The 144,179-nt window shown below is 42.6% G+C and overlaps 3 protein-coding genes across 9 annotated transcripts; all 3 read right to left on the bottom strand.

Annotated features, from left to right (window-relative positions):
- Positions 1 to 31,078: 31,078 nt before the first annotated feature.
- Positions 31,079 to 42,120, bottom strand: LOC308128405 (retinoblastoma-like protein 2). Of its 2 annotated transcripts, none has more exons than XM_080493446.1 (14): positions 41,828 to 41,991; positions 38,686 to 38,801; positions 38,257 to 38,348; positions 38,011 to 38,111; positions 37,768 to 37,905; positions 37,523 to 37,687; positions 36,165 to 36,237; positions 35,986 to 36,086; positions 35,737 to 35,913; positions 33,838 to 33,909; positions 33,692 to 33,749; positions 32,398 to 32,552; positions 32,131 to 32,295; positions 31,079 to 32,035 (listed from the first exon to the last, which is right to left on the bottom strand). In XM_080493446.1, the coding sequence occupies exons 2-14, from the start codon at positions 38,757 to 38,759 to the stop codon at positions 31,763 to 31,765; spliced, it is 1,644 nt and encodes a 547-aa protein (XP_080349572.1). In that variant the 5' UTR covers positions 38,760 to 38,801; positions 41,828 to 41,991; the 3' UTR covers positions 31,079 to 31,762. The 2 variants fall into 2 exon arrangements, with proteins under 2 accessions (XP_080349572.1, XP_080349573.1); XM_080493447.1 differs by having other exon boundaries at positions 31,085 to 32,035; positions 35,986 to 36,083; positions 41,828 to 42,120.
- Positions 42,121 to 46,381: 4,261 nt separating this feature from the next.
- Positions 46,382 to 124,883, bottom strand: chd9 (chromodomain helicase DNA binding protein 9). 4 transcript variants are annotated; one of them, XM_080493440.1, is made up of 39 exons: positions 124,768 to 124,883; positions 114,444 to 116,102; positions 95,151 to 95,560; positions 81,226 to 81,334; positions 77,896 to 78,042; positions 75,975 to 76,043; positions 75,698 to 75,753; positions 74,899 to 75,016; positions 74,483 to 74,569; positions 74,036 to 74,173; positions 72,745 to 72,866; positions 71,173 to 71,416; positions 68,496 to 68,672; positions 68,242 to 68,385; positions 66,853 to 67,108; positions 66,451 to 66,661; positions 64,930 to 65,125; positions 63,258 to 63,440; positions 60,858 to 61,046; positions 60,638 to 60,748; positions 59,823 to 60,022; positions 59,532 to 59,731; positions 59,221 to 59,380; positions 56,239 to 56,328; positions 55,335 to 55,438; positions 54,985 to 55,102; positions 54,802 to 54,859; positions 54,643 to 54,691; positions 54,256 to 54,502; positions 53,946 to 54,151; positions 52,247 to 53,125; positions 51,944 to 52,110; positions 51,599 to 51,829; positions 50,515 to 50,689; positions 49,390 to 49,538; positions 49,085 to 49,303; positions 48,785 to 48,934; positions 48,555 to 48,659; positions 46,382 to 47,709 (listed from the first exon to the last, which is right to left on the bottom strand). In XM_080493440.1, exons 2-39 carry the CDS (start codon positions 116,007 to 116,009, stop codon positions 46,693 to 46,695), a joined length of 9,057 nt encoding a protein of 3,018 aa, XP_080349566.1. In that variant the 5' UTR covers positions 116,010 to 116,102; positions 124,768 to 124,883; the 3' UTR covers positions 46,382 to 46,692. The 4 variants fall into 4 exon arrangements, with proteins under 4 accessions (XP_080349566.1, XP_080349568.1, XP_080349567.1 ...); XM_080493442.1 differs by having other exon boundaries at positions 51,650 to 51,829; XM_080493441.1 differs by lacking the exon at positions 124,768 to 124,883 and adding an exon at positions 123,945 to 124,245.
- A 4,125-nt stretch (positions 124,884 to 129,008) lies between these two features.
- On the bottom strand, positions 129,009 to 134,646 carry aktip (akt interacting protein). 3 transcript variants are annotated; one of them, XM_080458808.1, is made up of 10 exons: positions 134,510 to 134,646; positions 133,826 to 133,959; positions 132,586 to 132,797; positions 132,378 to 132,442; positions 132,081 to 132,181; positions 131,847 to 131,935; positions 131,478 to 131,576; positions 130,622 to 130,729; positions 130,469 to 130,529; positions 129,009 to 130,344 (listed from the first exon to the last, which is right to left on the bottom strand). In XM_080458808.1, the coding sequence occupies exons 2-10, from the start codon at positions 133,871 to 133,873 to the stop codon at positions 130,237 to 130,239; spliced, it is 891 nt and encodes a 296-aa protein (XP_080314934.1). In that variant the 5' UTR covers positions 133,874 to 133,959; positions 134,510 to 134,646; the 3' UTR covers positions 129,009 to 130,236. The 3 variants fall into 3 exon arrangements, with proteins under 3 accessions (XP_080314934.1, XP_080314935.1, XP_080314936.1); XM_080458809.1 differs by having other exon boundaries at positions 133,826 to 133,954; positions 134,510 to 134,642; XM_080458810.1 differs by having other exon boundaries at positions 132,586 to 132,794; positions 134,510 to 134,637.
- Between the last annotated feature and the right edge of the window lie 9,533 nt (positions 134,647 to 144,179).

The following is a 144,179-nucleotide window of genomic DNA, read 5'->3' as shown; positions in this document are numbered from 1 at the left end:
GCATCTGTTGCATGCAGGATGACACACAGCGTTGATGTGAATTAGCAGAATAAACATTCCAGCAGCTGTCTAGTATCTGTTTTGTTTAAATGCAAACATTCAACTATTTGCTTGATTGCAGACAATTGTCATTTAAAACTTCTATGTTTGTGTTTACTCACATTGTCTTCTACGATTGGTTTAATGTGAGATACACAAAAACAAGAAACATTTTTTTAACTTGTCCTAAATAAATTCCTATAAGTTCCCAGCATATTGATCACATTGATGCATCAGGCAAAGTCCCGTTTGGGAAGTGGCTTCGAACAGAAGCAGACTAAGGGATGTAATGCATGAATAAAGTGAGAGCTCGCTGCTTCTGCCAAATATGCAACTAACAAATTGTCACCAAAGCAAATCAAGTTTTTGGTGTTGCATCAACGCTAAGCATGTCGCCACGACCAATGCTAAGGTTGTATCGAGTGATTATACTATATTTTTGATGTTGTTTTGCAACTCACAATTTTAAACATTGGAAGTTAGAAAATAATAAATCAAGATGATTACATATGTAAGTCTCTTTGAGATTTCCATCGACAAATCACTTTGAACTGAACAATGTTGCTTCTTGTATCAATAACAGAGACTCAAATAAAAATGTGTTTGATTGTAAAAGAAATAAAAAAGATCAAAAAGCCAATAACTACCTCCAGTAGTTGTTTTCGCTTCTAAGACACGTTTTCATTGTTGGAATATTATTGAGTTATGTAGTGCTGCTCAATCATATCATGTCGAATGTTCCAGTTACCAATGTCACAGATAAAATGCCTGCAATTAAATCTCGTCTGAAACGGAGTGAGGAGCCGAAAATGGTCCCTCTACCTGCCACACAGATTATCAGTTTTAGCATCATGTCTTCCTTTTGTCACAGAGGAACACCTGGGAGAGGGTGTGCACGCAGCGTACGCCGATTTCTGCCTTTCATGCCTTGTGAACTACTCAGCCCTTTCCCGTCCGTATCATACAGGGATACTTGGCTGCTTCAGACGAGGCCGCAATCATCAAGCCCTGATTCAGATTTTTCACTCAGGTCTTCTCCAGTATCAAATTGACAAAGGGAGAAGCAACGATTTCTGAAAAAGGTACAAGAGCATGAAAGGCGCTGCAAATAGTAGAAGAAGGAGAATCGATGGATGCAACAGTGGGGATGCGCTGTGTGTTGTATTGTTCGGCACATCAACCTTCCACCCACACTTTGCAGATCTAAACAGACACCATGCTTGTTGTTCGTTGTGTTGCCACAGCAATATTTCTATTTATCCTGTGAGACAGCTATACAAATAGATGAAGTGCAACAACATGACATTTTCTGTACTTCAATTACTTTGCGGGGCCGGGCCACGTGGGTTAAAAGCCAACAAACCATAACTTTCCCTGACATTTCCTCCCCCCACAGTGACCGTTGATGGATTCTCCCTGACAAAGCATTCATTATCGCAGAGAACAGAGAGTGCACTAAAATCTCTTCTCTTTTCTTCTCCCCTCCATCCTCTGCCTCCCTGTCCAAATCGAGATGAACTCGGCTGCAGAAGCAGAATGGGCTTTACAGACACAGACACACACACACACACACGCACACGCACACGCACACACACACGGTCAGGAGGCAAAAGCATTGAATCGCTGCAGGATATTCACTGGCAATCAAAAAGTATATCCTTATTGCAGGGCAGCTATTATGGTGAAGTGGGCAGAGGGGCATATCAAATGGAAACAACTGTTCTGTGCCAGCTCACATTTGATCCCGGTACAATGAGAGAGCCCGCAATGGAAATGAGCTACGATAGTATGCCAGTGAAGATTAACTCCCTTTTATCATTTATCTCAGAGTTCAGTGCACTGAAGCTCAGTGGTCCAAGATGCATCGAGTTACCACACGTGACTGGCAGAGCCACCGCCCCCCCAAAAAACACTCTTCTGTAAAGGGTGTAGAGAAAAACGTAGCATGCAGACAGACAGCTCAGTAGGTGAAACATTGTGTGTATATAGATGTAAAGATGGAGTACAATCTGGGTAAAATCGGCCCTTCAGCACTGTTTAATGCAATCGTTTAGTAGTCAAATGTACACAAGAGAACAATGTACATGTTCAAGATCATGTTTCAATCAGCTTTTTGTACTCGTGTGTAGACACATGCACTAGTGCGCGTGCATGCAGCTTCTCCTCCCGGGCAGGGGACTGATTGTCTGATAGCATTAGCATTCCTGTCCGATCCTGATAGAAGCAACACAGGAATCAGGCTCACTTCAAGAGGCTCACATCACAGACAGAAACACATCCATTCACGGTGGACAGGCTAATAAATAAAAGAGTAACCCCGTGGCAGTAACAAGCCTATAAAGTATAGCTATGTTTTACAAGTGAATGAGACGGACGGCCGAGAAAGATGGTTGCCTTGCTAGAGTGGGGCACTCGGTACTTTACAAGGCAGAGAGGAGTGTGCGTCTCAGAGCGACGCTGCACTCTGCTGCAGATTGACTCTGCTTCATCATGATATGAAAATCTTAGTGTTACAGCGTGACTTATCATGTTTACCCTGCGGAGATGACACACGGCTATTCAGGTGATACACATTTTTTCCCCCAAGATAGGAACTGAATTAGAGATGCCAAACACGCGCACGCCGCCTTAATAAATCATTTGCTTCTTTTAAGCTTAGACGCACAAACACATGTATTTAAATGAACAACACAGCATGATGTGGATCATGTAGATACATCAATCCAATCATGGGTGACTTGTTGGGTGCAGACGTGACAGTGTTGTACATCTGATTCATTTTTAGTCCATAAAATGGGAAAGAATAGTCAATATGTTTCTGTCATAACGTATAAGGCAACTCTCTGACAACCAAAACACATTTATGTTTGTTTAATAAACATTTAATGACTAATAAAGCAGTCTAAACCTGGACATCTTAATCCCGGGGTGCCATATGTGGCCCTTCACCTCTACTTGACTGGCCCTCAGGGTGTCACTGGGAAATCATGAATCAAATGACAATTACTGTTATCATTGGCTTTATTCCATCTAATACGGTCACATTTATCCATGTTATTGGTCATTGATAAATTATTGGTTATGTCTGCCACCTTGGCGAGCAGAGCGAGCAACCGTTACCTTGTAAAATTGGTGTTTCTTAGTGGAAATACTTTTTAATTTACTTATTTACTAAACTTGAAATGTAGAAATATATAATATATAAAGATATAATCATAACGTCCACAGCAAGACTGGGACTCTGAGAAGAAGTGACACAGAACAACAGCAGCTCATAAAAAATTATCTATAAGCATGCTTTAATCAGGATTATTGTTATTGAGAATAAATTCTAATCAACTTATTTCTCGCTCCTCAATAGTCGTGCAATTTCTTCATGTGGCCCTTTGGGATAATTAGTTGGCCTCCCATAATCTATTGACTGGATTTCTGGCACGACATATTTCTGTGCTGTTGTTTTTGTAGTTTCTTTTCCAAAGAGCCATTATTCAGTTGGCTTTAATATAACTGGAATAGTCCATTTGTGGTGATTAAAAACGGTGGTCTTTCATCCTGTGTTGTTTGAATCTAATCTAATTGCACAGTATTGTTTTCTTTACAACGTCAGAGTACCGCCGACCTTATTTTCAGTCATCATGTTGAAACGTCTCAAGGTTGAATGAGACGGCTGTCTTAACTGCAACATTAACCTCCTACAACACAGTGTGCGTCGCTTTCTTTTTCGTTTCAGTCAGAAAATCGTAACTTGAATGCACTCTGTTAAAAGTTAATCCTGATGAAATCATGAGCACATTAGTGGCACATTGCTAATTTCAGTCAAAGCGAAATGATAGCGTTACCGCTGCCAACTAATCAGATGAAGTTGACAGTGTTTTGCTGCACACGCTCCTTCTAGAAGTATACGATGGATGGTATTAAATATTTTGAGAAATGTATTTAATTTGAAAATTTTCATCAGAAGTAAGTATTGTCTTTATTTTTGTCTCGGTGTCAGCGTGCTTCGTCCAGTTCATGCACTTGGAGTGTGTTTGTGAAAAAAGTGATCACCTATGAGTTGAGCTGTGTGTGTAAAGATAAACTAAAGTATACCGACTGAAAAGTAGTGGTTCAAGAATACTAAAATTGTGGCTTCACACTGTTATTGCAGGTCAGGAAAATATTTCAGGCAGCTGTGAGTGCAAGAGGAAAAACCACTGAAACGTCCGCACACCCGCTTTGGACTAAGTGGTGCGAAAGCAATGACAAACACAGTGTCATTCACACTGAAACAACACACAATACACCCCCCCCCCCCCCCCCCCCCCCCCCCCCCCCCCCCACCTGAAAGCATCGCTCAAAGCTGTCAGCTGAGAAGCCGTGTGTTAACTTCTCAACTGCACAGCTTATTTCTTTCAGAAATACATTTCTCTGAACTGTTTCAGCAATAAAAGAGAAAGCTTGTGTCCGAGCTGCGATGTTGGTCTGGTTTTAACTGCAGGAGCTGACAGCTGTCTGCGCAGACAGGGGGCGGAGTCACAAGACCATACCCAAGCCTGTGCACGGTGCGCCCCTGCTGCTTCTGCACCCTGGGCAGTTGCCCACTTCGCCCATAGCAAAATCTGCCACTGACTGTGAACGTGTGATTTTCAGTTTTTCTGTCGAGATACTTTGTGTTTTATTTGCAGGAAAAAAAAAACAACCTCTTTGGAATTTGGATTATCTGTGACCCAGATAAGAATATTTTTGAAACAAACTGAACAGTTATGACTCTGTCAGTCTCCCGTGTGTTTGTTTGTGTCAGTAAATAAAAAAACGAAAAAAGTCTTCATTTTCTCAGAGTGTTTCTGAGAGATAAAGTGGTGCTGCACCTCGTTATTTAAGTTTAGGTGACTGTTAAGGTGCTGATAAGTGCAGTGTCACTGCGGCTTTCAAAGTCATCAATAAATCAGTTCTTATATTTGGAGTAAACATGAACGACTGTGTGTTCGGACTGGTTGAGGTTGTGAAGAGTTCTACATTTTATCAGGTGGTTAAGCGTTTGAAAACCACTAGTTTATTGTTTACATGGACTTTTAATAAGGATCAACAATATGGTGCTTCTCTATACGTTTGTACATTCTATTTACATTGTGTAAAACACAGGAAGTGTTTGTTTCTTGTTTGTAGGAATCTTCCCTCAGTGTGTGGATGGACAAATATCAACTCTTAACTTGCGAAAACCAAATTCAACATGTCATTTATTTCTGATATTGAACCATGCTGTTCCATTTTCTTCTGGGAAATGTTATGTTTTGTAACTCCTTTGCAGTTTCTTGGTTATATTAAGGATGCACTGCATGCACTTGGCTCTTAAAGGGAGCGTGAGGTGGTTTATGTAATGTCAGCCCCAAATTACTTGCCATGTGCTCTAGGTTGTGTGCTGTTGACAGTATGTGTAACACTCAGTGTGAGGGTTGAAGTCAAGTAATAACCAACAAAACTGAAATAATTGAATATATCTTACAGTCATTGTATTACTATTTTTGGCAAAACATTTTTTTTTTTAAAAAGTCAAATCTATTTGAGTGTGTCATAATACAGTAATTATTTTCCTTTTTTTGGTTTTAAAATACACACACGTATCAGGATCAGACTGTTTAATCCCTCAAGAGGCATACAGTAACTGCACATGGAAATAACTGAAGCAGAAGTCGAGAGAGGGCTGTAGAAATTGCCACGAGGCTCCAGTCTGGCTGTCATGCCACATCCACGCCTGGTGGACACAACACCACTGAATGAAATGACTCCATGTCAGCTCCAACATATGCACGTCAAACCTCTGGATCAAAACGCATCTGGTGGATGCGGGCTTTTACATTTACCCTGCGTCTGTTTCGCAGCGAAAACCTAAATCAGGAGAAATTGCATGAGACGTCCGGCCTCCCCGTGTGATCCACCGACGCTGCAATCAGCAGCACGCAATGCAAATATAAACACATTAGCTTCAATTAGAGTGTGGCCGGTGCCGTTAACCCATCAAATGAAATACATGTCATGTTGGATGCGATCCAGCTGGTTGCTGTGGAATTGATGGCTCTGCAGCAGGATGGGGGCCAGTACTGTATGTGCCTCTCTGGACATGTCGATTGGTTTTCAAACGAGCTCAATCTCAATGTGTGCATTCACGTCTGTGGTGAAGATCTGTGTCTGTGGGGGTGTGGGGGTGATGGTGGGGGTGGGGGGTGGGGTGGTGGTTCTGTTTGTATAAATGCATGGCCATGCATTCTTTTGTCACTGCAACCATGTGTCACATCTAACATATGCTTACAAGCTTCTCTGCCTGAGGACGGTGGACTGAGCCTTGGCACATGGCAGGACTCTCCATGAGGGATAATCCGGGGGGACAACATGGATCTCAGGCCCCGGGGGCTTCTGGGATCAACCCGGGGCCTCACAAGGCCGCCGATCTGTTTGTGCCTTTACTGTCAGGGTCTTGTCTGCTCACTGGCTGTGTCAACTCAATGTTGTAGGTTTTTATCATTGATGTGGACGTGTGGAAGAAACGCAGCAGTGTACACTGAAAAGTGCGTTGAGCTTTCTGTTCCACTGCATGTTTTCTTTTGATTTTTTCTTTTAATGGTAAGTACAAATAAGTACAAATCAACTGTCTGTGACAGCGTTTAACACATATTTACATTAAGAAATACAAAAGTGGACATTCTTAAAACACATACTTGAACACTGCCTCGTCCCAACATTCATTTTGTAGTTTAATGTGAAAAGAAAATCTTTTTTCTTTAAATTTACATTTAAAAAAGCAACTTCAGATTTCCATGCCCCGTTTATTCCGATTGCTATACGACTTTCAATGAATAAAGACATTATATATGATGATGTCTTTGTGCTTCGGTATTCCTGCTTCTATTTCCACTTTCAAATAACAAATCTTTTTCATTTTTTGGACCCAATCTTAGAAGGTACAGTAGTGCTGTTTTCTTTCTTTTTTTATTTAACCCTGATTCTAGGTGTTTCTTTATTTAACACCCAAGGCATTTCAGAAGGAGAAAAGTTGTTGATTTGTGTTTTTTCTTGGTAATGTTTCCTTAATATTTTATTGTGGGGTTGATGTGACTTTGAAAACGTTTGTCAACATAATGTGCATAAACATGTCGTGGAATTTGTCCCTATTTTATGATGTATAGAGCAAATGTCGTTATTGCGATGATGATTAATCTGCATTGAGTCTTCCAGTCCTACTTTAGAATGAATAATAAATTGGTCTGGTTTGACTCTTAAAGAATTTGATAGTTCAATCCACTGTGAAAAATATAGTTGTGATAATGTCCACATGTCTGTGTGGAAGCATTCGACAGAGACACTGTCATCGGTAACAACTCAACTGTGAGAGGATGCCCGGCTCATATCCTACATCTGTTAACATTTTCATGACACTGGTCACGGTCAGACAGCTCCCGAGTTACCAGTGCTGACATGGACCAGCGGCTCTTCAGCCCACGTTAGAACAGAAGACGCCTCCAGACATCCCAGTCCCTCTCTGCCTCTCTGTCCACAATTTATGAAGACACCTCCGGCTGGCCCATCCACAGCTCCAATCATACTTCTTATCTGTTTGGACCCTGAGGAGGAAACATTCAGGTTTAGCTGTCAGGTTTAAGGCTCCCAGTCTATGATTGCATTACAGCTCCCGTCACCGATGCCACAACTCTGATTCCACTCGTGTGGTGATTCGGAAAACAGGTTGTAAGGCAGGAATAAAGACTCATTTAAATCCAATCTGGAGCTGGAGCTTCGCCCACACAGGAGTCCAATGATGATGAAAACATGGAAATTGAACTCACATTTTAGCTAAGTATCAGCATGCTCCATCTTGTTTTTGTCAAAATAAACATTACAATTGCAGTGGCTTGTGCATATAAAGTGGTGGATGATGGCAGATGGGACCTGTGAGCTCTGTGCAGCTCTTTGCTGCGACTCTTAGTGCATAAAGAGAAAGTTTGGTGGGAGCAGGTGAGTAATGGAGGGAGGATAATCAATAAAGACGTGGCCAGAGTCAGCACAAGCTGGTGTTTAATAGACACAGTTTAATGGACAGAGTACTGTGTGATGGGAATGTGTATTTTACTCAATTTAAACGTGAAACCAAATGTTTAGAGCAGTAAATAATATGTCTATGAACACCCGAAATTCTCAAACTGTAGTACAAGTACCACAAGTGGTACGCAACCTCCCTCTAGTGGTACATGAGGGCAAGTCATATATATATATATATATATATATATATATGTATATTTAATTATTTGTTTTTTTTTATTATTATCAAAATGTAATTGAAAATATCAAAAGTTACCAAAATAGTACAAAACCTAGAGTGAAAAGATAAAAACATGAAATTTATATTTAAAAGTAGATCAGTAATAAGTCCATAGCTAAATGCGTATGCCTCCACTGCTGTATGGTCAGGTCAGCCATAATGGAGCGATCAATATTTTCTCAGGTGGTACACATTGAAGATTTTTAGAACCACTGATCTACACAATCCCTACCTGGATTATACTTTCAGGAAATATTACACCACATTTCCAAAGTGCTTTGAAGCTATCAGGATGTGGTTTGGGTGGAGGGTGGAGTTTTGTCTTTGTTGTGGTTGGATGTGGTCGGCGTGAAACGTTCAGCTCAGGTTTCCTGAACAAGAGGTGGCTGAACACCATTGATTTATCAATAAATCTTCCATTCGCAGGGTCGGGCTCTTTTCCGATCATGATCCAGGAGTGATTGTTGCGGTTGCAGCACCCCGACAACCATTTGTAGGCCTCGTCATTATTATGTACCGAGTTCCTCCAGTCATCTGCTGCCTGAACGTGGTGGGGTTGAAGGCTGAAGGTTGAATGCTGTAAAGTACGTCCTGTTCACACAGCTGACCTGATCTGATCGTAAGTGCCTCTGATAGTGATCCCTGTCTATTGTAATGAGGAAACATTGATTAAAGTCTTGTGGTGAATCACAAACATCAATTACAAGAAGACTTTAAATTTATTGTGACAAATGGGTCATGTTAATGGTTACGCTATTATCATACTCAATTTGATCTGTTACCAAAAGTATAGTTGCGTATTTAAATGAACACCTGTGTGTGAAAAAAAGGTTAATTTTGGTAGTATTTTCAGAGAAGGAGTATCAAACTCAGTTTCACTCAGGAGCCTCATACAGTCCAATCTGATCACAATAGGGCCACATTAGTGAAACGATATAATAACCTGAAAATGTTGACATTTAGTGCACTTTTTACAAAACCTTTAAAGAAAGTCAAATCTGAAAACCTATAATGTCATCATTTGCTTCAGTAATCCCAGTTTCTCAGTACTGCATTATGTTCACTGAAGCATTGTTGAGCTTGTTGCCATCTCATGCTCAGTTTTGCTTATTATCTACTTTCTGAAACAATGCTCCAAAGTGACAACATGGGAACAACAGCTACTTATATTGAAAATGTCAGTTAACCATTAATTGGGTAAGTTACCATGTTTGGTTAAAAAAAAATAAAAAAATAAAAAAAAAAAAAAAAATATATATATATATATATATATATATATATATATATATATATATATAAATAAATAAAAAAGTGCTTTACAGAGAGTAGCAGAACCCAAATTAATACACGCATGGCTGTTATATATACTTTCTTTTGTTTTTTAACGAGTAACTATACATGCCATTGTGACCAAGCAACTTCTGCAGGTTCTAACCTGTCTGCCCATTGTTCATTGTATACAAGTGGTGTAGACGTTGGATGGGTGGATGTTTTTGTGAGGGAGAATAACTCAATGTCTCGAACAGCCAAATTCCCCAACTCAAGAATGGCAAGGCGAACTTAAAGAAATCCTGGAATCATCTGTCCTCCAAACTCTTAAACCTCAAACCTGATTGGCTGGCGAATCAGGCAGAGCTCTGCGATCAACTCACAGGTGATATCAATCTCTGTGCCAATGGAGCCCCAAATGAACCTAATTGTATTTTACGGACATAAAAATAAATATAAAATATATATATATACATGCAATGCAACAAACTTGCAGACCCCCTTTTAAATCTTCAAATATCTACATTGATGTGATGGTTTCACTTTCCTTTCACCGCCACATCAACACTACAAAGCAAAAGGATCAGGAGGCAAGTGGCTCTATGACACAAACAGAATAAAAGTAGTAAAGCCTGAACTTTTCTAACAAACCATTGTGCTGTGAAACACAGCTTAAGTGGTTTGTTGACATTTTCAAAGAATCTAGCAGCAGAAAGTAGAAATCCAGAAATGTCCACAATACCCCATCAACATGTATGCAACACTAAACAGTTCAAAGCGGATTTGAAAACACTCATCTTGGGCCTGCAGCTTCATCGTATTCAGCCAAGACATCAAGAAAACAATTGGCCAACATATCTGAATGCGCCACGTTTGTTCCTGCAACTATCGATCAACTTCAATGAGTGTGATTAGAGACCCTCATTTACCTGCATAATCTGTGATCCAGTGTTGTGTTTAAGTCGGCTTCTCACCCATAGTTCTTGGTCTCACCTTTCAATAAAAAAAATAAATAAATAAAAATCAACTTCAAGACAAAGCTGGCTGAATAATTATGTTAAAATTTTAAGCTCAATGTTTTTGATTTTGGTAACTTTTGCAACTTTCTGACAGAGTGGCATGTATACTTCTTTATATCCCTACAACATTGTTTTGTTTGGCAGTTTTAGTTTAGTTTTCTTTTTCAAGTATTTTGTAAATTTTCCTACATAGAGTCTTGTTTGATAGCTTTGGCTTCACAAGTCCCCCCCCCCCCCCCCCCCAAGTTGTTTTGCTGGCTGCATTTGGCAGGTGGGCCATGTTCAACATCTCAAAGTTAAAACTATGTAAATATTTATTGTGTGCCATCTTTACCTGATACATATTTTCTGTAGGATTGTTTCCATTTTCTTTGAACGGAGTTGATTCGTCTCGTGGTTCCAGCTTCAGTTTGCACATTTTACAATGTTTCGGCCCTCTGTTAAGGCTTGAATTGATCTTGCTTCTAGAGTGGAATTGAACCCTTCCCCAGCAAGCCCTCAAATGTCACAGTCGCAGCCTCAGCAGATCTCTTGGCCAGCAGACACAATGTATGACGCGCAGGGCTTTTGCTGCTGTAATGTGCAAACATTACTGTTTGAGCCGTTCTGGCTCCGGCTAGTATTCGTCTCTCTGCCTCTCCAAACTTGGAGAGCGGCACCCAAAGCTGTGTGCAGTTACACGTCTCTAATCCTGTAATTACTGGCCCATCAGCGCCTAGTAAAACCATAATTGGAACCAGCTGTCTATTTGTTTTGTCTTTTCCTCTCCCAGTCTGCACCGTGACCAATCTGACATTTGCAAATGCATCTCTGGACCTCCAATAGAGCCTGTGCTTTTTAACGAGTGGGGACAAGTTCCTGGTCCAAATTGTATTTGTCGACAACCATGAGCCAGCACAGACTGTGTGTGTGTGTGTGTGTGTGTGTGTGTGTGTGTGTGTGTGTGTGTGTGTGTGTGTGTGTGTGTGTGTGTGTGTGTGTGTGTGTGTGTGTGTGTGTGTGTGTGTGTGTTCGGAAGGGGGTGGGGCATCAAGTACGGCAACCTTGTCTCAAATATCCCATGATTCCACAGGGTGCAGCGTTTGGCTGAGTATCAGATAGACAAGAGGTCCAGCTGTGCAAGGAGCCAAAACAACAGATCTGGCAGGAAATACGTGAAATTGATGATCAGACTGAGCAACTAACACATGGATGTGCTTAAAGGGAGATATGAAGGTTACGAGAAATCCAACTGACAGAAGAGCAGACAAGGCAGAGACGGAATGGCATCGTATTCATGCAAACATTTACTCCTTTCAAAGCGAGATAATAAACACATTGGCTCAAAATAATGCCTGACTGCATTCTTCATGGGTTATTTCAACCCCTTAGATTTACAGAAAATACAAAACACAAACTGGCCCAGAATACTGTGAAAAACAAAAAAGCTCCATTTGCATGAAAACTAACTCCATTAACTCTATGTGCTCATAAATCCATGGATCATTTTTGTTCGCATGCATATACTTATGTTGGAAGATGTGTATTTTGCTGCCGGTATTCAATATGCATATATTTTTCAACTGGTTGATTTCCAGTGCTAACATCAATACATGTACATATTTCTCATAGCTAATGGTGGGAAACCTAAAATCTCACTCAAAAGAAAAATAACACACTTATACACTTATATGTTGTACTAAAATGTGCTGACCTTTTTAAATACTGATAAAAAGAATGCTAAAACTAGTATTTATTATATCGAAACACTCATCTTGTGATGTCAAAGTGATCAAGGTCAATAAAAGGAGTAACAGGTGTGACAGTTGTAGGCTGGATATAGTTACACCCTCTTTAAAATTAAATCTTGTTACTGGCAGTCAGCAAACACATTAATAAAGTGAGAAAATCAATTAATATTTGTATTTTATGTTTTGCCCAATCTGCTATTGAAGTAACACTATTTATGAAATTGGAGTGGAAATAAATATAGAAATAGAAAAATTCACAAAGTGTAGATGTAAGGTGACCCACCTTACATCTACACTTTGTGAATTTGCTTGTAACGTAGTTAACGCTGCAGGTACATTTTATTAAATGCTTACAAAAAACATGCAATAATCCAAAATTCCATAATATTTTAGAACTGTAACACTGGGATTTCTTTTATTTAGCAGAAGTCATTTTACATGTAATTGCAATATCAGTTTGCACCACAAGTTGGTATATTGATTTACTCTAAGAAGCTGCTGTAGGAAAAGTCCGTCCGACATTTTCTGAAACCTTCAAAACCTTTAGCATCAATTCAAATGTTCTTTTCAAAATTGTTAAATGTACCAGTAAGAACACAGAGAGCGCATACCTCCACCCGGTGAGAATATGAGCTTTAAAATTAAATCACTTCTTCCTCCTTCCAAACAGCAATGAAAAGATATACCTCCTGCTGGAGGTTAAAAAATAGTTATTTTCATATTCAATTTAATACATAGGCTAGATTTCAATTTTCTCATCTTAAAAGAAAACTTGGCACATGGCACTTCGTGTAGATAATTTTCTTCGGTTTAAAACTGATTTTATTAGAAACCTAAATAAGAACACTTTAAGCTTATTATTCTATGTTCACAAATCTGAATTTTTTAAGCAGTGATTCGTTTTTTTTTTAAATAAATATGTTTATATTTCCAAAATGATTGCAGTTTTGCACAGTTAAAGTGCAAAGTTTCAAAGTTTAATAAATTAGGAATGGGCAGCGCTAGTTAGGGTTTTTTTGGAAAACAATATTTCACAGGGGCACATCTGTGTTATTTCTATGTTCTGACATTGTCTGTTGTTTCAGGCCACATTTACATGTACCCGGGTTTTTACAAAAACGGATATTCCCCCCTCTATGTTAACAAAAAAAATTTCATTGACAAGGAGCTGCATATACACCTGGTTCAGAGCTCCTATGAGCATGCCAAACCTGTAGGGGGCAGTGTAACAAGAAGCATGAAGCCATAATAGCCAATCAGAATCCTGGAAAAAAAACACAAAGTCAGGAATTGTGATGTAAATCTCCCCCTACCCCACTTAAGATGCACCCTGAGACACAGTTTTTCTAAATCTCCATTGTGGTTGAAGTTTTCATGAATCCTGGTTTGTGGTGAGTCGTCACTGTGTTAATGTGTTAATGTGCGATCCAAACGCAGAGAATTATCACTGTTTTTTACATGTAAACGTGGCTCAGGCTTTTTGACTACCTCTCATGTGTGATTGCCGCTCCCCACCCTGATGTCTTTCACCTGCCTGAGTGTGTGATTGTCTTCACCTGGTGGCTGAGGTACACAATGGTCGTCCTGTGTTCTGCCTTCTGCACGTCTGGGCTTTCCAGTGTCTCATCAGAATCTCCTGTTTGATTTTTGGTTTTTCATGCAAGACTGAAATTGAACTGAGAAAAGATCATTAAATCTTTGGTGTGGAGCCTGTGATCAGCATTCTGGATCCCAACTAGATCACTGATATTTGCAGCCGAACAGAAAAGAGCTAAAATGTTGAAACTGGCACTTTAAGCGACTCAGTTCTGCCAGCAGAGACTTAAGAGTTTAATTTCACATAGTGCCCCATTAAATGTTACACGCTACTCTGATATTTCCTGGCGCTCTGTGAGGTTTTCTTGTAAAACTGGTCGAGTCAACATGTGAGGCACAGTGGCACCTTCCATTTTAGAAGATGAAGACTGGTAACTTGAGAAGCCTCTGCTCAAACACAGGACTGTGTCGTCTCGTCTTTTACACAAGTTGTTTTTTCCAGAATCTCACCCATCCAGCATTTCTTGAAGATGATGACCCTCAGTTCATATAAACAGAAACTGATAGAAGTTTATTTTCTTGCAGTGTTAAGACTCCAACTCGACTATAAACACAAGCAAACACTTGATGTTTTGATTGCCCCCCCCCCCCCCCCCCCCCCCCCGGGCACTAATGGATGTTCCTCGCAGCAACACACTAACCTTCATTTTCATTTTGTTTTTGCTTGTGAAGGTCACTGTTTTCTATCCCTCCCCTTCTCTGTATACATTGCATTTCACCGTCTATTGCTTCATTCCCATCTAATGACTCGCAGACTCCGCTGTCTGATTTGCCAAAAATGAAAGCAGACATGACAGACTAAACGATTTCAATTCTACTCGGGGAGTACGACTGCAAACCCTCGGCTGATAAACAGCCAGCAGAGGAGCGAGTGGTGCTATCAAGGAAAATACAATCATGATGCAATAAAGCTGCACAAAAGGCACGATTAAAGTTGTTTATGCCATATAAAAGAAGGCCGTTATTTCATTTCTGAATTGTGCTTTCATAAAATTGCATTTCGTCAAGAACCTCTCGTGACTCTAAGAGGTGTTATTGCTCACTAATGCTGCTTTGTTGCGTCTGCTATTGCGTTCAGGAGGAAACACGGGGGCCACACACATTCTGTTTAATAACATTTTCTTCACTTTATTGGAAGAGCACGTTTGTTTTGACTGCTGATGTTATCAGTGCACACTGATCTTTAATATCTTCAGGAGATTAACTAACGTACATATTGGATTAGGAGTTTTAAATAACCTTTTCATGAGAGTCAATACTTGAAAGATGAGTGTGTTTCTGCCTCTGTAAGGTGACCTGAAAGGCGCCTCCAAATGTATATCATTATTATTATTATTTCTTCAACAACAAGCTTTTTTGATTCTTATTTTCGCTCTTAGACGGAGGGTAATCTCAGTGCTGACCCTGCAGTGTCACAAAAGAAGTTCTGTCTTGATGCTCTGTGCACCAATGAGAGATAATTGTTCTGCTTATCACAAATTCAATAACATCACCGTTTAGGGTTTGCAGCTTTTCTTCACAGTGTTAGATACCTTCAGCCAGCACTGCCGCGGGGCTCATATTTTGAAATGCAGCAAATGTTGTAACAACACACAATAATTTAATAGGTTTCTGACTGCCAATCCCAGGAGCCAGCGCAAGACAGGAAGAGAGAGAGAGAAAAGCTATTCTAATGTGTGTTTGGCTCTTTTCCCTTGACTCGGCTGCAACTCGCACTGATAGGAGTGATGGTTTTTATATGTATCTCTCTCTGAGTGGCGGCAGATGTTCCGCATTCTCCAGCAGCGCTCCGTTCCAGGGGGAAATCAGGGAAAACTACGTACTATAAAATTAAACCACTGACACTTCACCGGCCCTGAAACCAAATAGGGCCCGCAGCATTGGCAAGCTGGAGCGAATCCATCATTTCTCATTTTTAGAGGGTTCCATCTGCGCTAACTTTCATTAACATGGGCTGTATCTGCAGTGAACTGCTCGACAAAAGATAAACACTTCACTTCTTACTCACCGGCTCCCATTGTGTTTTGATTCCACATGAAAAGAAAAAATATATATATTATAGAAACAGGTGAAGAAGCGAAACTTTATCTGTGCAAAACGGCCAGTAATTCCTTGCATTCGTGTGCGTTTCCACTTGGTCCTTCCAAAGAGGCGGCCAACGTTCAAAATGTGTGCGCTCCAGTTGGAGGAGATATTTCTGGCTCTGCGCTGTGCAGATGGTAGAAATGATTTCCTGGATGACTCATTTCAGTTTTATTGTAACTCCACATCCCAGAGATGATTTGTTGCTCTTTATAACGGGATCCAAAAAAAACAACTTGGTGGTTGGCAAAATCGACTCATCACACACACACGCGCCACACACACACACACACACACACACACACACACACACACACACACACACACACACACACACACACACACACACACACACGCACACACACACAGTGTGCAAAAGTTTCACACACCAAACATAAAGTGGAGACTTTTAAAGAATAACACAGCGTTTTCAGTCATTGTTTGAATCCACACACAGTAAAGAGGAATAAACAAATCTCCGGGGCACAACAGCGCAGCGTTTGGTTGTTCGGAGCGTCTTGGAGAACTCCTCTGTTGATGTCACAGTGGCTCCTGTTTCCTGGTGTTATCGTGGCTGACTCCAGGATGTTGAGATCAGGGCTCTGAGGAGGACTGCTGATCATTGTTGTGTCTGATCACGGTTCTTTATGATGCGGGAACACGCCAGACGTGCTCACACATCACACTCCCTAACGTCTCCCTAACGTCTTACATAATGACATCTAGAACGAGTATTTTATTTACTCTTTGTTATTTGGAGATGTGATTGATTGGGAACTGAAATAGGCTTCAGTATCATTCAGCTTACTATTTGATTGAGCTGTTTTGTTTGTAGATTTACTTGTTTCTGAAGTTACCTGCCAGTCAAAAAGTCCTCTTTATGCGCGTTGGAGCAAAGATTTGTTTATTGTTTATTGTTTATTAGGATCCCCATTAGCTCCCACAAACTGGTTGCTTGTCTTCCTGGGGTCCAATGATAAAATAAAACAAATATTTCAAAAGACATTTAAAAAGTGCATAAAAAACATTGCAGTAATAATAATAATAATAATATGAATACGAATAAAACTAATCTTCACACATCATGCAGTGGTACAAAGCAGTTATCGAATGCATAAAAACAACATTACAGTGATAATAATGTAAATAGTAATAAAAACAAATCTTTACACATCACTCAGTGGTACAAAGCAGTTAATGATTACATTTTATAAAGAAGTACTTTTATCTTCCTTTTTGACTCATCAAAAAGACAGGAGTGCACCGGTATGAAGAATTCTCCTTGTTTTTGTTGCGTTGAAGTCCTCCTGAATCAACACAGATGCATAAATCTGAATTAAGTCGGAAGTTTCACATCGATTCCAGATGTGGTTTACCGGTTAATGCTGCACTCATGTGCTCCTCCACTTTTTACCATCTGTCAATCTGCTCTTTATATTCATGTGAATTCAGTCATTTGTATGATTACGAGAGGAAAAAAGCAGCAAATCTAAGTGATGAGGCTTCATGGTGACAAGAGTAATTTTGTATAGCGACAGTAGTTCACGCAAAATCAACGAAACACAAGTTTCGTAGCTGAAGTCATCGCGCCTGCATTTTCACTTGAGCTGGATGATTTCATCTGCCAATGGAATTGTCCAAGACCGAAGCCATTAAGCATTGTAAAACGCTCTCGTTGGACATGGATGCATTACTGTCTCCACATCTTGGTCATAAAAGGAAAATTCAACCACAGGAAAGGGAAAGAAAATGAAATCAGGCCATAAGCATGGTTAACTTGCACAATGTGAAGGCCTTTAGTTTGGTTTATTGAAGAACATTTAGAGAAAATCAGTCAGATGATGTATTTTCTTTGTGGTAATAATAAAAAAAAAAAAAAATGAACGTTTTATGGCTTAGGATGGGTTTGTATGGAGTTAAGCTCCATATTGGTTTGGTGTGGTTTATAATATATTTGCTCCACAGACAAGTTCCATGTTTGTGAAATGAGTTTGAAAACTTAAAAAAAGCGGACATTTGTTTTCTCTCAATACACAAGCAGTAGTTTTCTACTTCAGCGTCAACGAGTTATACCATTCAGAAAAATCCAACCTCTTCAAAACGCAGACTCAGTCACCTTATTTCCTACTTCCATGCTTTCAATTCTTTCCTTGAAAGAAACACATAAATGTCCCTGCTTGATCTACTTCTGGATGCTGGAAGAAAGTCAAAGGTCTCAGTACGCATTAAGAAAAAAAACTGGTGTTTGAATAGAAGCTAATCAAAAAGCACTTTGACAGTCTGATGGATTTAAGGAACTTTATCATGAACATGAGTCGGGTTAAGAAAAACAAAGAAAAATCACAGATTTTCTGTATTCCTGGTTTCTGATGTAAAGCAATTTGAATGTCCTCAAGTCTGTTGAAGCACAAACCAACAACAAGGCAATGCAAAGTGTTGCTCATTGAGCAAAAGCAGTAACTTTTGGTTTCCGCTCATTATGAGATCTTATAACAGCTATTTTGATTCATAAGCAATAAAAAGCTACTTTCTAGTAGTCTGATACTCGACCTGTCGCTAGTTGTTTTTGCACGAAAGCTCTTTTCAACATTGAACTTACACTGTGTTTTAATAAAATCCTTCCTTCACCCGCCACTTATTTATTTCAAAACCATGTTTGGAGGAGGCTTCCTTCTGACACGTGGCCGGCACGTCAGAGCTGTGCTTGAAAAATGTCTCGTCCTCCATTGTGGCTTCACACATTTAGTTACCCTTTATTTTGAAAAAATCATCGATTGCGTAAGATCCTTTCACAAGGTCATTTGGATTTTAGTTCCCATATTAGATCATTTATATTTTGAGTACCCTACATTGTAATCCTTTAGCCTCCGTAGCTGCCCCCTCCAGTAACCGCTGACTCCCGGTTGAACCTGGATGAGGGGATTAGACCTCGGGCATTATGGAAATAGTCCAGATCAAAAGAGAACCAGCAATGGTCAGACTGTTCACGCAGGTAGACTGGTGGAACAAAGCCTTTTTAATTACCCTTTTAATTGCCCCTTTAACAGTATGAATTAGCATTTTAATGATGGGTGTGTAATTAGGGTGGAAAAGGCTACGAGAGCTGCAGGCTGCTAATAATGCCTCTCAGCTCAGAGATCACAGCAACAGGAGACGAGAGCAGCTGCACCTGAGCACTGACACACACACACACACACACACACACACACACACACACACACACACACACACACACTGCACCACTCGGCCAACAATGAGCAGATGCTACACATAGACACACACATCAGAGCCTCTTGCACACACACACACACACACACACACATATCTATGGGTTGCATGCACACAATCACTTAGCAGTGACTGGGGTGAACAATAGGGGGACATCCAGTAACAGAAGTAACACAGTCGGTGACAAACATTTTTGTACACACACACACACACACACACACACACACAAACACACACACACACACACACACACACACACACACACACACACACACACACACACACACACACAGCTCCATGCCAAATCTCCAAAAGGCTGATTAAATCATTAAACCGATCATTAAAACTATTAGAGTGATTATATCATCAGTTACCACTGCGCATCAGTGCCCACACCTGATGATTTTCTTTGGCATGGTGCTACAATGGGGACAATAACCATACAACATGAAAACAATCATGCATGCAGGCACTCGTGCGTATCCAAAAGAAGGGTGTAGGAAAATCCACTGTGCCACTTTGAGGACCTTGGCAATTCCACCGTTTCCATCCGTCTCCCTGTAACAGCTTGCGTGCAGAGTGAAGGATGGTAAAGGATGAGAGCGGTTTGGATAAAGGCTTTCCAGCTAATTAAAAGACTAACGTAGCTTCCAAATGACCATTAGGATTCATTTGGCTCGTAGGGAAAAAAGGCAAAGATGTACATCTCCTCGCGAAAACGAACATTGACTCCTATAAATCAAGGCGTTCTCTGTGCCCGTCATACATTCACCCGTGCTCACGCGGTAGAGCAAATTGTTCGACTGAACGCAGGTTGAAACATCAAAGGCTTCCTAGAAATGGTCTGATCTCTGGAGGGATTGTAGTTCCTTTTCATATGAATATGGAATAGATCTGCCTATAGGGGAGACAATACAGGCGGTAATTATGTGGTCTAATGGCGCTAAATGGAAAAGTGCAAATATGGCGGTAAGCCTATAAGAGCTCATATATCATGAATCCCAAACTGTCTTGTGTCAGTCTCACCTTACACTTCAGTTTTCAGCTTCGTCACACTTGTTCAAATGAATACAGTGAATTCAAACCCTGGATGAAACCGTTCTGACCCAGACACAAAAAGCCTGTGACTTCTGACGGCCCCTCCAAGCCACCCCGGGCCCCAGGTTGAACCCACTGGATTTAGTAGCTGCTATTATTTATGACTGGCCGTTAATGTCGCGCTACAGCAGTGACACACATTGTCTTTTTTATGGTCCCCAAAGACATGAAACCCGACACGCAGCCTGTTGTTTGTGTGAAACATGTAATCAGAAACCCTTATCCAGCTAACCCCGTTGTGATGGCGGCCACCTCTTTCACAGGCAACCCACTTGCTCGTATTTAGCACTTCAGCCAGAGTCAAAACAGAAAGTAGAACAGAAGGCTGCCTTTGTGCTGAGTTGCTTGTAGGAGACAAAAGAATAGGTCCTCAGTTTGCTCTGGACGGCTGTTCTAATTATTGTTTTTTTTTCTCCCCCCAGAGATTAGGTCAAATTCCTCGCGGCCCATTTGCGTAAATAGGATAGCAAACTGCAGACAAACAAGCCTGCTGGTTAAATGGCATCTATTCAGCATCAACCCCCCAGGAGTTTTTGTTTTTAAACTCAATTCCTATGATCAAATTCATACAAACAAATGTGGACTCACAGAGAGGGATACCAATAATGAAATAATCTTCAAATTTCAGCCTTTCATAAGAGTTTTGACTTTGGAACAATAGAACAGATTCCTCTTTGTTTTCCCTGGAGGCATGCAGGACTGTGGTATGATGACACAGCGGGCAATAATGCCATTAGCAGACTATTACAGTTATTTGATGTGCGTAAAGCAGCCCCTCTACAGATGGTTTAGTAATGTTCGGGGGTATTAAGCCTGTTGTCATGGTGAACACAAAGGCTCCAGCTAACTGTCGGGGAAAATGATTGTGATAATAAGCCTTTCTTCCCCTAATGGATTTGTTTCCAGTGATGTCAAATGTTAAGCACCAAAGCGAAAAAATAACGTGTCAAACCAAAGGAGCGACTCCAGCACATACATCCCAGTGCGTTTGTTTCATCCCCCGTTTGATATTTCTTAAACATAGAAATATACACGACTCTTCATGGATTCTCATGCTTTCTCTGTCCTCGCATGCAGGCCGGAGCTCAGGTGCAGCTTTAGGCTTTGTCTCAGTTTGTAGGAGGTCAAGTCCTGATCCCAGTCTTCTGAGATGGAGGCGTGATGGGGTGTGACCAGTAGGACCAAGGGTTTGACTGTCGTACGCGGTGAGATATCCACGTTTTGTAGCGACGCCCCGCTCCCATCGCTCCAGCCTGTATATCTGCGTGTTGGTACATAAAAGAATGTGGGGTAATGCCACAAACACATGTTGTGAACACTCCAACATCACGGTGTGTCACTAAATTTGCCCAAACAGTCACAATTGTCCTTTTGAAAAGATCAGTCGTACCCTTAAGAAGATCATCCAATCATAAACATGCAGTTTTGACCTAAAGCTTCTCAGGAGCTTCGCAATATTTCCCGCATCTGACTATTTAATTAGAACTCCATTGCATTACATTTTTTATTTGGCAGCAATTAGAACATCTACCTCAAGGTACTTTTTCGAGATTTAAAAGAAAAAAGAAAAAAAATCCCAGAATCCCACTTGAGCAATGACGGGCGATGGTGGAAAGGACCAAACACCTTTTTACCAGAAACAAAACCTCTGCAGATCCAGGCTCAGAGGTGGCGGCTTTCTGCTGCTGTGGTTGGGTTTAGGGGATCGCAAGAGAGAAAACAACAGGAGAGCAGCACAGAGAAACAAACAAGTGGCTGCTGACACCAGATGTGAAGTCATTTTAATACAATGAAGTAAAATACAATCAGTCATCAACATTTTTTGACAATCCGGCTCAATGTCCGATTACACCGGCTGCCTTTTCCCCCTGGTCTTTAAACACACCCTGATGCTTCTGATGGAAACGACTGTTAACATTGTCAAATGAAGTAATTTCCACAACTTTAGGTCACATTGATCAAGTCTCTTTAATCACCATTATGCGATCGCATCGTGACCATAATCTGCACGATCGTCGTCACAGAAATACATTTAACAGAAGTCCCAACAGTGAGAACGTCAATGCCGCGCAGCAGCCGACTCAAGATGGAATCTGCTGCCTCCACACGCTGGTTCTGCAGCAGAACTTCTTGATCTGGTGCTGACGACGGCCTCCGGCAGATTCTACAAGCGGCTGCAAACTTGCTCCTTAATGATCCAAATCAAATTTCATGAGTTGGATGTAACTGCCTTCTGGAAACATCTCCAACACAACCCCGGTTGGGACTTTTAAAACTCGGTGGTTCCTTTGGAGAGAATCGCCCCCAAAACTTTTTATGCAGGCCAAAAAGCTGAGTCAGCACAAAAATGTGCTGAGGTTGTCCAACCAGTTTTGGTGGTGTTTTGCATAACACGGGCAGCAGCTTCTGTTTGTCTACACTGGAGGCGTTCAGGTACAGTGTGTATTTGCATATTGGAAGGGTTCAGGAAGCCCCCCAGCGCATGGTGGTATTTCTGTGTATGAGCACCTACCGGTAGCTCAATACATTTTATTTTGGTGGAATAGTTTAATATAGTTTATTGTAATACCCCCCCCTCCCAAAATGTTATTTTAAAATAAATAACTTCATAATCACCTCATCTATATAGCATCCATTCTAAATAAATAAATATTTCATGATTTCTTTTTGTAAAAGGTCATTTTTTGGGGTTGAATAAATATTACTCTATAAATTCATAAATATTTAATATGATTATATTTCATAAATGTATTATTGTCATATTTTTTTGCTTTTTTTGGAATGACATTTTTAACCTTTCCAAAAAGTTTTACCAACATATATATCTGTCATTTCGGGGGAAATTCTCATTAAATTTATCAAATTTAATGAGAATTAGTTTCATGAATTTTTTTGTTCATGTATTTCGTGAATGAAATACAATTTTAGAACTTGTACTTGTTGTTTATATATACTGACCCATGTTAGTAATAAAGTATTTTGCAAGCATACTATTTTAAATAAACAGCAATTATTTCACACTCAGCTTTGTACTTGTTTATCAATTTGGAGGTCGGATCAAAGAAAGTCAATGGTTGAAGCAATTTGTGGCAAAACTGTTTGAAAAGTTTAGTTTTTTGTATGTAAAGAAGCAAAATCCATCTGAGCTGCCGTCTTGGTTAAATATTTGGAGCAAAATCTATATAACTACACTCTGTGTAATTTACAATGATGTCCACTCAGTGTAAACGACACGTGTGAACCCGGTACCGGCCATACACACATCCACGTTCACACACTTCTTTTTTCCACCCCTCTTTCTTATCAAATTTGATATTTTACAGAGTCCACTCGTCCGCGTTCACAATAGGAAGAGCTGATTCCGCTGAAGGTCACCCCGACATCCGAACTGAATGAATGACATTTAGAGTACAATTTCCCATTTTTCACCGTTTTCTTTGAAAGGTGTCGCGCGACACGAGCAGATATGTTCACACTCAAACACACTTGTACACACTCCCATCAGAAGACTTGGAGCCGGCACCGAGCCCACGTGCATTTCACCTGCTGTGAGTTATGCCTACTGTAATAACCGGCTTTCTCCCCATGTCAGTTCCAAGCCACGTTGAAATATGGAAATACTTTCACCGAACTGCATTGACTCCTGAAATACATTGTTGTGATTTAAAAGGGATTTGCTGAAAGAATTATCACTATTCAGAAGATGTTTGGTTTTGGTTTGCCTGTTGATTCGAGAAGAGGACAATAAACACTGACATCCGAAGAATAATATGGAGATTTTACAAAGTGTAAATAATATTCATGGAGTACTTGTGAATTACAGATAATAGTGGGGACACATTTCCAGCTGTTATGTGCCGTTCACAGCATCAGACTTCTTCCATGGATCATTTCTGACCTGCATGTATTCATTTCCCAGCATTCACATCTGGCACTTTTGCCTGCGTTATTAGGGGCTGATATTTATTTTCTAAGCCAGTTGCTAAAGGACATGTCTCTTTGTGCTCCCATCCAGGATAATCAAGTCATCCTTGTCCACATGGCTCCCTGTATCTGTCCTCCAGCGCCCTGACCTTTATCTCCAGCTAAATCTTATTTGGCTTCGGGACTTTATAGGGTTTTTCCACTCGTTCATAATCTATTTGCAGTGTCCTACAGACTTTTCATTGCTGTGACATTTGACAAAAAAAAAAGAAAGAAAAAAAAAAAGAAAACTTAATCGTAAGATCTTTCAGTTGCTATATTCATTTGCGGTTGACTTCTACTGAATCATTTTGGAAGTCAGAGATGGATTATAAGATGCTTTGCTTCAGGGACATTTACCTCCAATAGTTCAAGGAGATTACCTTTTCCAATATGTGCTTCATTAGGTTGCTACCAGACATGTAAAAACAGCCTGGAACAATAAAAAAACAACATTTTGGGATTGTTTATTGTCCATTAAAAGGGTCATTGTCAGTTTCTCATATCAGTGACGTGACTCCATTGTTCTGAGGCACCAGATGATTGAAATACAAGTCCAGAGTGGGAATAGATCAAACACATGCAAAGCTAAACTAATGTGTCCAACTGTCCACAAACACCCCCAAAATGTCTTCAGTTATATTGCTTTGTCTTTTAGTTTCTTGCAGAAACAACAACACCCAAAAAGAATCAGTGAAAATACCTGAAAATGACAGTGAATGAATTGTCAGTAAAAGGGTCCAGTTATGGAACAATTCAAATAAGGACTCAAAAGATTTGAAAATACACACTTGATTTAAAAAACAAAACAAAAAAGTGATTAAAATAAAGTTGTGGGTTTTTTTCTCTTGTTCTTTGGTGTTTGTTTTTTTTTGTTTGTTTGTTTGTTTTTTAAATAAAACGCTGATAAACACGGGAGTTGCTATGTGATGTGAGCCTCTCGGACTTTACAGTCATTGGATTGTTTCTTATTTGCTGTTTGCTTTTTATTTTCCATGGAAAGTGATTATTGGAGATAAAGGGGCAGAGCATGTAAGTTTGATTGTTTTTCTACTGTCTTTCATTCAGGAATTTGAAAACTTTTATTCCATATTGTAATGTAGATTTTTGTTCAGTATTTTATTGAATTGTTTAGTTGTTGGGTTATTTATTTATTTATTTATTTATTTATTTATTTATTTATTTATTTATTTATTTATTTATTTATTTATTTATTTATTTATTTTAATTTACAATGAATTAAATAAACTAACTAAACTAAAAACTAGTGGACCTGCTGAATGTGACCTGCTGTGGTGTCTGGCACCAAGAAGTCAACAGCAGAGCATTTAGGCGATATCAGCAGCACCCGGGGGGCTCCATGGGACCACTCTCATGATTTTTATTCAACTTTAAGGACTAAACGTTCACTAATCAGTGTTATCACGGCTCATGAGCGTTTTTCCCAACATGATGTCCTTCACTGGTATCGCAGGTGCTGTTTGACATCACTGCTTGTAAGTTGTCAAAGTAGATAAGCAGGTGAATAATAGCCAGCCATCCAGGCTCTCAGACCACCAGTCTGGTGTGGATGTGAGCACACTTTGTTAGGTTATTTGGAAAGTCCGTGGGATTGTATTTGACCTCTTTACTCATAACTCCGAGAGGTAGACTGCAACTGAACAGAACGGACGGGTTCAAATTTGAAGAAAGACTTAATGACACTTACAAGCTGACTTCTAATATGAGGGCATGACGATGTCGCAGGGTCACACCAGCTTTTGCTTCCTGAATGAAAGTGGATTGTATTGAAGCAGACCCAAGAAGAACTCGTGTTCACAGCATCACTCCTCCTGCAGGATCCAAAACATTCAGCTGCAAATATCCGAGCGTGGCGCAGAAGTAAATACTGGACTGCTCTGAAGTAGCTTTTCATGGGTCCTGATCTTAATCTGATCGAATGTCTGTGGAAAGAGATGGAACTTTTATTTAAAGTCAAAAGAAGCAGTTCAGTTAGTGCAAGAAGAGTCACACGACCAGCTGAGGAGTGTTTGTGTCCGGTCCCAGTGTTTTGCTCTTTAAACTGCATTACACTGTACACTGCGTATTCATGCTGGCAGAAGTACATCAATCTTTAATATGCAAATTATTCCCAAACCGTTGCTAAGTTTACATTTCATATCTCCTACCCAGTAATTAACAGGGTCTAGTCTGTCATCACTTCAACAGCACTGTGGGCCGCACAACTTTTTAAAACACCTTTTAGCTCCTGTATTGATTCAACTCACACCAAGTGCTGCAATGCTTTGACTCTTTATTGCATTAAGTTTTTATTGTGCAACACTTTGGTCCACTGTGGTTGTTTCAAAGTGCTTTATGGATAAAGTCGATATGGTAACAAGTGATAGAGAACTGGAACGGCCAACAGAAACATGCAACATACCTCTTTTTATCAAGAGATATACATTATTTTGAGCACAATTGAGTTGCAATTTCACACGAGTCCTAGTATTATCATATGACCCGTCAGAATGACTTAAATGTCCATCCCTGGACTAAATGATATTTACTACTTTGATATATTTTGGTGTATTTTCTATGAAATTGTATTTTATTGATTTATGTAGGGTCCCCACAGATTTCCGCAAAACTCAGTATTATTTGTGGGGGTTTTCAATCATTTGATTGGATCAAGTAGTGACAATATGTGGCCAGAGTTGCACAGGACAATCTTCAGAAATTAAAAGAGCAATATGTAGAGGAGTGAGCCTGTTATACAGTGTAATACCTTTACACATGAATAGAAAGGCATCAGCCTTTTACCGTCATTATTTATGGTGCCATAGTTATTACTTTGATTTATTTAAAGTATGCACAAAGATTAAACAAGTATGTGTTTAGTATGTACTTTCTTTGCTCTGCTTCTTTGTGCCTGGTCATGTCTGGGAGGAGCATGCATTTGTGGGATGAGCAGCAGGGCGGAGAATGCAGGTTTGCACACACTGGTCAAAATCCACTGTCACGACGTTATTAGCTCTGTCTGCCGGATAATTAAATCTGTTCAATTGATCCGGTTCCTTCCACAGTGAGGCGGAGGCAGGAATGAGAAAGTCTTTGTCATATACTGTTCACTCAGCTTCTGTTGAAGCGGCGTTCAGCCGAAGAGCACATGCTTCAGACAAGTTTTTTTGTGGATATAGTTACTTCTCAAAGCACGAAATGAAACAACCCACACCTCTCTAAACAACCCGAGACATGTTGAAGCACCACGGTGTGAATAGGACGGTCTCTGTAGCCTGCAGTTGTAGGGTGGAGGAGGAAGAGGAGGAGGAGGAGGAGCAGAATGGGGGGTTGAAATCAGTGACATTCTTCAAGGCCAGTGTAAGATTAAAGAGCGGGGCTGTCGTGCCTCTGATCATATATTCACAAAAGATACCCTGTGAAGAACACATCTTTAAAGAGAGGCTGGCAGAAAATAAGACCACTACTTGTGAATATTTGTGGCAGCCCCTATTATACATATCATTTAAATGGTCCATTACTGAGTAAGGAGATTACACCCTGGAGAGTTTTTTTTAGTTGCCCTTCTCATTTTCTGTTTGCCCTCTTTTTTTTTTTTTTTGGCACAGTCCTGTGAGCAGCTGCCTCCAGTGGCATGAGTTTGTCCTCTGTGATGTTTTATGTGTTGAAAAATCTTTGGTTTGGATTTTGGCCGCAAGACCTCTGTATTTCTATAAATTTGATCTTTATCAGACAGAATCTCTCAACATTATAGTACAGACCCCCCCCCCAAAAAAAAATCCCCAACCAAAACAGATCTTTTTATTAGTGGGAGTGAAAAAAAGAAAACTAACAGCCTTGGGCGCAATGTGCAACCAGAAGCATTTATGCAGAAATGAAAAATGTCAATAGTGCTCTCTTCCATAATATTGCCTATTTCACTGGCACATAACACTGGCCTGTGACTCATGAACATAAATTCCTCACACACACACTACAGTGAACCGAATAATGATGAATATAACTTTCATCTTGGGTTTGCTTCACTTGGTGTGGCCTTGGGTCCTTTAATAGTCATGGCACAGTGGAAAAATGTAATAGCTTGCTGTTCTACATGTCCTTCAAATAAAATGTTTCCATAATGGATTCTCATTGGTAGACACGTATACTGAGCCATAAGCCTTGCCCTTTTTGTATCTTTCATGAGAGAGTTAATCAAAAAAAACTCTGCTAGATTGCAGCTCCGCCGCCTCAAGAAACCAGCAGCAGCCGCTGAGGAGTATTAATATAATAATCCAGCCTTTCAGGTTGCTCTTAATTCAATTGTCTCCCTTAACATTTTCCTGCGATGTCAATCAATGTGCATGCCTTGTCTTTAAAGCAACAGATGAGTTATCCATTCCGCCGCCATTAAAACATCAATGTCTCATTTCTGCTAAATGGCAGAGGAAAGATAATTGGTGTGTGTGCATGCATATTAATTAACTGATAATGAGACGATAAGGTCCTCCTCTCTGTCTGCAGGTGTGGAGCCACAAATCAATTGGCAGTGGAAATGGGGTAAAAAAGAAAAACACTTCTTTTATCCCACGACTGAAATTAAAAACCTATTTAGTGCCACGTTTTCCAACAAAGTGCTTTTCATTTATCTTCTCCGGCACATTATTCAATCACACTTTCCATTTGTATAATGGTAATATTTTCATGTAATTTCCCCCTGTGCTTCTGAGATGGGTATTTTTGATATGGCTTTGTAAAAATGGCTATTCCATTCCAGCTCCATTCACTGGCTGGTAATAAACTTACAACCTATATTTCAGATTAAATGTCTTCAGCAAATGGAGCCAGCCTCAGATGTCTCTCAGCACATGTGGGAAGATCACTCCTGCTCCCTGGTGGTGTCTTTGGGGTAGGCTTTCACCGGTTCCTCAGCTACTACTGCCCCCTGGTGTCCCGTATAACGAACTGATGGTCTTTTCTTCCTTTTTCTTTTTTTCTCACCCCCAAACACAACTCTTGGCAGCGGTTCATTATTTGCTGTAAGAAGCACTTGCTTTCTCTGATTGTCCCAGTTGAGCATCCGTCTGATATGCAGAGTGTGTCTATCTCGAGGGGCTGTGTGAGGTACCCCCCACAGCTCAAACATAAGCTGACTATCTTAAAGGGTTCCTGTGTTAGCCTGCAGCACAATTGGAAGCATTTGAAAGAGTGTGTTGTAACTATCAGTCCTGACCAGAGGTGTGTGTGTGTGTGTGTGTGTGTGTGTGTGTGTGTGTGTGTGTGTGTGTGTGTGTGTGTGTGTGTGTGTGTGTGTGTGTGTGTGTGTGTGTGTGTGTGTGTGTGTGTGTGTGTGTGTGTGTGTGTGTGTGTGAGTACAGGAGAGGAGGAGGGGGCGGAGGAGGAAATGCATGCAAAAAAAACAAAAGACGGGCAAAGTACGCCGCGAGGGGTGTGTGTGTGTGTGTGTGTGTGTGTGTGTGTGTGTGTGTGTGTGTGTGTGTGTGTGTGTGTGTGTGTGTGTGTGTGTGTGTGTGTGCACAGATCTAAACCAATGCAAAAACAAAGAGTACAAAAGCAACACATGTACAAGAAAACAGAGCTCGGGATTGGAATCAGTATATTTACCACCAAACACTTTCCTGAGTAACAATAGACCTGGTTTTCTTCACAAGAGTGTGTGTGTGTTTTATTATGTGTGGTGGGCCACATGACAAAACGGTTGATGGACAGTAGTGCAGCGTGGCCTCCTCCTCCTCCTCCTCCTCCTCCTCCTCCTGCTGACAGGCCCTCCTTCACCCCCGGACAGGCCAATCTGTACACACAGCAACACAGACACCACAGAGCCCATCTCAGTCACCACTTTGCCCATTTGTCACGTCAAACAGCCTCCCGGAGACGTGGCAGTCAAGTTATAGAGGTGATTGTATCAAAGTGACCCCGATGCAACGGCAATAAATCGCTTGCTTTATAGGAAGCCGAGGTGTCCACGCTCATTGATAGAATTGAAAGGAGAACGAAAGGACAGTCCACCTGATTTCAATGTGATTAATATCAGAGAGATGAGTGTAGCTACAGGCCATGTGTCATTGTCTCACCTGGAGGACGGATCCAGCTCAGCTGGAGCTCTCCGGCTGTACGTCTGTTGCCTCCTCTGTCGTCCCGCTGGTTTCCTCCGAAGACGCCTCCTTGGATGAAGCGGCCGTCTTCGGTCTGTCCTCTGGCTTCTCAGACGGGTCCACCACCGTGGTCCCCCTGCTCGTGTTGCAGCCCATGGTTTGGCTAAAGCGGAGTGTGTGGCGACTGGTGGAGCCGAGGGGTCCTGAGGCGTGCAGAGCCTGAAAACAACTGGTCAACACCTTGAACCCAGTGTGAGTGTTGTGGGCTCAGGTGCCTTTGTTCTCCATGGCAACCTCCAGACTTCCCCTTGTGTTGCGTTTGCTGTTGGTTTTGGTTTACGTGCCTTTGTCTGCTTCTTTTTTTTCTTTTTTTTTCCCTTCTTCTTCTTGCAATTACCTCCCAAGCAACATTGGTTGAGAATTAACTCAGAAGCGTGCCAGGACACGGTTACTGATAAACACTGAGGATTGTGTGTCAGTCACACAGTGGCTGGTGACAAACTTTCCCACAAAGGAACAGATTCTATGAGCTATAAAAAAAAAAAGAACTGGTCCTGGATCTTTTTCTCTTTTTTTTTTAAGAGCTGATGCAGAAAACTTTAGCCAATTAACATTGTTTATCAGGTATCAAAATTTTACCTGCAAAAACATCAGGAAGGGACTCGAATAATGGTACATTTCTAATAAATCAATATTTATTGTTCACAATGTCTTGATTGACAGACATATTTTTACAAAAGACAACGGAGATACATATAAAGTTCAAAGACATCATATGATAAAAGGGACGGTTACATTTCTATTGATTAACTTACATTAAAAAGGTAAAAATTTCTCATAGTGTGACTAAATATCAGTTTCATTTCTAGGAAAAATCTCCATGGGGATTTGTTTTGTGTCTGATGGCAACAATCTAATCAAGATGCTGTGGAATTCTTCACATACGAGCTGAACCATGTGTTCTGAAACGAGCTCATCCTGCATGACTGCCGTCCATTTGTCCCGGTCTCCTCCCACATTTGTCTAAAGTCCACTGAGCGCTCTGCAGCCATGCCCTACTTCACATTCATACGCCATACACTATATTGTCACCCGGGACGTCCACAGTCCTTCACCATCAACCAGCTGGAGGTTAAGGACGTCCACTCAGTACCCTTCATGTATAAAAAGATGCAGAGAAGAAATAAAATACGGAACATTTCTGCACTTTGAGCTGACAGATCATTTGAACCCAAAGGAATTATTAGAAATACTTGTTTAACAAAACGACAGTAAAAAAAAAACAACCCGGTGTTTTTCTTGTATTGTTTGACGTATTGTAGTGGCAGAGTGAGCAGAGCACTTCCTGCTGGTTCAGGTTTGGCTTGTTGAACAGGACGAGTGCTGCTCCGCCTGCTTCCTCCTCACGACGACGCGATCGTTCACCACGTCCCTCAGCCGTCTGTGCCAGGCCGACTGATCAACCAGACGGATCCTCTTGGCTGAGGGTCCGTCCTCACCCTCCTCTTCCTCACCCTCCTCTTCCTCACCCTCCTCGTCCTCACGCTGCGTGTCTGCCGGCGGTGCGGAGCCCGGACTGCTGGGAGGCTCCCACCTTCCGACCATGTTGTTGATCTCACACAGGATCTACAGGAGAGGACAGCTCATAAAATTATTTCCAATATTTCAAATCAATCGGTTATGAATTGTCGTGATTGTCAATATGGCTGCTGCAAACGTACAACTCGGGGGCTGCGGCTGATGGTGAAGGAGATTGCAGGTTTGCGGAGAGACTGAAACTCTGTGTTCAAACGTGAAATGAAGATGGAGTGATGTCCGGGCAGACGCTGCTTACAAGTGGAGGCTGTCTTCTCTCGGGGGAATGGAGACAGAGGAGGAGTGTCTCCCTGGACAAGAGTGGGACAGAATGTGTTAGAGAAATCTAAAATGATTCAACATCGTCCCCTTTGTGTCTTTTACACCCCCGCCCGTCTTCTCTCAGTTCTTACTTTAAAGACTTCGGCAAACTGCTGAGCAAAAGAGTGCAGATTGTCCGTGTAGACGTCGTTGTAGAAATGGATGAGGTCGCGCCTCTCCTGCCGATGAGTGTCTGGGTAATGTGTTGACGGTGTGTCGGGGGTCAGGACAGCGCTGCTTTGGTTTTCTGGAATCAACAATAAATTCAATCATTGGGGCCTCTGGATGTACTAATGCAATGACCGCCTTGGTTCGTTTCAGCCCCTTCGACCACTCACTCTGCATACACAGGGGCAGTTTGGGGTTCAGTGTCTTGCTCAAGGACACTTTGGCATGTAGGCAGGCAGAGATGGGAATGGAACCCGCAACCTTGCGATCGGGAGACGACCGCTCTACCAAACCGAGCCATGCCGCCCCATCAGAGCTGATGTCACTGAAAATGCGGCTGGTCTCTGATAGCGGTGTGATCCACTCCCCATCTCCACCTGTCCTTTTTGCTCAAGAGTTCATGGGCACCACCATTTACTTTTCTTGTGTGTGATTGTGTGGCATCGATCAGCCATTACATTATGTCCACTGTTCTGTTTTGGCTGCTAAAACATGGCCGACCCATCAAGACATGGACTTGCACACTGAGGCTGGAGCCTTGGCTGCCTTTGACACTGGTTTTATTTCCTTGGTCCACTTTGAGAGATGCTGACCGTTATAAAAGACACCTGACCAAGATATGCAGCCATCATGATCTGCTCCTTGTCAAACTGGCGCCCCATCTTTTGTTTGTCCATTGCTTTCTGCTTATAAGTAGGTTATAATATTATGGGCCATCAGGTAACATATTACTGCTGAAGCTGCCTGTTGAGAGCGACACACACACACACACACACACACACACACACACACACACACACACACACACACACACACACACACACACACACACATCTGGAATAATATTCATAATTAAACATTTTAATGCTATTTTGTTGCAGAGGAGGATGTACTGGAATATGAATGCATATTAAGAAAAAATTTAAAACTCTGAAGCCGCCTGGTTTACAACTCTTACTGCATTACATTGTTGATTTACTGTCTGTGGAGGAAATGCAGTTTGGTTTTGTTAAGCTTTGTCATTATATTTTCCTTTGTGGGATAAATGAGGTTAATAAATATCTTAATTTACTTTCTGTTGGGAATTTGAAAAAAAAAAAAAAAAAAAAAAAAGCTTATTCAACTCTTGACACAACTCTCCTTTAAAAAGAGATCTCAGTAGAATAAATGTGAAATTAACCTGCAAGCGTGTGTATTTTATCACAAGATGTTTCTTACGGTTAGCAGTGGTAAAATCGTCCATGACTCCTCCAGGGATCAGCGCGTCTTTGTAAACCTGAAACCATCAAAAAAAACAAACACGAATACCAAACCAGTCTGGACTGATTGTTGATGAGGGATCACTTAAGTTGTTATAAACTTACACTTGTGTGTGTGCGCTGCAGCGAGTTGTAGCACATCATTATTCTTTTGAAAGGAATTTCCTTCAGGGTGACCTGTAAAGCAACGACAGACAAGCTGTGTGATTGAATAAACATCCAGCGCTACAGGTGCAGATTACTTTGAAAAACTGATCACGTGTCTGAGCTGATAAGCTTAATTTGAATGTTGTGTGGTTTATTTGGAAGGAAATGAACCCAAATCAGTTGTGAGACTTGATTTTTCACGCTGCGGAAGGTTCGTTTGTGTCGGTGGTGCCGAGAAGAAGCCGAACTGCCTGACATCATCCACCACTGCATCTCAGACATGACATGTCAGTGGCTTTCGTGAAAAAAGAAGAAGTCCTCCAGGATTTCAATGAATTCATTCAGGGGGGAAGATATTGATTAGGAGACGGGCTTAAGCCCCCATTTAAAAAAAAAATCCTGCTTGACATTAAAGGTGGAGCTCGGTCTTGATGGATGCTGCTTCTCATTGCTCTGGATAGAGTCCATATAGAGCGTCTGTCCAACTCCACATTCATCCACTCCCTCGCTTTTGTATCTATATTTTTATATACACTCTTCTGTTTTGCCCAATAATCTTTGAATTGGATTGTTGATTAATAGGATTTTTCCCCCTATAAAATCCTGAGGATTGAGTATTTTTTAGCACTCACAGTGTGACAGCCTAGGTCAGTGGTCTGTACTCAGTTAGTACTAGAGAGTACCGTACTAGAGCCACATGCTTTGTGATGGCTCTCTGAAGCTCCCAGAAAACTATATGTAAATACCACGTTTTTAATCTGTATTTCATTTTATTTACACACAAATGACTGTTATCTCTGGGCTTAAAAAAAAGTAAAATAGCTAAAATTGTTTAAAATTTCTCAAAACTATAATGGTTGAATATGCTTGAACTGGTAAAGCGGCTAAAACTGCTGAAATAAAAGAAAATGAAGGAGTTAAAAAAAAAACAGTAAAAATATCCGAGACGACCTGAAGGGATGAAAAAGCAAGAAAGATTGTAGACATTGTGATAAATGGTGAAAAAGAAAAAAAAATTCCTGAATGTTTGAAAGAGTCAAAACAGCTGATCAGCGAGAAGCTGAAATGTGTGAGGCTGCCAAGAAATGAATGAATAAAATGGTAAAAATAACTAATGATGGCTTAAAATGAATAGACAACAGCTAAAGTGGCTATTAAAAGTCACTGAATCTACTAAAAGAAAAGACAAAAAATGGAGGGAGGGATGCTGAAAAAAAAAAGGTTACAAACACAAAATAAACGGCTAAAAATGAAATCCAATGTTTACCACTTTCAATTCTAATGAGGAAAGTTCATGAATTCAGCCTGAATAAGTATTCATGCTAAATCATGAGCTGTGTTGTCGTCACTTAAAACTTTTATTTCAATTTGATTTAGAGGAAAGTGGCAAAAAAACAAAACAAACAAACAAACAAACAAACAAACAAACAAACCATCTCTTTAGGTCATAAAGCCTGCGGACCTCTGGTCTCACCACTCAGTTATCCTCCCACAGTTCAAACGCATGCATCAGGTGAGGTGACTGTGTGTGTTTGACTGTGACGGACGGATGAAGAGTCCAGGATGAACTCTGCCGTTCATCTATCACAAGCCGAGCCAGCGGGCTGAAGATAGATGTTCTCTACCATCTGCCACTGTTCTCTCTCTCTTTGTGCACGGAACTTGAAATATTGCTGTCTGGACGATGTGCTGTGTATTTCTGTCAAAGGCAGGACCAAAGTGTCTCACTCGCTCCATGAACAGACTCTGAGAAAACGTCTTTCTGGTACGATTCATCTGCTCAAGCTCAAAATTTACAGATTCTTTTTCAGATGTTGGGACTGACACAAGTTAAATTCGGTTAAACTCCCCACCCACCTTGGCGGTGACGTAGATGGCACACATGAGCAGCTGGTCCAGGTGCCGGTCTGCCATGAGAAAGGTGTAGTGGACCAGAGAGTGCTCAAAGCAGGTCCAGATCTTCAGCCGCAGCCCAGCGTCGATGTTCAGTGTGGTGCACAGCTCCCTCAGGCGCCCGGACATCAGGGCGTAAACCTAGAGAAGAGACGACATGAGCATATCAGGAGATGGCGACGAACGCCTGAGCCCCGGGGGAACGGCACTGACCCTGCGAGCAAACGGATGGATGAATTTGGTTCTGGTCCCAGCTGACTGGGAGGACTGCTGCTCTGAGCTGACACTAGGGTTTGCTCCCAGACTGCCACCTGCTGGCAAAAACAGAATTTACAAGTAAGTTCACAGTTTGCGGCTGAAGATTCTAAGACAAGTGATGCTATGACGTCTACCTGTTGGTGGAAGTTCTGGGTCGGCACTTTGATCTGTTTTCACCGGATCCTCGAGTTGAGACGGATGCATGACCTACATTTAACACAAAACACTTGGAAGATGGACGGCTTTGATAGACGGCGACTTTAATGTCATGGTTTATCACGCTCTTGATCCAATCCCAGCTGACTGTGGAAGTACTGGGCAAGTTTCCACTGCACATTTTAAATCAACTGCAGGAGAACATTAAGGTGACTCGTTTACATTGATGTAGTTCAACACAACTGAATTGAGTACACACAAGTATTCTAATAGTTGCAGTGCGTTTCATCAACCAATTTTCTTTAGAGTGACCAAATTTATTTTGGGTTCAGCAAAATAAAACTAAAAAATCTTTTGCATTCATCTCAAGTCACTTACTTATTTGTACTATTTGCAGGATCAACAGCAGCAATAGTCATTTATGAACTGTCTTGGCTTCGTTTCAATTTCTACATTGAATGTTTTGTCATTTCTACATTACAGCGTGTCTTTTATATTCTTAATGTAAATGGTACAAATTTGGTGACAGTCATGTTGTTCTCTATAATTTAAAGCAGTGCACTGGATTCACAGAAGTCGTAAAAATAAAACTGAAGGTATTCGTAGTCAAATCGAGCATTACTGATTATTATAGGACACTGATTGTGTTAAATCATTGCGATTGAAGGCCATCAGTACTCTCAAATGGTTTGCGTTGAACTCATGTTTTACAGTGTGCAGGCAATACAAAGCCATCAATTGCTCTGAAATGATTTTCAACTGTGGGAGGAAACTAAAGTACACAAGAGAAAACATCGACTTTGAAGTGGATTTGAAGTTGTTTTTCTAATGGTGGTAATTGTCTTTTTTTTCTTCTGTCTTATCCCGGATGAAAGCACTTCTTGTTTGGAGAGGACAGCTTCTGCCACACGTAGGCAGCAACAGAAACTGTTATTTTATACAGTGTTAGACAAACAGGATAAACATCAATAAGGGTTAGGCAAGAAACATTTTGTAAAAATGAAACGATAAACATTAAATAATTCAGTTCCAGCCGAGACTTGAACTTTCTAATTAGCAGCTATGTACCCAAACCACACAAACACAAGCTATTTACAAAAAATGACTGGTTTTAAAAGATAATATTAATAGACTATAATAATAATATTGATATATATGCATGATGTGAGCTACACGTTTGCTCACTATTTTGCAGGCCCATGTGATTCATATAAACATTGAAGATTATGATGATGAAACAACTTTGGGAGCAACTTTCCACATTCTCCTAGTGATGGTACTTTTAGCTTCTTTGTGTCTGGACTGTCTCTGGAGGTTTGTGAGAGTTGGTAGTGACCTGCAGGCAGGAGGGCAGCCGGCCCCCATTGTCTCTGATGTCCTCCCACAGCGGAGAGTCGCTGGTCCAGACCAAGTTCTCCAAAACCTTCTCCTCAATCTGGAGCAGGTGTCCCACCTCCGCTCGGTGGACGTCCCCCACAGCCCTGAACACCAGCATGACCACCTGAACACCAGAAAGAAAACAAACTTCAGGCTTCAAGTCGATGGGGTTACGCTCGTTTCACCCAGTGCCGGCAAACACACCTTCAGGAAGTCGTATGATGAGAGCTCGAGTATCCGGAGGAGCTCACGGAAGTCACACGGCAGACGGTTCTTGGTGGTGGCGATCTCCAGAGAGCAGGCCACCAACAAGCGCCGGATCAGATCAAACCCTAAGATGCTCTACAGCAAACACACACACATACACACACAGATCAAAATCAGAACTGTGGCAACATTTCATGGGATGTAGCTCCGGCTAAGGCCACAAGAGGGCAGTAGGCTCACTGAGACTCTGGTTCCAGGTCTCTTGCACTCCTGGTTGAGAAGTTTCTCCAGGATGGGCCAGTACCATTTGGTGGCGTCTATGCAGCACTGTGCAGCCACTTCTGTGAACAAAACCACAGAGATTATCTGTGAGTCACTCCAGGATTTATTACTGATTAAAGAAACTCGGCCTGCTTTTAAATCACATGCTGTTCAGACTATGAAAATCATCTTCATTTTGGTGAATTATGCACGGCGTTGGTGTACTTTTGTTGCTCTCGTCCCAGCAGTGTAGCAGGAACTTGTCCAGAATGTGTCTCAGTCTTGTGATCTCCTGGGCTGGATCCCTGCTGCTGGCCCTGGATCAATGTAGCCGGGTGAAGAGAACAAACATCAACTGAAGGCACCAAACAAAAAAGGGTGTTACATATCAAACTTGTAGACTTTTCGGGTTGGGACACGGGAAAGACATCAACTACAGGCTGGTTTGCCTTTCACTAAAACAACAGATGTTAACAGCAGTTAGTCGGTCTTGTTAAATGAGCCTAACGGAGCATGGCGAGCTTGTGATGTGGCGGTGTGTCCTCGCTCTGTTGTTGTCTTGTTCTACCTGGACGTGGTGGCTGCACAGCAACACAGCCTACACAGCCAGCTCTTATGTATGAGTGAGTCACGCCGTGGGACTGTGGTGCCGACCTGAACATGGCCATCAGACGCTCGCCGGGGCCAAACGTCGACTTTCCCACGTTGCCCCGAGGTGCAGTTGCCATGGTGACCTCCTCACTCGGGCAGGATGAGAATCGACCGAGCACCTTAATGCGGGAAAGGACATTAGAGGCACTGAGACACAGAATCAGCCGTAGTCACAAACCACTTGATAAAACTAGAACATGTCACATTTCAGTGCAGCTTCTTTTTTTTCTTTCTTTTTTTTAAATAACCAAGCTTCGTATTGGTCCGATAAAGAAAGTACAGGCTGCACTTACTGAAGAGGCACTGTGGCGTTTGTGTCGTGTCGCCCATCAGCCGCTGAAGAATCATTAAGGAGCAGGTATGAAAATACTTTTACGGCCTGATTTACTCTGGGAAAAAAATCTTTTCTAAAAGCTGGAAACAGAGATGACCAATAAATTCTAATAAATGATGAAGGTGCCATTTGTGTTTGACTCCAAGGGGATATAAAGTATTAGCAAAATGACTTTTTGAAGTATTATACATGCATGAAATGGTGATTGGCTTCGGATAACCTTTGAAAATGTATTAAAAAATATTTTGTGAGTTGCGTGAGAAGAAATCATGTTTTGTTTTGTTTGTTTTTTTTTTACTCTAATTATTGAGCGTTTTAAATTACACAAAATTACACAAATCATCATCATCTGTTTATCCTCCGTTGGCCATTTTGATTTTAGACATAAAGAGCTCTGCAGTGGTGGTGAAAATAGCTGTTTCAAATTAAGGTGATGTTCTTAATATGTTTAATGCATTTTATAAATCTTACATATTCCACTTTATCTAGTTTAAGGTCATGGGCGTTGTAATAACTTGTCAATAGTGTGTAATATCACGACTTATTCCACTAAATGTTGGTTTTTCTGTTAGTGAAGCACCATCCCTCAACAATTTGTTTTCTATTTTAGAATAGTGTTGACTTTATTGCATTCAAAATGGCCAGAATAATTATGCTATTGGCAGGTATGGCATTTATTGGCCATTATTCATGTGCCCTCTCGTGCATGCACAGGGAGAACATGCAAACGACTGCCCGGAGAATGAAGCAGTGCTTCGGGCCTGTGTATCTCTGAGCAACGCAACACACAGAGATTGTTCTATATATACAAAATACAGTCCATGCCTGCTCGATGATGTGATGTATTCATTTATTGACTTTGTAATTTGTTCCCAACAAGTGTTGAACTGGCTTGAATGAAAACTAATAGAATAGTCCCGGTGTGGAGAGGAACTACAGATCCTGCAGTGGCTGGGATTACAAAGCAGAAGACAGAAGGGCGACTGACTGGGCGAGGGCTGACTGCTGCTGTGTTGGAATATGTCGGATGCCAAAGAAGGCTCAAGTCTGTAAAACATAATTAAAGACAGAGCGGCCCCGGGCTGCGTCAGGAGAGAAGTGACGACAGGTGACGCAGAGAGTGTCTGCTCATTAAAAAAACTTGTGTGACATTGCTGAAGGCTCGTTGCAGAGATTTAAATACTCTTTCCTTCTTCCTCCTCTGTGTGTGTGTGTGTGTGTGTGTGTGTGTGTGTGTGTGTGTGTGTGTGTGTGTGTGTGTGTGTGTGTGTGTGTGTGTGTGTGTGTGTGTGTGTGTGTGTGTGTGTGTGTGTGTGTGTGTGTGCGTGTGTGCGTGTGTGCGTGTGTGCGTGTGTGTGTGTGTGTTTCTGCACATTGTGAACGTTTTTCTTTTTTTTTTTTTTTTTAAATTGTGTCGGAAATCTTTTGTTTATCGGCTTTAAATGTTCTTTACGTAGCAACAGTGAACAAGTCATTTTTGGGGATTATTGCTGCTGGCTGACAGACCTGGCTTCGTTCGTAAATGTTTTTATGGCTAAGATGTGAGAAAATACAACATTTCCCTTTACAACCTTTATTAACTGCAGGTCTGAAGACACCAGATGTAAAAATGTGGTTTACGTTTCCTCACATCACGTGTACATATATCAGGAAGATAGTGTCACAATAGATGTTTAAAATCATAAATGAAGAATACTGACAAAAGTTTATAATACTTACACATTTTGCAGTGGAGGATCATTTTTTATTACTCATGGTGAGATATTACAAGGGTAAGCAGATCATCAGAGGCAAAAGGCTAATTTAATTTTCCTAAGAAGCCACTGAAGCTTAACTCTGCTGCTTCCCTTTGAAGTGAATTCTGAATCCTTCAGTGACGCCCCTGTTTACTCTAATACTTTATTATGGCAACCCAACAACTTCCATCATTAAAGGTTTGTAAGAGTGACGGCACAGAGGCTGTAAGGGTATTTAGCACAACGTAACAGTGGTCTTATCCAGATATTTGTTAGCAGTTTCAAAAACATGTTAAAGCTTTTAAAGTGCTTTTAATTTTTAGAAATCTTTAGTGCGCTGTTGGCACTGTGTTCAAAGCTGGAGCTTTTTCCTCTTGAGCGTGTAGTGGGGTTCTGCAGAACTGAACATACGGTCCAGCTCGCCTGTCTGACTTTGTAATGCCCCTTTGTACCACAAGATGGTGTCTCGAGTCAGAGGAATACACAGCGGGGTTCGGTAGAACTGGAAACAAAATATATGTTCACTAAACAACCTGAGTGAAATCTAATGGAGCGTTTAACGTCTCGAAGTTCTTGCTTCAGTGTGACTCACATCCTCCAGCTGCAACAAATGATACACATCATCATCGTCATCGTCATCATGAATGATTCACAAAAGAAAATGTCCCCTCAGTGAGTTTACTCTCCTCTTCCAGAGCAGTCACACACACAAAAAAAAAAAACATGGATTTGCTCTGCAGTCACGGAAGCTTGTTATCTCGCTGTCATACTGCTCCGCTTTTATTTGTTTGTTTTCTTGAAACATCAGATATGCGATCACACCCATTTCCTGTTTCCTCTCCACCGGCCTCCACTGACAGGAGCTTCATCCAAACACGCTTTGCTCCGGCTCTGTGACACGTGCTGCACTTTCAAAGTGGATTTCCCTGCCGATTCCCTGGTGTCGGACTGACAGGTCTGTCCTACCGTCCTACAATGAGGCCATCGCCGTAAAGATTGTGTTGAAGACTTCCTGTGCACTTTCCTGTCATCGCATTGTCACAAAAGTCATAAAACAAGGTTCAAAGTCACTCACCAGCGGCAGCGGCCGTTGCGGGCTGGTTGTGGTGTACGAGCGTCTCCCAGTCCCTCGGTGAGTCCAACCAGCCTCATGCAGCTTTTACAGCTCAGCATGATTCAGTGCAGCCAACATGAGGAAGTTCAGCCCTCTGGCCTCACAACGCTGACATGTCCTGACTTGTCTTCCGGGCCTGGTTGCTACGATAAACGCCATTATAAACCCCTTTGCAGGAGGAGGAGGAGGAGGAGGAAGAGGAGGAGGAAAAGGGGGGGGGGGGGGGTGGGGGGGGGGGTCGTCAAGCTGAGAGTGGAGCAGAATGACCAGCCTTTGTTTTATCTTCTTCATTGAAGACATGGAAGTGGATTGGATTCACTTTAGAACAGTTTTCTCTTTGATTACACGAGTTACATTGGAGGAACAAAAAGGAAAAGCAGCTTAATTGTTTTGGTGACAGAAAAGAAAGTGCTTGTTCTTCTGATCGCGTCTTTAATTTCAGCGATAGTGTATTGTTGTGACTCTTGTAGCTGTACTCAGTTAGTTGACAGTGGAATGATGGGGCACGAACTAATGTTCATTTAGAATGGCAAAATAACATCACGAACTCTTGAGGGCCTAAACATACTTAACTTTTTGCGAGGAATCACACACGTGACTGGGAAAAAATGGCTGAACGGCGCCACCTGGGAAATAAAAAACAATTCAGCCCCGGGTGTTGATTCACTTTGAGCTACGAAAGTCGGCCACACATATGTAACACCCCAAGACACACAAAACAGTCTCTTACACACATCCTGAAAACTCAACAGGAAGTCTGCAATTCTGAAAAATATATAGGATTTTTACAGATTTTGGACCAAATTGAATTTTCTAGAGAGTAACTAGTCCGAGGGGGTAATTCCAAATGAGCCGAAAATTGGCGCAGTGATAGAATAGAGATTGGTGAGCAAAGCAAATCAAAATCGCACCATAGTGTCTGAGGGCGGGCCCAAAATGGACGTTTCACCACGAAACAGTAAGTGTAGTGTAAAAACAGGGAGTGAAAAAGACCTTCACATCGCTTGATCGGCGTCAAACTCAGCAAATTGCATCGGAGGCCGGCCCTCGTCACAACCACATGATTACGTTTACTCGTACGGACATTTGGGGGTGTGGCAATGGGTAATCACGCCATCAAACAGGAAGTGCAATGTAAATAGCCTGTTCAATGGTCAGACATGTCCTCAACATGTCCTCAAAGTTGACATGTTGCATCAGAGACCAGCCCTCATCACAACCACATAGCGAGCTTCAGTTGCAAATCATTTTTGATTGTTTTCAACATTGACACAATGAAAATGATGACCCCCCCCCCCCCCCCCCCCCCCCCCACCCCCAAAAGAAAAACCACAAGGCACAAGCAGTTTACTGATAGTCAGAAGAATATGTTTAATAAAAATAATTAAACCTCAATTTCCTCTATAGAACTTCATAGAAAGTAATCCAATAAATTACAAATGACTTTAAGACGTGTTTTCCTGCACTACATGAATTATTTTGACTACACAGACCACAACTTGCAAATATTACAACTGTCAAAAGGAAATAAAGAGAGATGAGAGAGAGAGAGAGAGAGAGAGAGAGAGAGAGAGAGACACACACACAAACTGACCAGGGTGACATTTAGAATCATGTTCAAGCTTCAAATAATAAATACAAAACCCACGATGCTTCGTTTTGTCATCTCAGTGATGAGAACTGGAAAAGAAACCGCCTCCCTGTACAGCAGTAGTGTGTTTGTTTGTTTTTGTCTTTCCTCTTGCATATTGGTCATTGTGTCTGAATGCAGAAGCAGCACTGCTTTTCTTTGTGCTGTACAGTAAAACCCGACAAACGAAGCGGAAGAAAGAAGCAAAAAAAAAAAAGTCCCATTATGAGTGTACTTTATTCCCTTGTGTGTGTGTGTATGCATGTATGTGTGTGTGTGTGTGTGTGTGTGTGTGTGTGTGTGTGTGTGTGTGTGTGTGTGTGTATGTGTGTCAGTCCATCAGACACCTACAGCAGATGGAGCGGTGGCTGGGTGTTTGCATAAGGGCACTACTAAGTTTTAAAGAGAGCAGAGGTGCAGAAATACAAAATGACAGTGGCATTTTCTTTAAGTTCATCGCTCAGACATAGAAAAATACCGTACTGTTAGTAATCATAACAATTTTAAAAAAAGAGAGAAAAAAAAAAGCATTTGCAAGCAGATCCACGACCGAGCTCGTCTAAATAGAAGACAACAGGCATACGAAGAGGAAATCGCCTTTAAAGTAACACTCGAAGTCTGACGCGTGTTCAGTCTTTTGTGTTTTCTTCATGGAGGAACGCGATGCTACAGCGACACTCCAATGAACCGCAACAGTTTGTGTATCTAACAGTCCTAGAGCTGGGGAGACAGTCAAAACGCCCAGAAGAGAGGTACTTCGGCTCGAGTGACCTCCAGTGTTTGTGTGACCGGTTACAGCTCAAAGAAGAAGAAGAAGAAAAAAAAAACACGTGCAAAAGGGTGTAGAAGCGAGGATGAGACAGTGAGGTACAGGATAAGGGCACTTCTACTTCAGCGAAATTAACCCCCCCCCCCCAAAAAAAGTGACAAATTAACTCAAGCTGCTTTTTAAAATGATGTTTATTTTAATAAAGCCCTTTCCTGAAGCAAACCCGGCCTGGCACCACGTGTTAAAAAACCTAATACTCAGTCGAAGGTGAAGCTTCCTACAATCTTCGCCAGGCCCTCAGCTATGTTGTGCTTCGTTACGCGAACGCTCCGTACGTACGACGGAAACACGGAGAGACGTCGATCCTCCACGTTTCTAAAGAACACTTGTATGTTAGCGGCTGCTAATCGGTTTCTCCGGCTTTTTCCTCCGTTTTGCAGCATTTGGAGCGGAAATGTGTGGAAGCAGTAGATAGCGGGGAGACGATCAGCCAGAGAGAAAAATAAATAAATAAAAAAAAAATCATCCGGAAGCTCGAAGTTAAAATGACTCAAACAAACAAAAAAGAAGAAGAAGAAAAAAAAAAGAAGGCCTCTGGCAGACATTCCAGCGAAGACAAGGGGACGGCAACACATCAGGGTCAAATTAAGATGGAAAAAAATTTATCAAAAGTTTGTTTTTAATGTTTTGCATTTTGAAACATTTATTGGAAAGTTGATAAAAAAAATGTTTTTTATCTTCTGAAATAACTTTCCCCCTCAATGCAAAGCTCTCCCCCCCCCCCCCCCCCCCCCCATTTTCTGATTTAATTGAGAAGTTCCCATGAATGAAACTATGGAAACTTTTTGTGTGATTTTGAATTACAAAACTGTGTTCAACTCATTTTCAATGTGAGAACATTTTTGAACAATAAACTTTACCTTTGACATGTCGAATTTGAAAGTTATTTACAATATGAAATATCTAAATAATCCCAGAATGGAAATTCCTTCAATTCTTTATTTCATTTTACATAATTGTTTTGACATTGTACCCATTTTTAACACTTCGGCTGCTCTCAACATTTTGACTTTACTTACAACAAGGCGAACTTATAAAAAACAAAAAACAAACATCCCTTTGATTTATTTTTTTCCTCAACATGTCCCCGTCTGTACAGCCGTTGTCCCCGGGGCGATTGTGCACAAGGACAGCAAGAATGAAAACGCACCCGTACATTTGCACAGTGAAGCCAATCCATCTAGGAAGAAGTTGAGGTAAGATGCAGTCAAATCCGCCGGGGCTGTAGTAGCAATAACATCCATTAAGTATCCTTTGCAGATCGCACAGCTCTTGTCAGCCACCTCCGAGGGTCAAAGTAAGTTTTTGTTGTTGTTGTTGTTTGGCACAGAGTAAAAAAAGGTTTTATGTAACTTCAACTCAAGAGCTTTTTTTAATACGGCCGACAGAAGCGCTCGTTTACTGCGGGGAGCCCGAAGTGCGCCTGGAACGCGTGGTGGCATGTTTGTAAGGTGAACGTGAGGACTGTGAAAACATTTGCGACAATAAATAAAACAAAAAAACAAACAAAAAAAAAAAAAAGCACGATTTTAAGCTTGTTCGTGGCTGGAAAAAGAAAACAAAACAGTATTTGCACATGTTTGTGAATGCAGAGGGAGCTTCAGGTAAACCTAAACGAAGCCACAGGTGGAGAAAGTGTTTGGTGATGTCTGGGGGTGGAGAGGGGAGGGGGGGGGGGGGGGGGGGGGCTGGAGAGGCGGTGGGAGTTGTGCACTGGGGTGGAACGACGGCAGACAAGAAGAAGAATCTACAGCTTCAGTGACATTCATTAGCTGCCCAAGTTATTGCTGACATATCCAACGTATGACCGGCAAAGCAAAAGTGTCAACCAACCTGTAAAAGTATTTACAAGAGAAACCAAAGTGTTTGTCCCCCCCCACCCCCCAATCACCCCCCACCCCCAACGTGCCCTTCGACAATCAAAATATATTAATAGTACAGCTCAACGAGCGTGTTGACGTAGTTTCACTTTTTTTTCTTTAATAAAATTAATCCTGACATAATTACAATAATGCCTTTTTTTTTGTTGTTGCAATTGTACATAACTGTGTGGTACAAGTTCACAGAGTTCAGAAATCTACTAAAGTCTGACATGCAAAATGTCTCAAAACAAGACTGTACCTTGTGAACAAACACTGATGTTTTATTTCAGTTCCTTTTAAGTCACTTTTTCCTGTTTTTTTTTTATGATTTTTTTATTTTTTTTTATGATTTTTCTAGTCTTTATTACACAACATTGTAGTTAGTTCTTGTATTTACACGTAGAGAAATTGCAACGTAAGTGCTGTAAAATCCATATATATGTGAATATATGTATACATTTCTAGGCGATACATAAATAAATTTATAATTATATATTTTTTGGGATCAGTCCTCATCACTGGAGTCTGAATCGTCTGAGGATGAGGAAGAGCTCCCAGACTCTGATGAAGACGACTCTGCTTTCCCTGAACAGTCAGGACCACTGTTCTCTTTTTGTTCTGTGGACTTCTCCTCCTCCTCCTCATCCTCTTCTTCGTCCAAAGCCTCGTCCTCCTCCTCCTCATCATCATCATCCTCTTCCTCCTCTTCTCCGTCCTTCCTGGCCCGTGGCCGCTCTGTTGACGAGGCTGAGGGATTGGGAGGAAGAGGAAGGTGAGGAGCAGCAGCAGCAGCAGCAAGCGGGTCAGTGTTTGAGCTCTGCGGCTGTGTGGCAGACACGGGAAGGTTAAGGCCTGGAGTGAGAAGCATCCCTGGGTAAATCATACTGGAGAGTAACAAGGGGTTAAGAGAAAGTGGCTGACTGGAGGCTGCAGAGGCAGCCGAAGCACTTTGTGTGGCGGCGGCGGAGGATTCGGAGCAGGAAGCAGCGGGGGGAGTCGCGTCCGAGGCCTCTGTCCTTTCTCCTTTGTTGTCCGAGGTGTGAGACGGGGCCTTGGGGGCGGGCGGCTCCACCGTCCCGCCGCCGCCGGCTCCTTTTGTCTTCTCCTCCGAGCCCCCCGCGCCTTCCTGAGCGGGCTTCCCCAGCAAGCTGCTCATGCCCAGCAGGTTTGGCAATCCGGCCATGCCGGAGAGCATCATGGGAAACATGGCGGCCAGGTTGCTGGCGGCCAGGTTGCCCGCGTCGGAAGGCAGCCCCATCAGGCCGGCGGTGAGCTGCAGGGACTGGAGGCTCTGCAGGTTCTGCTGGAAGGCCTGCAGGCTGCTCAGGTCCATCCCGGAGATGAGGCCGTTGGTGAGCAGGGGGTTCAATCCCAGGGCGGAGGCTGCGGGGTTGGGGGCCGCCGCGGCCGCAGCCGCCGCCTTGGCCAGAGGGTTCTTGGGTCGTCGTCCACGCCGGCTCACCTCCTCTGGAACGATGGGTCCTGTCAGGATCCGGTCAAACATGCTCTCTGGAAGGTAACCCTGTGTGAAGCACAGACACACCGAGTGAGTGAGAATGTTGAGGGCAGAAGTGTAATAACATTGTTTCAAACAGGATGTTAAAATCACTATAATAGTCTAAAAAGTCTTTTCACCCAGTTATTACATGACCTCTATTGTGTTTTGGTCCACCTGTACCTCACCGCCTCCTGACAGTGAACAATCTGATAAGACGATTCTTCCAGCCTACGTTGTAGCTTCTTATTTTATTTTTTCAACAAATCAAACTATAAAACAACATGTTTTCATACTGATATTTTCTTTTTAAAAACACCTTTAAAGCATAGGTTACTCATTCAGCAGCAGACACACTGAAGACCAACACTTCTTGCTGAGTGAAAGTTAATGTTCATACAACTAATTAAAACAAAGCTTGGACGAGAGTTGTCCAGTTTTGTTAACTTTAATGATCACAACCGTCACAGTCGAATATTGGCTATAAAACCAATTCATCATCATCATCATCATCATCATCATCATCATCATCATCATGCGCCTGTGCATACACTTTGTCCTTCATGCATTCGGACTCTTGACATGTCGTCATGTGATTTTTTCTTTTTTTAATGCATTATAATTTAATAGGACTCATTTTAATGCCAGGTGCAAATGTGGTCAATAACATTCCGGTTTTGTAAAAAATGCATATGTTACCTTGTTAGAAAACCTTCTACAACAAGCTTTTATGATTGTGTGGCCAATCAGTTTTAGTGAGGAGCAGCTATAAAATCGGAAAACGCCTTTCGATGTAACATATAGAATTGTGAAACAATGCTACAGCGTGACGTGTTTATTTGTTCTGATCCTTGTGCTCCTGTGGGACTCACCGACTGTTTAACCACATCGGCCCACTCAGGCGGGACCCCGTACTCTGGGTTCTCCTGCAGGAACCGGCAAAGATCCTTCAGAGGCGGCGCAAACGCTCCGCCAACCTGCAGGTGGCAACACCAGAGAAGAAATACAAACATGATTTGGTTTTAGCCTTTAAATGGATTGGACATGACAATCTGTTGTATTTTACATTGCTGTCTGAATGAAAATCAACAAGTAAACGCACCTTGCGTGCGTTCCTCCTGTTGATGATCTGGACTCTCTCCTCTCCGGTGAGACTGTTCACATCGATCTTGTTGGGGTTCCTGCAGCGGTGCCTTTTCTGTTTAGGCCGTCCGTCCTGGAAGTGGAACTGCAGTTGCATCTTATTTACCCCCTGGGAAGAAATGGAAAAAATACTTGATTAGCAAAATTGTTAACTAATTAGTTTATTATTCCAGCATGTACAGAATGTGACTTTTGGACCACATGTATCCTCAGTGTGACCTAAGGGTTTATTGTCGTGAGGCGGAGTGTGAGAACTCACTGGGATGAAGGCTCCTGTGTCTGCTACAAAGCCGGGATGCTCCTTCAGCCACTGTTCAAGATCTTTCCTTTGCGGCGCGTCGTCTCCGGCGAGTCGCGTGCCGTCTTTGAGGTTGATGACAGGAACCCTGCTCTCCGTGTCGGCCGGGACCTGACTGAAACCCGGCGCAGAGGAAACGGCCATGCCCACCTGGCCGATCCCACCCCACCCCGGAGGCACCTGCAGACACATGGGGACATATTAAATATCATCCCATACTGCTTCAGGCATACTTGTATGAAATTCTTCAACTTTCAAGTTCTTACCTGATCGGGAACAGCAGGAACTCGAGTCCTGTTCATGAAGAGCAGGTCCATTCCCTCCACGTTCTTCCTCCTGCCTCTCCGCCTCTTAACCACCGGCTGGCCGTCCAGTACTCCGTTTAGTCTCATCTGACCAGTCAGACCTGGAGGAGCTGCAGCCGTGAACAAAACCGTCAATAAAGTCTCATTCAACTTGAAATATTGACATTATATAAGACTAAATATTCTTTTTTTTTTTTTTAATTTTCAGCAGCAAAAACTAATTACAAACTCAATTTAGATGACATTTATCAGAGTGGATGTGCAACAATTGAGTTTTAAAAACTGTACTTTGCTGCCATCTAGTGGCAGTGATGAATAGGAGGACAGAGCGTTATGTTATGCAAAATTTACTTTATATTGGTTTATAAAGTAACAGTAAGATGCACCCCCATACCTGGGAATGATGGCCCAGAAGCAAACAAAGTATGTCCTCTCTCTCCCTGGCTTGTTTAAATTTCTAAAAAAGTGTGTTGCTCCAACGAACGACTGAGAAGTAAAACCCTATATCAGGGGTGTCCAAGCCCAATCCTGGAGGGCTGGCGTCCTGCAGGGTTTAGCTCTCTCCCAGTTGCAGCACAACTGATTGCAATGAGGGGCTCGTTATTGGGCTTTTCTACAACCTTGCTGATGACCTCATCATTAGAGTCAGGTCTGCTGAAGCAGAGAGAGAACTAAAACATACAGAACACCGGCCCTCCAGGACCAAGTTTGGACACCTCTGCCCTATATAGTGTCCTCAGGGTTTAGCCAATCCCAATCAACGTTGGCCCTCCCTTTGACCCTCCCACAATTAGGCAGCTCTGCTCTGGCACATGGCACCACGAGAGGAAGTACTACCTCCTCTTCCCAAGATGGGCATGTGTGGGCGGAGCCAGTCCAGCTCACACAGATACAGCAGATTCTGAATGCAGCTCATATGATCCAATATTCAAATCGATGAAAATCAAAAAACTGGATTTGGGACAATAAAGTTTGAATAAAATATTTTTGGACCAACAAGACCCATGTGAAATTATTGAAAAGCTGTATGATATGACCCCTTTAACATGGGGTTGGAACGTGGTGGCTGGACTGAAATAAACGCACCGCTCTGGAAGCTGCACTGAGGTTTGGTGATGTCAGTCAGGCTCGTGTCCGACGCACTCTGCAGCTCGTGAAGCCGGGCCAGGTACTGCTGCTGGGCCTGGGGGCCGTCCTCGGACTCCAGGGGCCTCTTCACAGGTAGACCCTGTTTCTGGAAGGTCAACTTCAGACCTCCCTCCTGCCACAGAGAAATAGACACCCAGTGTGAGACGAGGAAACCAACTAACTGCAGAACAAAAACATCCCGAATGAAGAACAAGGAGACCTAATCATTTGACTCTATTGAGCTTCAGTGTCGTCTTTGTCAATTGCGTAAGTAAAAGATCACAGGGAAACTGTTCAGGGTCTTCTAATTGTATGCAATCAAGCCAATTTCATGATCATTTCTCAAAAAACAGCAAATAATGTTGAGGTGTTTTCTCGTTAGTATGACTGGGACACATGGACACACAATGGGTAGTGCTTAGCAGGGCAGTGGGTGAAGCCTCATCAGTCTGGACGGTAGTTGGAAGCCATGCCAAAGAGATATCTGCTGTCTGCAAGGCCCCATTTCAGAGGAACCAAGCAGCAGGTGTTTGACGATTAATAAAATTTTAAATTTGGAGGGGAAAAAAAAAGACCTTTTATCTGAGCGCGACATCAAAGCAGGGAAAAAAAATAGCAGCGATTCTGAAGCCTGCCAAGTTAATAGCCACGTTGCCTAGAAGCATATTAGAGAACACCCACAGCAGAGGTCTCCGTTTCAATCAGATTATTAGCCAGACCCCTTCAGTCTAGAGAGGCTTCAAACTGAACCTTATTATATTCTCATGACTGAATGATTTGTGCTCATGTAATCACAGCCTGAGAGCCCAACTCAAATTGAGTGTGTGGGAAAAGAGAGGAAGGCTGCTATTAAATTAATCTCTCCTCCTGCCAGGCAGTCAAAACCGCTAATCATACCCAAAGGAAAGCAGGAAGTAAAACCAGAGAAACATGCTGAACACAGCAGCTAACACCGGTCATGGCAGCGGCAGCAGAAGTGGGAAGGTCCTACGAGTAGGGCGAAGCGGAGGGAGCAGGAGAGGAAGGGGAGAAATCCACATACATCGTTGAGCTTTACTGAGAACTCCTTGTTTTCTGCAACATGCTTGGTCACCTTTGACCCCTGTGGCGATGCGGAGGGGTCCTCGCACAGGCTGTTGGCGTTATCCAGCAGCTTGGTGGTGTAGAAGGAGGCCACTGCGCCTCCGGGCTCGTACACACGACGGGTTCCCGGCCACTTGCCCTTAAGCACCGCCTGGCAGATGCTGTCCAGGCGGTTGATAATCACACGATCCTAAACACAATCATAAATAGCTAGCACCGGCCAACAAGTGTTTGCAAAAATTCAAATTGAAAAAGAAAAAAAATTAATAAATACACTGGAGTACACTCGTGTGCAGCGATTCACCTTTGGCCAATAGGATGCAGCCATCATGTATCCTCCTCCCTGAAAGGGTTGAGAAGAGTTGTTGGCGACGCCATTCTCAGCCACGTGGGTGTCGAGTGTTTCATCCTGTGTCATGCCCAGAGATGCTACGCTGTCTTCATCAAAGCCCTTCACACTTGTTGCAGGCACTGAAAACGTGGCGGCCGCACAAATGGACAAGACATTAGAAACTGTCCTCAAACTTCAGAGTGGGTGAAGATTTAATTTTGGACATAAAAATGGCTCCAAAATAAACAATTCCATTAGAAAGTTAAAGGAACTCACCTTTCTTCTTTCTGTCTTCACCGTTACTGTCGCTGTCATCAGATGAGGATGAGGAAGATGAGGAGGATGACGACGAACCAGAAGAGCAGGATGACGAGGACGACGAGGAACTGGACCCGGAATGTGACGAGGAAGAGGATGACGAGGACGAGGAGGAAGAGGAGCGCGAGGAAGAGCTGGAGGAGGAGCCGTCCGAGTCAGACTCGGAGCCGTGCTGCCGGTTCTCCCGGCGGCTCCTCTTGCTGGACTTCTTGGGTTTCCTCTCCGAGGAGTTGGGTGTGAGGGGTTTGGTTCGTGCTGCTGCCATCTGCTGCTCGCTGTCCATCGGCACGGGAACGGGCTTCTCCTCCAAGCCTGTGGGAGTAGCTGGCGCCTCAGGGGGGCTCCAGTTCCCCCCCTGCCTCTCCTTGCCCTCCTCCCCCTCGGAGGCGGGTTCCACTTTGGGCACCACCGGGCATGGGTCTGCGTCTCTTTGGGCGGGCGGGGGCAGCGGCGAGCCCGTCAACATGGAGCTGGCGGCCTGGTACTGAGTGTGCAGGAGCGGCGTGGGCGTGCGCGACTGCTGCTGTGCGGCTTTTGTTTGGCTGTAATTGCGTTGGGCGGCCATGAAGCTGAGCTCAGGGTCTCTCAGAATGTGGTAGTCGGTGCGGCTGACGCCGTGCTTCGCGGCGCCAATTAGCAGGTCGCGGTCGTGAGTGGCAACCTCCCACCACACGGGTAAGTCGGAGCTCATCTGGCACAGCGACAGGCGCTCGTAGAGCAATGTGTGCCGGAGGACTTGCTCCCTCACCTGGCGGAGCAGCTCCACCCTGTAAAGGGTGCGCGAGGCTCGTTCCTCCGTGATGGGCTGGATGTTGAGCGACGGGTCCACGGCTGAGTCTGGAAAGAGAGAGCAGCAGGCGTGAGGAAGAACTGCTGCTGAGCAAGAGAACTCCAAAGACCTGTTTGTGTCTTGAGCTTAAACATCAGACTGTTTGTTTTTCCACAAATGATTAACCTTATCAGTGCCTCTGCCACTGCTGCTGTGCCAGCTTGTTTACCAAAGCGCTACTGACTTCTACCCAAACCGTGTGGACAGGGGGAAATACTGCGTGTATTGAAATGTTTTTCATCTTGAGAAATACATAACATAAACAACTTGCAAAGCATAATTCATCTGGTTGTGATTTCAGTTTCGTTGTGTTTTGCGTATCTTTCTGTCGGGAGGATTACTGGAAAATATTCTCACAAAGCTTGATGGAGGGGTACAAAACGAGCCAAAGAAGAACCCATTACAGTTTGGAGCACATTCAACTCGCACAGGGTGGATTACTTTTCAATTTCATTAACATGGTGAGATTTTTGCCAACTAAATGCCATACGCCTCAAATCCAGTAGATGGTGGTAAAAGACTACTAGCGAATAAACCAAGGTTTGCAAAAATGCAATATCTCAATCCACATTTACAGCTACCAATGGGCTTCAAATAGAACCATTTTTGAATTAATTATTTTAAATTTATTATTGATATTCTGGTAGTTTTGGGGTAAACTATGCAAGAAAAACCCAGCAAATTTGCAGTGAAATGTGTTCTCAGAGCAGCTGCTTAGTTTTTCTTGTGATTAATAAGCCGTCACCTAAAATGTGTAGAGCTAAATATGGATTGCCTGTTTGTGTTTGTTACATGTTAAGTGTATGAAAAGACGATCAGGCCTCTGACCTCCCTCTTTGGGTGGCAGGCGGCACACCCGTCGGCACATCGCGGTGAAAGCACACAGGTACTTCTGCAGGCTCTCGTCAGTCTTCTTGTGCAGCCGAGCCATGGCCCTGAACTTAGTCCAGTCGAACCGCCCGAGGTTGGGGTCGAAAACGACGCCAAAGGTGGAGACGACACGGTAGAAGTCGGCTTCTTCTCTCCTGGTCCATCTGGGAAAATTAAAAAACACCATCAATCCATGCTCTGCCCTCACAATGATCAAATGTTTCAGACGTGATCTGTGGTTTGTTGCTTCATTGATTTGCGTTCTGACCTTTGTTGGCGTTCAATCTTGGCAGCCATCTTGGGGTTGAGGGTGTCGTTGAGGGTCGGGGGCAGCGGGCAGAGCGGAGCAGACAGGATCATGGCCGGCTGGGACTGAGATTGAGTCTGATGGATGTGCAGAATCTGCCGGCTTTTGGTGTAGCGTTGAGAGGCGGTGATCAGACGGCGTAGCCTGGCTGTCAACACGGAGGGGGAGGGCCAGTAGCCAGTCTCGCCTTCTGCCACTGGGACCGCATCTGAATCAATAGAGAGTGATCAGACTTAACAGGGCCAAGCGTTTCGCAACTTTAAACTTTCCAGATTTGCCTGTAGGGAGCCTGTGGGTATAATTATCCAGATTAATTCAGTTTGGGATTAACAAACGTGTAATACTCACCTCCAGCGTTGTCGGTGACAACCAAGTCTCCCGGCGAAGAGGCGTCATCCTGCAGGAGAGAACAGTGTGTTTGTGGTTAAAGAGAATTGCGACATCATACTTAAACCAGATATCAGAAGAAACAAGTTCCATCATACAGAAGCTTCCCTAAACCCTCACCTCCATCTCATCCTTTAACAGTGCAGGAGCGGGCTTGTATTCTGGATCATCCACATCCCTACAACAAACACATGCAAGGAATATAATTTTAATGGCTCAAAATTGAGCCAATGAGGTTACAACAAAAGCCACTCTATTTTTTAATTTTTTTTATAAAGCCTCAGACTTATGTTGTGCACCCACCCGTCCATGAAATCGTTGCTTCTCTGCTCAGCAGCGATGGCCTTATCATCTGGTCGTCCAGCGCGCTCTAGGAAGCACAGTTTGGGATCTGCACGAATAGTGTTGTACTTCTCATAGCCTGCCGGAGTACAGGAAGATGAGCAAGGTTAACAAAGAATAATTGATGACTACTGTTCCAAATGATCAAATAGGAGCTTGGTAATGTTCATATCAGGTATCAACTTTATACTTTTCTGCCATCTCCTCTCAGGCACTGAAACCACTGGACCAAACGCGTACACATGCTCAAATACCCATTTTCCTTTAGCACACATGCAAAATAAGTGACAACGAGGGCTGACGTTTCTCACCATGCTTATAGATGCCCAGCAGCAGACACTTGTCAGAGATGGCGTCCCACCACAAGGCTGGCAGCTCGGAATGATCCGGCTCTGGCACCCAGATTTTTACCTCACTGCAAACAAACGAACGGGAGGAGGTGAGTTACACACATATTGAATTTATACATTTCATTCTGTTTGCTGGTGTCAGTGGCATTTTAACTTGTTTTCATTCAGGAAAACAAGTGTGTTTAAAAAGTAAAAATAAATAAATAGAATATTATATATAATAAGTACTGGTTTAAAAAGAACAATAGAATTTTAGCATACAAGTAATGGAAATATAAAAATACAAAGAAAACACAAGCATTGATATGTCACCTCGTATTATATAACATAACAAAGATTCACCCTGACAATTTCTTTTTTTTAACGTTATAATGTAATTTTTTGAGATGCACCTGTAGTTTGTAGGTCACCTTGTTTAATCTTTCTTTAATAGTCGACTGACTTTATTGGAAGGATTTTTTTCTGAAAAGATTTAAGTGTGTTATCCCATAAGGGGAAACAAAAAAAGACCTTCCCCTCTTTCACCAGCAGGTGGTGCTCTACAACCTTCCCATGAAACATTGGTTCATCTGTGAGTTCCCTCAACAGGTTGATACAGCACTGTAATGATCACACTCAAGACCCAGGGATTAGGATCAGTGAGGAAGCGAGCGCTCTAAAGTGAAGGCCGCTCTGTTCTGTCCAGTGCTCTGCACATTAAAGCTACATCTGAATCCATCCGACTTGGGTCAAGTGCTCCCATTCACCCACAATGATCATGTCCTGGTAAGTGTACTGTTACTGTGCAGTAAAAGTAAGTAAGCATGTTAGACAATGCGACACTCCGGGGTTGATATTGTCTCCTGACATGTGAGGTGCAGCTCACCTGGAATCCACGCCGTCGAGCACCTGCTGGGCCTGGCTTCCTATTACCTCTTGTTTCAGGTAGTACAGCATTCTGACCCTGAGCAGCACCCTGCACAGAAAAAAACACCGCTGGTTTACAACAAAGACCCGACCACACACAAACGCTGAGTGAGCAGAACACACACACACACACGCACACACACACACACACACACACACACACACACACACACACACACACACACACACACACACACACACACACACACACACACACACACACACACACACACACACACACACACTGAACAATTGAGTGAAATGTGTGACAGCCAATTACGTTCCTTTCAATCACAAATAAGGATTCAATAAGGATGTTTTCACGAATTCACGTCAAGAAGAGCTGTGCATCATTAGCCGCGGAGTCACGGAGCAAGACGTGAAATATGCACGTCAGAAGGCCCGGTCCGTTATCCCAGTGAATTTATTGTATCATGTAAGTCAACAACGTTTTATAGATCTCACAGGGAGCCGCGAGCAGCTCCACGACTCGGCTCTGAGGACCCAACGAACAGACGAGCGTGTCTCTCTAGTTGTCATTTGGTTGTGCTGTGGCAGTAGATGAAGGCTGGGAAGTGGAGGATGACAAGGTAGAGAGAGGCTGACTCACAGGGGAGACATCAGCTCTGTGATGCATGGTCGCACATCACAGGCAGCCGCCTGCGTGCGGAAAAACAGTCAAGTGGTGGGAGCTGTGGTGAGCTGGCTACAATCTCTGGTAAGCCTTGAGAGGGTTTCAATGATTAAAGTGCAGTGCATAACCATTTATATATGTATAAATAGATATGTATGAGTATAAACTGTCTTATAATCACTGTCATGTCTGATAAGCACGTCCATAATGTCCTGGGAGATTGAGAAAAGCTCCCCACTGATGCATCTTAAATCTTTATCTGCGAGCTACACTTGTGAAATACCATAGTAATAAATATGCCTTGTCCAGGTGACACTTTTAGTACCTGGAACTCTTTGTATTGAGCGCGATCGTGCACCAGCTGTTGGTAAACCGGTCTCAGAAATCCCACAGGTGAGAATGAATTGGAAAGTGATCAAATGAGCCGTGACACCGTCTCCTCCTTTGAATTTGCAGCCACTTGTCAAGCAATTATCACTAATGCTACTACATTCATCCACCAACATGTGAAGCCCTGGCCTCTCCTGCAAGGCTTTCCCACAATACAGCTCTTCTATGAAGAGCACTAAAAGAACAGTGGATTGCCTTTCCGATGCACTGCGTGCCAGGCATTCCATCCTTCACCGGCCATAACTCAGCTAAATATTGTTATAAATGAATCCTTCCTCGATGAGCCGACAGGGCGTAGAATAACCGCAGGGCTCACAAGGTTGCTCCGTCTGTCTGTCTGTGCGTCCGTCGACGTGATGGATGTCTGCCGTGACGAGTCTGGACTTGTGGCTCTGGTAAATCAAGAGTTGAACTTCCGTTTTGCTCCCTCCTCCGCCCTCTATCCTCCCCGTGTGACTGGAGCCGCCCAGGAGCAGCTGCCGCTTCCTCTGCCTGTCAGCACAGCCCTTCATCACCACTGTCTTCCAGGCTTTTGTTAACTTGCGTGTGTGTGTGTGTGTGTGTGTGTGTGTGTGTGTGTGTGTGTGTGTGTGTGTGTGTGTGTGTGTGTGTGTGTGTGTGTGTGTGTGAGTGAGTGTGTGTGAAGCCAAGATGTGGTTTTGCCCAGTCACTCGCAGTTTTTCAGAAGCACAAAAGCCAAGTATGCCTGGTATGAGTGGCATGCTCGAAATCCTCCACATCCTGATCGCAGAACGAAACTCATCCGAAAGCAGCGTCATGGGGATATTCTTCCTCAGTAGTAGTTCTAACTCCTCACACCATGGTTTACAAAATTTCTCAGTGAATTGAAAAATTACAGTTTCTTACTACTATGTACAAAGAAATAAAGGAAAGAGCAAGATTCACGATGTGGTGACGTTATTGACAAATTGGTGAGAATTGTTTTCCACTATTTTCTGTAGTTCACATTTCCGTGCAGGAGCTTTGTCCTACATTCGTGGCCCGGTTAAGGAGGCCGCTGCATATCCCCCGCCTCGCTCACACACCCCACCAGTCACATTCCAGGTCCTCGGACTGAAAACGCACAAGTCAGCAAACCCCGCTGACTAAACGTCCTCGACTGCCCAGCGTGTCACATATCAGACAATCCCTGGATTCAGCACTACTGGACAAGGAAACAATGGAGAACTTTCTGTGGAAGCTGCACTGCTCTGCACCCAAAGCCCCTTTTTAGTCACAAGCCCCAGGTTTACAAAAAAAAAAAAAAAAAGGAGAAAAAGAGCAACTATTTGCTTGGCTTTGTAGCTCACCGGAGCTCGTTTTGATAGCAGCCATCTTTTCCCCTCTGGCTGTAAATAAGAGAGATCTATGACGGCCATTAGGTGGGCCGAAGTCTCATGAAGATTCTTATCAGGCAGCGAGTCCTGATGTGATGCACGTCCGTTAATGAATCAGCACGCTGTCAGCTCCAATACACGTTTTAGTGCTTCCTAATTACCGTGGCTTGGCGGTGCAGCGCTTAGAATTTGAGCCACGTGCAAATTGTATTTTCACATACTTAGGCTTCATTCTATTAAAAATAAATGGCGACAGTCACTGTTAGAGGAGAATAATGACCACCTGCCAGTTGTCATAATAGCATAAAGGTTTAAACACAGACACTGGAACACACACGCTGTCAGCCACAGGAGATAAAGCAACCCAGCAAAGAAACTATTAGACATCGTTTGCGCTGCAAACAAACTAAATGATGATTAATACAGGACACGTTCCCTCATTTTATCCATCGCTATTATTAGACAGGAATATTTATTTCCTGTGCCGGGTAGGAACGTAATCTCACTTGACGTGAACTCGATTGAGTGAATGCATTGGTTAAACTCTGTGGAGCAATACGAAGTGTGAGAGCACGCCTACTTGTTGCAGTGGTGTTTGAGGTGCTTCTTGTAGCCATCATCCTGAAGCATGTGCTCTGGGTTGTGTTTCCTCAACCACTCGGCTTTGTGGATGTCGAAAGAGCTGGACTGGGTCTTCATCTTCTTCCCCTTTCTTCCCCGAGGGACGGGGGCAGACAAGCCTGGTTAAGAAAAAAAAAGAAAGAAAAAAAGATAAGGAGTCCATTAGTGCAGCTCCTGACCAGGGACTCTCTCTCTCTCTCTCTCTCTCTCTCTGTCTGTCTCTCTCTCTCTCTCTCTCTCTCTTTGTCTCTCTGCTGATGCGAGACTTACCGAGGTGGTTCTGCAGCTCCTTCGTACGTCCGTCCTCAGTGGGGGCGATGAGGTCCCACATGAAGCTCTTGATTTTGTCGTCTCCGCGGTAGTGGACCAGGCAGTATGCCAGCAGCGCTCTGCAGATGGACTCCACATCTCGCTCGGTCAGCTGCTTCTTGAAGCGGCCGTGATTGAGAATATCTTTCCAACGGCCCCATCTGGAAAATCAAGAAAAAAAAAGTGAGAAGACTGCACATCGAGATTCTTAAATTTAAATTTTTTTTTACATATTCAATGAATTCATCTCACCCGTATACAAGCAGGTTCTTCTCCACTCTGAAGCACTCCGTGCGGCCGTAGCTGTTTAGGCGATCGTGGTTTCGTCTGAGCTTAGGTTTGGTTTCGTCACTGTCGCTTTCGCCCTCGGAGAGTTCAGCCAGCTCATCCTTGGTGGCGCTGAACGGCCTCGTCTGCTTCCTGACACGAGGAGTGTCGATCACCAAGCTGTTCTGTGGTTGTGGTGGTGGTGGTGGTGGGGCAAACAGAAATATCAGAGGCTATTTTCCAAATACAAGGTATATATTAAGTCCTGTATCATCTCCTTCTGGCTCCTCCGTCAAATCCATCAATACAATGCTCAGCCTGACTTCATTTATGATATAGTTTAATATGTCTTTGTAAATATATTCCTCATAATATGTTATTTGTGTGTCTATTGTAGGAGTATATCTAAGATTTTCTATTATGGCGATAAGTGAATATCTGTAAATGTTAAGTCCTCGTATGTAAGTGTTTTTGTCTATTCTGGTTTTTAATTAATCCTGCGGAAAAAATAAATAAAACTAATCTAGTTTGCACACCCATACCTGGCAATAAAAATCATTCTGACTCTGGTTCATAAGCTGAAGGAGACCTGACTGAGTCAGTTAAAGTCATGGTACTGGGCATTGTCATTCTCAAGCTGTTTAGAGGCTTTAAAATAAGCTGAGGACACTGAAGATATTAAATCTTTAAATAAACTGTATGTATGTTAACGTATGTTGCCCATGTCTTGTTACTGGTTTCTAATATAATGTGTTTAAGCGTTTATCTGAGAAGCTAAAATTGACGGTTGCTGCACTTACTCTGCCATTGACCATTTCCATATCAATGTCGGCCTTCTTGGCCCACTTGTCCCAGAAGTTCGGGTCGTCCAGAGAGATGTCTGTCCGGTTTCCGGATGCTACAAAACTGGCCTGAAAGTCGACATCATAACATATCAAGCTATAATGACGTTTTCCATTCACCGTGTTATGAATTGATGAAACTAAAACAGTCAAAACATTTGTATCTTTCATTATTTGCCTTTGCAAATGTGGATCCCCGTCCCTCAGACTCAATGGTGATGGTCTTCGTCCTGCGCTGGAGGATCTGGTCAATATCCTCCTCACAGAACTTGGCTCCTTCGTCTTCTTCGTCCATGATGGCTCCGTAAGCACCGCGCCGCAGCAGGTCCTCTATCTCCTTCTTGGAGAGCTGCTGCTGCTGCACAGCCTGAGAGGCAACGAGAAGCAGTCAGAGTCTGGGTCACGAAAATATCCACCCGTTAAAAATAAAAGTCATGAGCATCGATTTTGAGTTAGACCACAGTGCACGGTACAATTTCAATACTTCAGTCTTTGCATAATAATCCATTGATATAACTAACTGAAAGCCATTGTGTCCACCGTCACATGACACCAGTGTACATTATAGAAAAACACTCTAATTCAAAAAAAGAGGTCATCCCACAAGATTTCACTATCATGTTCCATGAAAATTGTGGGAAAACTGTTTTGGAGTGAAGTTTTCTCTCTTTTTTTGCAGGAGTGGAGCCAAACAGATATATTATCTGCAAACATATCATTAACTGTAGCGAATGACATCCGTGTTTTTTTTTTTTTTAAATGGGAGAACTGGCTACTAATCATCCTGAAACTCACTAGATGCCTCCCCTCCCCTCCTTCGTCTATTTTCTGTATGTCTCCTTCTGTTGTTTTTGGTTATTTTTTCTCTGACCTAACTGTTTACGTCTCGGTTCTCCCATCTAATTCTGTTTATTTATTTGTCTTATCTAGTAGTGTCTTGTATTAAGTTTTTATTAATGGGTGGGAAGGGTCAATGGACAATCATGGAGTTTAGTTCGGATGTAGAAACAGATTGGGCTCAATTGATTCAATATTGATACTTTGTTTATTTTTGTTGTCCGCAACATGCATTACGTTGAATGACCCTCTTGCTTTTCAACCCATCCGTTTATATACATTGTAATTTTGTTTTATAAAAAAAAAAGCTAATAAAAAGATTAAAAAAAAATGAAAGAATTGGCAACAAAGTTCTTCTTTTAACAGCTGCAGAAAAAAACAACTTCTTGATGTCGAACACAAACGCCTGCAACAATAAACGATATTCACAGAAACAACCTGCTGAATCCTCACTGCGAAGGCGCATCTGAGCCCAGCTGTTTTAACATGTAAATATGATCAATCAGACCCAGATGTGGAGAACTGCTAATACCTCAACCTTCCAGTTGAGATAATTCTCACGAGGACACGAGCTTGCGGCTCAGCATCCCCCTACACACTTCACATACTGTTGACACACTCCTCCACAAACAGATTACACTCTAATAGGATCGGTTACACTTCAAATGGAAATTGGGAGAGTGACCTTCACGTTTTGGGGTTTGTTTTCCCGAGCGTGACGTCTCATTGTTGTCTGTAATATTTCCTCGGGAAACAACAAACTTCATGTATTGTAACGACAATTAAAACAAATGAAAGTGTTTTTCTTCTTTCTCAATATTGCTTCTTGAAGAGACGACCCAAGCCGATTTACCAGTAATACTGTGACGATGGTTTGCTTAAACTAAACGCAGCGTTGCAGTTTTTTGGTTGTTCACAGCTTGTTTTCAGTGTCTCTAAACTACTGAAAAGAAGAGCTTTTAAAGAGATTTCAAATTAGAACAAACTAAAAAATTGCGGTTATGTCACATTTCTACCTAATTTGTGCCGATCAAGTTGTGGTCAATAGTTCCACTATAAAGTCTATAGCCTGCTGAGGGGTTTGATAGAAAATATATATCGTCATTTTCCAGACTATTGAGCGCACCTAAATATAAGCTGTACCCACCAGATTAAAAAAAATAAAATAAAATAAAATAAAAGTTACGTGATGCACCTGAATGCATCACCCATGTATTGGCACGAAGCCCATTAACCCTTCAAAATTCATAACTTAGCCGCGTCATTATTTAAGCCGCAGGGTCCAAAGCGTGTGAAAAAAGTAGTGGCTTATCGTCGGGTAATTACGATAAATGTAAATTCACCACGCTTAAGCCACCAAAATCTGACCCGTTAATGCTGAAGTCCGACTGAACCCTTGTGTACAAAATTTAGAGATTGCTATGTGTCTTCTTGAGATATTGAAATCAAAATAATGAACTAAAAAGAGGTCAGAATGACCTTACGCCACTGTGTGTGTGTGTGTGTGTGTGTGTGTGTGTGTGTGTGTGTGTGTGTGTGTGTGTGTGTGTGTTATCTTGACATGTTGTGCGTAGACAACTCAAATCTATAGTGAGAACGGTCATTTCATGTTAAATAAAATAAAAATAAAAAGGGAATGTCTTTTTCAGATGGGCTAAATTAATTAAACTGACGTCAGTCGTGTTTGTTAGATTGCTGAAGAACTTGCGTCCCAGGCCTTTTGGACACTGGTCAAACGTACCCCTCCCCCGGTGCTTCCTCCCAGGCTGTTGTCTCGACCACTCATGCTCTGCAGCACGGCCTTGTCCAGGCCCAGCTTGAGGCTGGCGCGGTCGAACATTTCCCGCTCGTAGGAGTTCCTGGTGATCAGGCGGTACACCTTCACTGCCTTGTTCTGACCGATCCGGTGGCAGCGAGCCTGGGCCTGTGAAGAACAGGAAGAAGCTCTGGAGATGGAAATAGCTGCGAGTGTTTCTACGTCTGCACTCTGACTCAATGATACCTGCTTTTAAATGACGGCCTGCTGTGATTCGACAGGCGAACAGATGACTTATATATAGACAATTGAGTAGCGCCAGTCGAGCTGGCAGATGTTATATGAGCGGATAGATCTATGGTAATTACAAACATCTATAGCAGTACATTTATCGAGATTCAACCAGGAAAATAAGCCCTGTTTGATTTTGCAAAGCTAAATATCATGCTTAGAGTTAGTTTTTTCTCTCTTTCAGAGCACCGCTTGCGTTTTAAAAGCTATTGTTGCACAGAGGCATTTTTTTTTTTTTTAACAAATCTTGGAAGCACTGAATGACACAATACAAAAACAGTAAGACATGATGCACTTTTTATATTTCACTAGTAATGTGTTTTTCACTTTATTTGATTTGTTAATATTACATTTGAAGTTTATATGAAACATCTAACAAAAAAAAAATGTTGGTCTTTGTTAAAGTCCAAAATGGGATTCAGATATTAAGAAGTGTGGGAACCACAGTGCGTGAAAGTTGCCTGCATTCATTGTTTTTTTATTTATCTAATCACGTATATCAGATTTGGCCATGTTTAATGCTACACCCGTACAAGATTTACAGCAGAATGGCTGCAAGAGGTCTGCGAATCAGAAATATTGGTTATCATCATGTTCATTCCTTTACTTTAGTAATTGTGCCAGTATTATTGTGAACAATATAAAGTGGCATATCCCTAATTGATAATAACTATTGTTTCTGTTCTTGCATGACTTTGAATGTTTTGGGATGTCTTGCTCAAACATTCCCACCAGAATCAATAAAGTTCTTTCTTATATTATAGAAAAGTACTGATAAGTGGGACATTCAAATCATCTATAAAATGTGTTTGAACAGTAAGACTACAGCGAAACCGAGTACACAAAAGAACAGTGTGTGAAACATCTGTAATAAACAATATTGTAATAATTTAATGTAGCATTTAAAAATCCTTTGAAAATGTAATAACTGCAGCCAATAATGTAATAATAAATAAATACACCTGCAGTTCTTTGAAATCAAAACATTATTTGCAGGTTTGTGTGTCAGAGATAGGACTAGTGGATGGGACAGTCTACATATTCATTCATTAAAGATTCATATTATGCAAGATTTTCTCAATTATGGTTGGAATTTGTTTTAAAACAATTTTATTACATTATTGGCAGATTATTACATTAAAAAGGGCCAAAATTATTACATCACTGACATCTATTATGCCATTGTTCATAATTACATTATTGATTACTCCATACGCCAGGCTGCTTTCATTTTGAAAAGAAGACTTTTTTTTTTTTTTTTCTAAATTGAAATAAAACAGGAAGTTGTGACACTCGGAGGAGACATGTTGAGACTGAGCGGTATCAAAGTGAAACCTGCTGTCACGGTTCGCCGTGTGCGTCCTACCTGCAGGTCGTTCTGTGGATTCCAGTCAGAGTCGAAGATGATGCAGGTGTCTGCTGCCGTGAGGTTGATTCCCAGACCGCCGGCTCTCGTGCACAGGAGGAAAACAAATCGGTCCGAGTCGGGCTTACTGAAGCGGTCGATGGCGGCTTGTCGCAGGTTGCCGCGCACACGTCCGTCAATGCGCTCGTACAAGTACCTGCAACATCAACAAATAAACCTGGATGGATGTACATAACGGAGTCTGAGTGATTCAGAGACACTTTGCTTATATTCATACCCTACTCAACCATTAGACTTGTGATTAATATTGATTTAGTGCTGAGATTACTTTAATGCTTTTTATAACCATCTGAATGTATAATTCAAACTTATGGACTTTCCCCCGATGGTGTGATCTTCTTCTCCTCGAACTACAGAAGGATAAAACTGTTTCTACCAGCAGTGGTTATGCTCTTTCATCCTTGTGTCCATTCTCATCCCCTCCCACAGTCCGACCCTCTGCCCTCCCCGGGGTAATTCACTTCCAGTCAAGAGAAACCTCACAGCATCTCCCGCTTGTCTATTATGGTGGAGCCCCGAGGGCTTCTGTAACCCGCTGCTGAACCCTGTCTGAGGTCTGCGCTGCACAATACCACACATGTTTACAAGAGTCTCAAGGTTTGGGCCACTTCTGTTAGCGAGCCGGAAGAAATAGAGGCGAAAGGGAGGAAACAGAGAGCCTTAAATAAAAGGACAAAGAAAGAAAGACAAGAGGAGTTTTTAGAGATAAAAATGAGAATCACAGACATAAATTCCTGATCCTTAATTACTAAATTCCTAAACCTAATTCCTGGTTGTAAATCTTCCTCTCTGATTGTCTGGCGGAGCGTTCCTGACCTCTCATTACGCTTCAGATTTTTACGAGACTTTTGGGCTTCACCCAAGATCCCACCGACTGAGACAGAACCAGACACACATGGGTGGGTGGTACGATGAGAGCTCATAATTCTTTGATTCTCAAAGCAATGTTGTACTTCAGCTGGGAATGGGTTTGTACACAGTGGCTTTATGGCTCTGATTTCAGTCCAAACCATTGTCAGTCATCGTTATCAGACGCTCCTGGTGAGCAGCCAGGAGCGGCTCCAAGTGGGGACAGACACAGGAAAAAGGTAGAGACTGACTCCAGACAAATATACCCACAGAGACCCTTTTCTTGTTTTTTTTTTGGTGAGTGAAACATTTCGCATTTATTGGCCTGTAAACTTTAAAATTGGAACCATATGCTAGACCCAATGTTACTGAGTTAGAGTGCTAAAAAGAAGTGATTAAAATATTTGTGCATCTTGAGAAACATATGGTGCTAAACACCAACTTCTATTTCGAAGTCAAGCAGAATATATCGATAGGAAAATGGTTTGTTGTGCTGATTTGATGCGCCACACACCTACTGCTGCATCGCAGTGCCACACAACCTGACCATTTGCAACCATTTCACTCATAAAACTTCTGCTCATTCTCCCAAAGTTCAAACACTTTTGCTACCTTCGCTGAATGAGGTAGTCTTCCAAGATGTCCAGGCAGCGCACCATCTGGGAAAAGATGAGAACTTTGTGGCCTCCTGCCTTCATCTTCGGCAGCAGTTTGTCGATGAGGACCAGCTTCCCTGCCGACTGCACCATCGCCTGCAGGTGGAAGTCGAAGGCAGTGGGGCTGTGCACTTCCCTGAAGTCTTCTAGGATCTTCTCTTCTGCCCCTGACGGAGGAAACACAAACACATCAGCAATACTGAGATTCACAGTTATACATAATTCAATGAATTTCATTCACTTATACAGATTTCATATATAAAAGAAGCATATCGATTCCAGATGTTTAGCATTGGATGAGGTGTCCAAGCATCAGTTGTGTCTTGGTTCCAGTGTGAGCTGCTGAACGGCCTCCTACCTTTGATGAGGTAGGGGTGGTTGCAGCACTTTCTCAGCTCCATCATGGTGTTGACCAGGTTGGGCATGTTTGCCTGGCCAGCTCCTTTTGACAGGAACGAGAAATTCTTCTCGAGGATGGCCCGGTAGTACTTCTTCTGAATGTTGGTGAGCTCAACCTCGATGATGGTCTCCTCTTTCGGAGCCAACTTCTTCTCCACGTCCTCCTTCAGACGACGCAGCATCATGGGCTTCAGGATGGCCTGGAGCTTTTGTACCTGGGAGTCAACGAGACCACGACACAGTTACAGTAAGGACCGCACAGAGGCCGGCGCCATAATACACTGGTACGGCGGTGAAAGATGCGACTGAACAGAACACATATTGTGTACAAGCATGTGTTTCATAACCTCACTGAGTGGCTGACATATAAAACTAAAAGTAGATATCATGTAATATGTGAAGAATGGCCGCGCTAACAACATGACAGTATGACAATAACTCATCAGCAGTTGCTTGTAGATCATTTTCATTTATAGCGACTGTACAGAAAAGCGGAATTGTGAGAACTTATTTGCATAATTTAGATGATTCATTCTGGCGTGAAGCACTTCCACAGTTATACATCAAATCAAGCTCCTAAATCATGAGACGCTGAAGCTAAAAGCAGACCGCTGTAGTGTTTTATTTACAGTATTTTATTTCATGCAGAAACACAATTCCCATATCATGGGTAGTGCTGCAGTACATCACACATCACAGCTCAGTCACTACTACGCCCCGAGGATCGAGCCAGCTTTGCACAACCAGCGTCTTTTACCTTTGTACACAAACTGTACAACAAACTGCAGTGTGGTGAAAATGCTCCTCCTATGTGCACCAGCAGCTTTTACTATGAAAAGGATTACACGTTCCCATTGGCTCCTAGATTTAACACCACGTGCTGAGTACTGGCTGTTCCAAATATTTCAACTTTCGGCCTCACACTTCTGTTGTGATTTAATGGTCTTTCCTTTGAGCATTTCTGTAGCTCTGCTGGCTGACGATGAAATGACACGCAGCTCTTTGCAGAATGAGAAGTGAAACAACCTCTTTTGTGTGCAGTTCCCTCAATACAAGGTCCGACAATGAGCACCGTAATAACCCATTATCTCTAATCATAATCCAACATGCGCTGGACCTGTGTGTCTCACGGCGGCCTACTTCAAGGACTCCAGCCACACCACAAGGATCCTTATATCTAAGCAACACTGTGTGCGACCATGTCCTATTTCCTGCTATTACATATGATTCAACAACATGGAAAGAAGTCTTTATTTGACATCAAGGCCATAAAATAAAAAAAAGCATCAGATCTCTGTTGACTGATGAGATCATCTTACAGCATGTCCGCTCTGACACTAAAACATACCTGCTCTTCAGTCTTGAGGTCTCCAAACTCCTGCATGAAAGTGTTTTCAGAGGGGAAGCGTGCCGGCTCCAGGAAATGGAGCAGGCTGAAGAGCTCTTCAACAGTGTTCTGTAGAGGAGTGCCCGTCAGCAGGACCTTGTGTTCCTGAGTTGACGAGATGAGCGTTCACATTCAGCATCGGTTCGCGTCTCGGTCTTTTCTCTAACTACCAACATCATGAGACGATTCACTTTCACAGCTGAGGGTTTATTTACCAGGTTCATGAGCTTGAAGCCCTCTAGCAGCTTGCAGTTCTTGTTCTTGAGACGATGGGCCTCGTCGATGATGACACACCGCCACTCGATGGCGTTCAGTTCAGGGCAGCCTCCCAGGATCATCTCAAACGTGGTGATAACAGCCTGGAACCTGTAGGCACCTCGTATCGCACGGCCCTGAGAACAGAAAGGAGGGGAGATGGTAAGAGACTTCACAGGCAACGTGTTTATCTTGGGCAATAAATGATCTCTGTTTGATAAAGCGAAGCAAATCAAGATGAAACGACAAAACCTCTTTATTTATTTGGATGTCTATTCATCTTCAACAGACAACTATGTCAAGTTTGGTGCGACACTGATCACTAGGTCATCACAGGGCTAACACACAAAGATCCACAGTCTACACTCGAAAATACACAAACACACACCTACGGGCACTTCAAAATCAGCAGTTAACTTAACAAGCATGTCTTCGGCTTGAAGAAGACGCCAGTGAAAACACACTCTTCTTTGTTGTAACAGACTATAATATACATGTCAAGCAGAATCTGTACTATTCCATATAGTAAAATGCATAATTTTGCCAGAGCATCGGACTATAATGTATTACTGGAATTGTAAATGCATTATAAAATTAAACGCTATCAATACATGCATACATCAGCAGTGAGGATCTAAGTCTGCAAGTCTGCGATGCAGCAGTCTACAGTAGAACCAGCACCTGTTTGTGAGTCGTCATGCTGTTTGTTTGTTTATTTGTTTGTCTGTCTGGGGAGGCTTTGCATTACCCCGCCTCTCCATTTGTATCTATTGCCTTGACAACAGCCCTCCAGGGATACTCGGTTATCCAGTAACATCCCCCTCCCACAGCCAGCCAGCCAACACTGCTGCTGTAGAGGAGCCACTCTCTCTGATATGCCTGAGCAGCGCTGACAAGAGAGCGAGCTTCCCTTGGGGGCTGCTGTGACATCACAGGCTGCCTGGGAGACAGCCTGGTGGCGGCTTCGCTCTGTTCTGCTCTCGCCCGCCTTAATTCCTCCTACGGTTCGTCTGAATACTAAGAGGTCCTAACTGCCTGCTGTGACACATCACATGGCCTGCCAGCCGCAGAAAGCCTCTTCCCAAGGCTCACTAACTACCTCGCAGCCTACATATTGTCGGAATTTCAGCTTTCTGGATTCTCAACACATCTTTATCTCAATGCGAACAAGGTAGGCCTCATGAACAGATGTGTTTGTTTTCGGTCTTACAATGTTTTTTTTCCCATGCTTCTTTCTTTTCTTCCCTATCGTCCAACTCCCGACAGGTGGATTTGATTGTAACCTCGCGGTGAGTGATCCGGCTGCATAAGCTGCCGAATTTTCAACTGTATCTGGGCTTTGTGGTGCACATGGTAATCAAGCCCTGCCTGGCTTTTCAATATCCAACTCTTAATGTTGTAAACGGGCCTCCCGTTTTGAAACGTATCATTACATTACTCACAGGATTTCATGTTGCTGACACAGTGCCGCTGTTTTCTGAAAGGCCGTGTGATTATTTTAATCGAAGTGAATCACTGCTTACCACTCTAAAGGTAAGCCCGGCAGTGGTGCTTTCTGCTTCAAACGGGAATGATTGCGGGTGTCGGAATGAACCAAAAGGCCTCTGAAGCCTCATGAGCCTCTTTGTGTTGAATAAGTGAAACAAGCTGGACGTCAGCCCCGTCTATTAGCAACTAATGCTAGTCTGGCTCCTCAAGGCTATTCTCAAGCCAAAACAGCGACTGTGTAGACAGATATCTTGCACACAACCACACATAGACACATCACTTAGGGCCAATTGTTGCACTTACATCTGACAAATTAACGAGGTGAAAATCCACTGATGAACTAACTGTGCATTTCTCAAAAGTATATTTAAGGTTTTTTTTCCTCTTTCCTTCTATATTGCTCAATCCCATTTAAAGTTAAGAGTCACTAACACCAGACCCCAGCTGCACTGAACAGGTTTACTAATCCATGACATTACAAGCCTCGAGAGACAGACAGTCACACATTTAGAGAGAGACGTCCTTGGTAGAGCAGAACAAGCTCTGTTTGACGTCAGAGGAAGAAGGAAGGGTGGCAGTCAGGCATCTTATCAAGGCAGGTTTGAATTGATGGCCTACAGGCCATGCAGGATACAATTAAAAAAATATGAATACCTCAGCTGTACCAGTGGTGTTCACCCACTGAACCAGGAAAGGTCACAATTTATAGTCACCAATTAGCTTCAAATGCACATTTTGGGACTGTGAGACACAACCAAGGTATCCAGAGAAAACTCACGCACAACAAGGCCATGCTAGTCACACAGAAAGGCCTTCAAGTGCAAATCAGACTCAAACATTTGGACTTTCTCATTATGAGGTGAAAGTGCTAATCCACACCATGGGCTGGCCTTTATGTTTTTCGAGAACAAGAAAAAACTGTGTTGTATAATATAAGGCATGTGCTGTACTCTGCCAAAGCAATAAATAAGAGGTCCTGTGCTGATATATAAAACACATTAAAGCCACCACATTGAAATATTAGAATTGGAAGATCTCATATTGCATAAATTATCATAGTTATTTATAAAATTTAAATATAACAGCTTTTATGAGCTGATCATCTGCAGACTATGAATATAAAAAAAACCATGCGCAGCGCTTATTTACCTGTGCATCCCTGAAATACATCTCATACTGCTGGAGCATCTGCCTGCTGACCATGCTTCCATGGTAGACGATAACATTGAGGTGGGTCCAAGTGTGAAACTCGCGCTCCCAGTTGGCAATGGTGGAGAGCGGGGCGATGATGAGGAAGGGCGCCTTGATGCCGACACGGTGGATCTCCTCCAGGAACGTGATGGATTGGATCGTCTTTCCCAGGCCCATCTCATCTGCCAGGATGCAGTTCCGTCTGTCGCCATGCAAGCCGCGAGGGTTAGAAAGGAAAAGGTGTGGAGACAGGCGGGGTACAAAAAAAAAATAGAGTGAGAAGAAAACAAAGACAGTTGTGAAGCCACAGGGTTACATTTGTGTACAAATATGAAGATGGTGTTCTGGAGTGTAAATCTGGGGGGTAAGGATGTTTAACCGGGCTGCAGCACGACGCATTATGTTTCCATATCTCTGAGACAGGGTGGTGTGAATTTATCATGAGGAATCTTTTTTGTAATATTTCCTCGGCTTGTACACGAAGTGGAGTCGCAGTCGAATCAGGAGGCGAGCAAAACAAGTAAATGCAAAAATCCCATGATACTAAAGAAATACACGGCAAACAACGGAGGAAAAAACAACATCATACAACATAATGGCAAATGCAAGTGCTTTTGGCTGCGTGGTTTACTCCGGCACACCATTTCTTCAGCTGTCCAGTGGGTGGGGGTATTATGTCTTGATGCTAATTGCAATGTGCAGATATTCCCACTGGCCTCTTAAGCAGCTCTCTACTTTTGATGAATCTCTCTGCGTAGGCATACACAAACTCCTGCATGCTCGCACATAACAAAAGCAATTCCCAGGGTTAATGCGAGCGCACTGACACCATCCAAATGTACTGTGCACCGCTTCTTTTTGTGAATGTGGGCGAAGAAAAGCAATTGTTGTTGCAGCAGTGTGCACCTCGACAGGAAATTTGACTCTCCTCAAAGGGCCCGACCAAATAATGTGAAGACCGCCCAATCTCGGTGTGGTCCACACCACACACACACACACACACACACACACACACACACACACACACACACACACACACACACACACACACACACACACACACACACACACACACACACACACACGGGATACAGAACAGGATATGTCATTCATTATTCATTATCTGCAGTCGCAAATGCAGCCGGAGGATTCCTCTTGAAATACAAAATGTGCGCATAGGGGGAAAAAATAAATAAAAAAAATCAATCTAATGTACTGATGGATGTTTCTGCTATTTAGCCTTCAATTATCATCACAAGCAGGAAACCACAGAAGTCATCAACACCTCTTAGTATAAAGCAAAACAAAAGCACCACAAACTGCATCACAAAACAATTAGTTCATCAAATCATGCAAAACTGAATATTATCACTATGACAAATCAGTATAAGTGGTTGATATGGACTGTGGGTTATTCCTCAGTATGTACAGGCCTCATGCAGGAAGGTCATTTGGTGTAAAAACGTCTTGCTGTGGATCACTGTCTCCACTGTAGGCCTGTACAGGCATTTACCCGGTGTTCAAACTGACCTGTTGTACCAGTTGAAGAGGAGCCAGTTGACTCCTTCTAGCTGGTAATCCCTGAGGCTGTTGCCGTTCCTGTATTCCCTCGAGTGTTCCCTCTTCTTCCACAGATTGGCAGGAGGTCGCTCCTGAGGGACACAAATTAAAGAAAGAGAGTGAAAAGTGAATAAAAAAATCGAAAACTTTTCTAGCTTGTGTATTCAGCATTTGTTTCTTTCCACACCTCACATTTTCAATGCAGGCAGAGGAGTTTAGGTTTGAGGTAACATTTAGGATCGTATTGCTTCCAAAAATCAAGACTGACTTCAGCTTAAATGAATCGGAACAAAAATACACGATTTATTTGTGTATACTTCATTGTTTCTAATGCTTGTCAGATGTATAAAGTGAAAGACTGTCCAATGAAAATGGACAAAGGGCCTGTTGAACAGGGAGGCTGAAAGTGAAAATAAGAAGTTCCTTGACCACGGAAAAGAATACCCTTCAAATGACTTTGATTGAATGTGAATAAAAATCCAGTTAAATCTCTACAATCCAAAGTACTTTCAACACCGGTATTTATCTTGCCATGCCACGGAGCTGTACGAATAAAGAAGAATAAGGAGAGACGGAGGCAGCAGCGAGCTCACACTCTCATAACAGTAGCACCTAAATAATGCAGTGTCAACTACTGTCATTTACACTGAAAGGCCTTAAGTACTTATAGACGAAAAGACTGACCTGTTGAGAAAAACAAAAATAACAGCGATGCTAAAAGTAGATTTGCACAGGAGAGCAAACACAGCGAGGACAGATGGCACGGTGCAGAGAGTCTTAGTAGTATAATTTACAGAGTGTTTGAGGGCTGAATTAAACTTCTAACATGTTTAATGCCTCATGGAAAACAAAGAGTTGAACTTTGTTCTGTTTAAACTCAGTGGATTATTTGTTCACTTCCATTAAAAAAAAAGGGAGAAAAAAAGCCTTTAATAACAACATAATGTTTTAGTCTTTTCAAGAGAGAAACTGATCACTGATTGTGAAGTGACTGACGGCAGACGTTTGTCTTTTAAGTGTGTTTTATGTCTGGCTGATGCTGCCAATTAATTTCACCATACAGTAAATGTTTGAAGGTGCAGTGTAAAACAAACATTTGCTCAACAGAGAATCTACCACTGAGCACCCTTATTAGCACTTCAAACTACTGGCAACAAAAAGAAAACAAATATATATATATATGCACCACGGTGTCTGAGCACAATGGAGGGAAAAGAGAAACACGGTGTTAACTGAGGAATGCAGGTGGGGATCGGCTTACCACCCGGCGAGAGTCTGGCTTGGCTGCCTGCAGCTGCTCAAACTCTTCAATCTTGCTCTGATCTACGTCGTCTTTCAGCTCCCAGGTGCTGTCTTCGTACGGCAAAGAGCACCACTTCACCAGGTAGTACACCACTTCCTGCAGCAGGTAGAGGAGAATTAACGCTGGAAAAGACGAAGAGCGAGGCCAAGCTTTGCTTTTATAATGTTGAGAAAGGCTGCGAGGAAGCCCATTAGGATGGCCTTGGGGCATTTCTAAGATACAAAGGCATTGCGAGACTGGAGAATGTACTGAAAGGAATAAAACCACACGGAGAGGAGGGAAAAAAAAAAAAAAGATGGAGGGAGGGTTGGGTGAGAGGAGTGTGGTGGAAGCATGTTCAGGAAAGCCAACCAGACGCATACTTCGCATACATGTAATTAGGAAATGAAAGAGAATTCCCTTTACCTCGCCAGTGTCTTTGTCCTCACAATACGACACCTCCAGCACTCTGTCTACCTCGACATAGTCAGGGTTAAACGGGTCCTCCTCCATCTGAGAGACGCACAGAGGAAGACAAAAGGGAGAGAGAGAAAGGGAGAGAGAGACAGAGAGATAAGAAAAGGAGAGAATCAACCTAAGTGCCCACTCACCATCTGGAAACGGAGATAAACATCAGTACTGAGCCCATGAAGACATTTAAATACATGACGTGTCTGCCCACACAAACCAAACAAAAACTGCTTTATACATTCACATGTGGTTGTTGCATATCGGTGACACCGGGCCAAGTACACACTCAGTGATATAACCTAAAGCCGCTGCTCGTAGCATTTTGTCCACGCGGGGACCATACACAACAGGTCACAGGTGCACAGACTTACATCCGCGAAGAAGAGCGCCCTCTGTGCTTGTTTTATCTTAAAGCGTTTGATCTTCTGCTGAATCCTCTTGTCCTTCACCAGCTGCTGCTCTGTGGCCCACTCACAGTGTAGGTAGGAGCTGACAACACACACACACACACACACACACACACACACACACACACACACACGCGCACACACACACGCACACACGCACACACACACACACACACACACACACACACACACACACACACACACACACACACACACACACACACACACACACACAAAATCAGACACAGCAGAGAAATGTTGCCTCTGGACAACATCTGGGGCAAGTAGTGAGCCGTGCTGGTGTGATGGCAGGCTGCAGATGTGGTCACAGAGCCGTTAGCTGATCTCCTCAGTACATTTGTGACATTTTTGATCCGTTTCATCATCTAGGTAAGAAGTACTGACAGAGATCTGGCTGACGACTAATTGTCTGGTCTAAATACCCATTTTCAAAAACTCTCAACCTGATGATTTGCATTCAGAGCTGATTTTTTTTATTTTATTACCGTTCCTGATTTAACAAGAGATGATAACACAAGTAGCAATACTGAAAGCTGTCCTGAGGACATCTGTGATGTTTGTACAATTTTCACAAAGCCTTCAAGACATCTGCTTTCTCGTGTTTGTTTTTTTCATTATCTAATTTTAGATAAAAAAAAAAGTTTTTAGTTGTAATTTAGGAAGATCAGTGAGACATAAATTTCTCAAAAAGTGTCTGTGAGCAGATCAAACACTTTCTGTTATGACTGAACAATAAACTTACTAGTTTTTGTATTTTACAAAAAACTCCTCCACTTCCACCACCACTCCCGGAGAGACCTGCAGAGTAAAAGGTTAATGTGATCAGCAAAACGACTCTGATTTATAACACTGCAAAAAAAAAACAAAAAAAAAACACATCTTAAATAATATATTGCACAAACGATCTATCAGACAAATAGTTTCCATGGAGCAACTTCATTTCAAAGGCAATTCTCATCATAATTGTACAGCAATTTACTTTTAAATCAATGAAACCAGTGACACTCAATATTAATTACCTCGTTCTTAAGCACACGAGACGACATAATTTTGTCAACAACTGCAGCGTCCTCTTCACTGGGATTCTCCTGCGAACACAAAACCATTAAGGCTTAATTACACTGATCACCTATAATGTATTTTTCTTCCAATCTCATATTCTTGGATGTTTTTGCCAGTGGTGTGCGTGTGTGTGTGTGTGAGTGTGTGTGAGTGCGTGTTTTCACGGATGGATACAGACAACTATCTCCCCCCCCCCCAAAAAAGTGAGGAAATTTGTGTTTGGTATAATTCTTTGTTCTATGTATGTTTGTTTGCAATTTAAATGGTGATGCAGTTATAAGGAATATGCATTTGTAGGATGAGCATCAGACCTGAGGAAGTGAGTTGTGATCATGAACAATCTGGAAAGTCTTCTTCACTGATATATTGTTTGCTGTTGATTGATTATTCAGGTGTCTGAGAGGAATCTCTCAATACGGAGATATCAGTTCTGATGAGACCCGTTCCGAAGATGTAGGCTCCACACTAGTGTGAACGTGAAATTGTTCCATCTCGTGTTTATCATGTATTAACCAGTAATTAATATTTGTACCTATGAGTACTTGTATAACTCGTCCTTCTGTCAGAATCTTCAATGTGTAGTTGGTCGCTGTCTGAGCTCGCATGTTCTGTTTTGCTATCTGTTGGTTTAACCTGAAAACTAAATATTAAAAAAAAGTACACATAAATCACTGTCTGTGATCAAACTGTGTCCTCCAGTGCAGAGCGAGGTTTATCAGACTTCCTCCATATTGTGAGTGAAGAGGATGAATGACCTGCCAGCAGACCTGACCTCAACGTCTTTGATTATTTGAGGGATGAGCTCAGGAGCGTTGTTTGTGTCTGAGAGACCAAAATGAAGAAGAAGAGGAGGAGGAGTATTGTTTATGGCTCTTCTACCTTCAACTGAGCTTCCTGTTAAGTGAATAACTGTTAAATTGCCCATATGGTTGTTTTTTTTACATTTCAATAAATAAAGAGTCGCCAGCTACGAGAAGCTGTTTGGTGTCGGCAGAGGAGATTTGGTCATTTTTGTTTAGGAAACACAGCAAATGCATGCTCCTTACAAATAAGTTATTACTATTTGAAATTCAAAGCTGTAATTCTTTTTGCTGACAATCATTGACAAAAAAAAGGAAATAATCGGTGTGTCTAAACATGTTTGTAATTACGGTGCATTATCATTCGAGCTTGTTCTGCTCTATTTTTGGCAAAGAAATACAAAATATTTCCCAACAATCCTCCAGAGGGTAAAGCTGTCTTTTCCGAACGCCCAAATTATATAGATACCCAAGGAAGGATTGCAGACTGTAAATGCCGATTGCAAATTTGTGAGCGTGGATTTTTACAAAAGAAAGTGAAAGAGGGAGACTTAGAAAATGGCAGCCAGTGTGCAATATTTGTACAGTACTTCCAGAACAATGTTTTGGAGCGGGTCCGTCTTCACAGTACGCCTCTCCAATTTCCTCGGCTGTTGCATCCAAACAGTTGAAAACAGGCAGTGAAGATGCGTCTTCAGTCTTGGTACGGGCGTACTGCAGGGGTCCTGGGTAGCTCGTCACAATGTGTTGGTGAGAAGAACAGGCTGTTCTGCACTTCACAAAGCTTGTAGTCCCGTTACTCTTGGGCAGAATGTGTTGGTGGTTTTTCGCCGTGCGAGTGAGGTCTCCTTAACAATATTTATGTGGACCATTTGCCACACACAACCCCCCTTCCCCCCCCCCTTGTAAGTCAACAAACATCGCAAAGATTTATCAGCGATGAAATTTATACGGCCCCACTCTGCGCTCCGGAGCTGTATTTTTCCGTTAATTCTGTCGATGTCCTCCTTTTTTTTTCTCTTTTTTATTTTCAAACTAGCTTCTGAGCTGCGAGGGACTTCAAGGCAGAGTTACTTACTACAAACAGTTGAAGAGCAGGTTCCTTGGATGCCGCAGTGTTGCTTTTCTTGGCTTTGACTATCACCTTGACTTCCTCATCCGACAGCCGGGCCTCTAGCTCTTCAGCATATTTCTTCCTCTTCACCTGGCGATTGGACCGCCGCTTCTAGAAAAGACAGATTGAAATAGAAGCACATTTATGAAATCGATCCGGACTGAGCAGACGCTGCGCGAGCCGTTTATCCGCCTATGGATCGTCTTGAATTCATTCCTACTGGCTCCTCATTATGCAGATGAGTATTCCTCGCCGCTGTGCCGAACCAGTGCTTCTTGCTGCGTGTTAGTATAAAGCAACAGTGTCATTCCTGGATGCGTGTGCATTACTGAAGTGACCTCAGCATGGCCGTAATCCCCAGAGAGAAGCAAGAAGAAACACAGTGTTCTTTTCATCAGAACTCATGATTTACTATCAAGGATCTGCGTGTCTGGCCGCTCTCGGCGAACATAAATTCTTCTCTTTAAGTAAATGAAGCAACAATGTTTAGACATTTTGCTAGCAGTTATCAATCAGTCCGCTCGCCCGTGTTAATCCCTGAGTGTTTCGATGAAACACATGTAAAATTATCACAAGTTATTGATCATGTCTATTTTTTTATTAACATGCTTCCTGCCAGCTGATGGAAATCATGAATGATGAACATTCAAAATTCATATTCTCTTACATTTATAATGATAATACTGGCTCCTCAATGCTGCAGGTCATGACTTAACATTACCCAGACAGACCTCTTTAAATTTCACTAAACCCTGTAGGAAATACACACAACAACAACAACAACAACAACAACAACCATGTAATTTTTTCTAAGAGAAAAAAAAAAGAGGGAGAAAGAGCACTTTGAAACCTAGTCTCTTTCTTTTCCTTCCTGTCAAGCCTTTATAATTATCATATGCGTGGGCTGCTGTATCCTGCATCAATACATGAGCCTCTCCTAATGATAATATGTAGTTAATTAGGAATAAATGCCACTGAGCCAAAGTTAATTAGGTGTGCAGTATAATATCCCTGTGGAGATGTACCCTCACATCCACCAACCCCCGAGCTGACCAGGAGCCGGGGAAGTCAGACCTGCCACATGCCACGAGAACACGGCCGAACCCCCGAGGAGGCCGCACTTCTGTTCTGGCTGTCGGCTACGCTGCTTCCACTTCTGCCACAGGATCACCCTAAATGAGTCATCAGCAGACTCTTTTTAATTAAGGCCGGGGGCGCCATTTATCCAGCCTAATTATACCATAGGATGGAGTCCGAATAGGACTGAAAAGAGAGGGGGGAGCGAGGGAGGAGACAAAGTGGCTTGTCATCCCCTCTCGTTCCGTCATGCTACTCTGAGCAGATCAGGTAATTTGTCAGTCTGCAGAAGGAGAGCTTAACACAGAGCTGTCTTTTAACTCCTACTGAAGAAAAATAAATAAATCTACAGAGGTGGCCCCTCTTTTTATTGTCAAAACGAGTCAGGAGAAAACAGTCCTAACGGTGTTGTGGTTTGGCTGTCGATCATCAGCAGGCAGCAGTAGTTTACTCTGGAGTGAACAAGTGAGCTTAAAACAGGTAAACGTCACAGCCGAATAACCTGAAGTGGAAAGTAACCAAGAAAAAAAAATACTTTTCGCTTCACTGTGAGTAAACAGTATTTATTTATTTTACCTTTACTTTATACGTTTTATCCTAAATACTCTTTTTTTCTTCTATTGATTCTGAATAAAAGGTTGTGATTTAGGTTTAATTTGATTTGAAATGGAATAACACGTTTTTATGTATGAATTTGTCCAACTTTATGCCTGATTTTCATCGACGTGAGTCTTGGCACTAACCAGATTCGACAAAGGTTCTCATGGTCTTTCACTATAATCCTGATCAGTCTAAATTATATGCCAACTAGAAAGTCAAGAAATAACCTGGCAGGATGGCAAATAAAGGCTTTGAAAGGCTTTAATTATTTGAATGGAGACAGGAAGTCTTGGCATTCAACTATCATTAATATAACATCCATCAGTCATTAAGATCACTTCAAAATTCTCCAATTTTGCAGAATCAGTATGGGAAACTGTTACTGATCCCTTCACTGTAACTCTGCTTCATCCAGAAGACAGAAGAGAAGTAAGAGAAAGTACTGGAGTGAAGTACAGACGCCTGAGTAATCATATCAGTTTTAAATGCTTTACTTACCTCCTGTGACAACACCTCACAAAAGAATAGTGTGTTTGTGGCCTAACTGATACATGATGCATGTTAAAAGCATAAAACCAGACAAAAGCACTCTTACCTATTTGAACTCTTTTGTGTACTTTTGTGTCTTTTGCCAGAATAACCCTTAATAAGTTCAACAGTGAAGAAATACTCCATCAAACGATCACTGCTTTGCTGAGCAATGTAATAAATGAACATTTTCTGCATTACATTAGAAGCTTTCACATTTATATTCTGTATATTTCACTTACAACTGTCAAATAACCTGACTTATGGCGACATTTTTAATATTGGCTAACAGGCCATTTGTTTTCGACTGCTGTTATTTGCCTCATAGTTTGGTAATCTATGACTACACGTCCATTAATGTGAGGCAGCTTCAATCATTTCATAAGGATGTAATGGATACTCATAGCACGTCCTGTCTTCTTAACATAAATAATCCCAACTTCATCAGTCTTTAATTTTCAATTATATATTCATGTGGAGAAAGAATTGTGGCTGTGATTACTCCAGATTTGGAGAAAAATACAAAACAACAACGAAGGGATATTTCAATTTCACTGGCTGCTTTGGCAAATGCATTTATTTTCAGATTAATAATTATGAATAAAGTGGAACACAATATAATGTGCAATTAGGAGTTCAAATTCCAGTGCTGATGGTGCGATTGTTAATACTTTGACCTGGATAATAGCTCGCTGCTGTCAGATTTCGCGACCATCAACACGGATGAGAACGTGAGAAAGCCGACCTCTGCACGAGCCACAGAGACGCGTCTTCTAAACTCAAACTGAAGAAGTGAAGAGTTAGCAGCGGGGGCGTGAACTCGAGGACGCCACAGAACGAATGCACTTTTAGAAGAACGGTTACAGACTAAGGCCATTAAAATACATATTTCACTGTGACGCCACATTAACACGCACAAATGTTCCCACCTGAAATCCAAGTGTTGCCTCGCAGGTTGGGTTTCACATTTCAATTTGATGAAGTTCCGTGTCATACAGGATTCTGAAGCATTGCAGCTCCAGATACAATAATAATCGTCTGTATGTGTTCATTTCGGGGTGACGAGTGTGAATAAATAGTGTGACTTACAGAGTCGTCGTCCTTGGAGCTGTGTCGAGGAGGAGGATCATCATCCGACTCCTCCTCCGACGACTCCGGCTTTCGCTTCTTCTTCTTTCCAATCTTGATGACAATTTTCCTGAGGGAGAAAAAATAAAAACCATGAACACAATGAATAGAAAAACCTCCTTCCAGGACATAATATTCAGTGCCGTTTGGTTTACAAAGCCTGAGCAGAAAACATCAAATCAAAAGTCTTGATAGATTGGTAAAAAGGAGAATCTCATGTTTCCTTCTGGTGTCGGAAAGCCTCTGCACTGAACAGAAATGTGCTCTTTAAACAGTGTGAGCACATCAACGTCTCTTTATTTCTTTTCCCAGTGCTGCACGTCGAGATCAGGTGAGACACAGAAGGCAAAGAAACACATTTTGGAAACTGCTTTTAATAGTGTGTTCACACATGGTGGATATACAGTAGTTTGATTAAAACAAACTCGTGGGATTGCTTTGTTGGTGCATTTCATTTATAGACGCGTGAACGCCGCCTTCATAACTCTGCTGCAAACCAAGCAAACCTTGAGGGCTTGCTCGCTGCACAAAGAAGCAAATGTCTACACAGTTCAAACGCCGAAGATGTTCTTTAACGATATTTAAAGAAAACAAAACATGACATATAGATTCAGATCTGCTTTATTCTTTATTGCTGTATGGATATTAGGAATTAATTCTGCTGGCTATCTCACACAGTTCCTATATGAGTGCAGGTTTTCAGCTGGTCAAATATCCATCCACTCATACAGTCATCCATTCTTCTGAACCGCTTTTTCCAACTGAGGGTTGCAGGACGCTCGAGCTTATCCCAAAGCACACTTTAGAAAGGTTGCCAGTCCATCACAAGACAAACACAGAATCACAGACGTTTTAGAGTCACCGATTAAGCTCAAAAACGACACCACTGTGTAGCCAAAACATGCTTTAACTGTGGAAGGACATCAGAGCAATTGAGCCCAAATTGCCCATAGGTGTGAATGTGTGTGTGATTGTCTGTCTCTCTGCGTTTGTCAGATTGTGTCCAACACCCTGCAAGCCTGTGACTCGCTACTCCAGAACTATCAGAAAACAGCATTTAGCAACACATGGCATTATTATTGAAACTATGATACTTGTGTTTCATAAAAGCATGAAATTCATCATCGCTTAAAATGCAGCCTAAGCGACAATGTGACCTTTTCACTATTATTAGCTTTGTTCTGGACCAGTTCGCTCCACTACAAGCGTAAATACTCAGATGGGTGTATAAATGGGAGCTGCTTGGGTGAGAGGGTGACTGTATGTATTGCAGAAGCATGATGGATAGATGCCCTCAACAATTGGACATTCGATTGCAAACTCCACGTGAAAAAACCCTCATCAGGTGGGCGCCGGTCTGCAATACGCTGGAGCAGCTCAAGCATTCGTAAGGTTATTTCTGCTGCACTGCAGTCCATTAAACCCAGGTGCATTTGCAACAGCGTCCTTATATTTTCTGTAAGAAAACCTCCCTGCGCAGCTGTCAGCGTGCAGCTTTTAACCCTAACGTACATTTAGCAGCTGCACTGGAAGGATTGTGAGGAATGTTCACACTTATTACCGTTCCCACAATGAGAGTTTATGGCGTTAAAAGTCCAGTTACTTGGCTCAAGCTTCCCGCTGCTCTGCCCAATCAGGCCGGTGTCACTGGATTTTGCAAACACTGAATATCTTTTCATACTAACCGGCTCGATATGTGGCAAGACTCCCACCACATGATAATGGACAATTATAGAGCTCAGACAGACTGCTAAGATACTGTAGATGTTAGATAGCAGCAACCAAAATATATCAGCAGACTGTAAAGAAATAAATAAAAATGAAGCTTTGAGTTTATTTTCTCATGTTTCACGCTTTCATACACAGTCACATATTATTTATCTGACCTTTCCCCATATATTTTCTCACCACATATGGAGGCACTTCCTATCTTGTGCTTTTCCACATTATTATCTCTTACAAGCCACAGGCGCCAAATTCTCTGGCTTAGAGTGTTCTCACACACACACACACACACACACACACACACACACACACACACACACACACACACACACACACACACACACACGTGTGTATATATATATATACGTATATATATATAGTTCTCTGTGTTTTTTGCACAACTAAACTGTGTTCTTCAGTTATACTTGAAAAAGTCCCCCTTACCTTCCTAGAAAGGAAACCAAAGCTCCACTACAAAATCAGACGCCTTATTTGGATGGACTGGTGCTGGAGCAGATACCGAATGTCTCCAGTTAACAGGACCTCGCACAGGGACTCGTTCAAACGACAATGCATTAGAGACTCTCGGTAATTGTGCACAATTAACACACTGACCAACACCTTATCCTGCTTGCCAATAAATCAGTCAACAAGTCAACAAGTGCTTCAGGTCCCGAAAGTCCACTGCAAACAAACTCAGTCCCACAAAGGGCCAAACACCAACAGGTCAACAGTGTAAATTTACCCCATGAAATATCACAGCCTGTATTTTATTGACAATTCCTCATCTTTTGTGTCTTCATTATTCATTTGTTCATAATGAAGCGTACTGTATTTTTCTCATTTTCAATAATATGAATTATGCAACAATATGCATACAGAACAATGGAGCAATTACACAAAGTGTGAAAGAGTAGATCGAGCAATGTATTCAGTGTTTTTCCTATATTTTCCCGTAATGGTTCTACATCCTGATAGCAGTCAATACACCAGAGGTACAGTAGATAAGAATAAAGAGAAGAGAAATGAGAGGCAGCCACATGCCTGTATCAAGTCCATCTGATCTTTTCAGTACAAATTAAACAACTGAACGGCACACCTACCTGCCCATTCAGCCCACACAATATACCGCACTTGCCTGAAGTCCTACACACAGATACTGCTGAATGTTGACGAGCTGGTCGTAAAATACTGACAAAAAAAAAAAAAGCTCCATCCACAGATGGAAAGAAAAGAAAATACAGGAGCCAGGACGCATAAAGCTGAGAGAGTCGAAGGGACTGAAAACTGATGATGTGTTTCAGTTGGGCATGTAATTATCTGGCTTGTTTTGGGAGGATTTGGGATTATACTACATGTGAATAAGTCATAATGGAGTTCAATAGTGCTGACAAGAGTCTGCTGCTGTTTGCCGCTCTTGTATTTATCTCCAGCTTTGGTCAGACAATGAACGTATGCGTTTTTCTGGCAGCATGGCGTTGGAGGGCCGTGTGTGAGAGAGAGAGAGAGAGAGAGAGAGAGAGAGAGAGAGGGCGTTACTGGATGGAGTCAAAGATCTAGTTGGGTCTTGTTGATTTCTCCAATGTCATCGAGCCTCGCTGTAATTATCAGGGCTGTTTTGAACTTCAGATTTGTGGGTGGGAATCAAACGTTCAGTGAATAGAAGGGATGTAGTTTTTCTAGTACACTTCACTACAGCCTCGACATCTTTAGTGGTTAAACTAGAAAATGACCGCAGTAATGCTTTTGTGGTAGAAATCTTCTTTTTTTGAGATGTGAAATGCTTGTTTTGCTACTTGACAGATTATGAGCACTTGATTAGAAGAAAAATAAAATGTATGATCCAAGGCCTTATCTAAAGAGAGAGCTTGAAGTGACAAGAAGCAGGAGGTTAAGCGAAGCACAGAGTTACAAACACTCATTCATACACCTGCTATGATCTCTGTGAAAAAACATCCTTCCATCAGCACCGCGCTGAAGAGCTGTCCCCTCCACCGGTGCCTCCCTCCCCCCAAATGATATTATATTTCTCCAATCCTTTTGACAATGACAGTGTTTGGTTGCCACGCAACATGCCCCTTGGGAGTGTTTTTGACAATGTGGGCGGTAATGTCCGTGGTGACATCACTTCCTGTGAAAAGCAACACCACTACATGTCCACATGACACTATGAATGGCTGAGAAATGTGCCAAGTCAAAGCAACACAATGAGAGGGAGGGAAAAAAAATAACCAGCTGTGATGCCCAGAAAAATAGACGCAAAAGAAAACAAGAGATACAAGTGAACAGGGACCGAAACACAATGTTCCTTCTTGACCAAATGAAAGCTGGCTGTGATATTGGCTTTGCAGAACATCAGTGTCACATCACCAGACAGCAGCTCAGCAGCTAACAACATATAACAGGGCTACAGCCTCTCTCTGATCCCCATATGGAGGAATATGAACTGTAAAACAAGACACTGGAGGCCTGTACAATCATCACTTGAGCCAGAGACAGGCAGTGCAGATGAAGAACACTGATGGCGGCTCCTCGGCCCCTTGGTTCGGACATCTGCTGCATTCAAGCGCGCAATATGGGATAGTTAGAGCTCAGGATCAGGAAGAAGCACACATGCATGCACGCAAGCCTACAAAGCAAACACCACATCTTAGTGGCGGTTCCAGCCTGTTCCACCCTGCTGTGTGCGGATATACCGGACCACCCAGGGGTTTACTAACATTGGTGCTAATGTACAAGCTCCCTGTGAGTGGATAGCCTCCCCGAAAGCTGAAATATATTAACTCAAATGACAGGGAGGAAAACTTGGGCTTTCAACTCAGCCCCTCGCCAAGAAAAGAGGCATTAAAGTGGCTTGCTTTAGTCTTCAGGGTCACAGTGAAGTCTCCCTGAAAAGAAGAACGTATAAAGAATGATAGAAATTATATCCACTGACCTGAGTGTTTGAATGAAACCAACAGCTTGGCAGAGCTGAGAGGAAAATCTAATGTCTTCAGAGGCAGAATATAGCTGAAGCGCTTGAGTTAGTAATGTTACCGACAGTGCAAATAAAAGCTTCACGTATGAGACTGAGAATAAGACATTTAGCAAGAATTACTGACAAAGTGAATGAGTCTAAACATGTGAGGTTGTTTTTTGCAAACCTCTTTTGCAGAAGTTTGCCAAACAGCAACGCTCCAGAGGCAAGGAGTTGTGCAAATAAAGTTGTTGCAGCCCGGACAAATCGCACAAAAGTTAAAAAGCTTGTATAGAATGGATTTGATTCAACTTTGTGGCTGCTACCTAACTAGATAGGAAACTATTACGAAAGTCGCAGTAAGTGAAGTAAGACAAAACACTTAAGTCCAAGTAGCACTGGTGAACTGAGATTCACGTTGAGGCTCATCCTCTTGATTCGTACTCGGTTGGCCCACTTGTATCTAAAAAACCAGCCATTGTGAACCGAGATGATTCAAAACCTGACGCTTTCAGGACAGAGCGAGGCTAAACTGGAGCTGTCTATTGTGACGACTGCTTTCTTTTTTTTTTCACTTGAGGAAGAAATGAAATGGCGGTTTTTCTAAAATTAAAACAGTTAAGTGGCACAAGGAAGCTGCAGTGTTGACAGCAGTTCAATTACACTTGATTCTTGTTGACTTATATTCACTCTCATTCCAGAAATAAAGACCAAAATGTTCTTTGAAAACATGTAAGCTGAAGATAGGGTTGTTTTTTTCATTTTATTTCTGCAGAAAAATTCAACCTTGTTTTATTAATCCGACTACCGGCGCCATTACTCCTCGTCCTCAACCTTCGAAAAGCCTTCAACCTCCACTCTTCCACTTCACCTTTTATTTGTACCCATTACGTGGACTCCCACCTGGAGGGCGCGGGCTGCCATTAATGTTTTTTACTGATGGAGATGAAAATGATTTATTTGCCTCCTCATCAAGATTTTAAGAGGCCATCCTGCAGACATTCCACACATCATCTTGCATCTCTAATCAGACTCCAGCTGCCCCCGATCTGACATTACGGAGTGAGCCCGGATGCTGGGCTACAGCGAGCGAGTTCGACACCAACAGCGCGAGTTGCTGCTCAAAGCTTTCTTGGCGCCCATCCCTCTATTGTGCCAAATCCCCCCGCCCCATCCCTTGTCCCCCCAGTGTTGTCCTGCCCTACTTGGCATGCCGCCACTGGGAGTGTATGTGTGAGAGGTTTGGTTTTAATAGAATCAAGATTGGATGGAGCTGCATAGTGGTGCTTCAGCATGTTTGTCTCCCTAAAAAAAATAAAAATATGTGAATGTGTGTGACTGAGTCATCCTCAAAATTGCTGTTAAGTGAGCTGTGTGCATGTGTGTGTGCATGTGTGTGTGCGTGTGTTTGTGTGCATCTCTCATCCTGAGGGGCTTATTGACACAGCAGTGCAGGTCCTTGTCAGGAAATCCCCCTTCTTATGAATGGGAGGCTATAATCTCAGTGCCACACAACTGGAAACTGTAGTAACGGCACCATCAAGCCCCCTCTCAAAGACAAATACTGTATCAGCACAGCACACATGGCCACACGGGATTTCTGCTTTACTCATCCTAACATTTCTGAAAATGGGCAGCTCTCTCGCTTTCTCTCTGTTACACACAAACACACACACACACGCACACACACTCGCAAACACCCTTAAAATGGATATTTGCATGAAGACATGCAGAAGACCACAAACACGTTGGTATATCACACACAGACATACGTGAACATGCAGACGTACACACCCTGTGAGGGATTATGCAGGAAAACACAAAAGAAAAAAAAAAAAAAAAAATGCTTTAGCCTTGTTCTAATAAAAAAAAAAAAAGTGAAGGGGAGAAGAGATTAGACAGCCAGCAGGAAAGTGCCAAAAATATGAACAGCTATACACTGCAGCATATACACTAGACTTAAACCTCCATTTTCTATCATGTAATTGATCTCACAAGCACCATTTTGTTTGATATGTTCCTACTACCCTGCTGCGTTGAGGTATCAGCATATTTAGCACATGCCTACTTACAGGAAACATTGGATGCACAGCTCCGAGCGTGATGGATAAACCAAATTCATATGAGGGGGGGGGGAGAAACTGTGAAGAGGAGGGTGTGTGGAGATTGAGAGAAAACAAACAAAAAAAAAAAAAAACGGGGAATGAGCAGCAAGGTGCTTTCATCTGATGATTATATGGGGGAATTTTTCAGCAGGTAGGCTGCCTAGAAAAAGCTTATTTCAGCCTGCAGAGATCTGCGATCGATCATGCCTTGCTTGAGAAAGTAACCCTTGCCTCTCCCCTGGGTGAAAAATGCTGGGTAACATTTTCATTTGTGCATATGGAAAACAGAGAGCGAATCTGAAATCTATCACTGCCTTAGTTCCACTTTAGCAGATCTGAGTCTTTTAGAAGATTAAAAATAGACATGCCGAAATACGCACACATGCTTTACCTTTTAAAGAAATCTCTTGACCTTCCGCGGCGCATATATTAAATTGAATTGTGTAGAAAAAAGAAAAAAAAAATTGTGGTCAACCTTTCCTCTCGCTGATCGCGTATGTAATTTACCTTTCAATGACAAAAGGGCTTGGATGGATATGTTCATGAGTGAAAGCTTAAAAAACAATACAGCGGGTAAATATGATCCTACTGCAACATGAATATGTACTTTTGTAACTTGGAGGTAAAGACACAGATACAATAGATAGACATTCAAAAACCTTCACAGAATAGTCTCCTACACAATCACATTCACATGTGACGTACTTTTACGCTCAAGGACATACATGAATAAAGACCTTTTTTGATTCACAACAGCTGCGGGACAAACACCTGCAGTGCTTTTCTTTTCTCTTTAAAACAGTTGACGCTGAATGAATCCCCAGGGTTACTTCCCCTTCCAAGAGCAACGCATAAGAGCTTCGATTTGTCTAAATGCTATTTGATCCGCGTTCTGGCGTTGAGAAATGTTCTACACAGTTACACTGATTAAAGCCAGTCTATTATTAATAAGATTGAGATTTCTAAACTCGCTTCCACCATAGCAGACTTTCATGTCTTGTTTCGTCCAAATGAAACATCAACTCAAATTCATGTAAACCTTTTATGTCGAGGCATGTCCATGAAGACGCGCTTGATCAGGAGCCCTGATTATTTCCACCACATAATGCGTGAGAATTGCTTAAGGACCTACTGTAGTGTATATATGATTTTTTTTCTTCTTTTCTCGTTAGTGTCTTGTCCACCTGTCACAGCGGCTGGCGCATCCATATTTAAAATCAGCTGCTTTCATCCATGTTGTTCACCAATAAGACAGATTTTCCACATGATCACATGACCCCTCAGTTGCTTTCCAAGCAGCTGGTAGAGCAACTAACCAAGTAACGCTGAAAGTGCGGAATCCCGGTAATTCGGCAGAAGCAATTGCAGCGGAAACAGAAATAGGTAGCAGTGATGGTACAGCGGTCTGCAGAAACAGACCCTTGAGCACACAGACTATTACGATAAAAGTCTTATCTCAGGCTCCATTCTCTGCTTAAAGAACAGTGAGATGATGCGATGGAAGGCTGAGCATGCACTCCACATTGAATACACACACTACCTCCAGCTTTGTGAACACCAACACACACACACACACACAGACACACACACCCGCGACAGAGCAGAGGCTGAAGTAATGACTTTAGTGGAAGGTTAGTACCTCTGCAGCCAAGAAGCATTAATATTTTATGGGGAAATCCTAGGTGGTGCAAGCATATGAATAGCCCTCTCCACCGGTATGTATCTCTAAGCACTGGCTCGTCTTCATCAAATTAAGAGGTGGGTACACGTTCCAGTGACGTGTCGCGAGGCTGACAAAATAAACTGACAATCCTTTTCATTGCAGCGCCCTAATTCTTAACATGTGTCAAAAAACGAATGGGTTATGTTTACACCATGATAGGTCTGTCTGCACTCAATGCATGAGAATGTGTGTGAATTAGACACCGTCCATTCCCGCGTCATCGGCTCATCGTCACTTCCTGCCGTCCAAACGGACGAGCACGGAGAACATGAAGAAAAAAGTTCAAGGTGGACACAGACACAACACCACAACCTTGATTCAAGTACATTTTGTTGCTTTATGTGCTTGAGAAAGAGGCCCATAAAAGGTCCATGATCAAAATATAAATGTCATCATTAAAAATTCACAGCAGCAGATGCTCCCCTCACACTGTTACTCACTGTAACAACCGACTCGGGGTTGGATTACTGCTGGTAAGTTTGTTACGGCAAGCAAGAAAACTTCCTCCTGTCTGACTTGCGTCCAAATGCCGTCACTCCCTGTTTTGTCTGTTTGTTTACTTTGTTTCTTTTGATGGAAAAAAACAAAATCAAAGTGTGTAATTTCTCTGCTGAAGAGCGGTCTAAAAGAATGTGCTGAAATAGGAGTCTGCTCTTAATCAGGTCATGTGCTCTCCAGGACATTATGGCAGTGCGTATGTTCGAGTTTTTTCTGTTTACATTACAGTGTCGTAAGCCTGTGACTCCTCATGACTCAAGGTCTCGTCTGGCCTGCCTCAGTAAAACTGGACTTGCTGGATTTGTCCCTGCTCTTTAGGAGCACAATGCACAAAACCCTCGCTGTATGAGCTTGAATAAACGTGATGATTTGTGATTAAGAGGAAAAAATTCACAGGCTGCTGCTTGAGGTGTGTTCCTCCATCAACGGAGCCTACATGGTTGTCAAGTGTTAAATTAATGTTGGTCTTTATGCTTCATTCTCAAGGATCTCTTTTGAAAAAAAAATAAAAAATCTGCTCCACATTTTCAGTTCATTATTTCCTAATAGTATAAAAGCTCTTTCTTTTTTTCTTTTTTTTTTTGCACAAAAGAATCTCAAGCTATGAATCTTCACACCTCAGATGAAATCTTCACACACTCCCACAAGCCTCTTGTCTTATACAGACAGCTATATGTCATTCCCACATTTGCACCATTTCTGCACCGGAGAGAGAGACGGATCAGAAGGTCCAGGTGTAAACCGACATTAAGCAAGAGCCACATACTAAAGAGATGTGAATGACACACATGTGACCAGCTGAGGTTGCTATCCCACAATTCAGGTTTCCGAGGTGGACAAACTACTGTGTTAAAGAGTTACATTTGTCCTTGTTCATTGTGTCAATAGGAGATTTGATGTGACTGTAACGGGCCCGGCTGGTCCAAGGTTCAGTCAACATAACAGGCACACCAGACCAGTGCACACATAGTATTACTGTACTTGTGGCCAAGGTAGAGGTTACAATTGAGCTTCAAAAGCCTTGTAAAGTGGTCTTCACTTCATACTGTGGTTTGGTCTCAAGCGAGAGCCGTTCTGAAATGAAGTCACTTTTTTAAGGTTTGAGTGTTTATAACTGTGTGTCATCGGGCACTTAAAGTGCATCGTAAATCACACAAAAGTGACTATTCATCTGTCAGACTTTACAAGGCTTTAATGAGGTTAATTAAACACCACGTTATGGCATTAACACCAACTCCAGGCTGAAAGCATGTGGCTGTGTCAAGGAACTAAAACTTGAGTTGATTTAGGTCGTAAACAAAATCCCAAAACAAAGATGGAAACGTGACAGAACTTTAAGCTGTTTCCCACAGAGGACCTTTCGAGGTAGAAAGGTAGCTTTTGAGGAGTCTGACAGCCTTTACACCGGAGGGATCAGGATATAAATCTAGTTCAAGGAAGATTAATTTACTCCTCAAAAAGTCCCTGCTCAGGGGCTTCTACTCTCAATGTATTATAATGTTGGAGAGTGAAGCTCAGTTTACTGAATGTTTCTGACTTCGCCGAGCTGGTCATCCTGAAAACTCAGAACCTCTGATTGTTTTTTTTGTTTGTTTGTTTTGCATGCCATATGATAAATTTCTCAAAGGAATTCACTCTTGCCACACTCTAGTTGAGAAGCGAGAGATGTGTCTATGAGCAGGTTCAGCTGCTGACATCAAAGGTGTGTTCACACCTGTCAGGTCTGGTCTGATTAAAACCACCCCTTGTGTGTTTGCTCTATCAGTGCTGCCCATGGAAGTGTTAATGCTGCTATATGCACCCCCGCCGCACCAAACAAGTAGAGCAAGGCCGGGTGCAAAGAGCTGATATCAGTCCGCTTCCTACACAACTCCAGGCTGGTTTGACTGAGATCTGAACACAGCACAGGCGCAGAACGTGACAGGCGTCAGAACTGCTTTATCTTCGATGTAGATCTTTCAGCAGAGCTGGTCCGGGCAACTGAGGAATTTCTGCCAGATTTTTCACTCCTTTGTACATTTTTTAAGCTTCTGCAGAGATCTCAGTCGGAATAAATGCCACCAGAACAATCCCACTTGCATGTGCAGCGTGCATTCGGCCCTGAGGAGAGCATTACTGGGGGAAAGCCGTGAACGTTACGTCAAACGTGCCTTATTTCCACCTTTTGGATTCAAGGTTATGTCAGGGTGAGTTCTGAACCAAGAAGCCACGGCACTGTGTGAAAACATCTTGACAAGGTGGATGAAGAACTCCATGGGTGAGACAGTGGCTGTGATGAATTCTTCTAATAGACAAATTTTTGGAATTGGGTCCAGACTTGGGAACCACACCACTAATCTGAACACTGCTTAATCTGAACATGTCATTAGGCACTAAAACCACAAGTAAACAGTCTGTCTTCTAATCAAAATTAATTTAATGTTTTAAATGGCTGGAGTGCATGAGGTAATGAGCACTAAAAAAGGCTGATTGAGACTATATTAGGTACGACGAGGGGACTCTGTTGCCTGCATTTTGATCTAATGCTGTTTTTAAATGTAGGCCAAGTGTGGTTTCTTGGGTAACAAAGCTCATTAACTTGTAACAACAGGGGTTGTTCTACGTGACACATTTGAAAGACTGACCACTGACAACTTGTTCGCTAACAGGCTAACGTGTGTTGGATTGCATTTCATTAAAAGGTTAAGGTTTCATCAACTGACACACTTTCGATCTGTGCATGAAAAGACCAACCATGCCAGAGGGAGCCTCCCGACTTTAGAAGTATGAAAAACAACAAGATCAAACAGAACCTTAAATTAATGATCCAAAATTAGCACGCATGTCGATGCTACCGGATCAGCAATCATTTAGTTGAGGGGTGGGGAATCCTGGTCCTCGAGGGCCGCAGTCCTGCATGTTTTCAACGTTCCCCTGCTCCTACACCCGTTGATTTAATGAATGTGTAGCGATGAAGTGCAGCGGAAATCCTAATAACGGGCCAATCATTACGATCAGGTGTGTTGAAGTCAGGGCACATTGAGGCCACGTTTACACGTACCTGGGTTTTTACAAAAACGGATATTTCCACCCTCCTCTCATTGACAAAAACCTACATACACACCTGGTTCAGAGCAACTATGAGCATGCCAAACCTGTAGGGGGCAGTGTAACAAGACGCATGAAGCCATAATAGCCCATCAGAATCCTGGAAAAAAAACACCACCTCATGAATCGTGACATAAATCTCCACCTATCCTACTTCAGATGCAACCGGAGACACAGAGTTTATCCACATCTCTACCGTGGCCGGTGTTTTCAGGAATCATTGTTTGTGGTGAGTCGCAGCTGCGTTTATGTGTGAATGCGCGGCCCAAGCGCAGAGAAATATCACAGTTTTTTCAAATACCCTAGTCCGTGTAAACGTGGCCTGAAACTGGGCGAGAATGTGACCCTGGAAGTCCAGGAGTGCCCACCCCTGATTTTGCTCAATGGTTGACACCTTTGGTGGGCACCAGTGATGTGGAGGGGGGGAGAGGCTTCACATGCTCTGAGGTGTTCATCAGATCTGAGGACCTGAGTTTGGAGGGAGGGGCCACAGCCTTTCTCTGTTGGCAAGGCTCCACCACTGTTTCAGTTCATCATGAGACATCTGAATTACTGTGAGCCTCAGCAAAACTGTATCACCACGATACATACCTTTGTCATCTCACTGTTTCCCTAACATCAGCACTGACACAACTTTCTCATTATCAAGTACAAGCACACAAACTCTCACACACACACACACACACACACACACACACACACACACACACACACACACACACACACACACACACACACACCGGGGAAAGTCCATTATATTGTGCAGCTTTTCTCCTTTTGCCTGGCTCATCTAATTATTAATCAACAGAACCGCCAGCCAGATACTTTTATTGACCATTGTCAGTCATTCTCACACTATGTCTCAAAAATACAGGCCTTCGCTGTGCTGCTGCTTTAAAAAACAATAATGCGAGGGTTTTTTTTTTCCTCCTCTTTTTTTTCGGCAGTACAATGTGACATTTCCATATTTAAACATTCCCCTGTTCCTTCGTCTCCCTGGCTCTGCCTCCACATCTGCACCAGCTGATATTTTAATAGCTGGTGCTGGGTGTGGCTTATAGCTACACACTGCTTTTGGCAGTGAAATGTGGCGGTGGTCGGGTGGGGAGGGTTTGGGGGGGGGGGATGGGCGACGGATTACGTTATCTATACATCAGCACTACTTGCCTAAACATACTCGGCTCCACTGTCTCACATGTAAATGCAGTCTTTGTTTGCTCCTCCCATGCTGACGACCGAGCCCATTTTATTGTTATGGCGTGCAGTAAATTCGGTTGAACTTTGAGCTTCCATCTTGGCAACCACATGCAGAAAATGTAGGGTAGTGAAAAAAAAAAAAATGTGTACAAATTAATACACAAGCAGGGGAAACCAGTGGAATTCACTAAAGCTCCTCCGTGGTTACAAATACATTAAAAACCACTATATCTCACAACAGACTTGACACTATTGCAACTGCAATGGTGTCTATTCTTCCCAACCACTGAAAATCTGACCATTAAGTACACATAAATGAATCACCACTCTGTTTAGACTATATATATGATTTATGTCTTTCTTTCAGCCCTCCATCTCTAATATTCCAGAACAGTAACAGAGAGTTAACCAGTGGCATATGTCACTAGCTCGTTCTCACTCATGAAATGCAGCAGCGGTTTAAGCACAAGTTGAGTTGAAAGAAACAAGATCAAAGCTCTACTTAGTGGATTTTTTTTCCTTTTTTTTTTTTTTTTACAAAAAAACTGTACATTGCAGTGGCTTCAGGGCACCACTAACAGTTGGGACTACATACCCAATCTTGGCCTTCTGCTTGGGTTTGGAGGAGGGAATGATGCAGGCTTTCCTACAGGCCTTCATTTTGGGACGAGCCTTGCCATTGCCTTTGTGTTCGCGGTCACGGTGGGACTTGTACTGTGATGACGAACTGGGGAAACTCTCTGGACTCATCACCCGAGGGATGTTCTTCTCCCCTCGCTGCCGGGCCTTGGCGATAGCCTCCGATATTATCCGATTGGCTTTCTCCTGCTTGTCCTGTTGGTTTGACTCCATCTGATGGTGACTCCTCCGCGAAGATTTCTTCTCCGACGAGGAGCTGGACGAGGACGAGGACGAAGAGGATGAGGAGGAAGACGACGAACTGGTCTTCATCGGGGGGCTGAGAACCCGCACCTGGTTTGAAGGACCATTAGCGTTCTTTCGAGGCTGAGGACAAAGGGAGAGAAACAGAGGAAGATAATGAGTATTTACAGTTATGATGCCTTTTCATAATCACCACCTGTGGAAGACTAAAACTCATAATGGAAGGAAAGACAGACACAAAATCCTCATATAGGAAAGCTAAATGATAAAATTTCTGTTGTCAAACGACTACATTTCTCCTCTAAATAATTACTTTTCTCAGCCGCTTTCATATTAATCACATCCGAATCCTATAAATACACAAGATACGGGGTGAAGTATTGTTCAAAACAGCTGTCTCTGTGTTCTGTAACATCGAACAAGTAATGCCAGAATAAGAAGCCATAAATAACCATATTCATATTTTTAGCTGCGATGAGCATATGCTTCCATTATAGACCCGTGCAGCTCGGCTAACAGATGAGTAATACGAGAGAATCTGAAAATTCTTTACAGATCCGCCATTTTTCACTGTACAGCAAGCGGCCAGCTTTGTTAATCAAATATGGAAGATCATCTTACAGAAGAAAAGAAAACGGTGCAAACAGAAAGGGGATGCAACAATGAGTCGGACAAAACTGCAGCTCAGTCATTGAGAAAACCCTTGTGGAGGCTGAGGCTGTGTGAACCACCCAGACAGCAGAGCTCGTTGCTGTCACCATCACCGATGCCGGCAGTGGGGGCGTGGACCCGTGTCGCTCTGCCTGATGCTCATTTCAACTCCCAGCCTCCTATCTTACTCCGCTATCAGACACTTGCCCTGAGAAGGTGGGGGGGGGGGGGGGGGACGACTTTCAAGCAGCCATGTGACGGGAGAAAGTCGGATACAAAAGCAATTCTTGTGAGCCGAGTAAGCCATTCAAAAGCAGACCAAAACAGTGGCTGGATGTGGCAGGTTACAGTGAGCCTCGCAGACATAAATAATCCAGCCGGCCTGATACATGATAATACGTGAATAATAGATGGCGTGACTGCAGTTATGCCTACAGAAGCGCCTTGTGGTGGGCCTTGAGCCCGGCGGAGAGGGAACCCATAAATGGATGACCTAATCTAAAAATGTGTTGCGTATGCCTACATAGAGCAGGTGGGGCTGATCCCGGGTTATTTTCCAGTTTGGTTTTTTTGGAGGTTTTAACCCAGCACCCCCCAGCACCCCCCAACCCACCCCCACCTCTGTACTGCTCGCTAAATAAAAAGAATTAGCTTGAACCTTCCTTACAGAAGTGGGGGGATGGAACAGACTCACTCGCAATTCATTTGGAAGGAAGTGGGGAAAAAATGCATGCGCACACACACACACACAAACACACACACACACTCTCACACACACACTCTCACACACTTGTACACACAAGAGCTGCATTATGATTTTCACGTGTGCGCTGCTGTGGCTATTAGGAAGAAATTTACTGGATCACGCTGGAATGTTCTCATTGAAGTTAATGGTGAAAAGAGAGAGGGGGGGAAGAGAGAGAGAGAGAGAGAGAGAGAGAGAGAGAGAGAGAGAGAGAGAGAGAGAGAGAGAGAGAGAGAGAGAGAGAGAGAGAGAGAGAGAGAGAGAGAGAGCTGTAGAAAGTAATGCTAAGAGTGGAAGAATGTGATCACACGTTAATGAGAAAGAGCGATATGAAAACAGAATGAGAAAGAGAGGGGGGGGGGGAGGGAGGGAGGGAGAGAAAAGATAAAAATGCACCAAAAAACTGAGAGCACTGCAGCTGTGTAATACATCTATAAATAACTGAAATTACAGCCTGCCAGCACTGCAGTGATTTCAATCTCTCCAGCAGCACGGCGTCCCGTGAAAACGCAGAGGACCATTACGGCTGATGAAAAGGTAGAGTGAGCTCCATTTGGGCCGGACACCTTCCCCTTCGCTCACACACCCCCTTGTTTCCACATGTAGCCTGACTCTCCGGTGACTGACAGGCTCAAACTCGTGGAGGACACGCACACACACACACACACACACACACACACACACACACACACACACACACACACACACACACACACACACGCACACACACGCGCACACACACACACACGCACACACACACACACAGGTCATACACTGTACATAAACCGTAGAGCAGTTTTGAGAGCAGCGTTTACGGGAAAAGCGAGACATAGAACAAGGAGACCAGAGGGGGTGGGGAGGGAGAAAACACTGTATGTGAAGTATGCCTTGATAAGGTCTAGCACAAGCAAAGCAAATGTGTATAAAGGGAAGGGGAGGGGTAAAAAAAAAAAAAAAAAAAAGCAGCAATGAGTTCAAGATGGCGGCAGTGCAGCATGAGCCAGTAGCAGAGGAGGTTGTTCAGTTACTGCCGGCCCCTCCTCCTCCTCCTCCTCCTCCCTCCCTCCCTCCCTCCCTCCCTCCCTCCCTCCCAGCTCTGAGAGCAGCTCACTTACCCTTCCTCTTGGCCTCTTCACTGTAGACATGGTGGGTTTTTTTTTTTCCTCTTTGCTCCCCCTCTCCAACCGGCTAACAAAAGCCTTGCCCTTTCGCCGGGGTTTGTTCTCCCTCCGTTGCTCACTCACGTCTTCCTCCAGAAAACACACTCACTCTTTCCCCCTCTTCTACAGTCGTTTTTCTCTCACTCTTTCCTGAGCTGTATGTGAGTCCCCCCCCTCCCCTCCCTCTCTCTTCTCTCTCGCTCCTCGTTTATGCCTCCCCTCCTCCTCCTCCTCCTCCTCTTTCCCGGTCAGCTCTTCTTCCTCAGGCAGTGCAAGAGCGCCGGAGCTGTTCCGTCTCCTCCTCCCCAGCGGGCAGGGCTCAAGAGGAGCGCATGGGAGCTCGCTCTCTCTCTCTCTCTCTCCTCTCCTCTTTCTCTCTCACCCCCGTTTGTCTCTTCACAGGGTGATGAGAGAGCAGCGCTGTTGGCGGTAGAGGAGGTGCGTGGCAGTCCAGGAAGCCGTCATTCTGCCACTGCGTGCTGCTTTCCGCCGTCGTCCGGCTCCCTCACTCTCTCTCTGAGTGTGTGTGTGTGTCAGAGTTGCCTTCCCCTGCCTCCTCTCTCCTCCCCTCTCATTGATTCCTCTTTCCGCCTGCCTCTCGTGTGCGCTCTCCAGTACCTCTCCAAGCCTTCTTATTTCTGTCTCGGTCTTTCCGCTTTTCTCCTCTTGCCGCTCCTCTCCTCGTCCTCCTCGCCAGACGGGATAAGGTAGGCTACTCCTTTCATTACACACACAAAAAAAGGGCTTTTGTGTTTTCTTGCTCTCTTGTTTGCCTAATTGTTTTTTTCTTCCTTTTCCCCCCCACTTATCTTTTTCCTGGTTCTCCCTCGCTGCCCTCCCCTCTCCCTGGCTGAGGCGTGTGTGGCGAGCTCGAGAGTCTGGCAGGCTGAGCGGCGGAAAATGAAAGCACAAAGCAGCAAAATGCATCAGCATGAATATTAGAGATGTCGTTAAAACCCAGACTCGTTTTTCTCTCTCTCTCTCTCTCTCTCTCGCTCTCTCTCTCTCTCTCTCGCTCTCTCTCTGCCCCTCTCTCACTTATTCACTCACTCTCTCACTCTCTCTCTCTTTGTAAGGAAGTAGGCCAGCAGATGGTGCTAGCAGTTATTACATTAACTTTCACGACTTAACCCCCAAAGTACTGGTTTTCTCCCACGCCACAGATTGTCAACATCGTGGCTTTTTCTGTCCTCATGCTGGTTGCTGCCAGTGACGAGACGGTTTATTCGCGGCGCTTTTTAACACAAAGAATGAGAAGAACACACAATTTGACTCATTCCCAAAGGCTAAAAATACACAAACATGAAAAGTTCCAGTTGGTAAACTCAGTGATAAGAAATAAACACGGCAGAGTGCCAAGTCCCTCTGCCTATCGGGCACACATTGTCTCCACAGGAGCGATCGGCCACTTCTGTGGGGTCAAGGTCGGGTCACTCTGCCATGACTCTTGGAGACAAAAGAAACCGAGCGAAGAAGCTGGGATGTGTCCAACACAAGACATTCTTCTCTTCTCATGAGCCAGACAGTGAGAAGTCTTTTCAGAGAACTCCTGACAGAGAGATCAGGGGCCATGTGCTCGGGCTGGCACATGGGATTGGGAATTATTCAGACACAGGGCTGGCTTAGAGCCAGGTACAGTACTCGGGACTACTGGGTCAGGCCTGAGTTACTGACAGATAGCCTATCAGCTTTTTTTTTTTTTTGTTTTGCAGCCTGTAGTTACTGTGCAAAATCTGCTGAACAGACACCTTTTCCGCCCAATTCACTTCTCATGTTCCAGCCCACCTCAGTGTGAGCAGGGTTCTAATTTTGATGCAATGTCCCTGACAAGCTGTTGTAATGGCGAGAGTGACGACAACTTTGAAAAGTAGAGCACAAAATGGCTGTTTATGACTTAGATGGGGTTTTAAAAAAACACAATGCCTCAGAGCAGACGTCATTACCACCACAACAAGTCAGAAAATATGGAATATTCTTACGTACAACTACAACTAACCAGGATTTGCACGGATTTGAGTAAACATGAAATAGTTTCTCTCTGCTTTTATAACCTCCAGGCAGGGAGTTTTTTTTTTTTTTTTTAAAGAGATGCATGTCCCATATAATGTTACTTTTTATAACCTGCGATAGAGCTCCATCCTCAGTCCTCTCACTATGCTACTGGTGAGTTTCTTCGAGTATGGTGTGAAATATGTGGGTGAATGTGTGTAGGTTACGGACAATATGCCTTTCCATTGCATGTTATGCAGATAAGCGAAATAAAATTTGGTGTAACTACCCGAATGGGAACGGCGTGGCCTGCCTGGGAGATCTCTCAGCACCTCCCTGTGGTTCGTCTTGTTTTACATGCGACAGCCTTGCATCTCCTGCGCACAGACAGTGTTCGCTGCCATGTGAGCAGAGCGATGGCTGTCCTCTCCAAGTGTTTGCAGCAGCAGCAGGCATCAGATCAACCAGACAAGCCAGGCCTTGGAGTTTGGACTTTAAAACAGACTGCATGCTAACTGGGAGCTGAGCAACAACCGTCCTCTCCAAGCTAAACAAATCCTTTGTCAGATAATGCCCACTAGGGTACAGTCCTGGGGGGGGGGGGGGGGGGGGTAGAACCAGTCATCTACACTCTCACACATCCACGCTGCCATTGGAGTCAAGTCAAAGCTTTATTAAATAAAGAAAAAAAAATGTTTCCTTGCGCATCCACCATATTGAACTGTCACAGTTGAAATGAAAACAACACTGAGCCATCCATTATTGTATCTGCCAGGGGTGAGTGGACTTATATTGTACTTGGCATCCTGCTTGACGGGAGATGACAGACCTGTACGGAGTCTGAATAACATTTAGTTCAACTGAGACTTCTTAGCCCAAAAGTGGCTGTTAGTGATGCTAAAACACTTTCTCTTGTTTGTGTGAAAACAAAGATTGGGGATAAAAAGAAAATCCAAAGAAAAGAGAATATCAGTCTCCAATGTACACATGCTTCAACGGTCACATGGCATGAAGCCACGAGCTCCTTGGCAACGAGACGGTTAATATGCAAACAACCCTGGCAGCTCCGTATGAGGGGGAGTGGCTTCTGTCTAGGACACATGAGGGAGGAGAGACGAGAGAGGAGGGGAGGGGAGGAGCAGAGCTGGTGAAAGGAAGCGGATAGAGAGAAGAAAAAAAACGTGTGTGTGTGTGTGTGTGTGTGTGTGTGTGTGTGTGTGTGTGTGTGTGTGTGTGTGTGTGTGTGTGTGTGTGTGTGTGTGTGTGTGTGTGTGTGTGTGTGTGTGTGAGAGGTGGGCTGGCTGCAGAGGCACAGGTGCCTGTCTGTGAGCACTCCATTACTTCCTCATCAAAGGCGCCGTATTAGTGAGCCACTGCTCTCATTTCGTTCCCGCGCCACCGTGAGTCTCCACTAACTCACCATTAGGGAAATGAGAGCTGAGAGCTCGCGGTGTGCCGACTGAGAATGACAAGATGGCTCGCAACCGCCGGGGCTTCGGCGCCTGCAGCAAGCTGCCGCTCTTCAAATCCTTCGCCAGCTGGGACATAATGGCACCTGATGTTGATGACATTTCCCCCGGTGCAGCGAATGGCAAAGAAAGGCTGTTTGATCCATTCGCCATCGGCCGAGACGCCATGTTTGATCTGATTATTGGTTATTTCAGCCCTGAACTTTGACAGTTATAAAAACAATCTAATTCAGACTGTGCAGGTGGACAAACCCGCTGTCCTGACCTAAAGCAAGACCAAGGACATCAGTTCTGTTGGTGGACTTCAGTACTTTGGGTTATGTTGCAAGTCTTCTCTATGCTATTTATGTTCGTTGAAGCTATTAGATGACTGACACGTTGAATTATGTCATGGTTTTAACTCGATGGTCAGGGCTTTCTTTATTTCCTCCTTTCTTCCATCCATTCATCTATCACCAGCTGGTCTTTCTTCCTTTCAATAAGTTTGTATGAAACACTTACAAAGTTCATTTCATATGACACTTTAAGCTTTGATTTTCAACATAAGACAGGCAGCTGCAACATTTGATCACTATTAAATGCCCAGTCGAACCAAACCTAAGTGACTTTATTATGAATGTATTTTGGGGGGTAAAAATTTTAAATAGGAACTGGACAATACCACGGTGTAGAAACTTGTCTTTAAGGCCAGTATAACATGAAGGCATTTCCCAAGTGGCATTGGTTCTTTGGTTCTTAAGTGTTTGTATATGAAAATGTGCTTTCTAATAAAGGTTTAAGTGTAAAAAAGGGAAATCTTTAAGAGTGGGCATGTTCCATATTAGAGTGTGATTTAATCGTGCTTTATGTTCCACCTCTGTTCAAAGCTGTAATCTGAAGCTTTTACTGTAGTTATTAAAGAGAAGGCAAACGTGAAGATTGACATATCCAAAATTCAGATAGAGGATGAAGCAAATACGGTTACTTTGAGATCGCAGAATAACTTAACTTCATGTTCAATGGTGAATTTAAAAAATGTATGTCTTATTTCATAGGAACTTTAACAAACAACTTGCTCACTGACTTGTACTTTCAATTGGCTTTTGACTTGTGTTGTTTTTGAGCTGGCTTGGACTCAAAATACAGGAAATACTACTTTGACATGTAAAAGTTGGGAAAACAACTGCTGTAATGAAAAACAGTTGCTCCACACGTCATCATGAAAATCAAAAGATCACACAGATAAACTGCAATCAGAGACGGTATCACTTTTTCAAAGAGTGGATAAAAATCAAAACACATTTTCAAACACTGAGGGGAGTAAGAACACTGATGCTCAAATGAATAGATTACTATTCTCTTAAAGCAGAGCAAGCAGCGTCTCCCACAGGATTGATTGATTTGATTCGGTTTGTCAAATATTTGAGCAATTACTGCAAACGTTCGTAAATTATCAAATTAGTATAAACACGCATCTTTCTAATCTGTGCATAAAAATTGAAACGCATCAAAAAGCACAACAAACTCCTCTGATCAACGACTGCATGATTGACTCTGATTTGTTCACACAGTCACGCTGGCAGATGCTCTTTTCCACAACTATGCCTCACTTAAATGATATTTTAATAACATGTGCGGAGAGGCTTCTTCACTTTCACCCTCAACCTTGACTTCACCTTTTCCTGACGTTTCACACTTCACTGAAAACATTGTCGTGGTGTTGTTTACTGAAGATACACTTTGCCTAGGGGGTTTTCTCACACAAATAAAACCATCGAAGGCACCTTGTCAACCGTCATCAGACGTCACGGCGACGCAGAACGCACTGAATAGTTGTGTGTGCGTGTGTGTGCGCGTGTGTGTGTGTGTGCGTGTGCGTGTGTGTGTGTGTGTGGGTGGTGGCGGGTGGAAAAAGAATGGGCCTCGCTAATTGGGCCTCCGGCTAAAGACCACTTTGGAGGCAGACTTGGAGTGTGAGGCAGCGGCGAAGTTGATAAATGAAAGGAGACAGGATGCAAAGCAATGCTTCCCCAACCAATTAAATACAGCGCCACGCATTAATGAGCCTTTATTCAGGGTCAAGAGTGAGAGGGGCTGAGCCGTGCATGCTGCTCTCTGACTGAAGTACAACTGTGCTCGGATATAGGAGAGAAAATTCAACTTCTAGTTGGAAAATAAGAGTCTGATCCTAATTTTCACAAAGCAGCCTTCGTGACTGGCCAGTGACACTCAGAAGGCTGAGTATTTCTGAGTGAACTGACCTCATATAGGCCCAAACACGAGGGATAGGCTGATTTATAACCCATTCACAGTGATCATTAATAGGACCAGTTCAATGGCCTTTCAGTAATAATCCCCATTCACTAAATATCAACAATACAGTAACCAAATTGTGTTTTATAGGCAAGCGAAAGAAGAAGCATCTGTAAAATATCCTTTAATTGATCAAATACAAATTAAATGTTTTGGTTTTTTATTTAAAACATTTGATCCTTAAAGATATAAAAATCTAAGTGTTTTAATTTTACCATACACAAGAGGTGAGCAGGGCTTTTGCAAAGTTAGACTATTTCGAGGGCTAAAAACTAAAAGTAAAAGTGCAGAGCAGCATCCAAGCTACGACAGAGACAGAGGAGTGACGATATCGAGTAAAGCCCTTCATGTTCCCTCAAATCTCAGTATTTGTCAACCAAATGGTTCGACACTTTCTGCCAACAAAATGTATTTACAGCACCAAATGGAAACGCAAATTATAATCCAAACAACAATACAAAGGAGAAGAGCATCACTGGCCACAAAGCCGAACAACTTCGCTGAATGAAACTCTGCACCAGATCAGCAAACTAAGGAAAATAATTTGATGTTGTGCAGGCGTTTTGTTAAAATATCTAATTATTCTAAAGGCATGTCAATATACTGTCTGATATCCTTTGCCATGTGAAGAAGGAAGCTACTAATTTCTTCCTGCCCATCGTCCCTTTTTGAATCCATTAAATCAAAATATATAACGCCATACACACCTTCATGCTGCCGCAGGTAAATGGGACTGTTTAACGAGCTCAAAAGAACAAGTGCGCAAAGTCCACCTCTGACCGCTGCATCGGCCTGAGAAAACACTGCCCGCAGACGGTTTCTCATCCATGTGTGCTGCTGCACATTTCATGTGTCTGAGTGAGATGGTGAACACACACGCATAGCTCACAGTACTATGACTTTAAAGAACAGCAGAAACAGCCGGGATGGCTCCCTGCAAGCACAGCGATTTTTCCACCGCGGATTCAGTCGAGTCAAAAAAGGTTTGTGAGTGAGGAGCGATCCATGTGGAGTCTGGCAGCCGCAGGACACCATAGACTGACTCACCCGGCTAGGACAGAAGTGAACACTAGGGGGTGACTGTGAGGAGGCAGAGCAGAGAAATGTGTCCATAACCACCTTCATATCTGGACCAATTCAGTGAAAATCCAAGGGTGTTTTTATAGACTTCTCAAATCAGACATTCACATTTATTTCTCCTTTTTTTTTCGTTTGTTAGATTTAATTGTGGTGCCTCTGCCATCCTGGCCAGGGCTCCCTTGAAAAATAGATCTTTTAAACTAAATTAGGACTCACCAAAACAAAACAAAACAAAACAAAACAAAACAAAACAAAACAAAACAAAATAAAATAAAATAAAATAAAATAAAATAAAATAAAATAAAATAAAATAAAATAAAATAAAATAAAATAAAATAAAATAAAATAAAATAAAATAAAATAAAATAAAATAAAATAAAATAAAATAAAATAAAATAAAATAAAAAATAAACAATCAGGATTGTGAACTCATTCCACAGATTTCCGACAGAATTTTCTACCCTTAAACTAGTGTGACTAAACAAATTTTCATTTGCACTTTTTTCCTTCATTCAGTGATGCGTTAAAAGAACTAAAGCACTGCTTGTCTTTCAGCACCATTAAAATAAATTTCAGCCTTTACGAATGCCCTCAAAAACTTTCTCTGAAATTATGAACTCTTTTAAATCCTACATAAACCAAAAAAAAAGACCACAAAGACAAGCACAGCTATTCCAACTGATTGCATAAAAACAGTGACGTGGGTTTGTGGGTAGCATGGCATACAGAGTATAAACGTGGCCTGGCTCTGTGTCAATCAGTCCCAAACACTGAGAAAAGCAGGGAGTGAATCTAAGTAGGGCATCTGCCCTTCTTGCATCTTTGAGTGTCAGCTCCAAGGCCGGTCGCTCAGCAAGATTTAAGATGATATTTTAAGGGCTTGCGCTGCGCACACGCGCCACTGAGCATGAGTCAAAGTGAAAGCAGGAGGCCATCACCCCCAAAGACAGACACCTTTCAAAATGAACAGCTGACTCACACATTTAACAGATCCATTGTGGATACTTTTTCTTTTTCACTACTCTGAATGTAGGCTTCTTTTGTGGTCAGTATAACCTTAGTGCAGCTGCATCGTGACATTGACAACCTGCAGGTCCTTTAGGTTGAACTGCTACAAAACATCAGGAGCTGAATGTCAGATTCATGCAGAGACGACCGCCTTCCCGGAAATGCTGCTGCTGCTGCAGCTGCTGGAAAAGGTCTCGTGGACCTTCATATATAATTGCAGTTCACATGTTGAATTTTCTTGGCTTCCATTGAAGATGCTCACATTCAACAGGGAAGAAAAAACTGACACGTGGTCAGATAATCAAATTAAAAAAGAAAAAGAAAAAGAAAAGTGAAGCGTCCTCAGTATGTCTGCCTTTTAACTGTGGTTGTACTGAGTAATGATGAGGCGCTCTCTGAATCAGAGACGGCACAGCGGGTCAGACACCAAGCAGTGAAGTGAAGCTGAACTGAGCAAAACAAGCAAGCCGGATGATGCCATTCATTAATGGGAACATCGGTGCAAACTGAAGAGTGGAGCTGAGAGGAGGTCCCTGAGGATGCAAGAGAGAGAGAGTCAGACAGAGACGGGGAGAGAGAGAGGGAGAGGGGGTGGGGTGGGGGTGGGGGGTTGTTTCAGCAAGGGGCATACTGCCAGACCTTTACAACTCCTTCATTATTGAAGCAGTGCAAAGGGAGAAGAGGGCTGCGTACAGAGGAACACACAGAAAGGCAACTCCGCACATCCGCACACAAGCAAGACAGCGCGGGTGCAGAGTCGACCTGCAGCCATCAGGATATGATGAAGTAAGGATTTTTTTTTTTTATCCCCCCTGCTCTGATTTCCACATCCTGCTCTGTGTGGGGTGGATGTCTGTGGCGCAAATCTCAGCGCCAATGGTAGAGGCCGGATCTTGTGCTCCTTTTTTCCTCCCTTCAAGCACAAAGAAAGTGTCAAATGAACTGAATCAAACCCATAATATCTCCTTTATATGAAAGAAATAAAAAAATAAAATAAAATAAAAACCTAAAACCAATCCTGGGCCACAGGTGGCTGGAGCCAAACCGGCTTCGGGTTAAGTCAGGTGACAAGCAGCAAGGGTCACCAGTCCATCTCAAGGCAAACACAGGATAGTCTCACCGAGGAGGCAAGAGCCCATAATCTCTACACCAGAACATTATGCAGCCTGAGCATGCAATATATATCTTTAATACATAAGTATTAATCACATACAACAGGGCAAAGCACATGAAACACATGTGACCGTCGTTCAATGTAATTAACCCATGTGGATTATTAAAGATACTGCAAAAACACCCAAAACATAATACAGCTTTCGCAATGGACTTTATTCTCAATTTATTCGATTACATAAATAAATCACAACTAGCCACTGCCCTTCACTGATGGACCCTTGTGCCAGGAGTCAGAACATCACATTAACTGTGGTTACAATCGTTTCATGTCAGACAGCGAGCCAGTGGGAGCAGTCCTGGTTGCTTCATTATAAAGCTGTCCCAAGCATGCCACAGTGTAGAGGATTAATTTTTAAGCAAATAACTAAATATCAACCCACATGTGTCACTATGACAGCACCATCCTGTTTACAGCATAGTGATACGCATAGATCTGAAAAAGAGGAACCGAAATTAAAATATGTAAGTGAAAAGTGCATGCTGGGTGTGTTTTTGAGGGACGTCATTGGATTCCAAAAATATACAAATCAGCGCAAACAAAGTTTGAGTGAATCAATAACAATGTCCTCTAAAATTGACGCTTATAAAAATGACAACGAAACACTCCACGCCACTTTGGACATCAGCAACCATGGCGACTAGATAATGACTTCCTTCTGACAAAAACCTGTTTGCTGAATTGACAAATCAGTAACCAGTGAGCCAACTGTCATCTTAGAACAGTGTAACCAACATTCATAAGTCAGAAAACTGTGAACATGGGGGGGGGGGGGGTAAAACTGAGCGCAAATTCGCAAGCTGTGACCAGTTTTACTTTGGTTGACTTCATTCGACTTTGACTTGATATGAGGATGTTTTGTTCCAAAGTAGGTGACACTTCCTTTCTCAGCGAGGCTCCCAACATTGTGTCAAGTGTAAACACAAGGACAATAAGGTCGAAAGACTTTGTTGTCTCTTGTCATTCCTGTGCTGTGCCCTACACTTCGCTGACATACAAGCGATTTTCATGCGGGCTTCCTTAAATTGAGTATTTCACAACGCGTGCCCGCCGGCCTGCCTGGGTGCCAGTCAAAGGTTAGCAAAAGTTCAAGGGGGGAGTCCCGTGTCACCACCACCCAAAAACCTTTACAGTCTAGTCACACACACAAACACACAGAGACACACAAAAAAAAAAAACTCCACATTTGACCGCTGGGCAAACACTCACCCACCCATCACCCGAGAGAAATATTCAAAGCCATTTAATCCCTGGGGAAGGAGGCAATAGAGAGTAGGACGCAGAGGAGAGCTGTATGAAAAGAGCATACTTTAAATTCAGACCTACTGTGCAGTTGGGGCTGGCAGCATTCCCACATGCTCCTGACACGCTCAATCCAAGTACAACTCCCTCCTCCCTTTCTGCTCCCTGCTCCTCCCCACCCCGCAACACACCTCCCCACCACCACCACCACCTCCTCCTCCTCCTCCTCCTCCACTCGGCCCTCCCCTTCCGCCCACAGCAGAGACCGCCTGACTTCCTGTTTACCTCTGACCCTTACTTATCCCCCGCCCCCGCCCTGTTCTGGCAGGCCTCCAACAGACAGGACGATCAGGGTTGGGTGAAGCACACCGAGCGCTTCACAGAGTGAGACACACACACACACACACACACACACACACACACACTCACACACACACTCACACACACACACACACACACACACACACACACGCACACACGGGGAGAGGGGAGGGTGAGCCGTGCATGGATGTTGGGGGAGGTGATCCGAGAAAGTATGTGAATGACAGCCTATCACCATGTGGCCGCAGAAGCAGCAGGTTTCCCCGGGGTGTGAGTGTGTGCTCGAGTTCCTGCATTTGTATGTGCGTGTGGTGCATGTGGGTGGTGGGGTGAGGGCCAGGGCGCTGAATGGTGTCGAGTTTCAGGGCTGATTATGGCACTGCCTGCCCAGTCTAGTTGGCCAGTCGGCTCAAGAGTTACATAAAGCCCGGAGAGGTCAGGAAAGCAACAGAAGCGAGCGTGTCACATGCAGAAAACGCCGCCCTGGCTCCGCTCGCTGCGAGGCCTCGCGGGGCCTCCGAGGCCAAGACTCGGCAGCGTCAGGGAACACAAGCCCGTCGGATAATACATCCAAAGCAGCGATGCAGACAGGCAGCAGGGAGGCACCTGCTCAGCGTCACTACCGAGGGGGCCTCCGGTGGCTACAGCAACCCAGGCCATCAGTATCCATCAGTCTCCACCTCCATCTCTTTTCTGTTGTGCTCAGCACGGGAGCCGCTGGCACTCGTTTATTAGGCTCCTCCGGTGTGACTGAAATTAAACGCTTAGCAGCAGGGTGAAAAAAAATTAAAGGCTAATTCAACTATGGTGTCAAGCCACATGTATACACATGATGACAAAGCACGCATTAGTCACAAGAGTGAAATTAACTGATGTTTATAATGTGTGAAGCATCTGACTTCAAAGAAAAGAAACGCTTAACAGTCACCTGGAAAACTGGCATTTAAGTCTTATTTCTCTTATTTTTAGGAGTGAGAAATCACAAAACACTAATTTATATTACTATATCTTAGACTTGAAGGTGAACAAATAATGCAGTTTATAGCCTTTGCCAACGCAAAATGTTTGTTTTTTGTTGCGTGTATTTATTGGTATGTATGTATGTATGTATGTATGTATGTAACCAACTTTTCACAATACTACTCACTCAAAATTAGGGCTGGGCAAAAAATTTATTTAATCGATTTACCGAATTTGTAGCTAAAAATTGTTTTTATTTAGCAAATTTGAGTTCCCCCCCCAGTTTTTCGACATTTATAGTGTTCCATTCTACCATTCCTTGTGGGTTTCCATAGTTGCTGTTGCACTTTTGCCTAAACCTGGGTTAAAGCTTGAATTTGAAGAATGACTGAGCCTCATGTACTTGTATTTTCAGATTGTTTATATGCATTTTAACTCTGAAGACAATCACAGCAATAAAGTTGCACCTTTGACAATATATCTGATGTCTGCTGTAATTTTTAAGTGCATTGAGAAAAAAAAATCAAAAATCCAAATCTTTTTTGTTTTTTGGGCCAAATCGCCCAGCCCTACACAAAATGCACGAAATCTTCAGAGATGATTTATCATCATCCAAGGACCAAGGATTAGATTTCGGGATGCTAACGGCTAACCATTTCCAAATAAATCCCCAAAAGTTATCATCGATATGAGCTACTGGCTATAATGCCAGTAACGCTAACTCGGTTCCACAAACGAAGGTTTACGCTCTACCGAGTGTAGTTCTATTTTATATAGTCTCAATTTTTTTACAGAAACAAGATGACATGCTGGTTTTACACAGAATAGGCTATTTTGTGTGTAAGAGCATTCACACACTAAAGGCCAAAGGTCACAATGGAGCCCGTCTCTAACAAAAAGATTGTTTGTGTCTATTATTGACACAATTGCTTTCAGTTTTTTCTTATTATACGGTTTAAAATAATTTTGAGATGCATGTCAAAGGATTTGAAAAATTGAAAGTTTCAACAGTAAAATGTCCACACATGTTACCTGTCACACATGAATGGCAATATTTCAATCCTTTTAAAGTCTTATTCTTCGTACATTTCACTTATAAGAGTCTTCACAGTAAAAAGGAAATCGGTGTGGCCAGCAACTTCTTTTCATTTGAATGCTTTGTGATCAAATACATTTAACGTTCTGCTGCCCCGCAAGGCTTGTTATTCCTTTTCTTTACGACACATAGGGCTCGATTTAATTTGCATCCCTATGAAATATAGCTCGGCTTACTTTGAATCACGACACATCAGGATGAACTATCCAACATAAATCAAATGGCATCTTACAATTTCTCAGATCAGTTCTTTCGACAAACTGAGGTGGATATTGGCCAAAACACAGTGTTTTGGAGAACACCTTGTAATAAAGGTTTAGTAAAGAGACTACTGCGCCGTGGCGATATCACATGAACATGGCAAAGTGAAGTATTTAGATTTGTTTCTAGTACAGATAAACCATACCTGTCTTTATACTAAACTGTTTAATAAAAAGTTATTGCTTCGCTACAAAACATCCTCTGCTTGGTCCATCTGACGGGTCAAATTATTGTAAGCAGTATAAATATGCAAATCGAAAATCTTTCTTTTTTTAATATTGCTTTTGAAGAAATATAATTGACAATAATATTGACTGTTAATATAAATTTGTTGTCAGTTCATGATAATGACTGTTGAGTTATATGTTCTTAATTTGTACTCTCAATAAATTCGACTTCTTCCTACCCCTTTTCAGGCATGTCAATTAGATATTGTATGCATGTATGTATGTATGTACATGTGTGTGTACGTATGCGTGTGTGTATGTATGTGTGGTTACAGTCAAATATAGATTACAGTGTGAATATATTTTTATAAAATACAAATTTATTTATTTATATTATCAATGTATCAATGAGGGTTTATATATGGATATATATACTGTATATGTATGTACACTTGAACTGTCACATGCTTGCAAAAAATGTATATATATATGAAAATAAAAAAAAAGAATCTCCTTGTTGAAATTCCTTTTCCACATTGACCCATCCTGTTTCTACAGTTCAGAGGTGTGGCCACCATGCGGCGCTGCAGAGGGCTGATGTAGGTCAAACCAAAGGGTGCAAACTTTCGATCCCAAGTCTGCCTCGCTAACCTCTAAGCCACCACTGCCCACAACAAAGGATTGGGCTCATTTGGAATTTGAACCCGGGACCTCGCTCACCCAAAGCGAGAATCATCATACCTCAAGACCAATGAGGCAAAAGTATTTGATTAATTACAAATGCATTTTTACTCATTTCAACCTGGTGTAGTGGTTTAGCACTTTAGCCTCGCAGAGAGAATGTTGTGGATTTGAGCTCTGGATCGGGCCTTTCTTGGTGTGAAAGTGCAAACACACACACCAAAAAATTACATTTGAGGTTCATAAAGGAGTCTAAATTACCTGCAAGTGAAAATGTAAGCGTTTGTCTTTGGCCTCTAATGTCCTAGATGTGAGCTGCCTTCACCTGATATCAGCTAATAATGGAAGGTGGATGGATGCACCAAAAATCACCATTACCAGATATTTCGATTTCCATACTTATAGACATGTAATATAGCAGTATGGTCCAATTCATGTCTAAACAAGCAGTTCAGAATAAGTGGTACAGATTAAATCACCAAAAGGTAAAAATATGTTTTCATCATCCAAACATAGGCAACAAACCCAATAATTATCATGTGCCAATGGGAATCAAAGCAGTTCTTCACTTCACTGCAAGAAACACTTACACTTGTTTTGTCTGCCACTTAAACAAATGCAGAGAGGGCAAAGCGGTTACTCTCGAGTCACAGCATAAAGGCTGACGGACAAGAGTGCATGTAAGCATTACAAACCAGCATCCAGCTGGGAAGCCTCTCACTTCAGTGTGCCTGATTTTTATTTATTTTTACAAGGGTGAACTATCTGCTCAAAGAAAGCCGCGAGCAGTCTGCAAGTGTTCCCGAAAAAATTAAAAGGGCTCAATTTAGAGTCCAAAAGCACAATCGGCGGTTTAGATTAAGGTCCCTTGCAGCAGCACCTGTGACGCCGACCGTCACAATTTAACCTGTGAATATGAAAACCCCGACGCAAATGATCAATCTTGAACCCCGAGTGCTCGACACAGCTGCAGCTGACCATTACAAGCACTGGAAGGACTAATTAGCCACATGCACTGCGGGGGAGTGAAGAGTGGGCTGCTATCCCCTGATGCCTTGCCTGTTCAGCAAACACACTATCAGCAGACTCTTCACACATCAGTGCACATGAATAGCACAGTCAGCCTGTAAGCATCAACACAGGGCTGGATGTTGACACAGACAGGGAGAGGCTCACTCAGATGGCTCTGGTTTATGGCCCCGTTTCAATCAAGGACTTTTTGCAGATGAACAAATGGTATGTGTGGATGAGCTCTGGTTCAGGCGGACCACCAGTTTCTCTCGTCACCCGCTGCCCTGTGGGGAATAGCTGAGGTACTCACAATACAAGTAGCGTTCTGGCTCAGGTTCAGAGATTCACTTTTAAAAGTGATGGGTCCACTGGCACTTGGAGATTTCACCTAAATTTATCCTGCAGTCAGTTGTGTGTTTACGAAAGTGAATGACATCAAACAAAACTTCTGTGTTGTCAGTGGCAATTATTTTTTCCCTTTGTCAGAGGTGGACATTGGGAAAAATAACAACAGCAACAACAACAACACAAGAGGTCTTGTGCAAAACTGTGCACATTTGTGGTTTTAGTATTAACCACTCAGCACTCTTGACAGAAACCTTGGGAAGAAGGCACACACAGATGTGGTGAAATTCACATGCCCAATTAAGCGTGCAGACCGTGATGAAACGTCTGCTGCCTGCGCTGCCGGTCATGTGTCACTCATGGGCCAGGAGGCTGCCTGGATGCTGCTAAGTTACGAGCCAACTGAGGTCCAGGAACCGCCTGAAGCCTGTTACAGCCAGCTAATGCATTCTCTCAGCCTCCCCCTCTGCCTCTCCTCTCCCTCTCAGCTCTTCCTCTCTGTCTCTTTCCCTCCCTTTTCTTTCCTGAGCGCTCTCTCTCTCTATCTCTCTCTTCTTTTTCCATGAGCTGCTGCCCTCTCCATCTCCGTGACCCCCTCCCCCCTCTCTCGAGTGCTAACCACTCTTCTTCACCATGGTCTCTTCCTACCGCTCACTCACCCGCTCCCTCCCTCTCTCTCTCTCTCTCTCTCTCTCTCACGTGCACATGCGCTCGTGCACAGAGACGCACAGAGAAAAAAAAAAAAACTGTGGCAGCAACCACAACAGCGTGCAACCTCCCCCACACTCCAGCGAGGCAGTGTGCAAGTGCCTCTGGCTTGCCCTGACCCACATCTTGATATAGCCCTAAGTATGCTTACAGCTAAGTCCTGAAGACACTCCTGCCACTCTTAGCCTAATCAGGCCTGACCTGCTGTCAGCACGCTGGGCAGATAGAGAGCCCTGGCTGGACTGACCATTATCATTTTCAGAAGGCTTTCAGGCAGCCCTAGGTACTCCGTATCCACCCCTTCCCCCCACCCCCGCCACCCCACTGCTGATTGCAGGTTTCCAACTAGACCAACACATGTTCTATCTGGAATAGTTAGTTAAACATTACACGAGTGATTGGATTTTGTGCCATCATGTACCAGGAAGACTTCGCAAGTTCTTGTAATAGCTGCAGCGTTATGTTCAGCATGAGTGAAACGGGAGACGTGAAAACAACATGTTGCTGGTTCAGATAATTTTGGTGAATGAATGAGGAAACTGCAATGCATGTGTTAGAATTAAGAATTATAACGCAGACAGTTGCTCTGGACAATCATGGCTACAAATGGGCTTAAAATATGGAACCAAAATAGAAAAAAATTTACCTTTTGTTCTTTGTACTCAATGGGTGGTAGTTTCTTGTGCTCCTGTGCTTTTTCCTGGCTGGAGTCGACCCACGAGCAGCTGGATTCCTCCTGTTGCCTCAAAGCATCCTCCAGCTGGGGTAGTAAATCAGGTAAAAGGTCAGGAGGTTCCAGGCCGTCCAAGTCTCCATCGTGAGCCTCTGATGGCAGGAGACTATCTCCCAAACCTTGGTATCCATTAGTGTTGATTACCCCGCAGCTCTGAGGCTGCTCAGAGGGCAGGTGGCTGGCAATGGTGGGGTAGCACCCCATGGAGTCACTAAACATCTCAGATGACTTGCAGTTTCCCTGGGTGGCTTCAGAACAGCGCAGGGCTCGGAAAGGACATTCCTCTGTCTGGTTGACAGGGGCCCTAGTGTGCTGTTGACTCACGAGTGCTGTGGATGAAAACTGACATGCTGTGCCTGATAGCTCAGGCACTGTGGAAGCGAGTGGTGCGGTGGTGGTGGTGGGTCTACATACAGAGGCTGAGGACAAAGATTGCTGACTCAGACTGGGTATTTCTGGCTCTCCAGGGTAGGCAGGGTATTGAGCCGGTTGGTAAGCGTTGGTGGAACTGACAGAGCAGGGGGGCAGGGTGTGAACCATGGATGACGACTGCATGGGAAAAGGCAAGTTGGGGTCTTCTGGTCGTGAACCAGAGAAGGCCTGACCTCCCCTGAGCAACTGGTAGCCGGCCTGTTGCTGCTGTGTTTGTAAGCAAGTCCCAGTCAGAGCAGCATTTTGACTGTCCAAATAAGACTTGTTGAGGAGAGACCTGGAGTGGAACTGTGCATGATGATGAACCTGCGGCTGACTATGGAGGACTTGTTGCTGGGTGTTTGGTTGACCTCTCTGATGAAAGGAGAAATTGTGGTGCTGCTGCTGCTGATGTTGCTGCAGGGACACAGCCTGCGTGTTAATTTGTTGGTGCTGGTTCAACAGCTGTTGCTGATGGCTTTGCTGTTGTTGCAGCTGCTGTTGTCGCATTCTGCGCTGCTGCTCTTGCTGTTGACGGTGACATGGGTGGTGATGTTGTTGCTGTTGTGCTTGTTGCGGTTGGACATGAAGTTGCTGGTTGTGCAGTTGCGGCTGCTGATGGCAGAGCTGCCGCTGCTGTTGAGAAAGAGGGTGGTACATAGTCCCATTTTGGTCAAGATTGCCCCACATCGGGCTGCTGCTGTTACAGAACAGGCCGTTGGACTGAGGCACTTGGCTCATGGTGGCACTGTGGTACTGGCCGTGTTGCTCTGCAATCATGCCACCACCTGTGCTTGGAGAACCAGAAAATACCTGCCCCATGGGATTCTGTGCCTTCATGCCAATGTAATGACTCACTGGCTGGCTGTAACTGGGCATGGCTTGTTGGGCAGAAACCGGTGGCATCAAGTCTTGCTGCTTCCCTGAGCCAAGTGGCTCCACCTGGAGGGGTTCAAAGTCGGCACTGAGGTTAAGCTCATCCACGAGCGATGGCGCCGCAGAGAAGCCATCCTCGTCCAGCCCGTCCAACCCTCCAGCAAAGAGGTTGGGGTCATCAAAGAAGTCCATGGCATCGGTCGGAGGGTGACAGGAACCTTTGAATCCAAGCTGGTCTCAAAGAGCCTGTCCACGGGGCTACAGCATGTCCATTATAGTGTGTGCCTGCACCCCAAAAAAGAAAAAAAGTATATTAAAATCCAATGAAAATATATGATTCACTCTGTGATGCAAAACAAGAGCAGACCTGTTTGTAAACAAGCTACTAATCAAAACAATCCAGCACAAACCTCACCACAGTGAAAAATGACCCAGAAGACCTGACAAGGTGTCAGGTTTAATATTCCACATGTATTTTTATCATCTGTTTCGTCATCACTGTTTCATCAGGGATCTATGTTTGTTGGCTAGTTGAAAGTAAAAAAAAAAAATTATCCATGAAAATGCTTTTAAAAATCCAGGTAACGGCGAGGTTAGAAGGCTACTGGAGAAATTTGGTGCTGCCAGTGATCTATCAGCACTGCCTTTCATGTGTGCAGCAAAGCAGCTGGTGCGAACCAACCGCCAGCCACCAGCAGGTGCCTCTTCCTGTACCCCCACCCCTTTCACACTCACACACACACTCACACACAAATACACGTCTACCCCCAACCTCCACACGCAATGAAGCTGGCTGCCCTGCTCCTGCAGAATGTGTGGGAGGTGCAGACAGCTGATAGAATTTCAACAGCTAAGGACAGCAGCAGAGGAGGCCCTTTAAGTGTGTGTGTGTGTGTGTGTGTGTGTGTGTGTGTGTGTGTGTGTGTGTGTGTGTGTGTGTGTGTGTGGGTGTGTGTGTGTGTGTGTGTGTGTGGGTGTGTGTGTGTGTGTGTGTGTGTGTGTGTGTGTGTGTGTGTGTGTGTGTGTGTGTGTGTGTGTGTTCTGTAACCACAGACCAGCGGAAGATGACAGGATGACAGAACCATACCCAGGTCAGTCATTACAGGCTGACTTGCTATACACTGAAGCACACACAAGTCTGACATATAGAGATGGTTGTTTTTTTTTGGGGGGGGTGGGTTATTAATAGCTGATCTCCAAGCTGTTCAGTGGTTCAATACACATGAAAATGTTTCAGAGATCATAAATACTTCATATTACAGTTCCAATAAACTGCATGTTCGATTTGTACTTAAAGGCAATATTTCCCAGGAATGTCTCGCACTACAGACAATTAGCAAGTTTCACACACACAAATACAGTATCTCAATAGCAGGACTAAGAAGTGGTTCAGTAGAAAGAGAAAGTTATTCTCTTCTAGTTTTTATTTTAGGAAAACTGAATCACACATGAACCACCTAGCAGATACTCTGCCGATGCAGTTCATGTTGGAAAGTCCCATATACAGTTGTTCCTGTTCCACTCCCATAGATTTCACTCGCTTTTCGTACATGGTCTTGCATTTCATTGCAGATCGTAGCTCCATAGGATAACTAGTTGTCATAGCGACACTATGTGAAACTACCGTGACATTAGAGGTGGGCGGTATAAACGGTAATATGAATTTGGCCCACGGTAGAGATTTTCACTATAACAGCCTATCGCGACAGCGCATGTTGATGATGTCATCAAGCCATGCCTGTTTTGGTCGAAAGCATGGCAGCGGCTGCAAGCCTCTTACACGGGAGTAGGAGGAGGAGGAGGAGGAGGAGGAGGAGGAGGAGGAGGAGGTGCTTGTAAAGAAGACCGGTGCAACATCGGTCATGTGGACCTGGTTTGGGTTAAAGAAGTGAGATGTTGAGCAGAAAAACCTAATCCAGTATTTCCTGTACATTAATTTCGGAGTGGCGGGCCGCCATTACTAAATCCTAGCCTGCAGCAGAGTCTTACGCTGGGTCGGGTACTCACAAGTAATAAGGTAAACTCCAGATAACTATCCTGAAACAAGTGGACACCCTGTACTGAGCAAAGGACTCAGCGTGCACGGACAGGTTTTAACTGTTAACACACCTTAATGAGCGGACAACCTGGCAAACACGGACAACACACAAGCTTTCCTCTGCAAATATAAAGCTGAGTGGACACTAAACTAGCTGGACCTGAGTATCTGAATATTCAGTCCTTGTGGTGTTATCCTGGTATTGCTACCACCCCGGGACATGGTGCCGTTTCTTACAATGGAAAAGTTTTGTTTGTTTTTTATTCATTAGTTTTGCACAATAAATGTTCGTAAAATGGCATTCCATACTTTTTTTGAAGCTTTTATTCTGCGCTGAAATGTATCTGGTATGGTAGCATGTTCAGAAACTCTCTATCTCTCTCGCTCGCTCCTGTGTCAGACTAATTTCAGTGGCACAATTTAATAACAACACATGAGAAACAGGAACGCGGACCTAAAAGAAAGAGACGCAAAGCTGTTGACTAGCTAAAAACAGGAATTACATGGAGTTAAGTCATAGCTGACAACGAAACACAAGAGACCATATATGAAAAGAATCTGAAAAATATATAAGATCAGTCCTAATTACATTATTTTAACTAAAGCTTTATCACACTTTTAAATGTAACATTCTGTAAGTACAAACAAACTAATGATTCAAACTCAACACCAATTACTACAACTTCAAGCACATTACACTGCGGTAAGTGTTCAAGACAGAAATTAAATCTAGAAATGTAAAGCATCAAATTAAGTACTGCGTTCACTTGCATAGTGCTGCATCTTTCTTCTGCAGTCACGCAAACAAGTAGCTAATCTGTCATCCCTCGTAATTCGTCTGACTGAAATTCATGCACATCGGCATGAAGGAATTTTTGTTTCCAGTGCGAGCTGTGCCTCAAGCGTCAAGTTCACCACAGTGCAGCGTGTGGTTTCCCACCTTGTTCATTAGAGGCTCCCGTGACTGCTCACAGCAGTTTAATTCACGCTTGTCATTTCCAAAGCATGTTTCAGAGGACGATTTCCAACGCAACCAATGACTAATCTCGAGATTGTCAAGACGCAAAAACCAGAAAGCAGAAACTTTTTCACCACTTCCAAACCTGAAGAGGTTTCTCTCACTGATAAAAGAAGACTTGTTTATCTTTCACATTCATACTTTGTACAAACAAAAATTATAATTAATGGCTTCCAACATGATTTAATGTCGGATGTCATGCTTTTCTTTAATACCAACTACAGGGCTTTTCTCTAATATCAACAGGTTTTAATTAAAAATACTTCCATATATGAAGAAATGCCCATAGAGCTTTTATTCTGCTTTCATACGACCGAGGGTCGTGTTTTGCGCTTCAGCCAATTCCAGCTAAATAACACAGGTACACCCTGCTTTCTGCAAACAGAGGGACAAACAGAAACACATATTCACACCTACAGACAATTACCCTGGACTGTGGGAGGAAACAGGAAGAGCCAGAGAAAGGCTGTATTTGGTGTCTAGGGTGTGTCCAGGACAGGTCGCAAATACATTTGAGAACTACCACAATCACAACTAAAGCTGATGAGGGCTTGCAAATGATTCTTCCATGTGTCTTTGTATTTAATGAGGAAACTGTGTGTGTGTGTGTGTGTGTGTGTGTGTGTGTGTGTGTGTGTGGTGTGTGTGTGTGTGTGTGTGTGTGTGTGTGTGTGTGTGTGTGTGCGTGTGTGTGTGTGTGGGGGGGGGGGGGGGGGCGGGGGGGGGGGAACAGGCATTTGTCATCTTTCTGTGAGAAAATAGTGCTAACCACTATGCAACTTTTAAAAAGTCTAATAGACATATTTACCAAATTGTCTGTACTATAAGCCACTACTTTTTTCACTCGCTTTGAACCCTGCAGCTTAAACAATGACTCAGCTAATTTATTGTTTTTTTTAATGGATTAATTCTTCATGCCGCCAATACATGGGTGATGCATTCAGGTGCATCAAGTAACACCAACCGTTCCTTTTTTTTTTCTTCTTATCAAGTTTGGTGGGTGTAGCTTATATTCAGGTGCACGCAATAGTCTGGAAATTACGGTACGTTAGTTTTGCTTTGAGTGAAGAAAAAACTCCTCCAGCAAACTAAGAACTCATGGAATGATAGGTCTCCAAAATGACTGCCGGTCACAAAGAAACAACTGGACTTTTTTGGAAAATGCACCACTCGTAGAGCAAAAGTATTTCATTTATTGAAGTCCAGGGGACGCTGCAGCTCAATGTGATCTTCAGTGGGCTGGACAAGATAAACGATAGCATGATAACCTCCAAGTGGTTCCATTTGTTTCCATGTATTTTGAAAAAGTTGACATTTAGTTTAAGATTTTAAGGAACACACGCAATCACAACATCAGACCCTTTTCAAAGGTGCCATTTACTGCAGTTTGCTGCTTTCAGCACGCGTGTTTTCAATAATTCACCCTCAATGAGCGGGTTGGATGCTAATGCTACTTGACGAGCTATACAGTCGCGGGCTGAAACTGCAGGCTCACTGTTCTCGCAGCTTAGGTTTACTACAACACTGCAAATAAATCAGGAACAGCTTTTGCATTTATACAAAACTTCCTTTCAATGTCTTCAGCGTAAGTTTAACAACTTGCAATGTCATCAAGTGGACTCGATTGGACCCTCTGGTGGGATGGTTTTGACCTTTGGGCCAATATGTTGGACAGAGCTGCTGTAATATTAATCTGTCCGGGCCTGTGTGTCTTTTTCTCTGTCTTAAGATATCTACACTCTTTGATTCGAGCAGTCTCACATCTCTTGACACACTTTCCAATGTGGATTTTGATCCAGCATGGGAGACAACATGGTTCAAAGCTCCGCCGACTGAAGGTGGAGTCCACCGACATATGGTAACGCCGACTGCGATGTAGACGCACGGCCAATGACGTTGCAATGTCACAACGATGCGTTTATGGTAGGAGCTGGATGACACACTGCGTAAACAAGGCTCCCGCTGCCACAGCTCTACAAAACGCACACGAGCACCTGAAGGCCTCCATCTTGATTCTCTGCTGACGTCCAAAACCGATTTCCAGAAATGAATACGGTAGCGGTTACTGGGCAAGTCACTTCAAGCCACTTTCAACCTCTTCTATCAATATATTACTAAGAAATGATTGTAATGCAGGGTTGGGCGATATCAAAATTTACAATATATTGAGATTTGCTTAAAATTCGACATTTAAAAAGGCAATATTGCTTATATTGACATAGCTTTTTGCATTATAATAATAGTTTTAATAGCTACTTTTCTCTATTTGTCGCCCGTCAAATTGATTCCACCACCTCTGGAGCTGTGCGCATCGGACCGGAGGTTAGCGTATCCTTACTGGTTTCTGTCGTTGTGCTCAGAAAAACACTCTAAATGATCACACACGGGTGACTGTTAAACACAGGGCATGCTTTAATTATATAACAATTAATAATAGTAAAGGTAATAATAGTAAATAGAGTAAATTCCCATGCACTGATGTATAATCTCAGACTGATTACTCGTTGATTATTACGACACGCAATGCCGCCATAAAGTTTAAAGTGACCCAGTGAGGTCCTCAACCTTTAAATATGATGAATGTTTCAGGTCATGTCAGATGAGCCTAAAGATGTCAAACATATGGTCCCTGGGCCAAACCCGGCCTGCCAGAGGGTTCAGCCCAGCCTGTGACATGACTGTGCAAATTCAGACAGTCGAGTCGTTGTTGCATTTTCGGTTGCAGCAGCATTGAAAGAGACATTTCACTGTATTTCGCTCCAGGACACAATATTTATATTGGCATGATGTTCAAATTGTTCTTATTTTCACAATGTTACATTTTCATGCATGTATTATATTACTTTTGTATATATTTAGTTTTTAGTTGTATTATATTTAGTTTTGTGGATGCTTGTGCATTATTGTGTTGTTGTTGTTTTTTTTACGGGTCGGACCCCCTCTAGCTTCTCCCTGAACTAAAATTAGTTTGACATCGCTGGTTTAAAACCTACAAATGTGACTTTTTTTTTAATGCATGACACTGTTTTCACCTTTTTTTTCCTGGAGTGTTTTGGTGGTTAATAAAAGTTTGTTAGTGACTTTGCTCCAGAATAATCTTTGCGGTAAAACTTCGAGACAAACAATATAAAACGTATATTTTCTATCGCCATTTTGAGGAAAAACTAAAAAGAGATATGAACTCTGTGCCATATCTCCCAGCCTTACTGTAACAAATTAAAAAGTAAATAATGATAATTTACCTAATGTAGTTGGCCATCCCTAACCCACAAATGTTTTCTTTGGCGTTCAAATCCAGTGCAACTTGTTCAGTCGTTTTCTGCTGCACTTCAATTGGTGAGTTGATGGTTGTGGAATTTCTGACACTGTGGGATAATTACTGCAGGTTGTCATTTGACTGTGTGTCAGCTGTCCGGGAATCCGTCTTACTCTCACATGTTCAGCGGCAATGACAGATATCGTCTCAATCACCTCTTTTCCCTCCGAATGGCTGTGTGGCTGCCACGAGCCCTGGGATGGGTCTAAGGTCTTGTCCAGAGTGAACCCTGCAGTACTGGGGTTAACTCCAGCTTCCTCAATGAATGAATGAATGAATGGATGATTACATACACTTGTTAGAGCTGTATTAGATTCCTACACCAACACACGTTAACAGCAACACCTTTAAAAACGACGGAACAAAACCGGCCCGCAAGAGGCTCAAATCCGGCCGGCAAACCACCAAGCCAATTGTAAAAATATCAAAGAAAACTGATTTTTTTCAAACTAATTTTGTCACCCTTTAACTATTGAATTTATTTACAATTATACTGTATGTATATATAAAAGGATATTATTTGTGCTTTTCTTTCAAGGTGGCACTAAAGTGGTGATTGTTATTGTGTCTATAGCACATAGAAACTATATAAATTTAGGGTTCGGGCATTGATGCCACAAAATTGTTTACAACTATTTCTAACTAGAATCTCAAACAAACAGTCCGTGTCCACTTTCCTCCAGTCGGATTGGACCGTCACTCGTGGAATACACAAAAGCAGTTGTTGTTCTTGTTGAGGCACGGGGTTATGGTTGGGGGGTTAGGGGTTAGGGTCCATAAATCGCATGTAGGTCCCACTTTGACAGGTTCTACGACAAACCAGTGTTTGCAAAAGGTTCCTAGGTAGGTGTAGAATATTCCCAAACCGGGATTGGGGGGGATGTATACGCATTCTGGGCTTCGGTCTGAATGTATTATTGGTATTTTTGGACATTTAACTGTATTTTGCACCAGAAGGTTTCATTAAAATTTGCTTTGTATTGAGATTGTAGTCATTTTTGGTAGTAACTGTTTGGTTGTATGAAACTATAGACATTTTCATCACGTGTACCCTGCAGCGCAACAAAGAAAAACCTTTAGTTTACATTTAAAGGTTACTGTGGCACTATTGTACTGGTCCCTACCCACTCACGATGAAATTGGACTGAACTGAAATGGTTTGGATATTTAAACATAAGGTACCGACTGCGCACAAATCTTTACCCTGCTTCATTCACAACCTAGTTAGTGAAGCGTTATTCCTCACGTACAAGAGCATTCTGTAGCCAGTGTGGCGCTAACCTTTAAACGCCACCCATCTGGCCCCGAGGCGCAGACCAGCCCCCGAGTCGCTTTCCAGCTGTTTCCTCCATAATCGTGACGCTAGAAGTGTCGAGCAGACACGTGTAACTCATGGCCACCATCAACAACCAGTGTGTGTGTGTGTGTGTGTGTGTGTGTGTGTGTGTGTGTGTGTGTGTGTGTGTGTGTGTGTGTGTGTGTGTGTGTGTGTGTGTGTGTGTGTGTGTGTGTGTGTGTGTGTGTGTGTCGCCATTCTGTCCTGGGACCCCAAAAGTCCCACAAAAAGCCACTTCTGCGCACCAACAATTTAACAGCAAGATTTCCCTACAAGATAAAACCGTGCAAATACAAAAGTCTCTCTGAAATACCGCAAATGTAAAAAAAATGTTTTATGTCTTTCAACGCGAATATAATTGTTTAAGTGTTCGCTTGTGTTAAATGTAAGTTGGCATGATGGAATAAGACAGAGCTGACCTCTGAAGTGAGCAGCATCCTCTTCATCGCTCCCCCAGAAATGGCTTCAGCCTGCTGAAGAGCTGCGTTTGATCAGGCGAGGCGGCAATGTGTTGCGCGACTTTTACGCGCAACTGTGCCGGGAGTGGAAACCCAATCGATGCGCCAAATTACGCATGGTGTAATTTGGTTTTGTTGTCGTTGTTTTTTTTTTTTGGTTTTTAAAGAAGTGTCGAGCGTGCGTCCCCACGCGCTCCTAACGAACCCTTCACTTTGCTTTCAAATAGGTGTCGTGACGGTGCTCGGTGAGGAAGACGAGGAGGAGGAGGAGGAGGAAGGGGGAGGAGAAGAAGGGGGGGGAAGGGGAGGCCGGAGATGGATGGAGAGGTCGTCAGTGATGGTGTCCGTGATAATCCAAACGGCTTGGCGCGTCCTCCCACTTTAATTTCAGTTCGAACGCCGAGGTGCGCTCCCGACTCGGTCGCTGTCAGTTCAGGACCACCGACGAAACTACTTGGATATTTCCAATTAGACGTCAAAACTCCGGAGAAACGGAGTCATATCGCTCGAGGGTTTTTTTTTTTTGTTTGTTTTGGTTGTTTGTTTGATTGTTTGTTTGTTTGTTTTAACTTGAGGGAAACGAACAAGTTTGGCAACTCGGCGGTGTCGCTTCCAAACCCGGGGAGATAGAGGGTGAGCGAGGCGGTGTGTCATCAGACAGCTGAGGCGACCCTCCACCGGATGACTGTCCCGAATTTGACAGCTCCGGTTCTGAATGAAACGGAGACGCTCGAGACGTAAAATAAAAAGCGACGAGAACAACAGCAAAAGTGTCGTTTCTTACCTGAAAATTGACGCGAGGCGCAACTCCTGACGTCAACGCAGCCCGGGTGTTATCGGCCAAGTTGTGAGTGGTGTCGTTAGTTGTACTCCTGCTGGCGACCACGGCGCAGCGGCTCTGCCCGCTGCTGCTGACGTGACCGTGATAACACCGCATTTGCATATTAGTGACTCCGGCTGTGATTGGCCGCGCGACAATTCCGCGCGGCGCGGCGTGCGCGCGTGGATTCCCGAACCGGATCACCCCGCGTGCGTACCGTGGGGACGACGGGGGTCTGACCGGCGCCGCGCCGCCGCCGAATAATCCCGGTAAACACGCGAAAAGTGGCCGTGTTGACAGAGTGCATAAGATGGCCGCGTCCGAGCCAGAGCCAATCCGGAGAGGTTTTACTTTCGCACATGGAGTGGAGGCGCTCCTCACTGCGAACGTGACAGCGGCACCGAGAGCGGTGCGCTACCGCTGGTGAACAGCGACATCTGGCGGCGGACTGCGGTTTACTCACCGCCCCGAACCAACAGTCCCCACACCATTCACTGTTATTCACTGTTTATAAAAATGCTCAAAGATAAAAAAAAAAATATATATATATTTTTTTTTTTTGATTAATTGTATGTCTGAGATATTTGATTTCAAGATTCGGCTTGGTGCCAAACTTTGTATCCTGCCAAAGATTTTGCAAATAGTAAGAAACAAAGTAAAGTGTGGGGCTTTGGACTGCTGCATACCAGGACTATCGCCTCGGACTGGAAGAGCAACTATCAGAATGCATCGGATTGGAAAGACTGACCTACATTGCCAAAGGAGAAATGGAAGAATTCGTGCAACTATCATGGGAACCATATATGAACGTTATAACATCTGGAAAATAGAAATATGACATTTAAAAGATTATTGTTTTCTTTTTTCTCGTTGTTACTTTTATTTGCATGATACCCGGATACGTGTGTGTACATATATGTACATATATGTCTCATTTGGGTCAGGTTTACCAGGTGTGAATGGGTGTTGTGGTTTGAGTTATGTTTTGTTTTATTTGCCTTTATTATAAAACTTGAACACCAATATACATTTTGGGAGGGGGGGGGGGGGGGCGTTGGGGATTAACACTAATAATCAGCTTTTTGTGATTCTCAACTTTAAAAAAAAAAAAATTACAATTCTGCCAGACTTAGTGTGCTTTTGTGGTTGTTGTTGCTTTTAGCACAGTTTAAATTCAAAAACAGAAAATAGCAGTGAAATTAAATTACAATGCAAACGGAGACATCGCTAAATACTATAATATAGATCTATCTATCTATCTATCTATCTATCTATCTATCTATCTATCTATCTATCTATCTATCTATCTATCTATCTATCTATCTACCATATCTATAGATAGATAGATAGATAGATAGATAGATAGATAGATAGATAGATAGATAGATAGATAGATAGATAGATAGATGGATAGATAGATAGATAGATAGATAGATAGATAGATATACAGGAACAGAAAGGTGTGTAACATGTTGAAAAAATAAAGATAAGAAAGAAGAAAACAAGTATATATTTCTCAAACGGTTTATTTTCAGACGTTGTAAGTACACGAGATGACTTGTGTGACGCAAAAAAAATTATTTAACATCTTCAACTGCCAAATTTTAGAAAAGAAATGATAAAAGAAAATCAAGTGCAAACAACTTAAAGGAGAAGTAATCATTCATAGGAGGTAACGAACAACAACAGATAAGACACAAAGCCATGCACATGGGGAGAACAGTCAAACTCCACACAGAAAAGCATGGCTGGTATTTGAACCCCATGACCTTCTTGTCGTGAGGTGAGAGCGCTGACCACTGTCCACCCCGGGCACAACCACAAAAAGACATTTTATCCTCGAACATACAGACAACCTTCAAACATGACCGTAAAACAGCACATCTATTAATGCACATGAGCTGGAGCAGAGCCACTCCTTCTTTAAAGTCATGTAAATTAATATTTCTTATCTAAATCGATTTCTTTTTCTTTTTTTTTCAAACTTGGCGACCCCCGTGAATTCATCCTGCAACCTCTGTGGGCGTCTTGACCCCAATGTTGAGAATGACATCGGGGATGAATCAAAAATCAAAGTCTGATGGGCTTATTTGAAGTCTTCAACCTAGAAACATTTCCTCAGAACTATTACGAACTGGACAAAGAACACGCAATGGAAGAGTACTAATACATAGGTTTGATTACACATCATTGGAAAAAACAAACAAATAAAAAAACCAACAATAGTGAATTATCGTGCATTTAAAACACACATATAAAGAAAGATTAGACGAATTAAAAAATAATGGATGTATACCTTTCAATCAGTATTGATTTCTTCATCCTGTTCTTCTTTTCTTTGCAAAGATTGTGCATATTATAGCTTAATTTCCCAAAGTCAACATCAGGATAAGGTTTAAAACGTCCCCCCCGGGTTGCATTTTTCCTCTTCGACATCTGGTTCTTTAACGGTTTTAATGAAGCAATTCAACAGAACCAGAAGCAACTTCAGTGGATCAAAATACAAGTGGCACTATTTTAACTTCATTGTCTTTCATCCAGTTTACAGACATTGTCCCGCGTGAAACTACTTGTGTCCCACCATTGTCCATTATTTATAACTCTTTAGGTTTCATCCCTTCATGCCATTCCACTTTGAATATTTTCTATAATGAAAACCAAAAAAAAAAAAAACAATGGGCCAATAGACTAAATTATCATTCATCCGTTCACAGTTTTACACTTTGGCTCATGTCTGAACACTTTGTAACAGTCCCTTAACTTTCCAATGGGACGTTGCACCTCTCTGGCGAGTTTGCAAAAGAACTACTGAACTCATATTTCAAACCGTCCATTTTCAACACCGACTTCGTTCACGTCGGGGCCGCAGGGGGGGGGGGGGGGGGGGGGGGCAGCAGCTGAAAACACTGGGTGAAGGGGGGAATCCACCATGGAAAGATTGGCAATGTATTGACACAGAAAGAGAGAAAATAAAATCCCTGTAGAGCGACGGAAAGTCGCCACTTCATCTAAGTAGCGTGTCTTTGTCTCAGATGGTGATGCTTCAGGGGACTCGGTTGGATCTCTGGTGGATTTGCTTGTAGCAGAAACAGTCGATGTGGTTTCTCGACTCATTAACTTTTGGTGGCACCAAGTGAGACAATCGTGCTTCAGCTTCATCTGAATAAACTGTCAGACGGTGCCAGTTATTTACATAGTGTTTCTTGTATTTCATTTACAATATATTGGGGTTTTTTTTATCTGTGATTCTTGATTGGTTTGAATTGTGAGAAGCTGCTTAGTTGTTGTAGTTAAATGAGTGAGAATGAAACCAAAGCAAGACAACGGCCTGTCACATGAAAACTTCCCAAATGAGTTGACAGGATGTAGATTACGCCTCAGCCCTCCCAGGTTCTTTGCCTTGATGTACTGTAAGTGTTTTTGATTTTTGTGTTGTACGACAATATTTTTCTCCGAGCCTGAGTCCGTATTTGTTTTTTTAGAGCGATTTTATCAAACCTGGGCTTAAAAGTAATGTCCATTATTCTATGTATCATGGTTGTTGAACTGAACATTTCTTTTTACTGAATATGATGTAAATCTGGTTAGTATCGGATGTTTGATATAGTTTTTTTTACTTCTTTTTGTGAAATGTGGGCTTGTGGAAGATACTCATAAAGCTTTGTCAAAGGTGAATGTATTCACCAGGATGAATACTCAACTATACACACACTGTATTTAACAGACTGAACATATGCACGTGTTTCAAAAAAAACACAAGTGTGGCCTCAAGTCTTATTTTAACCAATTGTCATTTTTGGGAGTATGGTGCATTAATAATTCAAGTAAAATCCACATAGAACATTGCTTGAAGTTTTGCATTACTTAATCCCATAATGCATCCTGATGCAGTGCAAAGGGTTTCTTAAAATATTTACTTCTGTTAAAGTAAATTAAGTAAATTATAACCATTGAGCTGTTTTTTTTTAATCTTATTAAAAATAAATGCATCTTCTAAGTGAAACTCAAAGGCATCACTTTTGAAGTAGAATAAATAGTCACTTCTCAAAACAAAGTTACTGTACTTAAGCTCAGTCTCTGTTATAAACTAAACATCATTACCTCTACCTATTTCTTATATTGTATTTCTTTTGAACCCAGATTTGTTCTGCTCCTGCAGCCCTCAACCTCTGCACACTGACTCAAGAAAATAAATCACACCAGTTAAACGGACATTTTAAATATTCATTTTATTGATTTCATTGAACATGGTTTCATCCATGTATTGGAGAAGTACTAGTTCTGTTGAGAACACGTCAGATCTCACACACACGAAGAGGACACTGATTTTATCACGCCGTCGCCTTTCTCTCGAGCTAAAAATAGGTCTGACATGTTTGAGCATCATATGATCACGTCCAGGTGAGACTCGCACACGTCCGAATTCTTTTTACTGACAATATTTGCATATTGCTCGCCGGTCAATTAAGCAGAAACGGGCTTTGTTTGGGAATAAAAATATGAAGCCCGTTTAATATCCCATTAAATGCTGCTCAGGCACCAGTTACCAACTGAACCTTATCAAAACATTTGATTTTCCTTTCTGATCCTGCACCAACTTGGACCGGAGCGTCTGAGAAATTCACAACAAGCTGAAAAGGAACTCTAAACACTCATGGAAATTAAAACCCAAGCATGGACGCAGATGTATCTATCAAAAAGTCCAACTGATTATTTACATAAAAACTTTAATAACCAAAAAGATACATAAACATTCAGATTTAAAATTTAAACAAAATAAAACAAGCATACTTATTCAGCATGTCACTTAAAACCATACTTGCCTGCTTTGCTTTATATATATATTAGAAACTATGTAAGACATATATGTGGGTTACACAGTAGAAAAACGCTTTTGTCCAACAGGAAATATAAAACAAATCTTGTAAGCCTAACTGGGTAATGTAATGGGCACGGGTGGATCAGGATGTGGATTTCAGAGCTGCGAGTGACAACATGCCAAATCTGACAAAACAGTCTTGAGCCAATTTGAACAGGAAGAATTGGACATGAAATCTTCACCACTCATTGAATCAATGCAAACCGCTATACTCACACGTTCCACCATCTACTGGGAAAATAATCCATCACCTAAGCGAACATGTGCGTGGATCAGAGAATCAAAGTGAGGATGCGCTTTGGTTGCATCCCAGCCTAAATGAGGTTGCTGAGACATCCATTTGTCGTCGATTTACATATCATACATACTTGGTTTCCTTATTCTAAAGCCATTAGAGGAGATGCCTACAAAAGCTTTTAAAGCCGAGCGATAACGTGGAAGGGTTGACAGAAAGTTCTCCCAAACTGTTTCCAGGATCCAGTTCTCATAAACAGCTGAGGCGAGCCGGGCGGCGCTGTGCCTCCCTCTAGTGGCCGCGGCGGGAAAGTGCAGGCTCAGCTCGGAGGAGGATTGTCTTCTTTGCTGAAGGGTTGAGTCGAGCCGGGCTTCACCCAAGACAACCCGGACACCTGCGTTCCCTTGTGGTGTTCTTCAGGCCGTCGCTAAGGCAGCAAATGGAAATTAGTGCCTTCTTAACAAGCGCAGGTCCACTGATGATGCCGACAGTCCTATAGGTTCCACCTACATGTAAACTAAAATGACACGCCTTTGTTTGAAAAGACTTACTTTGTATGCAAACATCCTGTCTTTTGCTTCGTCGTGCACAGCTGGGTTCCACGGAGAAAAACTAGAACCAAGAGAAGAGAATGAGCGAGACGTCTTTTATTGTTCCAGCGAGTCTAAACCACTGGAAGAACCAAATGAAGACAGTCCACAGACCTTATTGCGTAAGGATCATCGATCTTGGGCTGGTCAAAAAGATGACTGTTGCATAGTTTCACGCTGTCCACCACTTTGCTTTTGAAAAGCTGCACATCCTTTTCATACCTGGAATAATGGGGACAAATCATGGTCACACGCCTTAAAAAAATCAGCATATCGGCTTGTTGAGAGAAGCACAGGTCACTAAAGCGCTGACGTTAAATGCAAGATATATTTAATACACCAGGAGAATGGTTCCCAACACATCAGATGTGATTAACTGCTAGATTGCAGAAAGGGATGCAGTTTGCAAAAACACATCTGATCTTTTCCTCCTCGAACAGAAAAGTCACTGCACAGTTGGTTCAAAACAATAAGAGTGGTGGTGACAAATAAATCAGTCAGTCAACAGCAAAGTGTGACAGGACTGCTACTTTAGCCATACTAGAATATATAGTAGTTTACTATTCAGTGGTCACTGCGGGTGTTAAGAGTAGAGAATGTGTAGTAGTCCTTATGGATGCCATCCTGCTTGTAGCTCATGGACTTTGTGCGAGCGTTTCATGCAAAAAAAAAAAAAAAAAAAAAAAAAAAGGGGGGGACTTAAGTTTCCACACAAGAAGCAAGTAAATCCTTAAAACCTCAGTAAATGTAGGGTTTTTTCTGAAACCAGTTTGGTTAGAAATGAAAAGGTGTGGGTCATACTGCCACTAGGACACAGCATTGTGCATGCTTGCTTATAGTTATAGAAAAAAGGTGATTTTCAAAAGATTTTTTAACTAAACTGTGGCAGGATGGTTTAATATCAAGCTCCTGGATTAGCTGATCACCAACAGATATATATATATATAAAAAAAAAAAGTCAGAAACTCACAGTACAGCAGCCTCTGGATTAAGTGGGTCTGTGGTGTTGATCTTATAAAAAACTGTGCGTGCGTACATCAGGACCTGCCAGATGTGGTTGTGATTCCGTCTGTAAGAAACAGTTTGACAACATCACTTTTAACAGGTCTTGCATTTTGTACACTAGTGGCACTATAAAGTCCATTCTGCAAATACGACTGAAGTCAAGCGTTCAATCTTAAGACACAAAATTACAGTAAACTACTTGTATGTATAATTCATGTGAATTAGAATAGAAATATCCCAGAGGCACATTATTTAAACATAGTATTTATATTGGTGTAAAGCATCATTTGAACGGAGCCAGTGAGTCATTTTAGCATTAAAAAAATGAACAAACCTCCATTTGGTAAAAGCTCTTCTGACGTCAAGCTCTCCAGACACAGGGTCAACAAGCGGATGGAAGACTGGGATGTCGAAGACTAATTTCTGATTGGAAGCACAGGGGAGGTCATTAGAGTGTGTAAACAGCAACTTTCATTTGTAAACAATTACAGAACGTAAAGATCATGACAATTTTATTTTTTTTTTTTAATGCATCCAAGTTGAAACACTAGTTACTGTATGGACTTACAGGACACTCCCCATCTGGATAGTTATCTGGAATATACACAGTGAATTTGAAGACGCCATCCTGGTACAAGCCATGTCTCATGAAAATCACTCCAAACCACACTAAAAGAGTGGGAGACAGGACGTTTTAGATTGTTTTTCTCCCTCTTTGTGCAAATCAAGCAAGAATAAGACACAAAGACAGCTATATATTCAGATTTACTTTCTAGGGAATCGTGCAGCTGTGAAGGATGAGCTCTGATGAAATGTTCAATTTAAACTCAAAACATTTCAGTGGCACGTTATTCAGCCTACTTACTTAGCGCAGACTTGTACGATGGCTGGACATAAATCCCAGGGAGCTTCTGTTTAATCACGAGTGTGCTGCAAGAAAAATTGACAATATGAAAAAACACATTTTTAATGGAGTGACTGTTTAAACACAGAAACTCATCGAATGCACAAGTGGCATCATGTAAAGTGCACACCGATTACAACTTTAACCCCGATTCAGCATTGATACTTACAACTCAGCCAGCAGGGAGTATTCCAAGTAAAATGGCCCATATGAGGCGTGTATGCCATTGGCTGACTGGACTGGAGTCCCTGCAGAGGTGGGTTTGGTAATGGGGGCTGCATTCTTAGGGATGGGAGGAAGCTGCTTTTTGCCAAAGGGCAGCCGGGCCGGGCTGGCTCTCTGATCTCCGTGCCCACTCTGATCTTCGTTGTCAGATCTCTGCTGCTCCGCAGACACGGGGAAAAGAGTTAAAAATGCAGACCCATCAAGAAGAGACAGACTGAGTGGCAGCCTTTGGAGAGGGCTGCCCCTTGACTCAGAGCAGTGACCATGTGCTGCGACCTGCCTCTCGTGTTACTCGGCCCATCTGGTTTTTCAGCTTATCAGGAAGCTGCGTCTAGACACGAGCTCCATTCAGGCACAGCTATCATTGTATTTTATGGATGTTGTTGAGAATGATAAAAGCAGCTATAGCGTGGTGTTGCTGTACACATGAAGCGCCTCGAGAAGCCACAACAAACGCTGCTGGCAAGCACAAGTGTGTCATGAAGGCATGCGGAGGATAGCACACTAATGAAACTGATCTGCACATTCAAAAATGTCTGAACCGACTCTGAAATAGTTCTGTGACTAGGCAGAAAGAAATTAACACCTAAACTCAAGGTCATCTGGCCTCTTCTCCACCTCAAATTGCACCAGCACGCTAAATGTTTTCTCCACTCACAAACTCAAAGTTATACTTTGTCACACTGCAGTCAAAGGACGTTTTATGCTTCAGATGTTCTTGAATTTTAAACTGTCTATCTATGAAAACAAGTGTGTGTGAGACCACACCCCGACGAGTAATAACATATCCAGTCCAGCAGGATTCCTGGGAAAACACTATTTGGGAACAGGTGCAGGACTGAAGGCTGTAACCCCCCCCCCCCCCCCCCCCCCAAAGTAAAGAAAAGACCAAGTACTAAAACACTGCTGATTATTTAGGTATTGCGTTGTGACATACAAGTAAAACCCTTTCATTATTCTCACAAAAGACAAACTCAAAGGCAGTCAGTGAAGTTTTGTTTGTACAGCTAGTGAGGTGTACATGAACTGTATAAATGGCTTCTAATTGACATCGCTGAACTGCAATTCATGCACGAATCTTGTGATGTAAATGGAAAATCAAGGCTTCCACACACTAGTGACCTCCAGTTTGGTCTACTGCACAGTGACACAGAAGGAATTCTTCTCAATAGTTTCAGTTTTACCTTACGACTTGTGTTGGCAGACATGCTCCAGAAGGGGTTTAGGTTCATTACTCATTCATAGGTTCTGTTGGGTGTCTTTTTTTTTTTTTTTTATGAAGGTCCCACTACAACTGCTGTCGGGGCCATAGGCTGTGCTGGTTAAAAAAAAAAAAAAAAAAAAAAAAGATGACAAGTCAAAGGAATGATTATTGCTGCAGCACCAAAAGAACACAAACAACACTTACTGACAATCCCACATTCAACTCGAATATAACGCTGCAACTCAACCGGAACTGAGCACAACTCATCTCCGAAGAAGGAGCATAAACAACGCAATACCTTAGAGCAAAATAAGGAGATTTACTGTGACAAGTGGCTTTAAAAACAAATGTCTGTTTCATTATGGGTTAGCTTTGTGCTAACTCGGCTGTTGCACGTCCGTAGTGCTACGTTAGCCAACATTGACATACGTTTTATCACAAAATCCAACGTCACGCCAGTTGACAGCTGTAAATCAGATTACATATACTTCCAAGGTAATGGTACTCAACTTAATGTCTCCGCGCAAAAGCTGTAGCCTGTTTTTCTTGGCTTACTCAATAGTGAGCACAACATTAGCTCAAGAGCTAGCTTTGGCGCCGCTAACGCGTTTTAAGGCTTTAATTTTAGCTCGCGCACGTAATGAAGCGTCCGGACGTTACTTACCGTGTCAAGTTAAAGTCTGCGAAGTCCCTTTAAATGAGCCGTTGGTGTATTTACCAGTTTAATTCGAGCAGAAATTGCTGACCATTCCTGTAGATGTCATCTACCCTGCTAATGCTAGCCAGCCAGCGACTCCGTTTGACAGACGGCCACCGGAGGGGCGTTTCTATTGCGAGGACGCACATTCTGATTGGTCGAGAGGGGGAAACGTTCTCGCAGCTGATTTGTTGATTTTTCTGTGACATGACGCGCTCGAGCGCTTTAAAGAGAAACATTTGTGACATCTGCAGCTTGTTGAGATTTAATCAGTACACAAACTTAGGAATTACTTTATGAATTTACCCATTAACATCTTGAATCTATCGTAATGGAAGTGTTAGATGAAACATTTGCTTTCTAGACTTGCTGTGTGTATTTGTTTTAGTCTGTATTCCTATTCTAGTAGAGGATATAAGACAAGTGGCTAAATTAGCACGATGTGCACATCCAGGTACCAGAGTGACACACACACACACACACACACACACACACACACACACACACACACACACACACACACACACACACACACACACACACAGACTGAATATCTACAACTGCCAAATGTTGAATAAAAGTGCAACCTACATAAAGAAGAAAAGATTATTTACTTCTATTATTATTATTATTATTATTATTACTAAGATACATTTTTTGATAATTAAAGGAGCTGCCGCACAACAACAGATAGACACAAATGTGACACAAGGTGATAAAATAATGCCCATAGAATTGTGAATTGACCTCAAAATGACCCCAGAAAGACGCTAAATGTGATAAAATGACCTAAAGTTAGTACCAGCAATCACAAAAAAAACAAAAAATATAGTGCATATAATAGCCAAAACAACATATGTGAGACAAAAACAACAACTTGAAATTAGCAGCTCTGCTAAAAAACATAAACAAAGAAAAGATATTTTATTGTCAAACATGGAGACAACTTTTAAATGTGACCGCAAAATGCAATATCTATTACTCCATTTAGAACCACAAAGAGTGACACAAATGATCACTGATGAATAAAAAAAACCTCAAACAAAATAGAACAGTAAAGTAAAGTAAAGTGAATAGTTCTGCAAAACAAAATCTGTTCCACCACAACAAAGTCGTTAAAAAAAAAAAAAAACCTGATAAATAATGTTCCAAATGTCACTAAGTAATTAAATAAATGAATAACTAAATAAATGCAAAGCAGGCAAAAAAGGTGAACTGGATGGATCAGGGAGAAAAATAACCCCAGCCAGACACAGGATGGTTTCAACCAGTGCAATGAATCACAACACTTATCCTTGTGGAATAAAGACAGATGGAGTGAAAATATGAAATGAAAAAAGGGGCAAACACACGGACATTCAAAGTCACCAATTAACCTCATGCACATGTTTTTAGACTGTGGGAGGAAACTGAAGGACCCACACAGGGAAAACATGCAGACTCTGCTCAAACTCAGACCCACAACCTTCTCATTAGGAGGCGAGAGCGCTAACCACAACACCGCTGATGATTACAAACATAAATGAAAGGTCATCGACAACAAACAAGTGCACAAAAATACCTGTATATGATTTGAAATTATTACAAAAAGCTATAAAGAGAAATATGACGAAATGTTAGACAAAAATTGCAAATACACGATATAACTAACTGAATTTCAATAAAGTGGGCCAGAACGTCTGTATCCACTGAACCTGACTCACAATGACAAACAGAGAAATGATAAAAATCTCCAGGTAAGAAAGAAACACTAAATGTCCATAAAATGGTGAAAATCTATACTCACAGTCAGATATATATTGGGCTATTTTATAGATTTCATCTTTACATTTTCCCTTGCCTCAGCTATTATTATATCCGATTTTCCTAAACCTCTCATTTAAATGCATATTTCATTAATAAAAAAAATATATACATTTGCTCTTCTCTTTTCACTCACTCCGCAACACTCCATGGTGGAAAACCTAGTTTTGTAAACAAAAGTTATGTAATAGATATATACATATAAAATTAGGCTTTTTTTCTCTTTTCTTTTTTTAAATCAGGTCCCATGTTTGTACATTAAAAAAACACCATTTTACTACCTTTCCCTATGTCAATGACTTCTTCTACCCTTGATAGGACACTTATTTGAATACTTTTGAGAGCGAAATTTGTACTTTTAGGGTTTTAAAGTGAAGGATATTGTTACTTTAGACTATGAACATAGTGTTCAATCCATGTGTGACATTGACCACTGACCATAATCCCACTCAATCCAGAATCTATGTCACACAGATAGATAGATAGATAGATAGATAGATAGATAGATAGATAGATAGATAGATAGATAGATAGATAGATAGATAGATAGATAGATAGATAGATAGATAGATAGATAGATAGATAGATAGATAGATATTTGTAAGGAGAAAACAATATTAATTACTAAAAACAAAATATGTTTTTTGCAAAAATTTACACTATTATGATTTATTTGACCTTTTTAGGGTTTCACACTGCATACAGTAACATTTTGTAATAGAAAAAAACAGAAATGGTCTAAGCAAATGGGCAAAGGAAAATAATTTGGATGTAGTGCCAGTGCAAATTCTCAAACCCTTTCCGGGTGCCATCTATCTCGGAACTTGTTACGTATACAGTGTTTTTTTCTTAATTTTGTAGTTATTTGGATAAAATGTGAAGAAATAAGGACGTTACTAAATATAAAAGGGTTAAGGAGAAAATACTATTGCCACTTCTGCGTACCTAATTAATTTGCTAAACCCCTGAAAAGACCGTTTTTTTTCTCCCCCCTTTGTGTTTCATCGGGATGTTTGAATGATTTCACCTTTGGTGTCGGCTGCGTGTCAGGTCAGATCAATGTTAGTGGCTCCGCTGATTAAAACACTAACTACTTTTTCTTCGACCTGTCAATTCAAGGTGTGAAATCTCATCTCTGTGCCGTGGAAGCGCTCGTGCTAAAGTATTAAACGTAATCAGCGTCTTAAATAACAGTTTTGATCGAATCAATTACGGGTGCTTGGGGGCATTGTAGATAAACATGAAAGTACACTCTTTTCCTCTGCCTTCACTCCAATGTTTCGGTGTACTGCACAACAAAGTCCCCTGAGGTTAAGACGCATCCAAGCCATCTGTGTCGCACGTTTCTTTAGTTTTTGACCACGCTTCATTGGCAGTTCATTCAGTTGATTGATTGATTTCCCAACAATTACCCCTAATTATTTTTCTGGGTGAGAGAGGGGGGGAAAAAAAAAAAAAAAACTAATTTAATGCATGGGTGATCGCACTAATTGGGAGAAATGACATTGTCCAAGTTTCAGAGTAAATACAAATTATTGACTTCATTATTGTTATCTGATTGTATATTGTCCCAAGTACACTTCAGTGACAAAGGTAATTAGTGTCCCGATTCTTTAATGGGGCGGCCGACGAGCGCAAGGTCACCACCACTTTTTTGACATGTACAAATCAAAGACCACCTCAAAACAAATAAGTTGACGCCTGCTTTGCCTCCATCGACATTGAGACAAACTGTCTGACCCAAACAAGAGTGCAAATATCCACACCACTGCCTTTGTAATGAGCTTTCTTTTGCTTTGCTTTGCTTTTTTCTTTTTTTTTTTTTTGTCGCCTCCATTGATTCTTTATCTAATCAATTATTATGACCTTGTTTGGTCAAACAAATACACTAATGAATGTAATTAAAAAGGGGGTGATTGGATTATCTAATTGAATATGTGACCTGCTTGAGGTGCACTTCAATTTTATACAGAATTGCAAGCAATAAAATGTGTACTTTTCTGTTTATTTTCTTGTCATGTGGCAGTCAGATCATACAGCAGAGCATACTATTCGTTTATATTTGACATTAAACTACATTAACGTTTACTGGAAAAAAAAAAGAGAAAGAATTCCGACTATTTTCAAGGCAAACTAGAAGTTATACAGAAACTCTAGAGCGTTGGAACAAGAATAATCACATCAGCATGTTAGTTGTAGTCAGTCAGTCGTTTCCACAGTGTGGTGTAGTGGTTAGCACTCCCGTCTCACAGTGAGGGAACCCCTTGTTTAATCCCCTAGTCCAGGACCCTTTATGTGTGGAGTTTGCATGTTCTCCCTGGGTGTGCGTGGGGTCTTCTCGGTCCAAAATACATGCATTTGAGGCGAATTAGTGTGAATGGACTAACCACTCCATGGTGTGATCTACATCACATAGTCTGCAGGGATTGGCTCCGTTTGGATAAAAAGCTATTCAAGATGAATGAATGGAAGCTCATATTAATTATCTGTCCTTATCATTGCTGAGCCAAAATGGGGGTTACAAACAATTTCTAGAGCAGGGGTGTCAAACAAATTTTAGTTCAGGGGCCACATACAGTCTAATTTCATCTTGAGTGAACCTTTAAATTTAGTCCTGCAGTGTATACGTGATGAAAATGTCCCAAAAATGTTTACAGACCAATACAATTACTCCAAAAAAGTCTGTTTTAATGATACTTTCTGGTTCAAAATACAGTGAAATGTAAAAAAAAACCAAAAGAAAACTTGTCCTGTAACTGTTGCTTTACACATTTTTACAGATTCACCCAGAACACATGGCTTTGACGCTAGTTTGATAGCAACAAGATGCTCACTTTCATAGCAACACCATCGATATCTCAGCTCGGGTCTCGGTGTTGTGTTGCGTCTGCTACTCTTCATGAAATTTGTTAAAACTTCTCAGGTGGTTTGTCGAGCTGGTTTGGAGTCTTCTTGGTTGCCCACGGGCCTTATGTGTGACAACCCTGATCTAGTGCATGTATCTGAATAGGAAGTATGATATTAGGACACCATGAATGGTATGATTGCTGCAGAAAGGTGTGGAGGCTCGTTTTTTGGCCTCGCAGCAAGAATGCCCACGGTTTGATTCCATGCTTGGAGGCCGTATGTGATAAGTTCATATCTTTTCCTTGTGCTTGTGTGTTTCTTCGGAGTGTCTAGTTTGCAGTCCGAGGACATTCATAGTTGGCACACATGTGTCTCTAATTTGATTGTGAATATGTGTGTCTGTGCCCCGTGATGGACTGGCAACTATTCCAGGCTGTCGCCTGCCTTTGCCCGCCGTAAACTGGAATTGGTTTCTGCCCTCCCAAGACATTACGTTGGACAAAGCGGTACAGTAGATGGATGCATAGATCAATGGCGTAACAGGATATTGTTTGATTGCTCCTGTCTGAAAGATTTATGCATGGCTTTTCAGGCAGAATTTCCCATCCATTCACCTTCAGCCGAAGTCAGAATTCAAATTTAGGATGAAATATGCTCCCCTCTGTCAGTCCATATCTTCAGAGGATTTTGAGCCGGCTGATTCAGATCTACAATCTGGTTTAAATGACAGTTAAAAATTACAATTGGCAGTCCCCGGTGAAGCCTGTCTTGACAGCACCTCGATAAAAAAATTGAAAAGTGATGACTCCACAGCCGGATAATATGTAATAACAATGTTAGTTTGAATAAAGAAAGTCAAATCTAGATTCAAATGTAATATTCATTTTAGGAATATGAACAACAGGGGAGTAAAGGTTAAAAAAAAAAAAAAAAAACATGATTCAAATCCTTCATATACCAATAGTCTTTCCTTATCCCCGAGGCTAGGGACGGGCTAAAACCTCAATGCAGCAATTATTTGCTGTAATGACTGCAGTTGGAATAAGCCTGGAGATTTTATTAAACCAAATGAGAGAATCATCTGTGTATTATCACCTCGTGATTGACAGTGACAAGTGTTGGGCAGACTCGGATGTGAGCATGATGAAGAAGCTCTCGGCAAAGCTCTCGATAATGTTACCCCCGATGAAGTTGCCTGGAAAACCTCAGCCAACATAAGGGGAGGGAAAGCTCTGCGCATATTAATTCCAATTGTCAGATCCCTCCAGTGGGGTAAGAGGAGGGGGGCGTAGTGGGAGGAGGAGGAAGGAGGAAGGGGGCAGGCTCGTCTGGCAGGCAGCCCCGACTGCCCCCTCCATTCTCTGACTGGCATTTTACACAACTAATGAAAAAGAAATCCATTGTGCTGATCATATGCATAGATTTCACTCTATAATCATGATGAAATAGAAATATTCATAATAAAAGGAAAGGTCACTCGCCGATGCGGCTAAGCTCCCTAAGCTGCAACCTTTGCAAGAGCAGTTGTCAGGTTCCAGCCGTAAAAAAGCAGCAAAAAAGGGAAAGACGTGAAGTTTTTACCCTCCGGGGGCCAAGAGGTGAGACGCGGCCACCAAGCCACCGCTACCAACCGAGGCCGCCCGGTCACCTGTTTGTCTTTCTCCGACTCCAAACAGTTCCGATCCCGCGCCGATTCCAACAGGTCCGTCCCGTCAGCGTCCACTGGAGCGGGTAAAGTTCACCCACGCCGCTGTAATTTACACAGTCCTCCCTCTGACATACAGTATCACAGCCAGTGTATACACTGCTCGGGGATTTGTCTAGTCCAGTTAATAAAATACAGGGAAATATGAAGAGCCGTCTCCCTTTGGCTCTCCCATCCTCGGCGATCTCTGTATGTAGGTCACCTGGGCTTCCACGAAAATATGAGAGACGAAGCACAAAAGGTGGTGAGAAGTCATATCTCCCCCTCTGAAGGACACTTGCAGCGTTATTATTGCCCGCTGCGACTTCTATGCTGAGCCCCCCTCGTCTTCATATGCATCGTACATTGGCATTTATTAGTGCCATGCACTAAGTACAGGCCATGTTATTGAATTTGAATATCAGCTCCTAGCCACATTCTCAGGCCCTGGAAATATATTATATTAAGATGAAGCAATCTCATTTAATAACACCCAAACTAATAAAAGGAAAGCAGATTGGAAATTAAATTTATGAATATTGCTTGGCAGCAGCAGTGATCCAAAAAAGCCCAGCTTGGTCTGTCATATGCAGATATTCCTCTCGCTGTAAAGCCCAGGTGTTGGGAGGAAATTTCCGATTTTCTCCCCATGGGTAACGTGTTGGGGAAGCAGCAGGTATGTTTCTCATTCTTTGTGTGCTCGTCTTTGTTCGAAAGTAGAGAGCCGTGCCGCGTGCCGCCGAACCAAACTGGAGCGTTTCCATTTAGCAAACAGCAGGAACTTTGAGGAGAACGCGCATCACAAACACAACGAGACAAAAGTCGGGGCGGGAGCACGATAATTAATGGCGCATCGTTCTGCGCGTGAGTTCCTACTTTGTTCCGATTTAAGCATAATGCCGCTCAGATTTGGTAATGATCGTGTCAGACTTGTTAGGCTGAAGGTGTACATCTTGTGAATACAAAAGTTATATTTAATCAGTGACACAATATGACAAATGCACACAGCTTGCCACTCTAAAAGCCATTTTTCTGTTTAAAAATAAATAAATAAGAAAAACTGAAAAAAAAAAAAAAAAAAAAAACTCTGGCGTTTCGAGGTGGCATTCGCCCAACAGCCGTCATATCAGTCGGTGCCAGAGCTCAGCGGCTCAAATTATGGGATGTCACTCCTTTTACTTTACAGACTCGGCTTCCCACGAGCTCGTAATTTTCCCCTCTTGTGTCATTGATGGACAACATTCTGTCGGGCCGTGTTTTCTGAATTGCGCGCGTGTTGCACGCGTCCACGTGCGTATACACCGAAGCCGCTTGCCAAGACATCCGACAGGCCCGGTCCATCTGTGTGTAAATGTTGACTCCCGGCGGAGCAGTGACTGTCACTCACTGCCCGGTCAGCCCGGTGCCAGCCATTGATCGCTACATATATCTTGCTCTGTACTTCCCCAAAACCTTCATCAACAGATGCGGCTGCAGAATTGATTAGCAGCAAGTCGATGACCAAATCTCTTTGGAAACATTTTTATTTATGTGTGTGTTTATGTGGATAGCTTAGAGGGCCATTAGCGGGATTACCTTTGAGGCTTGGCTGAACAACAGATGTTCAAGGACGACTCAATCAATTTGACTTACAAGAGGCTGCAGTTGCCGGAAACAAGTGATAAGTCTGAGTGTGTGTGTGCGTGAATGTGCGTGTGTGTGTGTGTGTGTGTGAGTACGTGGGTGTGTGTTAAATAAAAACAGTTCACTGTGGTAATGAGGAGGTACAGCAGAAGAACAGCAGAATTAAACATACAAGAGGTCCATTATTTAGAGTGAGATCACTTGCAGGTTTTCTAAGACGAGAGCACACAGTTAATGAATTGAAATCCTCTTGACGTTGACAAAATGATCAGAAGATTTGGTGTAGTCATTTAAAGTATTCAAATTGATTCAATTTCCTGCTTTAAGAAATTGAAGTTATTTCTTATACTCTTGTTGAAAAGAAATCTTTTTTTTTTTTCTATTAAAGTGAGCAAATGCAAAGAGCTTGGCTCTATTTTAGAAAAGCTGAGTCATAACAACAAAGACATGTTTAGGCCTTTTAATATAGCAAGTGTGTGTGGTGCTAAACGTATTTAATAAATTGATTTGAGCCCAAACAGAGCTGCATGCATTTACATAAAGTGATTTCAATATAGGCAGCCTCCAAAAAGGCCTGTTTTAATTTGCGCAGAGTACCGCATTCAATTACACAAGCATCTATATTGAATTCAAATTAGTGTTTGATAGTGATACATTTTTCATTATATTTAAATAATCTCGATTCAGCATAAAAATTGATTATTTTCTCAGAGAAGATCATGTTCTTTCGTTCTTTTCAATTTTCCTTTTTCCTCTCATGAATCAGGCAGCGAGTAAATGTGTCACCAAAGACTCGCGATCTGCCTTTCAAGTCCGTGCTTATCTGCAAACCTATTAAAATTAAGTCGGAACACAAAATGCTATTTAAAAAGTTTAAGTGAAACAATTTGCATTGGGAGTGTGCGAAAATGCTAATGCATTCTTTCACTAAGCCTCACAATCGCTGTCATCCACTCTGAGCTCTGATTGTTTTCCACATGGATGCCTTCATTCATTATTGCAAAATTATAAACATAAAGAATATCTCTGTATTAATATTTCTGCTTTTTGTTAATGCTCAATCAACCATAATGTCCTAATTTTTTCTCTGTGAACCTCATTTTATATTATCTCACTACTCAAGGAATGGATGTCCCAGAAGGGATTTATTTCATTTATCGGGATTATTGAATTAAATTAAACCAGACACTTACCGCAAGCCCAACTGAGGTACCTAGTCCACTTAAAAGGTAGGGCCTGCTCGTCGCTGCTATTTAGGCAAACACATTAGGTAGCAAATGCTTTTTGTTGGCTGAGCCTAGGTTACTGCATAATTCATTTGTTCATTAAGGAAAAGTGTTGAAAGTGCTTGAGGTAAGTGGAAAAGGTCATGTATTGAATGGATCTTTAATTAAGGTACTTTACAACCACAGTTACACGACTGATGACATGTGCATCGCGTTTGTTTACAAGCGGGGCTGGAAGACAATAAGTGCCGGAAAAAGAATGAGGTGAAGGAAGCTGATGTTTCTGACTCACAGTCAAATAAATGTAATAACCTCAAAGGAATGTGTGTATATGCAACAAATGTTTGGGTTTATCTCAACATCAAATGACGGCGTATAAAGATTTCTTGTACATATATTTTTCACACCCGAAAATTTCATGCGTCTGTCATAAGATATTTGTCTCAGAAGGGTA

Source organism: Lipophrys pholis, assembly GCF_963383615.2.
Source record: "Lipophrys pholis genome assembly, chromosome: 2".
Classification (NCBI taxonomy): Eukaryota; Metazoa; Chordata; class Actinopteri; order Blenniiformes; family Blenniidae; genus Lipophrys; species Lipophrys pholis.
This window is presented reverse-complemented; position numbering and strand designations above follow the sequence as displayed.

Coding starts and splice junctions, on each gene's coding strand:
- LOC308128405 (XM_080493446.1), bottom strand. CDS start 38,759: ATGGCAACTGCACCTCGGGGCAACGTGGGAAAGTCGACGTTTGGCCCC. Junction 32,296..32,397: donor AGTTTGCCGAAGTCTTTAAA/GTAAGAACTGAG, acceptor ACTCTTGTCCAG/GGAGACACTCCTCCTCTGTC. Junction 32,036..32,130: donor TCAGCCGCAGCCCCCGAGTT/GTACGTTTGCAG, acceptor CCTCTCCTGTAG/ATCCTGTGTGAGATCAACAA.
- chd9 (XM_080493440.1), bottom strand. CDS start 116,009: ATGGACTTCTTTGATGACCCCAACCTCTTTGCTGGAGGGTTGGACGGG. Junction 60,749..60,857: donor GGGGATCCACATTTGCAAAG/GCAAATAATGAA, acceptor GTCGACTTTCAG/GCCAGTTTTGTAGCATCCGG. Junction 48,660..48,784: donor ACAGGAGGAACGCACGCAAG/GTGCGTTTACTT, acceptor TGCCACCTGCAG/GTTGGCGGAGCGTTTGCGCC.
- aktip (XM_080458808.1), bottom strand. CDS start 133,873: ATGAACCTAAACCCCTTCTGGAGCATGTCTGCCAACACAAGTCGTAAG. Junction 132,182..132,377: donor ATCGTACAAGTCTGCGCTAA/GTAAGTAGGCTG, acceptor CCACTCTTTTAG/TGTGGTTTGGAGTGATTTTC. Junction 131,936..132,080: donor ATCCAGATGGGGAGTGTCCT/GTAAGTCCATAC, acceptor GCTTCCAATCAG/AAATTAGTCTTCGACATCCC.